At 42.6% G+C, this 131,377-nt stretch overlaps 4 protein-coding genes and 1 long non-coding RNA gene across 20 annotated transcripts; 3 read left to right on the top strand and 2 right to left on the bottom strand.

The window, feature by feature from the left end:
- Positions 1-2,999: 2,999 nt before the first annotated feature.
- Positions 3,000-7,175, top strand: dact2 (dishevelled-binding antagonist of beta-catenin 2). Its single transcript, XM_068327895.1, has 4 exons — positions 3,000-3,272; positions 4,415-4,547; positions 4,685-4,975; positions 5,142-7,175. Exons 1-4 carry the CDS (start codon positions 3,000-3,002, stop codon positions 6,989-6,991), a joined length of 2,547 nt encoding a protein of 848 aa, XP_068183996.1. The 3' UTR covers positions 6,992-7,175.
- Positions 7,176-44,796: 37,621 nt separating this feature from the next.
- Positions 44,797-68,921, top strand: lrrfip2 (leucine rich repeat (in FLII) interacting protein 2). Of its 13 annotated transcripts, none has more exons than XM_068328203.1 (27): positions 44,797-45,164; positions 46,341-46,501; positions 55,987-56,073; positions 56,427-56,486; positions 58,116-58,175; positions 58,317-58,355; positions 58,557-58,619; positions 59,087-59,134; positions 59,244-59,306; positions 59,528-59,617; positions 60,059-60,115; positions 60,395-60,448; positions 60,554-60,610; positions 61,102-61,173; positions 61,422-61,535; positions 61,944-61,985; positions 62,471-62,602; positions 63,433-63,504; positions 65,238-65,408; positions 65,518-65,610; positions 65,959-66,051; positions 66,637-66,738; positions 67,275-67,407; positions 67,510-67,680; positions 67,774-67,853; positions 67,966-68,070; positions 68,155-68,921. In XM_068328203.1, exons 2-27 carry the CDS (start codon positions 46,412-46,414, stop codon positions 68,263-68,265), a joined length of 2,259 nt encoding a protein of 752 aa, XP_068184304.1. In that variant the 5' UTR covers positions 44,797-45,164; positions 46,341-46,411; the 3' UTR covers positions 68,266-68,921. The 13 variants fall into 13 exon arrangements, with proteins under 13 accessions (XP_068184304.1, XP_068184302.1, XP_068184303.1 ...); XM_068328201.1 differs by having other exon boundaries at positions 59,528-59,629; XM_068328202.1 differs by having other exon boundaries at positions 58,314-58,355.
- A 143-nt stretch (positions 68,922-69,064) lies between these two features.
- Positions 69,065-84,699, bottom strand: mlh1 (mutL homolog 1, colon cancer, nonpolyposis type 2 (E. coli)). 3 transcript variants are annotated; one of them, XM_068328215.1, is made up of 20 exons: positions 84,592-84,699; positions 84,344-84,471; positions 81,038-81,128; positions 79,389-79,487; positions 79,208-79,281; positions 75,411-75,483; positions 75,245-75,336; positions 75,117-75,159; positions 74,832-74,920; positions 74,619-74,731; positions 74,437-74,530; positions 74,208-74,361; positions 73,823-74,133; positions 72,821-72,960; positions 70,528-70,636; positions 70,391-70,454; positions 69,954-70,118; positions 69,787-69,879; positions 69,594-69,704; positions 69,065-69,516 (listed from the first exon to the last, which is right to left on the bottom strand). In XM_068328215.1, exons 2-20 carry the CDS (start codon positions 84,448-84,450, stop codon positions 69,364-69,366), a joined length of 2,175 nt encoding a protein of 724 aa, XP_068184316.1. In that variant the 5' UTR covers positions 84,451-84,471; positions 84,592-84,699; the 3' UTR covers positions 69,065-69,363. The 3 variants fall into 3 exon arrangements, with proteins under 3 accessions (XP_068184316.1, XP_068184315.1, XP_068184317.1); XM_068328214.1 differs by lacking the exon at positions 84,592-84,699 and having other exon boundaries at positions 84,344-84,537; XM_068328216.1 differs by lacking the exons at positions 84,344-84,471; positions 84,592-84,699 and adding an exon at positions 84,177-84,285.
- A 2,799-nt stretch (positions 84,700-87,498) lies between these two features.
- Positions 87,499-98,438, bottom strand: LOC137603582 (uncharacterized). The gene is made up of 5 exons (XR_011037301.1): positions 98,304-98,438; positions 94,897-95,036; positions 88,891-88,967; positions 88,417-88,481; positions 87,499-88,235 (listed from the first exon to the last, which is right to left on the bottom strand). It is a non-coding gene; the product is annotated as an uncharacterized lncRNA (long non-coding RNA).
- On the top strand, positions 98,429-110,697 carry fam83ha (family with sequence similarity 83 member Ha). 2 transcript variants are annotated; one of them, XM_068327174.1, is made up of 6 exons: positions 98,429-98,698; positions 100,163-100,604; positions 100,693-100,857; positions 104,415-104,539; positions 104,658-109,188; positions 109,273-110,697. In XM_068327174.1, the coding sequence occupies exons 2-6, from the start codon at positions 100,164-100,166 to the stop codon at positions 109,282-109,284; spliced, it is 5,274 nt and encodes a 1,757-aa protein (XP_068183275.1). In that variant the 5' UTR covers positions 98,429-98,698; position 100,163; the 3' UTR covers positions 109,285-110,697. The 2 variants fall into 2 exon arrangements, with proteins under 2 accessions (XP_068183275.1, XP_068183274.1); XM_068327173.1 differs by having other exon boundaries at positions 100,146-100,604.
- The last annotated feature ends 20,680 nt before the right edge of the window (positions 110,698-131,377 follow it).

The raw sequence follows: 131,377 nt of genomic DNA, 5'->3' as shown, positions 1-131,377 counted from the left end.
ATTGAAGTTCACATGCTAGATGTCTTATGTATTATGTTTTCTGCAATTCACTATTAAAAAATAATTAATGTCAAAGTTAATGGAATTAAGCTCCTTATCTGTTTTGTCTTAAACCTTGTGACAAGGCGCAGATTTAAAAATGTACTTAGTTGTCAGCGATCCAAATTTACTGTTAACCTCATACAGACATTATCAGTACAGACAAACCCAGAAGTAAAATCCATACTAAACGTCTTTACAACATCTCTCAACAACTTGTCTTCATTAACACGGGGTGTTAAAGAATGATCACACTCATGCATAGGGTGGTATTGAAATATATTGCCAGCAAGGATTCAGTCAAAAACAATTTTAAAAAGAAAGAAGTAAATTACCTTCACCAGTAGGTTATGCTTTTATTTGTGTCCCTCTCTTTGTTGGTTAGTTACCTACAAAGCTCTGGGCAAATCTTCACCAACTATTTTCTCCCAGAATAGACCTCATGAAATTGTGGTTCAGATCCAATTTGTGGGATGGATCGAGCATCTTTGTTTCCTTTTCTTTAGTATTGTCTGATATTGTTTTTCAGGCTATTCTTTAATCTCTCAGGGACTAATATAAACAACTTTATATTTTATCATACATGTAGATGGCGATGGTATCTATGATTGAGCTCTTTGTTCAGTTTGGTGTGGCTCCTAATAAAAATGGTTCATCTTCTTCCAAATCTTTCCTCATGGTAAAATGCCTGTGTAGGTTATCATTCATCCAGGTTATGGTTGTCCAAAGTTGTTTAATCAATCCACTGAACTTTAAGATCTTGAAAACGTTCCACCTCTCATCGAGCTCTGATGGTGGTTGGTGTTGCCACAGCTTCTAACCTCTGTGAGGTTTGGTCAGTGATATTCGTGCTCCTTCAACTGTTGCTAAGAACCCTCTGGCTCCTCAACGAAGGTCGTTAGCGCAGCCAGGGAGTGTCAATGGGGGTCGTTGCAAATTTCAATGATGTCCATAAGCCCACGTATGCTAATGGTGGGCTGAGTAGTTCTTTTTTAAAGACCTGATTGCAAATAGGCAATAGATGATGTCATACTGTTGTTATCTAGCATCAGTTCTGATCTAATGTTGTTTCATCTGTTGTATTGTTTGATCAAATTGTATTGATTAAATTTCTTAATTTTGTCAGTTTTATGAAGCAGAAGAAATTCATTTTAATCCTCCCTTTGAGGATGCTCATCCCCACTCCAACTATACATGCTTACATATGTGTGTACAGGCCTCGGTGCGCGGCTTGTGCTCGGTAAGCCTTGATGGTGCTCAGGGGGTGAGCTGACACCTCCCACTGCCAGCTCACACTACAAACGTTTTGACCCACCTGGGTCACAAACAGGGGACTTCTGGTCCCCAGTCCAAGACCTATTGGACTGAGCTGTTTATGTGTGTTATGTTCTAGCTTGGCTGCACACCAATTATCCCCTCAGGGATTGATAAAATCATCCTGTATTATTCTTGATCCTTCAAACTGTTTACTATACAAAATAATAACAATCTTGAACATTGACGGTTCAACCATTTATTAAGTTTATCTACTCCAAAATGGAATACGTTCTTCTTAACCACAGCTCAACGCCCCCCACAAAGTTTCATGAAAATTCATCATGTTTTTGTGTAACTGCTAACAATTAAAAAACAGAAGAATTCAAAGTCACTTAGCTTCAGTGCAGAGTTTATAATATTATATAGAACAACCATGACTCTGGAACCACAATGCTTCCCTCAGAGTGAGGATAATTCACACTCATGACACCTGGAACATGTTCAGTGAGTTTATTGCACTTATCAATGTGTTACAGAGCTTATGTTCTCCACTTAGAACTGACTGGTTTTTTTAATTATAGTATACAGGTACAGTATTACATTCACTATACAGTACTTTACCCCTTATAGGCCTATGATCTTTGTATGAAAAACCGGCCAAAAAAGGTCAGGGTTGGTGTTGGTGTGTCATCAAGTTATTCTTAGAATTTTTCTTGAATATTCTCAACTGACTGCTTTCAACCAGTCAAAGTATAAATGAAAAACTACAAAAGTGTTTTTATGCTCTATGTTAAGGTAAAAAAGAGCAGAATTCAAAATTGATAGAACATTGGATTTTCCGACGGTACATGTTTAATACTAAATAAATCCAGAAGGTTCTGTGTCGTTCCTAGTTTGATTTTCAAGAAAATCAATATTTCACTAAATTTGGAAGAGGTTTGTAAAGTTGACTCAGCGTGTTCTTGGTATTTATTTATGTTCCAGCAGATGGCGCCCTTTGCCTTCACAGTGGTGTCTCTGGTTGACTACCGCGTACTCAGGAGACTGTTGACACACTGAGGAGACATGTTCAGGATTTGATGCTGCAGGGGAGAAGCTGACTAGTGACATATTTCTCTCTCATGTGTCAGCTTGTTAAATGTATGATTTATGTATAATAGATCATCATGCTTAGTAGCTGTGTTATTTTAATGGGGAAGGTGTAGTGAAAAACTGGGGAGGCAGAATAATCATTTTGTCCGTGAGAAGTAGATTGTGTTTTGACTGTAATTTTCGTGTCTTCATTGCGAAACATGCAAAACTATAAGCACCTATTTTGAGGGGGGAGGGTCCTTTACCAGTTTTACATGTGTTTTTTGTATGTGGTGGGGTGGGTCTCATGATGGGCGCCCCTAGTAATAATTTAAATGAATTTAAACACATGCCTGAGCAGCAAACAGTGAGGTCTTGAATGAGGGAAATCGGTACCAGATGTTCTTTGGGACCCAGCGGCTCACAATAAGGAGGAGGTCCGTTTGGTCTGTAGGAGGAGCGGCGCGTCTCCACTGCGCTCTAGGTTAATTCTAACAGGTACTGTAGTTTAAAAACCAATCAGGTCAACAGAAGAAGCAGTAAGGCCCTCAGAAACGCAGTAGTTGCCTAACAAGGAGGACGTTTCTCTGACGCAGTTTCTGTCTGGACATGCCGGAACGCTGGTCTTAGGCATGCTGAGTAGAAAGGTGTCTTACGAGGGAATGATGAGAGCTGCCGTCGGAGTAGACCGCATCAGGGTCGGGGAGCGGCTGCAGGCTGCCCTGGCCGGGCTGCAGGAGCTGCATCTGCTTAGAGATAGGCAGAAGAACATGGTGAGCTGGGCTCTCAGGATGGGCAGAGAGGAGCCGGTAACTTCTGTGCACGCAGGACCTCAAGCTCCCAAGATGATCGGGGCCGAGGAGCAGCGGCTGGAGGCGACCCTGACGGCCCTGAAGCAACAGTTGGTAGGAAGTTATTTCAATCCGCAGCCGGTGTTTAGCCAGTTGTTTGGTGTGGCCATTTGTTCATGTACTTCTTATTTATCAAAGTAACTTATAAACAAAGTTCACTTTGTTTTTTACCTAGTTTATTTGAACCTCTTATCCACTTGATGCTCATCTGCATTCAGCTTTTATTGCGCTTTCTGTCGGCAATTATTACCAGATACTCTTTGGTGCTCTCAGTTGGGGGTAGGAAGTAGGATCGGTGTCATAAATCAACCTTCACTACAGAAACAAGAAGACTTTTGAGTTGTGCACGTGTGTACCCCTGGTGCATGTGAAGACTGCAGGGGGCACATCTCAATTACTAACTACTAATGGCAGGAAATTTTTAAATGTACCGGTAGGTATATTCTAAAGGTAGAGGTTGTACTGCAAAGTGACAGTCTCTGGAGGCTGCTGAGTGTTGGAGACATCTGGCTGAGTTTTCCATGATTATCTTTTTGTGGTACTCTGACAACCAAAGAGCAGGGATTGTAATGCTACACTTGTTTTGTATTAGAGCTGGAAACTCCCTCAACCATACACTGAAAAGAGGAGTGTTTTAAGTGCATGCAAAAATTAGCGCCGTCTATTTTTAATCCGGCCCTCAGATTTAAATTAAACACCCCAAAAAACAACACTGTTTTTAAGACAAACTTAACTGACCTTAATTGACGTGTATATAAAACGTAAATATTGCATATTGCAGGAAGTGGCAAAGTACCAATCGTATCTGTAACTGTCCATCCTTATCCCAAAACAAACAGTATTTCACCCCAACCCCCATTCTGTCCTCCTCTAGTAATTTACACCATTGCCAGACCATTGATGCAGGGGGAAAATGAGTTAACCATCATGACTACTTCCATACTATCCCACGTCCTGTTAATCATCGACTAAAGCTGAGCTGCTTTTGTTGTCCTGACGGCTGTGCATTACAGCATATGTTATCTGAACCACACACCACAGAAATAGGTATAGCTCTAGCATTACTAACCTTCATACACTAACCTTCTGTGTGGTTGCGGAGCTCAGTTGTATTAGTCATTCCTAAAATTCATTCGTTTTGATAATCACATATTTTTAGGTGTAGAGTTAATTCTGGTGTGTTGTCTGTTTTACAGTCCCGTCTTCGTAAGCAGGACATGGGCCTGAAGACTCACTTGCAGCAGTTGGATGAACAGATCAGCGAGCTTAAGCTTGACGTGAACAAGACATCCACCGAGCAGCTGGAAAGCGACAGCCGCCCAAGTTCAGGTATTTATGCATACACTCTACAAAAAGGTATACAGTTATTTACTTGACAAGAATTAATTACACATCTACCCAAGCTGCTGTCACATGTAAAAGTCTGAGAAAAATAGTCACATGTAAATTTTTCCTTCTCCCTTCAGGTTTCTATGAGCTCAGCGATGGTGGTTCTTGCTCACTGTCAAACTCTTGCACCTCTGTATACAGCGAGTGTCTGTCATCTTCTCAGACAAGCCTTCTTCTCCCTCACATGAGCCTTGCTAATTCTCACATTAGCCCTCCATCACAAGCAGATTTATACCGCCGGCGTTCTGCGGATGAAAGTACCACCCAACCCAACCCTCCACGGGCACCAGGCCTCCATCTTGGCAGCAGCAGGATCCGTGCAAGCACTGCTAGCTTCGACCAGGCTCGACCAAGACCAGTGTCAACAGGTAACAACATCCCTTTGTTTCTTATTTAAGATCTCCACATGATAATGGGAACAATGCTGTAGTTACACATTCATTAAAGATGTATGTTTCTGTATAATCACATGTAGATAATCAGTATACAAGTGCTTTGAAATGTTAATAATGGTAATTTTGTCTCTTCTATCAGGAGATCTTGATAAGACGATGGCTCAAGGCCTGGGCTATTACAAAACTGCAGAAGCAAGGAAACCCTCAATGACAACAAACCTGAAAACATCAACAGTGGACCCCAAGTTCCAGAGCAAACTAGTGTCCCGCAGTGGGAATGAAGTGTACCACTACCCCAGCCCTCTGCATGCTGTGGCTCTCCAAAGCCCAATCTTTTCCCATGTGGGAGAGGCAGCTGCTCTCAGACTCTTAGAGGGCCAGGGAGCCCCAGTGAACAGTTGTGATACCCTCCAGATTGTACCAATGGGTTATGAGACCCTAACCCAGTCTTACATTGACAAGCTTATCTTACACAACTTCAGTAAAACCCAGAGCAACGCTGATTCTCAGAATATGCACACGCATAGTGACTTTTATAGCAAAGCCACTGAAGTTGAAACTGTCTCTCATGAAGTGTCCCAGAAAGACCTATCTGTAGTGCAACCTCTTCCATACCATACCATGAACGCCAACTCACTAGATAGTGACCAGAAGAGACACTCCATGACGTACTGCAGCCAAGATCAGGCTGATAGCGCAAACTACAAAGTGAGAGCCCCTGAGGTTTCACAGCGATACTCCCATCCTGTGCCCATCAGGGGGTACAGCTCTGATGAGGTCACTACCTCATCCCTGACGAAGTCCGATATAGCTCAAGGAGAATATGCCAGTATAGGAAAAAGCAATTCCAGGAATAGATTCAAGGAAAATCCTGAGCCAAGACGACCAGAGAGGAACAGCCAAAGGCAAAAGTCAGTGATGGCCCACATTTCCAGCACAGGGGAGAGTCAAGGCTTTGTGGTTCACACTAGTCCAGAGTTTGTTCGTGCCAAATTTGTCCCTGCTGGATCTGAGAGGGTCAAGGTGAGACAAGCCAACCGCAAAACCAAAGCTGTGAAATTCAAAAAGAAAGCCAGTGAGCCACGCGGGATGAGGCAGCAACATGGATATTCCTGTGGTGAAACGTTGAGTAGTGGAGCTAAGGGAGAGCAGAGAAGGTTGGGCAAAGGAAAGGTAAGACAGATATGTACTAACAGTCAGCCAGAGGACCAGAGACAGGGCTCAGGTTCAGACTCCAGTCGCTCCAGTCCAGGACTCATTTACTCTCATGCGGTTCATCCCAAGCTGCACCCCATCCCTTCCATTATGAAGCCCAGCAAAAGCCGGAGACATCATAGCCTTGAGTATGAGCACAATATAGAGCCAATCAAGAGAGGGCAGGGGGCTACTAAATGGATGTCCAGTGTGGCGATGTACCAGGCTGCATGTGCTCAGCATCAAAGGTCCAGAAATCCCCACATTCAGACCCCAAGGAGCATGCACATTGTCCGGAGTGTGAGTTCCAAGTCAGGCCAGTGGGTAGGACCTTCTCGCTCCTTCCAGTCCTCCATGTCTTCAAAGGCTTTTCTCCATAGCCTCAATGCCCGATACCCTGCAGCACCCTTTCATGTGTCAAGCAATTACCCACCAAGATGTGACTCTGAGTATTCAGCTGAATGTGCTTCACTGTTTCACTCCACCATTGCTGAAAGCAGCGAGGGGGAAATGAGTGATAACACCACCAATTGCTTTGGGGACAGTGAGTCCAGTCAGAGCTTCCAGTCCATCTCAGACTCTGACAGCAGCCTGTCCCTAGATGAGGACAGCCAGGGAGAGGAGAGAGACCTGGTGTGGGCCGAGGCTGCTCTGGGACCCACTGCCACTGGGCAGCCTCTCCATCAGATCCCACGCCCCGAGCCATTAGCCTGCCGCATCAAAGCTTCACGAGCCTTGAAGAAAAAGATTCGTCGGTTTCAGCCTGCCTCCCTGAAGGTCATGACCCTGGTGTAGCAAAGTACCCTCTGGCCAAATGAGAAGTTCCGGGACAATACGGAGCATTGTGGGAAATGCTTTCAGAGCTGTTTGGAATGATGTCACCTGGTCCTTCACAAAAAAGAAACAGCAATTACTGCATTGACTGTATTTGTGTACTGATTGTTAAAAAGATTTAAACTTGCAGCGATTGAACTTGAAATTATACTGAATGGTACATTGTATAAAATATATTATACACAATTATTATTTTTACATTTACTTTGTAGGTAATTATGTTGCCATTAAAGTTTCTTAAAGCATGTGGCTAAATCACAATTTTGTGGTCATTTCCTGAAGAAATGACCACAGAAATGAAACCTTTAAAAACCCTTAAAATCTTTTTTCATGTCATTTTGAAAATGATTATAAATTTTCTGTTATTTTCTTAATATTTACTCATTAAAACTATGTGGTTTTGTCATCATAAACTAGTTTAATATATTTTGTGATAGCTTGAACTACATTTTTGTGTATCTTTTACGTTTCTTACACACTAACCTAACGCCATCTGGTTCTATTCAATCCTCTTGAATAAACAATTGTGACAACATCTATTATGCAGAGTTTTCTCTTCTTGTAGTGAGCATTGACATCAAATAATGTTAAACTATCTTAATTGTATGAAAATACAGACAGTGCTGCTGTGCAGACAGCTCCTTATCTAACTTCTTCATGATGCCCAGCTGTTGGTTTATTAATACAGACCACCGTGTCACAGTTAATTAGAGGGTGAAACTTATAAGCAAATGTCATATAAATGTAATCAACAGTCTTGCAGTGGAGAAAACCTACAGTTGCACTCCTGGAATTTCACCAACAGACATTAAGATGATAGCTGTACAAGCTCAGGTTTCTGAGGAGAGACATTTTAGAGATTTAAATCAGTTGGTGTTTGTATGGCAAGGGGCACACTGGAATTAGAAGGAATGACGGATGATGAGGGCCTCATTTCTGTAGCACGAGGTGATTAGACAGGCCAGCTGCAGAGAGAAACCCTACAATCCCACTTCCAAAATCTTTGATATCTTTCCATTAAATTCTCTATTAAAAGGAAAAACAACTGGAGGATGTCAATAGTCCCGTGGTTGGCCTTACTTTTGTAAAACCATCCACACATAAGAATATTTTCGACATCATTCAGTGACTGTGACCTCAAACTTCCCAGCTAAGGAGCATACAGGGCTGACAAACACATTTTTAAAATTTTCTTTTGAAGCTGTTTCCTGCACATTTAGCCTCTGTGCAGTCTCTTTCTATGAAAGTAATGTTTTTCATTATTTTTCTTAATTTAACTAAAATATTTTGAAGATTAATACTTACTAAAGCATGTCTTTCTCCAGTGTAAATCTGTAAATCCAGTGTGAATTTTTAAATTTCTAAATGTATTATTTATCCTACTTGTTGAGTGTTTATTCTATATCTCTGTCACTTACACCTTTTGCTGCCGTAATAATGGAAATTTCCCCACTGTGGGACTAATAAACGAATATCTTATCTTAATTCAGCAACTGTTTTCTTTTATTTTTATCAAACAAAGAGCAGGTATAAATGTGTGAAAACAGAAATGCACATCAAAGAGTAATTTACATTTACTAACTTGCTACAATTAAATCAAATTATGGGGACTTATATATCCAGCTGCCCTCTGACCTTCACAGGAGTGAGAGCAAGGGGTTGGTTGGATTAGTGCTTCTGTTTTCCACAAAGCTCAATGAAGCATGGCAGGTGCTGGACTTGTGTTTGATCTTGAGTATGGAAAAGCTATGGCGGCTTGACCTTGTATGCTTGCTGACCGTTCCAGCTGTAGAGTTGGATCATCATCACCTCACAATAGAGAGGTCATGGGCCTTTGTGTACCCTTTCTGTCTCTGTGCTTGTCTTTTTTAGTGTTCAACATGTCTGTCATTTATTGGCTTTTGACTCTTTGTTTGAGGCTCTTGTAAGGAGGTAAGTCCACCTGACTGCTTCAAGCCCTCTTCCTGTTTAAGTATGGTCTTTCATAGGAGAGGTCTCTGACTCAACTTCACCTACTTCTGAAGTGCATGAGATGGTATAAAGTGGTAAAACATAAAAACAGGAAGAAAACCAACAAAAAAACAACAACAAAAAAGTAATGGGAGTCTCAGACCAACACATTTTATCTTGTGGTCTTCATCAATAGCAAACTCATCATTAACAATACTTAAATAGAAAGAAAGTGTCTGCAAGTGTTTCTTTCTTTTTTAAACTTGTGTCAAATATTTCTGAACGAATGAACTTGAATGCTTTAAATGTTCCTGAATTACTGCTTTAACCTCTATATAACGTAATTGGATGCTGAAAAGAAGTAATTTGTCAATGGATTATAAACTAAAGTGGTCAAACTGGAAGCTGGTTTTTGGATTATTCATTACATAGAAGTATTTTGATATTATATATACTGGCAAATGGTCATATGTAAATAAAATCTTACAGTCAGCTGATTGCTGATTCTAGAGCTGCAAATTTATATATCCCCACCTATATATTTGAATAAGCTCACTTGAAAAGTCTCACACTGTCATCAACGCCACCCACTACCTGTCAATCAAGCGCCCAACCAATCACGGCGCATCTGCCAGAAGTAACCACGTGAACAATATGGTGTAAGGCATCTGCTATGTTAGGAGAAGAAATACATGGACTTCCCAGTTAACATAATTTCATAGTGTCATAACTGTTCCAACAATTTTCATGTTTTTGAGTCCAAACAGCAGGAACGACACAAAAAACAGCAACGAATTCTGAGTGAAACTAGCTGGCTAGCACGAACAGTCTGTCCAGTTATAGTTTCCGTTTGGAAAGGGAGTAGTTGTAGTTTCCAAAATGCTCCTTGGGCATCTGACCAAAACAGTCTTTAATTAACTACATACAGTTCTGTTCATGTAGTCAGCTAACAGAACTATCACTTCTCCAACATTTCTTTTCCACTTGCTCTTTTGACAGGTGCCTTTTCCTTTAATGTTAGCTTTTTTCCCAATCTCACAATTAGTTAGCTTTCTTTCTCCAGTTAGCCATGATTTGCCAACACAAAGTCGTTACGTCACCTCGTTGATTTTTGACTACGTTGGGTGCGCTTGGTTTATAATACCAATACATTTGTGTGTGTGTATGTGTGTGTGTGTGTGTGTGTGTGTGTGTGTGTGTGTGTGTGTGTGTGTGTGTGTGTGTGTGTGTGTGTGTGTGTGTGTGTGTGTGTGTGTACACGCACACACTTTTCATTGACATACAGTATACACACATATGGGTATGACAGCATGTCTTAACCAGCAAAATACTGATTACTGACTTCACACTTGCCGAGCTTTCTTCACACGCATTTTCTAACTCAGACTACAGCAGTACATGTCAACGTCCAGTGAGATATAAATAGGTGAAGGTGTCATGCCAGACTTTGACTGGCCAGGTAAATGCTGAGGTAATGCAGGGAACGCATAGCTCTGAGCAGCTTGGGACGGTGATCCTATCACAGATCAGGTCAGCATGCATCTCTTTTGTCCTGTTAACATGCATTGATTTCATTTTCCATATATAACATAATTCAAAACAGGATCATCTAACCGGTAAAATTCAGCAGTTTTAATAACTCTGAATCACAGGGGTTGTCTGTAAAATAAGAAAATCATGGGAAACATTCAAAAGAGATCAAGGGTGTGCCACTGACAGGCATTCATTAAACCTGGTTAGACGTAGTTCACATTAGGTCACCATTGGAGGAGGGGTCCTTCACTTACGTGTGCATGAGGTAATCTCAAAACCCAACACATCAGCCCTTCCCTGTCTGCCGCCACAAACAAACCTATCAAGCTGTCTGTGTTGTCTCTCTTCACTGGTGTTGCAGCAGGTTGTGCTTAATGTAGGTCTTTTGTGGGGGTTTTTTATTTGAGTAACATTATTTGACATGTCTTACAGTTTCGTTGTGTGCATCTTTATGTTGTCATACTTATATTTCATTGGATGTTCATGATTGTTATAGCCTGCGTGAACTAGGATGTGGGATTTAATATGTTGACAAGCTGAAGTTCAGAAACTCATTACCTCTTCAAGGAGAGGAGTTTTCTGCTTGTACCCACAATACACTTCTAGAAACTGGAGGAGGCTATACTCTTTGAGGGTACTATGGATTATCTTATATGTTTGATATGTTAAATATTTGCTCTAAACTGTATCTGCCCATGAAAACAAGTTTAAAACATTGGCACATTTACAGTAGTTGTTTAGCTGTAGTGGGCAGAATAAAGAACGCTTAATGTAAACTGTAAAATAATTCAGATTAAGCATCTGCACGTTATTTATCTAAGGAAACAAGATATGTTATTTTCCCCTTAATTGTAGAAAATTATTAGAAGTTGGGGGTTTTTTTTAGTTTCTAAGTAGGATTGTGCTGATAAGAGATGTTTTCAGCCAAAACTGAGAAGAGCAATACTAAATTGTTAAAGTCAGTATTGCTTAATCAAGCATTTTATCCTTTTCATTTTTTTCATTTTAGCAGGAAAGCTGTATCAGTTTACCCAGGATCACATTTTCATACTTGAAGAATTTTTTTATTTTTTTGATGCAGTGTATTAATTGTTACTCTTTTTAAAGCATAGGAACAATTGTAATTTTATCATATGTCCAATATCATTAGTATTACCTGACACCAATTTCTTTTGTTTAGCCAGTCTTTGTTATGTCAAATAGTATTTCAAATGTCTTCATCTTGTCCGGGATTACCTCAAGTAGTCAAATACAATGTGACATTTGCAGTAGTGCAATGAGTCTATGCTAAGGTTTACATTTACTTTAAAATGAAGATCCAGTAATGTATTCTACAGACTGCAGTTACTCTGACATTAGGTAATGACTATGCTCACAGGTTATCATTTGAACCCACTAGCTAATCTGGGCCACTGTGTGTAGAATTTGCATGACAACTGAAGGGTGTATCCTGTCTCCCATCTAATTTAGGATGGGCTGTTTGTAAATCTAATTGGCTCATTGATTTCATCATCTTATGGCAGAAAAGACAATGAAAAATCTAGCAAACAGCGAGATTTTTACTTTATCTGACTTTATCTGACTAGTGTGAAGACTGAGAACAGTCTACACTGCAGAGTGTATTGGGTTTACACAGAGAAGGAATGCAAGAGATTAGTGTGGTCAAGTATTTCAGATTCACCAGTTTCCTTTGCCAGCCACAGCATGGGGGGCTGGGCTCTGCGGTGTGAGGTGGCTTTTGTCTCTTTGCTTACTGTACAAATGAATGGAGCTGGACCGGAATGACCAATCTCATGAATGTCAATTGTCTGAGGCCTGAGTTAAGGAACAGGATCCTCTAGTTCACATGTGTCAAACTCAAGGCCCGGGGGTCAAATGTGGCCCGCCATATCATTTTACGTGGCCTACAAGAGCATAAAAGGTCACAGTGTCTAAAAATAAATACTAGTAGGTCAAAAGTGTGCCTTCACCAAAGCTTCATTACCCACAAAGCAGTAATTAAGCCCATTTTAACATTGACAAAAACGTTTTGAAAAAAGTTAATGTCCTAACTTCTGTTTGCTATTTTTCTTTATTCTCTTGGACAGTTTGATCCTTGCTTGATTGAGTTATGTGGGGTTTTTTCATTGCCTGACAAATTAAAAGGATTTGTGTTATAACAGAGCAACAAGCAAACATATTTTTCTGTGTTACTGTAATGTTTGTAACTTGAATAAGTATAAAATTCAGATATTTATCATTAAGGAGTAGTTACATTTATTATACATTACTTGCATTTAGTTACATTTATATGTTACATCTGGCCCTTTGAGGACAGCCATTATGCTGGTGTGGCCCTCGGTGAAAATTAGTTTGACACCCCTGCTCTAGTTGTTCCAAGGAGGACAATAAAGATCATAGAGTTGAGAAGATGGAGCGTGAGGGATATCGACAGGAAGAGCTGCGCTCTCGGAAACAAGAGTTAAAGACTGAGAGTGACACCATGAGCAAGGAGATATAGAAAGTTTTTTTTTTTTAATTAGTAAAATGAAAAAGGAGATGCTACACATTATACCCCTGTAAGGCTCAACTGCCACCTGCTCCTCTTTAAGCACATCCTGTCATTTAATACCTAATCCCTTCATTCACTGCGCTGTGTTTACTAACCATTGTCTTTGCTCCCTTCAAGCTGTGGTCAAGAGGTGGTTCAAAAGTTCGTGGTGTTTGGAGAGCACGCTCTCGCACTGACAGAGGGCATTGTGAGTGTGTTGCCCTGCCAAGCAATTGTCTGTGATAGAGAGAAATCCCTGTGCAAGCAACTGAAGGAGTCTCAGCTCCAGATATTGATGTCAACATCAGAAAAAATCTGTATAAAGGAAGTGTGATGGAGTGTTTCGGTTTTGATATCTGGCTTAAATTACAACGGCTTATTTTAAGTCATATCTGTAACACTATAATATGAATCTTTTTATAATTTGACAATTTATACTTCTACATCATTTGACAGCAGCACTGTGAGAGGAAACTAAATGCTAACATGCTGCCAATGACAAGACTAATCCTAGGAGGTGAATCTGAGTGTGCATACCAGCCCCACTGAAGTTTAACTGAAGACCACGGGGATAAAGCTAAATTCCTCTGGAGGACAAACTGTAGCTAAAATCTGTTGTTTGTCCATCAATTTACACATGTGTATTTTAGCAATACTGTAGTATGATACAAGGAAAGGCAACAACAGAAACATCTAATGTGAAGACACAAACAAGAGACAACCAATATACAGTACATAAAATATACAAGTATTTAACAGTTGGTACTAAAAACATTTTACTGTCCTAACTAGCAATTACTTTCCTACCTAGCAATTACCATGGAGCACAAATGTCGCTAATGGGAGTGTGACTGGTTCAGCAGGTCATTCTCCAAAATTTTTTTTTTCTTTTTTATTTGATACTGAATGAAAAGTTACAATTTTACCAAAGTTATTGCAGGTAATCCTGAAAATAATGAATTGTTTCACAATTTATCAATGTGATAGTTGAGATATTTCACTCAAAACCAACTTGACCTATGACTCATCCTCTAGAGTCTGTTTAAAACTTAATCACAAGATTAGGTTTCAAGATTTACTTTTAGACCAACTGACCAACAGACAAATATTTCTTTCCTCAATAAATGGTAATATAGTTAAAAATTACTGTTGTGCTTCTGGGGGCAGCAGTGCCTCAGTGGTAGAGCGGACGCCTTATGACCAGACATCGGTGGTTCAATTTTCACTCCTGCCAGCCATCTTAGGAGTGGGAGCTGACTATGGGAGGTATCAGCTCACCTACCGGTCACTGCCAAGGTGCCCTTGAGCAAGGCGCCATCCAACCTATAAGCTGCTCATTTGGGGCACACCTCGAAATCGTGACCCGTCACTCTGCCTCCCATGTACTGCTGTTACCAATTGCATGCCTACAGGCCCCTAGTGTGTTGTATTTGTTTCAGGGGCTTGTACACAACATTGTGTGATGTGATTACACACACACACACACACACACACACACACACACACACACACACACACACACACACACACACACACACACACACACACACACACACACACACACACACACACACACACACAGACATGCAAGCACACACAGCATTTGCAATTGTTTTCTGTCTGTAATGACCTGAACAGGTACAAAGTCTCTTATCACTGGTAGTCTGGAGGTATCATATACAGTCAAAGGAATCTCTCTCCGTGTACTTTTTTTCTGTTCCCAGAATGGGAATTGTTAGCCAGCACTCGACATAGCTATCTATGATTTTAAAATCGTCTGGTAACACACCTGCCCTGTACAATTCTAATAATCAAATCAGAACAAAGAATAATGAATGGGATAGGAAAAATAAGAACAATGCTGTGTATCCAATTTGTGCTTATGTAAAAAAAAATCACTTCACCTTTTAGCTACCAGCACCAATAAGAGCTAATCATCAGTAGCAGTGGGAAGGGCATTTGTGAGTGAGTCTGAGATGAATACGTCCTGTTTCCCCTTTATCAGTCCTGATTTCTCAGTGAGGATGTCCTGGCAGTTTTATGAGCAGGATGTCCTGTGTCAGCTCGGGGGCTGCCTCCATTGTCGAGCCTCAGACTCTAAACACAACACGGATCCGCCCTGCCCTGCTTACCCTTAGAGAGCTGTAAAGATCTTGCTTCATCTTGTTTTCTACCGCTGGGATTGTGAACTGGCTCAGCAACAAAACCACCAATCCTCCTAATGAACAGAAACAAGCCTCAACTCTTCTGAAGTGGTGTGTGTGTGTGTGTGTGCGCGTGTGTGTGTGTGTGTGTGTGTGTGTGTGTGTGTGTGTGTGTGTGTGTGTGTGTGTGGGTGTGTGTGTGTGTGGGTGTGTGCATGCGTGCGTGTGTGTGTGTGTGTGTGTGTGTGTGTGTGTGTGTGTGTGTGTGTGTGTGTGTGTGTGTGTGTGTGTGTGTGTGTGTGTAAGACAGAGAGCGAGAGAGAGAGAGATCTGAGGGACGACATCAGAAGGACAGTGAGAGTGACAGCTGGTCCTCCTCTTGGTCGGGCCCCCTGATAAGATCAGAGTGATAGGTGGTCATGGGAGCCCACAGGAACCTCCCTCCTGTCCCAACCCCCTCCTTGCAGCTCCCGAATGGCCAAGTCCCTCGCCAACTATCATGTCAATTCCCTTTTGACTCATCAGTTATCTTTGCCTTCTAAAAGGTGACCATTAGTGTGGACAGCATGTATTTGTCTTTACAACAGGTATTCTCTTCTGCAGAGCTGCCTGCATGAGCCGTTTATCATTTTTACAAGTGTCTGCTCTGCTTCCACAAAACATTGTAAAACTATTGACCGCTTGAAAGTTGTGTCTTACTCCAGTTCTGTGTCTGGTGGACTAACTAACCCTGCTCCGACACCAGTAAAAATGTCCTATATTTTAAGGAGCATTTTCACTCTTTTGTGTCTTTTCATTGCACGTGTGGCAGTTAGTTGGAGTCATCTGGAATGATTTAAAAAGTCAAGAGCAAAAAAGATGAAGCAATATCACACTTTTACTGTCCTTTATTCCATGATTTTTCCATTTGAAATGCTTTTGAAATGACTTCATTTGGGAAAAACAATCAGTGTTGAAATAATGATTAGAAATTTAACTGCAGATATGCAGTATTTATTTATGTCTGTCTGTCTGTCTGTCTGTCTGTCTGTCTGTCTGTCTGTCTGTCTGTCTGTCCGTCCGTCCGTCCGTCCGTCCGTCCGTCCGTCCGTCCGTCCGTCCGTCCATCCATCCATCCATCCATCCATCCATCCATCCATCCATCCATCCATCCATCCATCCATCCATGCATTCATCCATCCATCCATCCACTCATCCATCCATCCATCTATCCATCCATCCGCCCATCTACCTACCTACCTACCTATTTATTTATTAGAATGCAGTGACTCCTGTCCAATTAAATTTTCTTTGGGTGTGGGGGGACTGCTTGTTATGAGACAACTCAGCTTTTCCTTGGGGTCAGTGGTTTCCTGTTTGGCTTGTTTGTCTGTCTCCCAGGTATAGTTAGTGGTTTGCTTTCTTTCTGCCATCTGAGACAGGTCCCAGCTCGTAGCTTCAGTGGAAAGAATCCAACAAACTGTCACGGACAATAAGGTTTTTTCCACGTACCCTGACTCAGAATTATATTCAAGTATTATTCCCCTCTAGAATCGTCTTTTTGCAATGGTCTTCTATTTTATTGTAGCTTTTATTTGGTATAAAATAATGCTAAGAGAAAATAGAAATACATTACAGCAGATAAAGAGTCAGCTCCACTCAGACACTAAAGGACACCATGGAAGAGTCTTGTTCCTGGACTGACTTGAACAGACCCTATCTCAGTGAAGGGGTCGGGGGTCATACAAGGAAAAGACATGCTGTATTAAGTCTCCTATGAAATGCATGACAGCTGCGAACAGCTGCTCTGTGGCACAAACGAGTTTGCATGGCGTGTGACGTATTTACAGGTAAATACATTAAAATAAATATTGACATATAAATGTGATTTCCAGGGATAGACACCAAAACAAACTAGCTTGTGAATCCTGTTAATTTCATGCAGAATGAGGGAAACATTGGAAACAATCATGTATAGTAATCGGGTGGCACGGTGGCACAGTGGTTAGCGCTGTCACCGCACAACACGGTAGGTCCGGGTTCGAGTCCTGCTCTGTGTGGAGTTTGCATGCTCTCCCCGTGTTTGTGTGGATTCTCTCTGGGTTCTCCGTCTTCCTCCCACCTCCAAAAGCATGTGCTTCAGGTTGATTGGCTGGTCCCAAATTGCCCGTAGGAGTGAGTGTATGTGTGCGTGTTTGTATGTCTTTGTATGTGGCTCCGCGGTGCACTGGCGTCGTGCCCAGAGTACCCCGCCTCACGCCCTATGCCAGCTGGGATAGGCTCCAGCTCCCCGTGACCCACTATGGCGGATACAGCGGCGGTACATGAAAATGAATGTATAGTAGTTGTCTTTGGTGCCCTAACACTGACCACTGAGTCTTTGTCACATAGTACAAATGCATCAGATGGACGAGGGCTACAATTAACCTCTGTTACTACAAGATTTTGAAAAACTGAAATGGAAAGCTGACAGGTAACGAAGAGACATCACTGTGAGCAGTGGTGAGATGTGTTTTACAAATTATAAAGCCATCAGTGGAAGCAGTAAAGTATTTTCTTCATTTGTTGTCTTCATTAATTGACAGACGAGGTTAGACAGGAATCTCCATGGACTATGATGTTTGCAGATGACATTGTGATCTGTAGTGAGAGCAGGGAACAGGTGGAGGAGAAGCTAGAGAAGTGGAGGTTTGTCCTGGAAAGGAGAGGAATGAAGGTTAGCCGCAGTAAGACAGAGTACATGTGTGTGAATGAGAGGGACCCAAGTGGAATAGTGAGGTTACAGGGAGAAGAGATCAAGAAGGTGGAGGATTTTAAGTACTTAGGCTCAACAGTCCAGAGCAATGGAGAGTGTGGAAAAGAGGTGAAGAAGCGTGTCCAGGCAGGATGGAACGGGTGGAGGAAAGTGTCAGGTGTGATGTGTGATAGAAGAGTTTCAGCTAAAATGAAGGGAAAGGTGTACAAAACTGTGGTGAGACCAGCGATGTTGTTTGGTCTAGAGACAGTGTCACTGAAGAAAAGACAGGAGACAGAGCTGGAGGTAGCAGAGATGAAGATGCTGAGGTTCTCTCTGGGAGTGACCAGGAAGGATAGGATCAGGAATGAGTACATCAGAGGGACAGCACATGTTAGAGGTTTTGGAGATAAAGTCAGAGAGGCCAGACTGAGATGGTTTGGACATGTCCAGAGGAGAGATAGTGGATATATTGGTAGAAGGATGCTGAGTTTTGAACTGCCAGGCAGGAGGCCTAGAGGAAGACCAAAGAGGAGGTTTATGGATGTAATGAGGGAAGACATGAAGGTAGTTGGTGTGAGAGAAGAGGATTCAAAGGACAGGGCTAGATGGAGGAAATTGATTCGCTGTGGCGACCCCTGAAGGGAAAAGCCAAAAGGAAAAGAAGAAGTTGTCTTCATTAATTATTTAGCTTTTAAAAGAATGGATGCTGATTGGTCTGTGATCCCCAAATGCAACATATGGTAAGGCTTCCTCTATCTGCTGCTGGCTGTTAGCACCCTGGCTTCCTGGTGTAAATATGTTAAAAGGGTGGCAACTGAACTTCCCTTTATAGCTCTTAAGATAAACACTAACACCTGACAGTGAATGTGCTTCAAGATAAACTTAGATTTGTTTTTTGATCTATGTTCTTGTGGCAAAGATGACGTGGCTTAGTGAAAAAAAAACAACAACACTTACTCGGTGGCTGTGGCTAATATTTCATCGGGTTAACAGAAGTGGATAAATCTTCCAAATTTGGACAACAACACTTTGAAAAGTCTTTGGATTTTGACACGTGCATGATATGTTTATACGAGCCGCATAGCAGGGCAGTAAATCACCACAGGCCTGCAGCATAAGGAAGGATGACAATATATCTGGAACCCTTATTTTTTTAGAGAGACAGGGGCAAGTTTGGGGGTAAACTATGTCCCTCTGAAAGGGGCTTGACCTGGCAGGTTTGACCCCAGAGTTCCTTTGAACAGGACAACCCAGGGTGACACGACACCAGTGTTTTTGAGGGATTTGCACATGAAGGACAGAGGATTTAGAGAAGCTCAGTCAAGAATTGCAACTGAGAACATCATTCTCTTTTTTTACACTGTGTCTTAAACTCAAAATAAAAACAGATGAGGTTCACATGTTACAAAGCATCATATCCTTGGAGATCCTTGGAGGGGAGATGCCAGGAGTGTATTATTACCCTTATCCTGATACAATCAAGTTTTAACATCAAAGCCTCCTTGAAACTTTATCTAACTTTAGTTGACCATGCGCCTCATGATGATAGGATTTGACTGACTCAGTTCACAGAAAAAATGTTAATGAATGGAAACTGCAACTACATGATAGGGTTATTAGAAGGACATGTATATTATATAATATGGATAAAATAAGTACATTTTAAAGTTCAATGTTGTAATTAGTGCAAAAAAATGTGTAAGGGTGTGTGTGTCAGAGCATTTAAAACATTTTAAGTTCACTGATTGAAGACCTGTTTGTCCAGCTAAAAAGCTAATTTCAAACAATATCAGTTTATAATCTTTAAATTCTATGGTAGGTGCTTCAGTTCAAAACAACAATTATCGTATTTTCCATGGGAAATCTTCATAATATGACCTCATTAAGGATGATGTAGTCACACTACCTTGTGGCGCCACTTGACAAATACTATAATCATTAAATAAATAAGACAAAATATGACAGATAGCATACTAAATGCACTAGAGGCTCCTGTTAGGTGGTCTGTGGCAGCACCCCACCCTCATTTAGGGCAGCTTGAGTCAGGTACTGTCAGGGTTCTTTAGCAGATGTCAAGTATTGATCAGTGGAGGGTGTGTTTAGCAGGATCAATCCCATCCCTTTTAATTGGTCTTCAGAGTCTCAGCCAAAAGTGTCTCCTCCCTCAGTGAAATCAATCTTCAGTAAAAGATGTCCCGTTCCATTTTTGAATGTGGTAGTCTCATTTACAGTTATGGGCACCAAAATTAAGACAAAAACTTATGATAGAGGAAAGGAAGGGGTGATATAGAGGCAATATGTTGCAGAGAGAGACCAGACGTGATGCCAGCTCAGTGTGAATCTGGCATCCAGATGACCTGTAGATTAGCCTCGACAGTTGTTTCTTTAGCAGCAGGGTCCTCGTCTAAAATCATCTGGAGCTCCTCAGCCATACTACATGAAGGCCAGATGTATGCTACGTCAAAAACTGTTCTCCTAGCCTTATTTCAAGATGTTTGGCATGTTGTGAAAGTGAGTGTTTTCCTTTGTTAAATTCAATGCCCCTTCCCTGAGAAGCTTCACATTTTGTTAGTATGAGAGACAGTAAATAAGAAATAACTGCACATTTTTGCACAGAGGCATATCTCAGTGTGTGTCCACCTAACAAACACTCCAACCCTCCAGGAGATCCACTATGTGTTGTCATGGCAGTCCTCCAGACACAGCTTTGTATTTCCTGTGTTTACCAAGTATCTTGGACCTGCAGTGAGGCCGGGATGATGGTTTCCATAATAGTAGCAGTGAAGTCTTTGGGTCCCATATGGAGAAAGAGCATACACAGGCAGAGAAAAGGGAGCTAATCTGAGATGACAATAGTGTGCAAGGACTGACCCATTATGCATTGTTCTGTAATACTGATTTGAATGCTAATAAGGGACATTCTAGTCTTACGCTAGTCAGGGATGAGCAGACCAGAACTTTCCAGTCCTCAGACACCTGGAATGTTTTCATTGATTCCAGAAATGGCACAAAATAAAGATGTCAGATTTAAGCAAATCACAAAAGTTTATTGAACAGACAGAATGAAATGAATGAAAACTCCACAAAGGGTTTATTCAGTGGCATCAGATCTGACCAAGAAGATGTCCCATCAAAAAACCAAGAGTCTAAACAATGCTAAGAACTTATAGTGTTTCTGGGAGGCTCTTGTCGCCTAAATCTTTTCTCCTACAGACAATGCGGAATGACCCTGGCATGTTTTGACTGTCTGTTGGATGGTTTCGTCTATCTGGTCTGAATACCCTGACATTCTGGACTTCTATTTTGTCACTGTGACCTTGCGTGCATGAAAAATTCATTGTTAAACACATATGTAACCATACTGTTCCACCCCTCATCTACCCATCCACTGGGGACCATCCACTGTGGACCTGCTCCTCCAAGCCCACCAGTATCACCCCTCATCTATCCATTGGCTGGGGTCCTGCCTTTCTTCCTCCATGCCACCATACAGTCATCTATGCAGCTGTAATTGGGCCTTGAATTTACCAAATACATGATGGGGAACATGCATTACATGAATCACTGTGTACGTTGGACACGTCGTGTCAATTTGTGAAGACACGCACCCCCTTAGCCTTCACTGGCTGCAGGTGATCACGCTACATCGATTAGGCTACCTGTGCTACAGGGGATTCTGCGCGCTCAGTAGTCGATTTATACCTGTCATGATGGTACGTCATCTGATTGCTTTCTTAATATTTTAATTCATAGCAATTATGTTGAGCAAAAAAAGTAAGTGGTCGGACGAATATATGCAACGTGAATTTACATGTACTGTATAACGGAACGTGATCGGAGTCAGCGTTCTGCATGATTTGCAGTGTCAGGTTGAACAACTCTAGTCTGGCACTGGCAAAAATAAAGGAACACTTCCTTAAGCTGCATGGAAAACAAAAGAAACAGACTTTGCTGTGAAAATGACAAAAGAGTAGCACTTGCCAAGGTGAAACCACGCATATCTGAACTGGTCTCTCACTAACAACATCAGAAGTCACACTAATTTGCAGGTACGTAATTTCATGTGAGTTTATACACTGTCTTGGTTTTGTTCTTTGAAAAAGGTGACATTAATGCCCAATTCATTAAATACACCAGTAAAACATATACTTATGTCTTGAATTTGAAAAAAAGAAAAAAAAAATTAACTAAAGAAGGGTTCAGTGAGTGAGCATATGAAACCGACAGGGTTCAGTACCTCCAACAAGGTTAAGAACCACTGTTCTAAACTCATGGACATGTAGTAGTCCATAAATGAGTAAATGTACATTATGGCAATTACAGATAATGAGCCTGTAGGGCATTAGGATAAAAAAGGCATCATAATTTCCAATTTAAATGTCAAATTTTTTAAGAGAGCAACGTGAAAAAAGTTTTTTAAAAATTACTGTGGAACAACGTCCGCACCCTGGATATTGTTGCACTGTTCATAATGTATTTATAGGAAAAAATGTAACTTGAAATTGTTAGTTAGAGTTTAAAAAGCATTTATCGAAAAAGACATAATGAAGTATTTTCACCGAAGAGAAAATAAATACAATCAGGTTCAAAGAGCAGCCAGCTGGCTTGTACTTCACGACACAATCCAAATGTGCTGCTGTTTCCTCAGAGCTAATCTGACATCCCGTCCCCCTGCAGAGTCCCATCCTCCTTTGGAGTTTGCTGTATAATGAGGGGCTTAAACTTGGGTTCAATAAATATTCCACTGTCCAGAGTCTGTCTTTCTCATGATATTGTTCAGAATTCTAATTGTTTATACTTGTCTCAGAACAATAATGATAAATTAAATCAGGAAGAAAATGTATTAAAGCCTTTTAATTATTTTATAGACACTAATCATAGATTCTGGATACTACCAATGCATTATCAAAGCCGAAACAATATAACAGAACAACACCCTGGATGTTGTTCTACTAAAGTATATTTGGAAGCAAAATTATTCTCTTTTAAAACATATCATTTACCAGTTTATGACAAAAAAAAAAATCATACATCAATTTAAATGCCTCCAAATAACAGATATTACATATCTTTTTCAAAACAAATTGTCAATTTTATTGACAGGCCATTATAAAGGTCATTTAGCTGTTATACACTATTATGTAATATAAAGACAAATGCCAGCTTCTTGCTGTATTTTTAAGGAATCTTAGCCTATTCCTCACAGGTAAAAACCCCAAGTTCTGGAATATTGTTCAGACCTACAGTATTTGGTGTAACCACATTCTTCAAATTCTACCAGGTATGCTGGCTGAATGGATCATGAGTTTTGCTTGAAATCTGTCCTTTTGGAATGTTCAGTGAAGACCAAGCTCTAGTTTCCTCACAGGTAGCATGATGTTTTTTCCAGTATTTCCTAATACACTGCGCCCTTGTTCCTCATGGGTAATGAGTTCCAGGAACCACACATGATCAAGGAATTCCACGATAGAGCGACAAACTAATTATCTTATTATATAAGGTACTTTAAACGTTTTTGACCCTCTCCATACTGATATTAGACCACATTCTATCTGTATCACCTTTTCCCACACGCTTATCAACTGTTTAAAGCACTTTTGTGTCTCACGTAAGTCCGAGACTCATGGAACATGGCGCATTTCCGCGTGCCGTCAGCCAATAGAATGCGCCTACGGTATCACGTGACTGCCTACCAAAAATTCGCAAAGAGGTGAAGTCGCGAGCGTTGATAGGCGAATGGGTGAGGGCGCACTGTACTTTAAGTAATCAATCTTATCATCTACACCACATGTGTCAAACTCAAGGCGGGCCACATGTGGCCCGCCACAACATTTTATGTGACTCGCAAGAGCATAAAAGGTCAGAGTGTCTAAAAATAAATAGATCAAAAGTGTGTTTTGACCACAACTACATTTCCCACAATGCAGTAAATGCAATTCTCTTTCTTCACTTGGATAGTTTGATCCTTGACTGATAAAGTTATGTGGGGGGTTTTCATTACCTGCCAAATTACAAGGATTTACGTTATAACAGAAAAAAAACACATTTTTACTGTGCAACTTCAATGTGTGTAACTTAAGTAAGTAATAAATTCAGAGTTCCTTAGCATAAACGGATAGTTATATTTATTTTACAATACGCTGAGTTACATTTAGTTACATTTTTAAGTTATATCTGGCTTTTTGAGGACAGCCATTATGCTGATGTGGCCTTTGGTGAAAATGAGTTTGACACCCCTGATCTACACACTGCAGGTTTCCTGTGCCTGTGGAAGCATCGCAGCTACAGAGCATCATTGAGGTGTTCCTAGAGACTCTGCAGCACAAAGAAATATTGTTTGTTTGTTTGCCAATATTGTTTTTAATTGTTCTGTCTGTGTGATTCTGTCTATTTAATTATGAAGAAAACATTTCCAGCACAAACAAATCTGGCTATGACATAATAACCTTCAGAGAAGTTAAAATTTGCACTCAAAAATGCTACAGTGGCATTTTCAAAAGATTACATTCTGGTGCATAATTTCAAAAGTTTTTGTTTTCACACCCCAAACATGCTATTCTCGTGTGAACAAACAGCCAAAACACACAAGAAACTGCGTGAAAGGGTCTTAACAGCCCCACAGTCAGCAGGTTGACACAGTGTTTTAACAACATCTGAATTGCATATGTCTGCTTTTATGGTGGATACAATTCAGGGGGTTGAATAATTATGACACTGTAGCATTCAGTGAAAATAGTATTTGTTGCAGTTGAGAAAAACAATTTTTGTTTAAACCAACTCGTGATTTAGTTATTGTAAGTGTACCATGTTTTGCAGATAAACTGATAATACAAAAAGGGTTCAATGATTCTAGTTAAAGGATAAGGAGGGTAATCCATCTGTGCTTATAAGTAACGTATAAGTAAATCAACCAAACCTGCAAGAAAAAGGTTTGAGTTCACAGCTCAACACACTTCACACTTTTCAAAGAGATGGCACTCTGCTCTGAGTGGAGGGTGGTAAACCGAGTCCCTCTTACCACTCAAACACAAGATCCTCTTTACACACAAACACAAAATGTCAGAAATGAGCTTTGGTGTGAGGCATCTACCTCATGGTGTGAGGTACTTTTTTCATCCAACACCCTTTCACCAAATGTCAACTGCTAAATAAGCCCAGCCCACCCCTAAAGACGACCTGATTAGACGAACCATTCTCTTTACAATGGACACAAGGCAAGAGGATGCTAAATGTAGACAAACAAAGAATCATTGACATTTAAATGATTGCCATGCAAAACAATAACAATCATTTAAAATCCAAACACACAGATGCAGGCAAATACTTGAAGCAATACACAAAACTACTAAAACTACAACAGTTGTCTTAATTTGGGTTTGCTTTATGCAAAACAACAACAGCTCTGCTGAGACAAAAAGTCATCCAGTAATTATAACAGGAATGGAGACAAATGAGTGTAGGAAACACACTAACATATCATCTGCAGTACAACAGGCCTTCATCTCTGACAAGATAAAAACACAATGTGACCAATGATCCTCTTTACAAGCCTTAGTTAAGTGCACCGCATTCTTTCATTGGCTTTTGAACTTTCTCTGCTGCAGGCTTTTACTGCTGCACCAACACTACTATTGTTCTGAGGCCCCGTCCACACAGTGCCTTTCAGAAAACGCAAGTTTTTTGTTGCGGTTACGCTTTCCGTCCACACAACAACGCAGATATCCGGGACGAAAACACAGCTTTTCGAAAACGCCGGCCAAAGTGAAGTTTTTGAAAACGCCGGGTGTGCATTGTTGTTTGGGTACTGTATCTAAAACTTTTTCTATCTGGGGGGCGTGTCCCTGCGATGAAAACCGCTGTGACATCAGTGTGTGACCCCGTCTCTTCATATACAATAGAATGGAATCAGCTATTTTCTGACGTATAACAGTTCCACGTCGAAGTACCGTTGGTAAAAATGCCTGACAGTTGAATATTTTTTAGTCTGTGTCTACCTTTATGAGTCATAAAGTTTGTATATTTATTTATTCATTCATTCATTCATTCATTCACGTTCCTCGCCCAAAAGACGCCGACGCCAGTTCTGGGTCGGACAGGGTTGCACTGTCTGCTGGTGGGAGAACTCTGGGATGGAGGTCGTCCTCCAGGAGGAACGGTGTGAATTTACACACGTCCCAGTCCTCTCTTTGGAGTTGTTCTGCTTATAAACTTGTTGATAAACGCACTTATGCGGTTACGTGTGGACTGAGATTTTTTTTTAAATGCTGTCATGTGGACGCAACTTTTTTTGTATGCGGGGTGAAAAAAGTTGCGTTTTCGAAAAAATCCGGCTACATGTAGACATGGCCTGAGTGATCATCAAGAAAGACTGGGGTCTATGTGTTACATGTTTATAGCTACATACTGCTCTGATTCTTGTTTTGTTATCTGAACAGGCCTGGACATCACACCGTGTGACATTAGGAGGGCAAAGAGACCTGTGTGAGAAAAACTAAAATGCACCCACAATGTTTGAAAGTCAAACAAGAGTGCAATACAAATACAAAACCACATATTATCCTTGACAGTTACAGTAACCTATAAAATTTACATTTTTCCATTGGTAAGGTCACTTTCACAGATGTGAAATTTTCATGGGCAAAATTGTATTGTTTCCATTTGAACAAACACTCGTATGTGTGAGAAATATTTAAAATGATACATTTAAATTTTCCTGTAGAGCAGAGTTAATGTTCACTACTTTAAGCATTCCCTGGACTTAAATTCATCTTCTTGAGAAGAAATGACCCAATTACCTCTTCACAATAAGCTCACATCAGACCACTGTGTTCAACTCCACAGATATCTGGAGTTCCCAGAAACATCTATATTATCTATATTATTTACTTTTTTTATGGGTTACTTTTTTCTTCTTTTTTTGCTGATTCATATTACCAGAGATGTCGTTCTCAATGCTAAATGAAGCATTGTACCCAATGCATGACTATCTATGGCGATAACAACTCTCTGCAGGCCTTTGGTTCCATGGTATGGTATTGGGGGGGTTACTCTACACATTTAACCATTTAAATGTCCTAGACCAGTTTACAAGAACAACAGGGTAAATAACAAAAGAACAATGTACGTACAATATATGATCTATTAAAAGTTTCATGCAAAGCAGCTGAATGTTTTGTATTAAATTTAGACTCTATCGGTGGCTACAATCATCCATCCATCCATCCATCCATCTATCCATCCATCCATCCATCCATCCATCCATCCATTCTCTTCCGCTTATCTGGGGTCGGGTCGCGGGGGCAGCAGCTTAAGCAGGGAAGCCCAGACTTCCCTCTCCCTAGCCACTTCGTCCAGCTCCTCCGGGAGAATCCCAAGGCGTTCCCAGGCCAGCTGGCAGACATAGTCTCTCCAGCGTGTCCTGGGTCATCCCCGGGGCCTCCTCCCGGTAGGACGTGCCCGGAACACCTCACCAGGGAGGCGTCCAGGAGGCATCCTAACCAGATGCCGGAGCCACCTCATCTGGCTCCTCTCGATGCGGAGGAGCAGCGGCTAAACTCTGAGTCCTTCCCGGATGACCAAACTTCTCACCCTATCTCTAAGGGAGAGCCCGGACACCCTGCGGAGGAAACTCATTTCGGCCGCTTGTATCCGGGATCTCGTTCTTTCGGTCACGACCCATAGCTCGTGACCATAGGTGAGGGCAGGAACGTAGATCGACCGGTTCACTCGTGAACGAGACCCCAAGATACTCCTCCACTTGGGGCAGGATCTCATCCCCAACCCGGAGAGGGCACTCCACCCTTTTCCGACTGAGGACCATGGTCTCAGATTTGGAGGTGCTGATTCTCATCCCAACCACTTCACACTCGGCTGCGAACTGTTCCAGTGAAAGTTGGAGATCACGGCTTGATGAAGCCAACAGCACCACGTCGTCTGCAAAAAGCAGAGACGCGATACTGAGGCCACCAAACCGGACACCCTCAACGCCTTGGCTGCGCCTAGAAATTCTGTCCATAAAAGTTATGAACAGAATCGGTGACAAAGGGCAGCCTTGGCGGAGTCCAACCCTCACTGGAAACGAATCCGACTTACTGCCGGCAATGCGGACCAAACTCTGACAATGGTCGTACAGGGACCGAACAGCCCTTATCAAGGGGTCCGGTACCCCATACTCCCGAAGCACCCCCCACAGAACCCCCCGAGGAACACGGTCGAACACCTTCTCCAAGTCCACAAAACACATGTAGACTGGTTGGGCGAACTCCCATGCCCCCTCAAGGACCCTGCGGAGGGTGTAGAGCTGGTCCACTGTTCCACGGCCAGGACGGAAACCACACTGCTGCTCCTGAATCCGAGATTCGACTTCCCGACGGACCCTCCTCTCCAGAACCCCTGAATAGACCTTACCAGGGAGGCTGAGGAGTGTGATGCCCCTGTAGTTGGAGCACACCCTCCTGTCCCCCTTCTTAAAAAGGGGGACCACCACCCCAGTCTGCCAATCCAGAGGCACTGTCCCCGAAGTCCACGCGATGTTGCAGAGGCGTGTCAACCAGGACAGCCCCACAACATCCAGAGCCTTTAGGAACTCCGGGCGGATCTCATCCACCCCCGGGGCCCTGCCACCGAGGAGCTTTTTAACTACCTCGGTGACCTCAACCCCAGAGATAGGAGAGCCCGCCTCAGAGAACCCAGACTCTGCTTCCTCATGGGAAGGCGTGTCTGCGGGATTGAGGAGGTCTTCAAAGTATTCTCCCCACCGAGTCACAACGTGCTGAGTTGAGGTCAGCAGTTCCCCATCCCCACTATATACAGTGTGGATGCTGCACTGCTTCCCCCTCCCGAGACGCCTGATGGTGGACCAGAATTTCTTCGAAGCCGTCTTGAAGTCGTCCTCCAAGTCATCACGGAACTCCTCCCACGCCCGGGTTTTTGCCTCAGCAACCACCAAAGCCGCATTCCGCTTGGCCAGCCGGTACCTATCAGCTGCTTCAGGAGTCCCACAGGCCAAAAAGGTCTGATAGGACTCCTTCTTCAGCTTGACGGCATCCCTTACCGCTGATGTCCACCAACGGGTTCTGGGGTTGCCGACACGACAGGCACCGACCACCTTATGGCCGCAGCTGCGGTCGGCCGCCTCGACAATGGAGGTACGGAACATGGTCCACTCAGACTCAATGTCCTCCGCCTCCCCCGGAACGTGAGTGAAGTTCTGCCGGAGGTGGGAGTTGAAACTCCTTCTGACAGGGGATTCCGCCAGGCGTTCCCAGCAGACCCTCACAATATGTTTGGGTCTGCCAGGTCGGACCGGCATCTTCCCCCACCATCGGAGCCAACACACCACCAGGTGGTGATCGGTTGACCAGGTGGTGATCGGTTAATCGGTGATCGGCTCCGCCCCTCTCTTCACCCGAGTGTCCAAGACAAGCGGCCGCAAGTCCGATGACACGACCACAAAGTCGATCATCGAACTGCGGCCTAGGGTGTCCTGGTGCCAAGTGTACATATGGACACCCTTATGTCTGAACATGGTGTTCGTTATGGACAGTCCATGACAAGCACAGAAGTCCAATAACTGAACACCACTCGGGTTCTGATCGGGGGGGCCGTTCCTCCCAATCACACCCTTCCAGGTCTCACTGTCATTGCCCTCGTGAGCATTGAAGTCCCCCAGCAGAACAATCGAGTCCCCAGTGGGAGCGCTCTCCAGCACCCCCTCCAAGGACTCCAAAAAGGGTGGGTACTCTGAACTGCTGTTTGGTGCATACGCACAAACAACAGTCAGGACTCGGCCCCCCACCCGAAGGCGGAGGGAGGCTACCCTCTCGTCCACCGGGGTGAACCCCAATGTATAGGCGCCAAGCCGGGGGGCTATAAGTATACCCACACCTGCTCGGCGTCTCTCACCATGGGCAACTCCAGAGTGGAAGAGAGTCCAACCCCTCTGGAGAGGACTGGTACCAGAGCCCAAGCCGTGTGTGGAGGTGAGCCCGACTATATCTAATCGGAACTTCTCAACATCACACACCAGCTCAGGCTCCTTCCCTGCCAGAGAGGTGACATTCCACGTCCCAAGAGCCAGCTTCTGTAGCCGGGGATCAGATTGCCAAGGTCCCTGCCTTCGGCCACCGCCCAGCTCACAATGCACCCGACCCCTATGGCCCCTCCCACAGGTGGTGAGCCCATGGGAAGAGGGACCCACGTTGTCCTTTCGGGCTGCGCCCGACCGGGCCCCATGGGTGCAGGCCCGGCCAGCAGGCGCTCGCCTTCGAGCCCCACCTCCAGGAATGGCTCCAGAGGGGGGCCCCGGTGACCCGCATCCGGGCAAGGGAAAACGTGTTTCAATGTTTTTCATCATCATATGGGGTCTTTGAGCAGTACTTTGTCTGGTCCCTCACCTAGGACCTGTTTGCCATGGGTGACCCTACCAGGGGCAGAAAGCCCCAGACAACTTAGCTCCTAGGATCATTGGGACACACAAACCCCTCCACCACGATAAGATGACCACTCAAGGAAGGGTGGCTACAATCATGTGAGACAAAATTCTAAACCAGTGTTGTTCAATTACAAGATTTATTCATTCATCTTCCAACCACTTCATCGCGGTCGCGGGTCATGGGGACCTGGAGCCTATCCCAGCTGACTCAGGGCTTGAGGCAGGGGAAACTCCAGGCATGGCGCCAGTGCACTGCGGAGCCACACAGAGACACAGAAAAACATGCACACACACTCACACCTACGATCAATTTGGAACCGGCCAATTAACCTGAAGCACAAGTTTTTTAGAGGTGTGAGAAGCCAGAGAACCTGTACAAAACGCATGCAGACACAAGTAGAACATGCAAACTCCGCACAGGTCGGGACGCGAACCCGGAACCGCCTTGCTGTGCAGCGACAGCGCTACCCACTGCACCAACGTGCCGCCCCAATTACAAGATGTAAACCTAAATATACAGTGTGCCCTCATTCCTCGAAGGTAATGTGTTCCAGGAACCACACGCGATTAACGAATTCCACGATAGAACGACAATCTATTTATCTTATTATTTACGGTAATTTTAAACATTTATGAACCCTCCCCATACTGATATTAAACCACCTTCTATCTGTAATACCTTTTCCCATACTCTTATCGACTGTTTAAAGCACTTTTGTGTCTCATATAAGTCAGAGACTCACGGAACATACAGCACACTTCTGGATGACCTCAGCCAACAGAATGCGAGTACGGTATCACGTGACTGCCTACCAAAAATCTGCAATGAGGTGGAGTCGCAAGCATTGATGCATGAATGCGTGAGGGCGCGCTGTACTTTAAATTAAATTATCCTAATCATGTAGGTTTTGTTCATATTGATAACATATAACATGTCACTGAAAAAATGCATTATTTTCTTCCTTTTCTCCAAATCTGACATTGTATTAGTCAACAAACAAATTAGTTTGACTGGCATTCCTTGCCGTATGGCTACTCATCCTCACTCCATACAGTAATGAACAGTCACTGCGATAATTATCAGAAATACGAAGCACTTCCATTTGTTTACATTGTTTAACTTGTGTCCAAGCCCTGGACCATGCTGTTCATTCAGCATCAACATCTCTGAATATCTGTACAGTCTGAGGGGATGACCTGCCCCCCGTGCATCCAGAGAAGTAATCAGTGACTCATGTGTCTTGATCACAACCGACTCCCTAAGGGGTAGCTTCAAAGGGATTTAAAGGAGATGGAGAGAGGGAGCAGCATTTCCCTCCATGGGGTAATTACAAGTTGGAGCTCCAGGGGTTCTACTCTTTCTGTGTAGAGTCAGGCTAAAGACAGATCATTTAACTATTCATCCAGTCCTCTTAGCGCCACGGGAAGGTCTCCCAACTGGTGATCACCAAGTGGTAATGCATGCCACAAAAAATGTACAAATCCATCCGTGAGCACACACAAAAATGCTAATTCTGTTGCTGAGTGAAGTGATCACTGACAAAAACGAAATGGCGCTAAGGGGAAATATATTATGAGGTATGGTGTGGCTTAGTACAAGCCTTGCCACCTCAGGAAAACAAGCTGTGGCTTTCAGTGTTTATGGCTTAAAAGGGATCATAAACCTAAGTGTGTTTGTCTAGCACTGTCTGGACTCCTTTAGGCCCTCTGTTTTTCTCCACTTCTACCCATGGCTTGTCCAACAATGTTGTCTTTAGGCAAACTCAGTTTTTCCTTTCAGTGCCATATCAAATGCCTTTATTTTGTCTTACTGCAGTAAATCAGTCGTACCAGTTTTACATACAAAAGAATTCATAATGCTGTTTATGTAAATTTTTTGAAATATTGAAACTCTTTGTTCTGTCTGCACTGGAACAAAAATACATCATAATTACTATCATTATAATTTGATAATCGGCTTCACGAATGTAATGCTGTACAGCTGTGGTCTGTTTAATGTGATCCCTTGTTATTACGAATTTGAAAGGTGGTTAATTAGTGCTAAAACTACAATAACAATGAAAATTCACCAGGAGGGGTATCATGGAGACTGGATGGCTGATGGTGTCTCTGGGTTAAGATTCTGGTAAACTTTGTCTGCACGGCAACAAAGGGGTAATCAGAGACAAAACAGTCATTAGCTCCCCAGAATGACTGAGAATAATAATACAGCAACTAACTGTGTGTGTGTGTGTGTGTGTGTGTGTGTGTGTGTGTGTGTGTGTGTGTGTGTGTGTGTGTGTGTGTGTGTGCATAAATTCTGATGCTGATTCTATTGCTAATATTGCAGATGCTGTTTGCTGCATTTGTATGTCAGACAATGATTTATTACTTTACCATAATAGAGAAATCGATTGAACAGATTCATTTCCATTTGTTAACTCCATGAGAATACATGCAAAGAATATCATCTTAAAACCGCCTGTTCAGGTACCATTAGGTGATTTATTTGAATGGCAGAAACACAAATGTGTTTCCACAAATTGAATCAATAATTCCATGAGAATTTCTCATCCTCTAATGCCCCCTTGTGTCCATAAATCCTCGATGCAGTATGACCAATCAAGCTTTTCAGCGTCTGAGGAACGGTAAGAGTGCTCCCTGGTGTCCTAACGCCAGATTTATGTATTACAGTATACATAATGTAATGTGGCGGCAAGGTGGCGCAGTGGGTAGCGCAACACGGCAGGTCCAGGTTCGAGACCCGCTCTGTGCGGAGTTTGCATGTTCTGCCCATGTCTGCGTGGGTCCTCTCCAGGTTCTCCGAATTCCTCCCTCCTCCAACAACATGCAATTCAGGTTAATTGACCGGTCCAAAATTAGCCGTACGAGTGAGCGTGTGTGTGCGTGGTTGTCTGTCTTTGTGTGTGGCTCTGTGGTGCACTGGCGTCGTGCCCTGAATGTCCCTTGCCACACGCCCTATGCCAGCTGGGATAGGCTCCAGCTCCCCGTGACCCGCTACGGTGGATAAGCGGAAGAAAATGGATGGATGGTTGGATGGATGGATAATGTAATGTAGCCGCAAGAGGGCACAAACCAGTGTCTTATTGTACTGGTCCCAAGCTCGGATAAATACAGAGGGTTGTGTCAGGAAGGCCATCTGACGTCAAACTTCTTGCAAATCAAATCTATGACTTCCATACCGGATCAGTCGAGGCCCGGGTTAACAACGACTGCCATCGATGCCGTTCACCTACAGGGTTCCGGTGGAAATTGGACTACTTGGGTCAAAGAAGGAGAGGAGGAAAGTGTGTTCCTAGGAAGAGAAAGAACAGGAACGCCAAGAGTATAGGACTGAGAGTAGGGATCTATGTTGGATCTATGACAGGAAAAGGTAGAGAGTTGGTTGACATGATACAGAGGAGGAAGGTAGACATACTGTGTGTCCAGGAGACCAGGTGGAAAGGTAGCAAGGTAAGAAGTTTAGGAGCAGAGTTCAAGCTGTTCTATCATGGTGTAGATAAGAAGAGAAATGGAGGAGTTATCTTGAAAGAGGAGTTTGTTAGGAATGTTCTGGGGGTAAAATGAGTGTCAGATAGTGATGAGTCTGAAGCTAGAAATCAAAGGTGTGATTTTTAATATTGTTAGGTATGCTCCACAGGTAGGATGTGAGCTGAAGGAGAAGGAGAAATTCTTGTTGGACTTTGATGAAGTGATGCAGACCATATCTCGGAGTGAAGTCTGCACCAACATGTCCATTAAAGCAGACTTCAGTGGACATGTTGGTGCAGGAAACAGAGGTGCAGGAAACAGAGGTGATGAGGAGGTGATGGGCAGGTTTGGTATCCAGGAGATTAATGCAGAAGGACAGATGTGTGGTTGACTTTGCAAAAAGGATGGAAACGGCTATAGTGAATACTTTCTTCCAGAAGAGGCAGGAACATAGGGTGACATATAAGAGTGGAGGTAGGAGCACACAGGTAGACTACATCGTGTGTAGACGGTGTAATCTGAAGGAGATCAGTGACTGCAAAGTAGTGGAAGGCAAGAATGTAGCCAAATAGCATAGGATGGTGGCGTGTAGGATGACTCTGGTGGTGGGGAAGACGAAGAGGACAAAGGCATAGCAGACGACAAAATGGTGGAGTGTTGTATGACTTTTAGGAAGGCTCTGGGTGGTCAGGAGGGGCTTCCAGATGACTGTTAGCCCTTCTGGGGGAGGGAGAACCAAATTTCCTCTTCATTGAACTTTTGCTGAGGCACATGCCGCCACACGTGCAGACGGCGCTCGCCAATGTGACCATTACGGAACCCTGTGCTCTAGCAGAGGAGGCTGATCGTTTCTTCTTAGCTACACAGCGTTTCACCCCTGATGTGTTGGCCCCGGCGCGCAGTCACACACCTCCGTATGCCGGTGCACAAACTGACAGAAACACTCCCGCCGCCACCAGCCGTTCTGACTCGAATTATGCTACTTCCACGCACGCTTCGGCGCAAAGGCGAAGCAGTGCCGCGCCCCTTGCAGCTATGGCCTGCGCTCTGTGAAGGCCGTGAGCGCGGGCGCCACGACCCGGTTACTGTTCATCAAAGACTCTATCTCTGGGCGTAAGTTCCTCTGTGACACCGGTGCTCAGAGGAGTGTCCTGCCAGCCACAGTGAGTGACACTGCCGGCGGGGCCCACAGACCGCGATTGACGTCCGCCAACGACACCCCGATTCACACCTATGGCACGAAAACTGTTAGACTGTGTTTCTGGGGCCAGCGCTTCACATGGGAGTTTGTAATGGCCGACATCTCCTTTCCCCTCCTCAGCGCCGATTTTCTGTGTGCTCGCGGGCTGCTCGTGGACGTCAAACATGGCTGCCTGGTGGACGCGCTGACCTTCTCCTCGTTGACGTGCATCCACGACAGGGCGGAATACAGCGGCCTCTCCAGTTCTCTTTTGGAGGGTTACAAGTACCAACACCTCCTCAGTGAGTTCCCCAACTTGAACCAACCCACATTCTTCGCCGCCATGGCCAAAAATGGTGTTGAACACCACATTGACACTAAGCCCTCCCATCTAGCGCTAGATCCCGGCAGCTCAATCCGTAGAGGCTGGCGATCGCCAAGGCAGACATCGCTAATATGGAGCGGCTTGGGATAATCCGACGCTCGGACAGCCCCTGGGCCTTGCCCCTCCACATCGTGCCGAAGCCAGATGGCAGTTGGCGACCCTGCGGCGATTACCGTTGCCTCAACGATGTTACTACAACGGACCGCTACCCGGTCCCCCACATCCAAGATTTTTCGGCGCACCTGGCGGGTAAGGTCGTCTTCTCTAAAGTTGACTTGGTGCGTGGTTACCACCAAGTCCCCATACACCCCTCGGACATTCCCAAGATGGCAGTGGTCACGCCCTTTGGACTGTTTGAGTTCACGCATATGCCATTCGGGCTTAAGAATGCAGCCCAATCCTTCCAAAGGGTGATGGACTCTGCGCTAAGGGACTTGCCTTTTGTTTTGTCTACTTAGATGACATTCTTGTCGCTAGCTCCTCAGAGGAAGAACACCTTCCTGGACCTCTTCACGAGACTTAACCAGCACGGCCTGATCATCAACCTGGCCAAGTGTCTTTTCGGGCAGACCTCCATTCACTTTCTCGGATACCTCATTGACAAGAATGGCGCCGTCCCCCTCCCTTCGAAAGTGGAAGCCGTCTCTGCCTTCCCCAGGCCACACACAGCCCGAGCGCTCCGGGAGTTTCTCGGCATGGTGACATTTTACCACCGGTTCACTCGCCGAGCGGCGCACACCATGCGCCCGTTCTACGAGGCCCTGAAGAACAAGTCCCCCAACCAGGCCATCGACTGGACGGACGAGCGGCAGACCGCTTTTGACGCGACCAAGGCGGCGCTGAGCCAAGCTGCTATGTTGGCTCACCCGGTGCCTGGGGCCCCAGTCGCAGTCACGACCGAAGGCTCGGACTACGCTGTCGGTGCTGTGCACGAACAGTGGGTCGGTGGTGCCTGGCAGCCCCTAGCCTTTTTCAGCCACCAGTTAACCCCCAGGGAATGCAAGTACAGTGTGTTTGACAGAGAACTCCTGGGCCTTTTCTTGGTTTCACGGCGTTTGTAGACCACAAACCCCTCATGTTCTCGATGTCCAAGATGGCCGAGCCATGGTCTGCTCGACAGCAGCGCCAGCTGTCATACATCTCCGAGTACACGACAGACATCCAGCACGTCACAGGTAAAGACAACGTGGTTGCGAACTTCCTCTCCAGGGTGGTCGTTGGGACTGTCCAGCTGGGCCTTGATTACGCCCACATGGCTGTCGACCAGGCCTCGGACGGTGAGGTACAGACTCTCAGGACCTCTGACACTGGACTCCGCCTAGAAGAGATTGCAGTCGGTGACTCCGGCGTCAAGCTGCTGTGTGACGTCTCCACTGGCCAGCCCCGCCCACTGGTCCCCGCGGACTGGCGATGGAATGTTTTCAAAGCGGTGCACAACCTGTCGCACCCGGGCAGGAAACCTTCTGTGAAGTTGGTCTCCCAGAAATTCGTGTGGCGGGGGCTCAAGAGGGACGTGAAGTCATGGGTCGATTCTTGCATGGCCTGCCAACGTGCTAAAGTACACCGCCACACAAAGGCCCCCTTTGAGCCTTTCACGGTCCCTGAGAAGAGATTCGACCACGTCAACGTCGACCTAGTGGGCCCGCTTCCCTCCTCCCACGACTTCACCTACCTGTTCCCTATGGTGGACAGGACGACCCGCTGGCCCGAGGTCGTCCCCCTCTCCTCAACAGCGGCGTCCGATGTGGCCCGCGCTTTCATCTCCACGTGGATCGCTCCACGCTTCTGAACTCCGTCCGACCTCTCCTCCAACCGCGGCTCGCAGTTCACCTCGAAGCTGTGGAACGTGGTGGCCGCAAGCTTCGGGGTCAGGCTGCATCGGACCACTTCCTACCACCCACAAGCCAACGGATTATGTGAGTGCTTCCACTGGTCCATGAAGGCGGCACTACGCGCCAGTTTGACCGACGGCGACTGGGTGGATAAGCTCCCCTGGGTCATGCTCGGCCTACGGTGCGCCCCCAAGGAGGACCTACAGTCCTCGTCTGCAGAGCTCATCTACGGCCAGACGCTGAGAGTTCCCGGGGACTTCATCCCTGACGCCACCATCCCGTGGTCTGCAGCCAAGCAGCACTCCCCCCTGCTGGAGGTCGCCGAGACGTTTAAACCGATCCCCACTTCGCAACACGGCGCCCCCACCTTCCGGGTGCCCCCCGGCCTGCGGGGGGCCGAGTTCATGTTCTTTCGCCATGACGCCCACCGAGGAACCCTGCGGCCCCCCTACGATGGGCCGTTCAGGGTCTTGCGACACAGTGCTAAGGGCTTGACAGTGGACATCGGCGGTAGGCCCGAGACTGTGTCTGTCGATAGGGTTAAACCGTCTCACATGGATGTTTCCCGGCTGTGGGAGTTGGCCCAGGCCTCGCGCCAGGGACGGCCCCTGTTGCCCTGCCCGCCAACAACCGCGCCCCTGTCAGCCCTGCCGAGCCTGGCAGTTCTCCCTCCTCGACCCCCGTTTTTCGCACCCGCAGGGGTCGGCCTGTGGTTCCCCCCCGGGTGGGAGATTTTGTCTATGGGTGAATTCTGGGGGGGCTTGTGTAGTGGGGTTACATAATTCACCGAGGTGCTTTGGGTGTAGATTGTTGGTTCCTACACGGACGGGTTAATGTGTTGCAAACTTTTTCTTACCTTGCCAAATGTTCAGCAGTAAAGTTTTTGCTCGTTTCAATACTCTGCCTCCGACTCCAATTCTTTGGCACCACACGTGTCGACTTCTTTCTAAGATGGCAAAGTCATCAAGTGATCAGGTTTCCTTGATGAGGCTCAGAATGGCTTATTGACATAACAATAGGGGCCATTCAAAGGTAGTCAGGAAGTCATGAATGCAATCATTACCTACTGAGCAGCGCGGCTCTATCTAGTGGACGGATTGCGCAACTACAGCCGCTGCAGTTTATCAAATAAATTGTATTCATTTTTTATTGTGTGTGCCTTATAATCCGGTGTGCCTTATATGTGAAATAAATTATAAAACAAACAAATTGTAGTCCAGTGCGCCTTATTTTGCGGAAAATACTGTAAATAAGGAGACTTGGTGGTGTAATGAGGAGGTAAAGGAGTGTAAACAAAGAAAGAGAAAAAGTAAGACATTAAGAATACTGAGGAGAGTAGACAGGGGTACTGTGAGATGCAGCGTAAGGTGAAAGTAGGGGTAGCAAAGGCCAAAGAAAGGGCTTATGTTGACTTGTATGCTAGGTTGGACATTAAGGAGGGAGAGGCTGATCGATACAGAAGTGTCTAAGAGAGGTGGCAGTAGAGTTTCTGACTGGGTTGTTCAACAGGATCTTAGTTAATGAGAAGATGCCTGAGGAATGGAGAAGTGTGCTGGTGCTCATTTTTAAGAACAAGCAAGATGTGCAGAGTTGTGGCCATAAAGTTATGGGAAAGTGTAGTTGAAGCTAGACTAAGGGCAGAAGTGAGCATTTGTGAGCAGTAGTATGGTTTCATGCCAAAAAAGAGTACTACAGATGCAGTATTTTCTTTGAAAATGTTAATAGAGAAGTACAGAGAAGGCCAGAAGGAGCCGCATTGTGTTTTTGTAGATCTGGGAAAAGGAAGTCAGGAACTGAAGTATTGTATGAGGGAGTCTGGAAGTATGTTAGAGCGGTGCATGACATGTATGAGGACTGTAAGACAGTGGTGAGGTGTGCTGTAGGTGTGACAGAGGAGTTCAAGGTGGAGGTGGGACTGCATCCGGGATCAGCTCTGAGCCCCTTCTTGTCCGCTATGGTGAAGGACAGGCTGACAGACGAGGTTAGACAGGAATCTCCATGGACTATGATGTTTGCAAATGACATTGTGATCTGTAGTGAGAGCAAAGAACAGGTGGAGGAGAAGCTAGATAGAGGTGGGGATTTGTCCTTGAAAGAAGAGGAATGAAGGTTAGCCGCAGTAAGACAGTACATGTGTGTGAATGACCTCTCATTCAGCTAATGTCAGCTAATGCTAATTCTTTGAATAGCACCGTAGAAACGAGCAGTGGGGCTGGTACGATGCGGCGACACAAGTCGTTGTTGACATTTTTGCAAAGCAGCTGACACCAGTGACGTGCGGCGAGGTTCATGGCTGGTGAGGCACTGATTTCATCATAACTAGATTTACAAACATATGAGCCTATAGTGTAGCTTATTCACAATATAATTATCAACGGTGAGTGGGTTATTTTTAGTTAGCCGCAGTAAGACAGTACATGTGTGTATGAGAGAGAGCCAAGTGGAAGAGTGAGGTTACAGGGAGAAGAGATCAAGAAGGTGGAGGATTTTTAAGTACTTACGGTCAACCGTCAAGAGCAATGGATAGTGTGGAAAAGAGGTGAAGAAGCGTGTACAGGCAGGATGGAACGGGTGGAGAAAAGTATCAGGTGTGATGTGTGATAGAAGAGTTTCAGCTAAAATGAAAGGTGTACAAAACTGTGGTGAGACCAGCGATGTTGTTTGGCCTAGAGAGAGTGTCACTGAGGAAAAGACAGGAGACAGAGCTAGAGGTAGTAGAGATGAAGATGCTGAGGTTCTCTTTGGGAGTGACCAGGATGGATAGGATCAGGAATGAGTACATCAGAGGAACAGCACATGTTAGAGGTTTTGGAGAAGTCAGAGAGGCCAGACAGAGATGGTTTGGACATGTCCAGAGGAGAGATAGTGAATATATTGGTAGAAGGACGCTTAGTTTTGAACTGCCAGGCAGGAGGCCTAGAGGAAGACCAAAGAGGAGGTTTATGGATGTAATGAAAGAGGACGTGAAGATAGTTGGTGTGAGAGAAGAGGATGCAGAAGACAGGGTTAGATGGAGGCAACTGATCCGCTGTGGCGACCCCTGACCCCCACATACACACACAAACAGACACATATATTTTTTGTTGTTGTTGTTCACGCAGCACGTGGACAAAATTAGACAAAATTGTTGGTACCCCACTGTTAATGAAAGAAAAAACCCACAATCGTCACCAAACCACGTAACACAACCTTTTGAGGCAGTCATTGCAATTAAACGATTTCTGTAGCTGTCAATGAGACCTCTGCACCACTTAACAGGTATTTTGGCCCATTCCTCATGAGCATACTTCTCCAGTTATCTCAGGTTTGAAGGGTGTCTTCTCCAGATGGTATGTTTCAGCTCTTTTCCACATACCGTATAATGAGTTCATGGGCGGCATTAATGCTCTCAACTGATTGCGTGTTATTGCATCCACATAAGATCAAAGAAGCACTACCATAGGTTCTTCTTTCACTTTGTGGATGTGGTCATTGTCAGCAACTGCGGATTGCAATTTCAGGAGTGTTCCATGTGCATGCAAAGAAAAAGGTCTCTCAACAAACCAGTGGGGACGACCTTCATTGAATGTGGAATGAGAGTCTGAGTAGAAGAAACATCAGTGACCAGCTGAAGTTATTCCTACACAGGAAGTCCGTTCTGATGCTGTGGGTCACTGGCCAGCATTGACAGTGGAAAGCAACACCGCAAATCCCCAAACTGTAATAGCAAGACAGAAAAAAAAACATGCAAAGTGTGAAGTTGAAAAATTACTAATTTGTGGCATGAATACGACCACCCCATTTCTGAGACAGGAAAATGCATGAAAGTGTGTGTTAATACTTTTTCCTTTGGTACTATTGTTATTCCTGTTAAAATGTGCATCAAACTCACATTTCTGTCTCTTTGATGTGCTAAAGTCAAAATTAACAATTTGCTCTTATTTTCTCATTTGCTTGAAAGCAAAAACACAAATAATTTTTTATATAACATATTAATTAAAATAAATTGATCGAGGCTTGATATACTTAAATTTTTTATCATATTGTGTATAATTAATAGAAAATCACCAAATACAGTCAAGTATAATACATGATATCCCGACCTATCTCCCCACCTATATATTTGATTTAGGTCATTTGAAAACCTCACACTGTCATGCTTTAACCCCACCCACTACCTGTCAATCAAGCGCCAAACCAATCAAGTGTCCAACCAATCACGGCACCCAACCAGTCACGGCGCATCTGCCAGAAGGTATCACGTGAACAATATGGCATAAGGCATCGGCCAGTGAGGCTTTTTGATATGGTTACACCTTTCGTCCACACGACAACGCAAATATCCGTGAGAAAAAGTGAAGTTTTTTGAAAACGCTGGGTCTGCGTTGTCGTGTGGATGCTGTAACTGAAACTTTTTCTATCTGAGTGTGTCTCCCTGCGACGAAAACCGCTGTGACGTTGGTGTGTGTGACCTGTGTCTACATGTACACACAGGATGAACCGAGTTAAAACCGGCTATTTTCTGACGTATAACTGCTCCACATCGAAGATGCATTGATAAACATGCTTGACAGTTGAATATTTGTTCGTCGGTTTCTTTCTTTATGAGTCATTAAGTTTATACAGTGGACAAAAATGTTGTTTTTAAATAAAAACCAATGATATGACCCAAGCATAATCACTGGCTATACCTCAACGTTACAAAAGCACAATAATTGTCCACTCTCCCCTCACTGTACATGTTTACTGTATTTCATTTTCGTCATGTCCAAATGATCATTTTCCATACTTCCAGTGTGTGAGAGAGAGAGTGTGTGTGTATACTGTATATGTGTGCAAGCATTTGGAGTTAAAAGTAGTTTCCTTACGGGAATTATTAATAGATTTATTTATTTGAATTTTTACTTTTTATACACACACACACACACACACACACACGCGCACGCACACACACACACACACACACACACGGTGTACTGCCATCACTAAAATATACATGTTTTGCATATTTCCTTATTTTGCTGACATTTTAATTTACAGGCTTTCTGCAAAATGCCACACTTCAAACTCATACCAACTGGTATTTTAGCATCAAGTAGATGTCGTAATAGAGCAAGTGAATCGATTGGGATGAAAAGCTTCAATGCTTCATTGGGCTTCATCTGCCCATCACTAACTATACATGGACTTCCCAGTTAACATAATTTTAGAGTGTCATAATTGTTTCAACAATTTTCATGTTTTTGAGCAGAAAGTCCAAACAGCAGAACGACACAGAAAACATCAATGACTTCTGAGTGTAAGTTGCTGGCTAGTACGAACAGTCTGTCCAGCTATGGTTTCCGTTTGGAATGGGACAATCCATGTAGTAATCAAAATGCTCCTCAGGCATCTGACAAAAACGGTCTTTAAGTAACTACATACAGTTTAGTTCATGCAGTCATTACTGTCAACAGAACTATCACTTTTCTAAAATTTCTTTTCCATTTGAACCTTTGACGGGTGCCTTTTCCTTTAATGTTAGCTCCTTTCCCAATCTCACCAGTGTTAGCTTTCTTTCACCAGTTAGCCTGCTAACATTCATCTATGGCTTTGCAATGCCCGCCCAGCGCAATCCATGATTTACCAACACAAAGTTGTTACGTCACGTTTATTTTTGACTACTTTGGATGCGCTTGGTCTATAATATCAATACATTTGTTTTCATATGTTTGGTATGACGTCTGATATTATTGTTTTATCGTGGAATTTCCACAGGTTCCCGCTAGTATATTTGAATAAGCTCACATGAAAAGTCTCATGGTGGCGCAGTGAGTAGCGGTCCCCTCACAACACGGCGGTTACGGGTTCGAGTCCCGCTCTGTGCGGAGTTTGCATGCACTCCCCGTGTCTGCGTGGGTTCTCTCGAGGTTCTCCGGCTTCCTCCCACCTCCAAAAGCATGTGCTTCAGGTTGATTGGCCAGTCCCAAATTGCTTGTAGGAGAATTGTCTTTGTGTCTCTGCGGTGCACTGGCGTCGTGTCGGCGTCTCCCCCGCCTCACGCCCTATGCCAGCTGGGATAGGCTCCAGCTCCCCGTGACCCGTTACAGCGGATACAGCGGCAGAAAATGGACGGATGGATGGAAAAGTCTCACACTATCACATTGTTACTAACGCCATCCACTACCTGTCAATCAAGCGCCCAACCAACCACTGCACAGAACCAATCAAGGCGCATCTGCCAGAAGGAATCAAGTGAACAATATGGCGTAAAGCAGTGGTCCCCAGGCGGTGGAACAGTACCAGTCCGTGGGTCATTTGGTACCGGGCTGCGCAGAAAAAAAAAATATTTACATTACTTTCGTTTTATTTATTTCGGAGTCCGAAAGATGTTTTATTTTGTACAGTGCCGTCTGTGCGGAATGACACACGAACAATGCATGAATCGGTCCAGCTCGACAGGTCTCGGTCACGTGACAGGTTATCAACCCCCACAATTAAGCGCCCACAACCGCGCCAGTGTTCTGGATTAAAGTCAAGGCAGATTATCCTGAGATCGCCCAAAAAGTATCAAAAACCCTGCTTCCATTCCCAACCTCCTGTCTTTGTGATTCGTGATTTTGCGCAGTGACCGTAAAGAAAATCAAACCGCGGAGCAGACCGGACGTCCGGAACACATTTCAGGTGTCATTGACTCCCTTCACGTCTAGATCAGCGGTCCCCAACCACTAATTCTCATTATTGTAATTAATATTATTTGATTGACTTGTTCACCCTTCTATTGGAAATGGTCAGTATTTCTCCTACGTTGATTGCACTGATTGTAAGTCGCTATATTTCAAAATAAACCTCATCAGTGCTGTCACTTCAATCGAGTTTTTAATATCACTATTTCCTACAATTATTTCGTAAACAGAGATGTTGATTATCAATTTATGAAAAAAAAGTTTGTCTGTTGATGTCTGCATTTTACATAAAACCACCGCGGATTATTTATTATTACACTACAGCTGTCCTGGCATCATTAACGATTATCGAGCACATGAAGACCGGGCGTGAAAATGTTGTCTTAGATGAAACCGGTCCGTGGCGCAAAAAAGGTTGGGACCGCTGGCGTAAGGCATCTGCTATGTTAGGAGAAGAAATAACTATATATTGACTTCCCAGTTAACATAATTTTTGAGTGTCATAACTGTTCCAACACTTTTCATGTTTTTGAGCAGAGTCCAAACAGCAGGAACGAGTAAGAAAACGGCAACGAAGTCTAAGTGAAACGAGCTGGCTAACACGAACTGTCCGTCTAGCTACGGTTTTCCGTTTGGAATGAGACAATCGATCCAAAGTGCTCCTCGGGCATCTGACAAAACCGGTCTTTAAGTAACTACATACAGTTCTGTTCATGTAGTCAGCTAACAGAACTGTCACTTGTCTAAAATGTCATTTCCACTTCACTTGCTCTTTTGATATTTGCCTTTTCCTTTAATGTTAGCTCCTTTCCCAATCTCGCTATTGAATAAGCAGTTAGCCTGCTAACATTCATCTACGGCTTCGCAATGCCCGCCCAGCGCAATCCATGATTTGCCAACACAAAGTTGTTACGTCACCACGTTGATTTTGGACTACGTTTAGTGCGTTTGGTTTATAATATCATGAACTCTGTTATCATTGTTTTATCTCGGAATTTCCACGGGTTCCCGCTTGACGTATATACTGTACTAGAGTATAATAGATGATATACCGGTACATAGATAGTCTTTGTGTGTCCGACACCACATGAAGGCACATTACATCGTACTTTTTCTCTACATCCGGGACCTTCGAGGCTAACCAGTGCGTGTGGAAACGGAAAGAGGAGGGCAGAGAAGAGCGGTGTAAAGGGGGACTGATGACAGCTGTCAGTGAGGACAAAAACGCTTCAAATCTCTGAAGAGAGGCCCAATGGATCTACCCTGAAGTTGGAGAAGAGGGAAATCACATTTTCTGTGCCGCCGAGTACTCAAAGGTAACGTAATGACTTGGATGTGGAAAATATGACGGGGGTATCACTGGCAGTTTGCCCCGTCTTCTCGTGAGAGTCGGCCATCCAAGCTAGCAACCTAGCTAAACTAATGAGCTAGCCTTGGTCCACAGATGTTATCGTCCCTGCAGGGGGCCACTCTTTGGATAGTCTTCGTTTTCCAAAACCACGTAACAACGTAAAGGCTAACTTTAAATGGCAATTTGCATCGGAAGAAATGTGATTTGGCATTCCTAGCTAGCTTGGTGAGCTGGGTAACATCAGTCAATGCTAACGTTAGTATATACCAGTAACTGAAGCTAATAGGGTAGTCAATGTCTGTCTTATTTTAACTTTAATTACACTGAGTATTTTCCTTGAAAGGGATGCTATAGATATGATAATGTTTTATTTATTAGTGGATGGAAATGTTTCCGAGTAAACATGTACGGTTTAGTAAGTTAACTGGACTTTGCTGGTTTAGGTTTGTTTATAGTAACTTGACTGCTCCATTGATCAAGGATTACCCGAAAAAAGTTTCTGATTCAACAGTTTCTGAGGTTGTCAGACAATTATTTTGAGTTTTGCGGCCATTGCATGAGTTAAACCAATAAAGTTGTTAAACGAGTGCTCATGGAACGCATGTGTACTCTGACTCAACCTGATCCTAAACTAGGCGTTTTCCCTAGCCGCCGAGATTGCTCTTTTTGTCTGTGTGATCAGATTGTTAATTTAGATGCTGTCTAAAGTCAGGCGAACACATATCTCATCATGTTGATTTTGTGTAATACGAATTTACCAGCTGATAATGGAAACCCTGTCAGATCAGTTCCAAGTGTTTATTGTATCTGTTAACCTCATCCAGTATTGTTAGTGAGATTCTCTTCACGTTTTGGCTCCTTAGGTTGCACTGGTTCTGTGTGTCCTTTAAAATTCCGCTAGGACAGCCTCTACTGTACTGTTATTCAAAAACGACTTCAAGTGCCATTTGTGAATGCATGCTTAGGAAGAAATGGAAGTAAGAGATTAGCTGTTTATAGCCTCTAAATAGAAGAAATACAAAATGTGTGGTGAACTTATTGAAATGTGGTTTAAACTGGACACAGACATGAAGAAAATTACAAATAAGTTTCACATGTGTCTTTATTTACAGACCCCCTTCTTTTTTTCTGTTTCCTCTAGGCATTTACTAAACAAATTGAATATTCCCTGACGCTACACATCATTGGTGCAGCTACAGTTCCAGAGGCATTATGGGATCACAAGGTACTGGTAGAAAACGTGCCCCTGTGAAAGACCGTTTTTCAGCTGAAGATGAGGCTTTAAGTAGCATTGCACGAGAGGTAAGGTTGTACCCCATAACAAACCTTTTTCATTTTGATGCATGTTGTTGTATTCTTTCTACGTTGTTCCCTCAGGCATTACTCATTCATTGCTAAAATAATTTTATCCATCTCAGATTTTCTTATTCAGCTCATCCAGGTGATGAGATCTAACGTAAATAGAAGACTGAGTCGAGTCAATCGTGGATGTTCTTAATTTTGGCGAGAGCGCCATCACATCACACAAATATAGGGAACATAAATAGACCTGAGCGTATGTCTATATCTATTTATATCTCCCCACCTATATATTTGACTAAGCTCACTTGAAAACCTCACGCTGTCACGCTTCCGGCGTCTACCCAGAAGTTTGGGCTGGTAGCTGAGTTAGCTCTGGTCTTCAAATTTGTCCATGTCTCTCACTTACGGAGCCGTTTTGGCTTCGTCAAACATAGTGGTTTATATTTTTTGATTGTGACGGACCTCACGTTGTCGTATGGGGAACCCTGATGTTTTATTCACCAGGACCAAACTCACAAAGCCGGCGTCTACCCGGATGGCCAGACTGTAACGTCGAAGCAGCCTTCGTCTTTGCGTTTGCCCATCCCACACACACAAAGCCGTTACAGCTTTGTCGAACACAAACAAAGAAAACAAACAAAGTCTGATATTGTGTTATTGTGGAATTTCCACGGGTTCCCGCTAGTCTATGTATATGTGTATACATTCATACATACACATAAAATATGGCGTGAAATGCTTGATGTGTGTCCTGTTCCTTCTGTAGCTGTAGTCCATACTGTGTCATTATTATGTTTTGAACTGTTTTTCTGTTTGCTCGTCACAAATATTCACACAACAAATTTTTGAAAAGCATGGCATTGTAATTACCTCACTTTAATTGTTATTCCCAATTATCTTTGAAATTGGCTCAAACATAATTAAAATGTATATTTTTAAAAAATCTAAATATATTCAATTTAGACCCAGCAATGTATGCTGACATTACTGTATTAATGCATTTTTCCAGTAGTTTCAGATATGATTTTTTTAGTGCATATCCAGGTTATTTTTTCTAAATTTTGTGGCACTTGCTCAGTTACAGTAGTATCAATATATCCCTGTACCTCCCAGGGATGTTGTCATACCACTAACATAGGCACATCTATAATGAAGTAATTTTACAGATAAATGCAAGTAGTTTTTGTGTTATTCAAATAAGCCTTGAATAGCTCTTTTGTTTAATAAGACTTTGCTTTGGAGTTATGAGTCAAACTTCGGGCTTGCTTGCAGCGTTCCTCATTCCTGAGCGTTCAGTCAAACTCAGTCAGAATCGTGTATCTGTGACACAGTGAATTCTATTATGAAACATGCTGGTCAGAGTTGTGTCAGTAAATCAGCTTTGAAGAACCAATTTACAAATTAACCGGCAGAACTCGAATAGCTACATGTGTTTCAGTCTAGGCCAGTGGAGACAACTGTTTTGGACCGCAGAGAGATAAACTTGGCGTGTAATGTTTTCGTTTAGGAAAAAAAAAACACGGGCTCTGGAGAGAAGCTGCCTAACCTGTATTGACATGCCCTAAGATTTTTTTGGTCTGTTCAACAGCAGAACTGTCATTCCTTTGCTGCCTTCCACACTGGGGTGTCCAAGAGTCTGAAATACAAAGATCCTTGTTTTAAGTGTGTGTGTGTGTGTGTGTGTGTGTGTGTGTGTGTGTGTGTGTGTGTGTGTGTGTGTGTGTGTGTGTGTGTGTGTGTGTGTGTGTGTGTGTGTGTGTGTGTGTGTGTGTGTGTGTGTGTGTGTGTTGTGCTTTTACAGCACAAGATTTGTACTGGATTTTTATTTTTTATTTTTTTGTGATCCTGTATTTGTGTGCCATGGTCAGTTTTAAGAGTCAACTGTAGTGGTTAGTGCCTCATTCTTGGGCAGTAAGCACACATCTTCATAAACTCTCTTTATAGCCAGACAGGCTGATCATAGAAACATGACTCATCTGACCCTCCCAGTCAAACTCTGAGCCTGAGTCTCTCTGCAGCAAACTGGAGACCAGATCAACTGTGCAGGTGGTTTGAGGTGTCTAACTTGGTGAACATCATCGCCCGCCTGTCAGATTTTCTAAACACTGCAGCTCCTGCCCCTATTGTCTGTGCATGATTAAGAAAAGTTACTGCCTGCCTACCAGTGCTTGGCATGTGTTACTGCTGGGAATGACTGTGAATTTGATCCTGCACCATCATCAGCCAAGTTCTAAGGCCTCTTACATTACTGGAGAGTCAGTCCTTTTGAATACCAGCAGCTTGCTTGCATATCTAACAGTGACCAAGTGTTAGGATTATGATTATCAAATAGCCATTGTCCCTCTGATTAGAGGCTGAAAGATATTATGGCATTTAAATAAAGGAAATCATTGACTTCCACAGTATGAAGAGTGTTTTCATAGCTATAGTTCATAGTCCATCAGATTCAATTTGTGATATCAGTCATAAAGTCATAATTTCATCGAAAGTGTTGCACTTAATTTTAAACTGTTAGATCTCCAAAGAACAATGGTTTGTAATAGAGTGACTGTCATCAATCACTTGATAATGACGGCCAGTTTCATATAGCTTTGTCTCCCAATATTTTAAGAACAAGCTTTTCAAAACTTCTGTCTGATGCTACAGGATTAGAAATTATCAAGAAAGAAGTTATAAAGCAAGTTATCATGAACTGATCTGATATAATTCTGATATAATTTTGCTTGAGACCCAAAGATTAGCCATTGAGTGATTGTAGACAAGTGTAGTGCACCTGGAGTGACTACAGGCCTGTTTATAGTAGACTTGTGCATCAAAGCAAATGTACAAATGTTTTGTGTTCAATTCATATTTTGTTATAAGTTCGCTAACTTATATGTGGTCCTGGCTTTGTAGCCATAAGAGGACAAAAGCCAGTGTCTTATTGTGCCGGTCCCAAGCCCGGATAAATACAGAGGGTTGCGTCAGGAAGGGCATCCGGCGTAAAACTTTTGTCAAAAGAAACATGCGAATCAAACCTATGACCTCCATACCGGATCGGTCGAGGCCTGGGTTAACAACGACCGCCACAGGGTGCCGGTGGAAATTGGACTATGCAGAAGACAGGGTTAGATGGAGGCAACTGATTCGCTGTGGCGACCCCTGAAGGGAAAAGCCGAAAGGAAAAGAAGGAGATATGTGGTCCTGGCTTTAGAAATGTGTTACTAGGGATTTGTGCTAAGAATAAAATCAGCATTGAAGTATTTTTGTGATTGAAATTATGTAGACATACTATTGTTAAAAAAATCTTCATTTGCACAATATTGTGATGGGAATGGTGGCATGTCATACTCTTAATCTAAAGAAAACATGATGCTATGGTGCTCCATAGGAATTTGGGGTGGATTCTGGATTCTTATTGCCAAGACTGCTGGAGGTGTGTTTGATGCTGAACTTTTGCTACTCAGGTTAACCCCCTGCCTCATGATATGGCTGTCAGAGAGCTGTGGCCAGGAGGCTATAGATAGGACAGAGACAGTGAGCTCAGCTGTGCTGCTGTGCAGAGTGGTCATACTGTCAGCTCAACAGGTGTAGGGCTCAGCTCTCTCTGCTCTCTCATGCCCACAACTTCCTTTTTCACTTGAACAAAGCTTTGTAAGCGACCTCAGGGCATGGACACAAAAAAAATTTAACATGTGACCTTTGACCTGAAGGAATAACAAATCGTTGATTGAGTGATAATTGAGCTTTGAATTTATGTATTGCCTACTAAAAAAAATCATTATTTTGATGATGGTCATAATGATTCATCACTTATCACCTAAGTTTTCAGACGGCATCATTCAAGGTCAGGGTTTTGAATCATGTCAAGTTATTTTGCTTGAATAAAAGGATACTATTGTTAACAAGGGTCAAATACAGAACAAACCCAGTCCTCAGAAAAAGGTGTCTTTTTTGTATTTAACCAGTAATAAAGATCAAAATTAAGCCAGAACTGAGTGTTTCTTGATTCATAGATTAACCTGTGTTTATTCACTATGGGCTACTGTAGACAGGAATTGCTGAAACACAGGCTGACTATTCTGGCAGGACAGATAAGAAATAGCTGGAATGCTGACAGTGTCTGTATTTTGGTATTGTACACACCATGTGCTGTATTTATGGACTGTCTTTGAGTTAGTGATAAGTTGTTGAGATCCATTAGCCCATGTTGGTGGGATGTTCAGTTTCAGACCAAGTATGACCTTGGTATTATGAACATACGTGTTGGGTCTGCAGAGCCACCTTCATTAATTGCTGATCATGTTTCTACTTAGTTGAGGGATAAGTGCATTAAAACTGTTATCTCTTTCCCCTGTAGGAGCGTTTATTGGGTTCAGTGTAACTTGGACATAGATGTGTTCTTGCCTCATTATGTTCAGTTATTTAGATAATTTGAAATTACCACCATGTTTCCATACTGAACAGTGGCACTTGTCACTCACTTGGTTATCTGTCGATGTTGTACTCAGTCTCAGTTTGTTTGTACTGTTGCCATGTCTCTCCCACAAGACCTTAAAAATGCCCCCCCACAAACTGATGGTCAGCACATGTTGATAATGAGGCATCCCAAACACTTTCTCTGGACAGAACTTCAGAGAAGGGATGGGTACATCAAGCAAAAATGTTAATCGATAATCGCTTGACACGAATCCACTCCTAATTGATTATTGCTATCCATGGTTATCCCTGATGCTCACACACAAACAGATGGGAGCTAATTTTATGAGTTTGCAGCCCATAAGCGTTAAGCGTTGCACTTTGGGATCATTTGCACTCCACTTGTATGGTAGGGCACACACTGTGAAGCCAGTCTTTACTTGCATCTTTCAAATGATGGCCTTGTTTATTCGGCACATCTGACATCAAGTTTCATGTCCTAAGAAACCCAGCAGTTGATTATTGAATTGTGGACCAACCCTGTGCTGGCGCTTTCCTCGCATCCTTCTGGTATACTTGTGATCAGGTTGCCTGACTTGGCAACATCAGTGCTGCACCTCATTTTCCTGTATTTGTTAGCGGAGTTCCACACGGGAGTTTTTAACAATTAGCATGCTTCTCCTATGTGCTACTGTATGTCTCTTGACTGCATTTTTTTGTTTTTTATTTTTTCTTAGTAATTTCAGTCACGCTGTATGTCTAACATCATTGCTACCTTGCTAGAAGACACGGATGAAAATGGAAAAAAAAATTTTTACAAGCAAACCTTGGTTTTCGAACTCTTTAGACATTGAACAAATTGGAATTCAACCAAAAAAATTAGATTTTTTTTGTCTTAGAAGTCAAACAAAATGTGGAAGTCGAACGCGAAATGCCTTTTTCTCGCCGCCAAGTGCGATAAAAGGTGAGAAAAGTTGAGAGAAAACGTGACGGTAATGTGCTTTTTATTTTAGTTTACTGTATTCAATCATTTTTCCACTTAATTTGTGTTCCATTGCCTATGGTACGAGTTACGGTACTGTAAACCTCTGTCCAAAAGACGACCCTAGTTAGTTAACCCTAACTCGTACCTTAGGCTAACCTGATTTCGTTGATTTTTTTTTCTTTCTCGTATTTGCTTCTTTCTTTTACATTTATTTGATATGTTTCATTACTATACAGTTTGATATATAAATGACATTATGAAATAACACATTATGTTGAAAAAAGGTAGTTTCCTAGTGTCTTGCAACGGATTAAGACTATTTACATTATTTGTAATGGGAAAAATGTATTTGGAATTTGAACGAATCACTATTTGAACAGCCTTCCGGAACGAATTGTGGTCGGAAACCGAGGTTTGCCTGTGCAACAAAATGGCTACTCAAATATTCAGAAATAAATTCCCATCTCTACTTTAGAACTGACATGAGTTTATTTTATTGTATGATCAATTTGTTTGCCCAACAGAATTTTGAAATAAAGTTTGTAATAACTGTTCCTTGTAATAATGTTTTCAGGTCTTGGACAGCAGATGCAGATAGATATTTCTAAAAACTTGAAACCATATATCAAATGAAGAAATATTTTAAATTTAAAAAAAAAAATTCATTTTAGACCTTAGACCATTTTAGACCTTAGACCTTTTAGACCTGTAGACCTTATCTTTATTCAGTAAGGTCTACAGTATACTGTATATGCAGTGAGTGGAAGATTTAACAGCTGAAACTTTGTGTTTTCTGGTAACTAGGGGTTAATGTAAATTATGTAAATGTGATTGATCCATTGTCTGTCAAGTATCTCAAATGAAAGATCTAATCTTTGTTATTTATGTGCCATAGTTCCTTGTTCATCAGGATATGAGTGATACCTGTAAGGTTGTGCTTATTAAGCTTTTTCTAATTCATTCATCAATTAATCAATTTCCTATTGCACAAATTGATGTTTTTCTCAACAAAACCAGTGCTATCCTGCACTCTATTCCATTTTCCAATCCCAGACAGTTTTCCTCAATTCATTCATTGTGTGGGGATCCCAGTAAGTAGTTTGGAAAACCTACAAGTGGAATGTTGAATGTTGATTTAACTGGAAGGTTACTAGTTACTAAGTTTCATCACTCTCACTTCGCTCCTGCAGGTAAGAGATATGATATGTAGCACTGTTGAGGCGTAGCACTGCACCTCGGCAGTGCTACCTCAAGAGCACTGTCGATGTGAGCATTAAGTGATTGGCTCCCAGCACTTCAATCTCCTTTGGTGGACTTTACTTGACACTCCAGACATTTATGATGTTTCCTTTCTGTTCTTGACCGATCACAAGATTCTTTGCTCAGAGTGACACCATGTTCGTTCGCCGGTGCATGCTGAATACGCAAACTGTGTTGCACCAAAAACTGCATCATCTTCTCCGTCTCCCTCTGATTCGCTATCCTCTGTTCCACAACTGGATTAGTTGTCATTACGCTAAATTCCATGATTAGAAGCCTGGTTTTCACTAACATGCTCCGCCAGACCATCAACCATTTTTACCTGTTGACATCTATAGATGTCAATGACAGCCAGTGAGTTGATGACTGATTAAATTTGAATATTGTGTGTAATTTACAGCACAGTTTGTGGTGTCGGCACCTAGTTCAGTATTAGTCAGTAAATTAGGAGCATTATTGAGGAAAGTTTTTTCGAGGTTTTTCTTGAGTTTCAGTTGGACTCTGTGGACGCTCAAAGCACTCCTGTGCTACTCAGTGGTGTTACAATATCCTTTTCCTTCTTTATAAATGAAACGGTGTTTGCATTTTCTTAAGGAAATTAGTTTTTGTTCTTGTTGTGTTCCAAGTCAGTCATTGTGTGGTGTGGACCTCATCCAGACACGTTTTCTTTTCAAGACCAAACCCAATGGGAATCATTGAACAGATGATTCAGCTTGTTTTCGACACTCCGCTCTCGTGTCTTCTCACAGCAACTCAGCAAGCAAGTGCTCTTTGATCACATATTGCCCGATTTATTGAGAGAAATCCAGATCCTTCTGGTGATTCTCTTCACCACCACAGAGTGGTGTGTTTATATACAGTGTACATTATGTTATACAGTGTGTTGAAGTATTTTAATCAGATTGGCCTTGACACAGAGACACAGAGAGAGATACATTATTGAACCGCATTATTCAGATAGAGCATTTTAAAATTTTTGATACGTTGTTTTTTGAAAAGACATAACTAATACAGACCCTTTCCAAAAAATTAGAATGTCGTGGAAAAGTTGTTTAATTTCCACAATTCCATTCAGAAAGTTAAGTTTCATATATTATTGATGCGACGTGGCATTTAACCAATTTGCCTGTGGCATTGCATAGGAGTTATGGAGGCCCAGATTTCTTTGATGCTTGCTTTCAGCTCTTTGTTGTTGGGTCTGGTGCCCCTCATTTTCCTCTTCAGAATACCCCACAGATTCTGAATGGGGTTAAGGTCCGGCGAGTTGGCTGGCCAGTCAAGCACTGTGATGGCATGAGCATCAAACCAGGTTTTGGTGCTCCAGGCAGTATGGGCACGGGCCAGGTCCTGCTGGAAGATGAAATCTGCATCTCCATACAGATCGTCAGCAGAAGGAATCATGAAGTCTTCCAAAACGTTCTGGTAGATTGTTGCGGTGACCTTGGATTTAAGAAAGCAGAGTTTACCAACACCTGCACTAGACATTGCACCCCAAATCCTGACTGACTGTGGATATTTCACACTGGACCTCAAGCAGCTTGGGTTCTGTTTCTCACCCGTCTTCCTCCAAACCCTTGGACCTTGATTCCCAAATGAAAGGCACGCTTTACTTTCATCAGAAAAGAGGACCTTGGACCATTGGCCAACAGTCCAGTCCTTCTTCTCCTTGGCCCAGTTGAGCCGCTTCCTACGTTGGCTCAGGGTCAGAAGTGGCTTGACCCGAGGAACCCAACAGTTGTAGCCCATCTCCCGGATGCGTCTGAACGTGTTGGTTTTTGTAGCTGTGACTCCTGCCTCAGTCCACTCTTTCTGGATCTCTACCAGATTCTTGGATCTTCTCTGTTTGAGAATCCGCTGAGGCCCATGGTCATCTCTTTTGCTAGTGCATCTTCTCCTGCCACATTTTTCCCTTCCACTAGACTTTCCATTGATATGCTTGGACACAGCACTCTGTGAACAGCCAGCCTCCTCAGCTATGAACTTTTGAGGTTTACCCATCCTATGGAGGGTATCAATGATGGTATTCTGGGCAGCTGTCATGTCTGCAGTCTTCCCCATATTGACCCGAACTGAGACAATTGAACCAAACCAAAGCAATTAAATAACACCTGTGGAAACATGTGCATGTGCTTTGAGTTTAGTAGATGATTACTGTGTGGCACTCAGTTTAAAACATTCATGTCCTGATGATTTCTTCACAGTATTCTAATTTTTTGAAATCCTGTTTTCATGGGTTTTATGAGCTGGAAGCCAAAATTATGTAAAATAACACATAAATACCTGAAATTGTTTCAATTATGGGCCATGAATCTATAATATATGAAAGTTTAACTTTCTGAATGGAATTATGGAAATTAAACAACTTTTCCACGACATTCAAATTTTTTGGAAAGGGTCTGTATGAGTATGTGTATTTTTGGCTTTAACTATATGGACTTGATTCATTGTCCTGCTGCGAAGCATAATTCTAAAGTTTCATTTGTTTAGATTTATTTAAAGTATTAAATAGAAATGACTGTACTAATGGATTTTTCAGACTCTGCGTTAAAATAAAGTTAAACTATAACGTGGTTAGATGTAGGAAGTAGGGCTCTCTTAGGCCCTGACAATCACTGAAGCATCATCTGTAAAGAAATGAAATCAGGCCACATGTACATGTTCTGTTGACTCTGTTCTCTTACAGGAAATACCTGAATTTAGTAACTAAATACTATGCGATTGCGTTTGATTGAATTGTGTTTGATTGTCCCCTTTCTTGTGTTTAATCCAGTTAGATGTTGGGCAAGTCCTCAGAGGATGGTGCGTTCATGACTGACAAGTGTGTTCATGTTGTGTCTCACAGGCAGAGGCCAGGCTTGCAGCAAAGAGGGCGGCTCGTGCGGAGGCCAGGGATATTCGAATGAGAGAACTTGAACGGCAGCAGAAAGAGGTATATAACACAAGAGGAGCCTGACACTTATTCAACACCATAAGTGTGCTCTTTGTCCTTGGACTCTTCTATTTTTGTTGTTTACATGGAACGTATACTCTGGTCTCTCACGTCTGCAGTCCGTGGTGCAGAAGAAGGGTTTGGCTTTATACCTTAAATAATTTTTTTTAAGATTTGCCCCACAGCTCATATGCAGAAATATACTCACAGAAGGAAAATAAAAAGTGCTGCATGTCCACGGATGAAACGAAAATGTTCTATTCCTGAAGCGAATGTCACTCCATTTTCCTGTTTCAGCAGTTTTTGTGACAGATGATAATATGTTTTTCCTGGCACTTCATCCCTCTATCCAGCTTTCTTACCATTCATCCAGCGGGAGCAACAGGAAATGGGGTCAGATCCACCAGTGGATGGTAGGGGGGCATGAGAGCAAGTGGTGCAGCATTCCACCCCACTAACAGCCTGTTGTGTGGGATTGAGGCCCAGTCACTCCTAACCATTTAGCTACACTTGACCCACAGGCTGCACTTGAAATATGCCCCTGCAGTGTATTTGCTTTAGAGACAACGTCATCTGTGACTGTATTTGTAGAGCAAGCTGTGGCCTTTGACTTAAGGAGGGTGAGTGAGTCTGCATGCATTGAAGTGGTAATCAGCACACACTCCCCTCCTCCAGCTACTTGAGATTCGATTGATGCTTTTGTACTTCATAATCAAATTTTACTTTGGCATTAATCAGTGAGTGTCGGTGTATTACCACGGCGAAAATAAGCTATGGTGGCCTGAAGTGCAAATCATAATTTAAAAAAAGAAAATGCAAAGCAAAGAACACAAGTGCAAATTATAAGAAACCAGAGAAACAACTAAACACACCAACATACAAATCAATTTAACCAAAGAGAGAACAACAAATCATGATGGCAAAACAGAAACGCAGAAACCACATCAGCTTCTACCAAATACGTAGTTACCTGCTGTCAAAAAACTTTTTCTGTGTTTTGTTTGTTTCTTTACAGTTATTGTCCTCAATGTGTTAAAGAGAAACAGCCACTGAAAACTGAACAAAGAAATCAGAACTTAGTTTTGTCTGGTGAATTCAGCAAACGCTTTCCTGACAGTGTATCAGTGTATAAAATAGTTAAATTGATGATCATCTCTGACTGGACAGATGTCCGTTAGATAACAGGTTCCTATCTTTCCCTGTAGCAGTTACTGTTGGTATGTTTTCTGCCTTTTACCTTTGTTTTCTGATTTGGAAAATCATGCCATGACTGAGGCCGCTTCCACACGGTGCCGGATCTTTATGAAAACGCGACTTTTTTCATCCCACATAGAAAAAGATTTGCGTCCACATGACTGCATTTTCGAAAAAGTCTTCATCCACACGTATCCGCGTAAGTGCATTGATCAACACGTTTATAAGCAAAACAACTCCGAGAACGGCAGGAGAGAGGACCAGGACATGTGGAAATTCATGCCGTTCCTCCTGGAGGAAGACCTCCATCAGAGTTCTCTCACGGCATGTCCCGGTCTGACCCAGAACTGGAGTCGGCATCTTTGGCAAGGAACGTGAATGAATGAATGAATAAATAAACAAATAAACTTTATGGCTCATAAAGAAAGAAACAGACGAACAAATATTCAGGTGTCAAGCATGTTCGTCAACGCCTCTTCGATGTGGATCTGTTGGAGCTGTTATACATCACAAAATAGCCGGTTTTAGCGACGTCCATTCTGTGTGTACATCTAGACACGGGTCACATGCATGATGTCAGAGCAATTTTCTTCACACGGAGACGCACCCCCCGGATAGAAAAAGTTGCGGATACAGCGTCCACACGACAGCGCAGACCCGGCATTTTCAAAAAACTTCACCTTGTCGAGCGTTTTCAAAAAGTTGCATTTTCCTCAAGGATATCTGCATTGTCGTGTGACAAAGTGTAACCGCAACAAAAAAATTGCGTTTTCAACACCTTGCGGACAGGGCCAGAGTTTCTTTCCTTTCACTCTGTAAACTTCACCAGCTTTCCTTCCTTCCTCCAGGCTGACTCAGAGAAAGCCAGGGCATCTAGTGGTAGTAGATCCAGCAGCCGTCATCGGCGGGTCTGTATCTCCCCATAAACATCCTCTTTGTCTGCCAGCATTTTTTTCTCCTTTATCCTTAAATCCTTCTGTTAATCTCTCATCATTCATGTACCTCTCTGTCTGCTTTTCTGCTCTGACTCCACATTTCCATATCAGCAGGGACTGGATGATGATGTCATGTCAGTCCGCAGCTACAGGGTGCGTGCATAATACATGCCTGCTAATTTTATTAAGACCATGCTGATGTGTGAAAGGCTTTACTATTATTAAAGGGCTTATTCAATACATTTGACTGAAATCATTTTATTTGATAATGCTCATTTGTGTCGAGTATAGAATGTGTTTTTCCATTACAAGACTTCTTCTGATGTGTGCTTTTCTCTATTTCTTCATGTAAAGTCAACCTCTTCAGGGATTCGTGACGTTGGAAGTCGATCCAGTTCTCGTAAAAAAGATGCCTTGGTGTGTTTTAGGTTCTCAGCATGCAGACAAGAGTTCAGAAATGCTAATTGTGCTTAGCAGGACCAATTTGCCACCAGTTTCATCTACTTTTGCTGTAGTTAATATCTTTCTCTATCAACTTGAATGTGTTGTTGTGTGATTTCTTTTTGCTTGTTTTTTTGTTACTTTCTTTGTTCTGTGCTTACATAAGACCATTAAACAACAGTGTTGTCAAAAAACCCAAAAGGTCCTCGATAATGGCTTTTTCAGCAGATGTTATGTGCGAATTTCTTAATACCGAACAATACAAGTTTAGACTGCTTTACTTATACTTGCTGAAAAACTAACATCACCACTGTTAGGTTCACCAAGCTAGTGTGCAGAGAGATGACTTGTGTGCTGTTGGTGCGTATTTGTCAGCAGACTAGCAGCTTGTCAGATGAAGCATAGCCTGGTAATATTTCTTGTGACTCATCTTCTGTCTTCAGTCTCATGGCCTCTCCACCAGCTCCACCCTCAAGAGTTCCCGCTCTACTGTATGTAGCTCTATGATAAGCATTTGTTTATCACTATTACTGTATTTTTTAAATCTCATTTTATCTTTTTATGTATTTTTTATTTTATATTTACTTCCGGGCTTGATAGAGCTCTGTGTACAATGACCTGCACAGTCAGAAAAGGTCTTCCTCCTCAAAGAAGGACCTGCTGGTCAGTGTTTGTGACTTTGCTGCAGCCTCAAGCATGGAGGCGCTGTAGACTAATCAGTGTGGTTTGGGGTGCTGATTTACTCTTAATTGACTGATCTATTTTGTATTTTTTGGAATAGTTTGTGGCCAAGCTGTGTTGAAAATGTCTTAAACGCATCCCAGTTTTATACCATGGATGTGTTGTTGTTTATTTGAGGTCATATTTGGTTGCTTTCCTTCCAGACTGGCCTTTACCATGATCAGAGGAACTACACCAGCCTAACAAAGACCAAGCCGCTGCCTCCTCCTTCCTCTTCCACCTATCAGCCTCGGGTCTGTCCTCCTGTCAGTGCTGCCCTACTTTTAACCCTACAGACTGATGTAGTTGAAAGAATTTAGAGCCAGTTACTCTACGAAATTCCGATCTGCACGGTCTAGTATAAGGAATTTATATTCCTCATGATCATCCTTAAATATAACTACGTTTAGGGAATTTTTTTTGTGAAAGCATCAAAGTAAAGAGTTGTTCTCTGTGCTGCTGATGCTTCTTAGTTGGTCACAACAAACCAAAGGTAGCTTGAGGTCTCTTTATCCTTCGCTTTCTCTTGCTATAACTCGGTTGCAGTTTTCAACCTATAGAAAGGAGTGGTGTCACCTGATCTCATTCCACTTCACATGTCTTTTTGCTCTGAATGTTACCATTTTAGCAGAACCTTCACCCTGTTTCCACCCCCTTAGCTCACTAGAGCTTTATTTCCCTGCTCCTCCTGACAGGCCGCCACTTCTTCCTCCTCCACTACTGGCACAGGATTGTCGCGCAGCTACAGCATGGTCGGTTTCTGTCCACTGAGTGGTGAACATTTTTCTCGTTGCTTGTAGTTCTCCTCAGAAGTTGACCCTCTCTGTCTTGTAGTCTGATACACCTGATAGATACCTTTTGGATTTAGCTCCTGGACACTTGACTTTGCTCACACATTTGAGCTTTAGTTCAGTTAACACAAGAATTTGTGTTCTTGAATCTTTGCTCTGTTCTAAAAATGGTCTGCTTGAGTTGGAAATGTAAAAGCGATGTTGTTTTCATTGAGTCCAATCTCCCACGTTTGATCCCAGGCCTCTATTTACGACGATGCCGGTCTGTACGGTTCGGGGTACAGTTCCAGAGCTGTAAGTTAGGAAAACAAGCATTTAAGCAATGCTACCACCACAGCCGCAGTATCCCTGTGGCCTGACATCTGTCTTCATTTTGATCCCCTCTCCCTGCTTTTGCAGCCCTCTGAATACAGCTGGTATTCTTCTGGAGCCAGCTCCACTCGCAGCAGCCCTGCGGTGAGCACTTTTAACCACTGCTACCCTGCATGCCAGCTACCACTCCCCACAGATGTGTGCCACTAACTGCCCTTCACTCGTGCTCTCCCAGCTGCAGGCTTACCTCCTCTGAGTGTTAATGACCCATGTCAAACTTTTCACAGCCTGCTTTCGGGAATAGCATCATTGGTTGACAGGAAGCTGTGTGTTTTAGAATGTTGTGTCGATTAGGGTGTTGGAGCAATGGTTTGCTGTGGGAGTGAGTCCCAGCTGGTGCATACGGCAAATTTTTTTAATTGCATGAATGGACATGTGCTATCTGGTTACAGTCGGATAACCTGATAAATCTAGAGACCGTTGCAAGATATTTAGGACCTGCCCTTTGGATGAGGTGTGTGTGTGTGTGTGTGTGTCTGTGTCTGTCTGTCTGTCTGTCTGTCTGCATACCATCCTATATTATTTTGGCTCTGCATTTGTGTGCGTATGTGTTCATGTGAATGTGTTCCTCTCAGTCTTCCTCAGATGATGACACCGTCAGCAGTGTGTCCCAGGAGCGTGGCAGCAGAGGTCGCAGGGACAGTGTGGTGAGCTGTAGGGCCCGAAACGGTTGTGTCTTAGTACTGTACTTAGATGTTTTCAGCAATTTTTTGTATTCTTGTGTTTTTAATTATCAACTCATCAGTAAACGTATCTTCTTTGATCTTGAATGACATCAGCCTGTAAATATCTTTGTTTCCCTTCTGCCCTTTTCCTCTCTGATGGTTTCTCTTCTCTTGCCCCCTGTTATTATTCTTCTCCCACTGCCCATGTTCATACTCCTGTGTGTAAACAGTCATCAGACTTCTCGGACATTAGTGAGTCGGCTGCTGATTATTTCAGCCGCTCCAACCGGAGAGGCAGTATTGTGTCTGACCTCGATGACTTGAGTATTCCAGATCTGGATGCTGTAAGTGGCTGATATGTGCACAACAGTGTGTTGGGAAATACAGTGCAACACCTCTGATGAATGCATTATTCTATAACTGTTGCATGATTATAAATAACTGTTTTTGTGCGTGTGACTGTAATTGACAGTCTAATAAATGAATAGAGTGGAATAAGTTAAGAAGATGTGGCTACATTGCTGAAGCAGCATGGAATCAAACATCATTGTCTTTAGTGGAGATGTATGATTCACATTTATATCGCAACTCTTACTGATCTGTGAACATGCAGCACTTTCCCCAGGCTACTAACTCTGGACTAATTCTCTAATTTGCAGATGAGGAAAGTACTCCAGCCATGACCTCACAGGATGCTGTATTCTCATCATAGTCCACATTTAATGTTTTAACATTTCCTCTTTCTTTTTCAGCTGGATGAAAAATGTGACAAGCAATATTCAGATTACAGTCGGGTGAGTGCTTTCAAAATCCTCTCCAACCACTGAAGACCGGAAGAACGTTTTCATAAACAAGTCGTATCACACTCCAGAAACCTACTCTTAGACTAAATTAGATTTCCTGAACAAAATAATTACACCGCACAAACACATTCTTCTTTTAACTCCAACCACACGTTAAATAAGATTTTGAAGCGTGAATAAGTGAGGGATTACTGTATTATGTGAGTTAAATCTCACACTGGCTACTATATTAGGCAGCGTTGCATCAACAGAGAAGAATTTTCTTGCTTTCAAGCACAGTCTGGAGACAGTGATGTGGTTTTTCAAGTTTAGAAAGTAGATTTCAGTGCATGAATATGTGAGAACATCCCTCAACAGGATTTGAACTGTGCTGTAGTAGACACTGCTGAGTCACATGATTCTGTTGAGTAACCTACTGGAGTGTCGTTGAGTTGATGCTGATTCTCTAACTGTACTGTGTAACTGTGTGTTCTCAGCCATCTTCCCGCTGTGCCACCCCAGGCCTCTCTGCAGCCACGTTGGCATCACTTGGGGGCACCTCATCACGACGGGGCAGCACAGACACGGGTAGTATCTATGACCCGGACACTACTCTGAGCGAACTTAAGGTAAGATGTACCATGCCGATGGTGTCACCCTTCGATAGCTGAAAAAGTACAAAGTGAAGGAAAATGCCAGCATATGAGATCACTTGTACTTGTTTTAGGTCTGGATGTTAATTGTTATTTTTCATAGAGTTTTGGCTGTTATGCCCTTAGGTTATTTGCCTTTAAACCTGATTTGCAAATTAAAATAAATAAAATAATAGCCTAGTATCTGTTTAAAAACAAGTGAGATAGCGTGGCGGTGACCTAACTAATGTAGACTTTGCTCCATTGGTGATTCTGGATTCATGTACAGTAGGTCAGGTTTTACATACTTACTGTGATGTTGTTAAAGATCAGAACACAGGTGCTCTAGTGATCCTCTTTTCATAAACATAGATTTAACATCTTAACAGCTGTCACATGTTGTTTTACAGGAAATTTAAACATTACATTATCTCATTGTCTTTATTGGTCATAAATGAATTAATTAAATGTGTAGTTTAGTGCCCAGTGCTGTATGAGGTCCATGGAGTTTTAGAGTTTTATCTGTGCAATGTGTCTTACATTTGTTCCCTTTGCACTTGAACCCCCGACAGTATTTCCTCTCCCCTAAGCCCCTGTCCCCCTTTGCTGTCCTATGACTGTGCTTTAACCAATTCTTTAAATATTCACGGAGGACTGGACATCCTGTGACGCTACTCTTTATGTGTGAGTGGGCTGGTAATGTGTCTACCGGCTGGACTGCCTTTGACCTGGCAGTGTGGGCTCTTTACCTCTCTTTGATACCCCCCCCCCCCTTTCCCCTCTGATGCCCCAGTTTACCCCAACCATTCCTTCACTGTGCTTTACAGGATATCTATGAACTAAAGGACCAGATTCAGGATGTAGAAGGGCGGTACATGCAAGGGCTTAAAGAGTTAAAGGTAGAGGGGCTTGAGCTCACAGCATGCCTTCTCTGGGAGCAGCATGGCCTCACTCCCCCCACCTCCCCTTCCTCCCCACTCATACCCCTTTGTCCTCCCTCCTGTAGCTCCTAACAACCACAGCCATGTCTTTGCGTGCTCCCAGTCTGAAATGAGTACTTCTCCTGTTTGCATGATCTTCTGTTCACTTCCTGTTTTGATCCAAACTTACTGGTTGTGCTAGAAATGAAGACACTCCCACAATTCAGTTTGGTTACAAGTGGTACAAGAAGCATTAGAATGCTCCACCTGCTGACAGACCAACGTCACTTCCAGTCTGGAGTCTTCCATCCGGTGTTTGATGGTCTTCTGGCGGCCTGACCTTGGCGGTGTCCTGCAGCAGTTTTGTGTTCTCTTTAAGAGGACACTGTGTTTCATCGATGAGTGTAGTTGACTAACTAACCTGACAACCGAGGGCTGTACTATGACTGGATTTCAACTCAGAGTTGATCCATGCTGTTAGAAGGTACTCTGACTGTAGACTGTAGAGTTAATTTACTGTCAAAATGGATGAATGAGTGTCTGAGTCAAATGTCCATGTTTTGTAATGGCCCCCGTCAAAGAATGCTGGGCCATAATGGGCCATAACTATAAATATATTTTAGTAGCCCACTGAAACACTGGCCAACAAAGCCCATCACTGACTCATTGTTCTTACCACATACTTTTAATTTTATGAAATCTTTAGTGAATATTGAGAATTCTGTTGAAACCACAATTTTGGGCAATTATAATAAAAACAAAGCAAAAAAATCCTCTTTGACTTAGCAGTTGGAAATTTCTAAGAAAAACAGACTGAAAACTTTTGTGTTTTAAGGAACCATATCACTTCGCTGTAAAAGCTGGGTCAAAATGTAAACTCCCTACAAATACCATGACTGGTTGAGTTGCGTCTACTCTGGATGATATGGAATTACACTTACCAGTCTGAAAGCATCAGGAAAAAGTATTCTAATCGGCATGACTTTTAAGTTGTACTCATCAGCAAATTTAGCTGGTTCAGAAGAAACCATAACAATTTTCATTTTTAAATCTAGATTCTTGTATTTGTGATTTTAGTTTTCTTGCTGTTTTCTCTGATTATTAACCCCACCACATCCCCTTTTTACTTACAATGGCCCTAACACATTGTCACAGTAGGGTACAGGTAAAATAGTCTAAATCTGTGGAATCAGTACTAGAGCTACAGCTCAATGGTTTTTGTGCTCTGATTGACTTCCTAAAGCAGCTCGGTGATAGTGACCTGTATGGGTGAAGTTAGAATAGCTTTAACCTGCATTAGAGAGTGTAGATTGAGCCCATCATAGTGCAGCCCTCCCTCCTCCGCAGTAGCAATAATGCAGCTGATGCACTTCTTTTAGATCCCTCAGCATCATCCTTTTTCATTGGCCACTTGTAGTTCTGTCAGATTCCTTTTCACACCATTGCCTTGTTTCACTCCTGAAAGTGATTCAGTACATTCTTCTTATTGTGTTATCACCTATGACTCATCACATAACCTGTTAAAAGTAGAAAATATATCACAAATGCGGCACAAGATTATGTCTTTACCTGATCTTTCATGTAGAAGAAAAGGTTTGTGTAGTAAGTCTGTTGTGTGGTAAATGTGTTGCATAAAACTACCTGATGCATGTATGTGAGCTGTGCTTTAAATCACCTCGGTCTGCTTATTAACATGTCCCTGACTCCACCAGGAGTCACTCACAGAGGTGGAGGACAAGTATAAGAAAGCCATGGTGTCCAACGCACAGCTGGACAATGACAAAGCCAACCTCATCTATCAGGTGGACACACTAAAGGACGTCATAGAGGAAATGGAGGAGCAGATGTCTGAGATGAAGAGGGAGCTGGAAGAAAAGTCCAAGGTGAAATATCTGCCTCTCACATCCAGTTAATGTTAACTCACTGGCCTGAAATTAGTCATGGAGGTCAGGTTAGAAATATGAAATTTGATCAGATGTTCTGTGTTTTCAGGAACTAGAAAGACAAAAGCACACATGTACTGTCCTGCAGCATAAACAAGAAGAGCTTAAAGAGGGAATCCGTCAGAGAGATGAGCTAATAGAGGTAAGGGAAGATGACCGGCTTCCTCCATTGTGATGACATCAGCGTTCTGTTCCTTCAGCACCTTTAGGTGTTAGTGCCATCTGCAGCACATCCCTGATGCAGACGGCAGCAGGGATGTGATGAGGATAGATTACCGCCACCATCTGGCTCCTGGGTCCCCTGTCTCTATATCTGTCTCATGTTCTATCTGCTGTTCTATCATTCAGTTCTTTCATTATCTCCCCCGCCTTGTTCCACCTCATTCTCTCATTTGGCTATCTGTTTGTAAATGTATTTTTTCTTGTGTCTTTGTTTCATTCTTTGTTATTCTGTGCTGCGTCATCTCGCTGCCGCTCTACACTGTTCCAGGAGAGCCAGCGAATGCAGACTAAATTAGACGCTCTCACCAGGGAGGTGTTTGACCTACAGGAAACGATTAACTGGAAGGACAAAAAGATTGGGGTAGGAGGTCCTACGTGGGTTGTCTGACCGAACGCGGGAGGCAGTAGATGGTTAAACATAGCGTCCCTTTTTGCCTTTCATGCTGTCTCTGCATGATGGAGCCCCTTAGACGTTAGCACAAACCAGGACCAGCCCACATTTACCGTTTGGATTTTTGCATGTCAAAGCAAAGAGTGTTTCTCTACTGACAATGCAGGCAACTCGTACTGTAGTAAAGCTCTCAGTGTGCCGCCTGTGAAAGTCAACCATAGCATGACATGCATGGCTCCATCTCTGATCGGCTGATTTATTAGGTCCCACTGTCAGACTCCTCTTAGTGAACATGTCATGCTAGTGATTGTGAAGGTAAAGAAACTGAGTGGCTCAGTATGATGTCTTCCTCACCTCCCAACCTTTCCTAGCAGCGTCTTCCCTGAGCATGCCGCCTCGTCCTCATCTGCGTGTGTCTGTTTTCTCCCCTGTAGACTTCATGCCTGCTCAGTGCATGTTCATGTATGTTAGAAGTCTTGCATGTGGTGTTGTCTGTCCAGTCTATCCAGCTCGTCATCTGCCTCTTCTCTCTCTTGTCTTCTCCTGTGTGGCCAGGCTCTAGAGAGGCAGAAAGAGTACTTTGATTGCATTAGGAATGAGAGAGATGAGCTCAGAGATGAGCTCGCTGACATCAAGGGGAAGGCCAAAACTGGAGAGGTAGGTCAACGCAACGTCCAGAAGAACACAAGCAGATCAAAGGAAAGGTCACAGACATGAAGCTGCACATTTATACTCATTGGTCAAAACCACGCCTGTTGTCACTGTACCTCCTCTCTGTGGAACTGAAACCTTCCATCTCTTTTTGTTCCACGTCTTTCAACGTCCTGTCGTTCTGAATAACTGCAGTTTATTATATTCTACAGCTCATGGGTTTGGGTTCATAGAGGAAACATATTCTTGCTATCCTTAGTTGGAGGCACACAGTGCCTGTGTTGTGTTGCGTTGTAGTGTGTAGGCCACTGTACAATTGAACATCGATGTCGGCTAGTTCATCATGTTCTAACAATGGGACTAGTAAATATGAAATATGGAAACTCATCTGGAGTTTTTTTTTCTTAGAATACCATTTTTTGGTCTTTACTTGGTACTGGAAGTGATTTTTGACATATTTAGGCATGTTTGGTATCATGAGAATGTGGCATCCTCTGTTCTGCTGGAGTGCATCCTGACTAATGCATGTTTACTTCCCACAGAAACATGGATTAGTGATTATCCCAGATGGAACGCCAAACGGAGACGTCAACCACGAGCTCCAGTCCTCAGCGATTACTGTGGTTTCCCAGGAGGCCGCACAGTTGCTGGAGTCTGCGGGAGAAGGCCCACTGGGTGAGCTGCTGATGCAACTGGTGTCACGCAAACGGTCTGGGAAATGCACCAATGCTGAGGATCCTGAGCGTTTCACACTTGTGTTCTTCCTGTGTTTTCTAGACGTCAGGCTACGGAAGCTGGCAGAAGAGAAGGATGAGCTGCTGGCTCAGATAAGGAAGCTGAAGAATCAGCTGGAGGAGGAGAGACAGAAGCACGTAAAGATGGATAGTTCGTTCACAGATGGAGAGAGGTTGGAGAACGGTACAGACGTACAGTTTATTGAGATGCAGAGTAAGTTCACCTCGTAAATATCTGACAGGTCACTCATGAAGCGACCCTTCATACATTTCACCTGTGTTCTCACTGGTTCCTGTTTGTCCACAGGAGATGCCAACAGACAGATTAGTGAATACAAATTCAAACTTTCCAAGGCAGAGCAAGAAATGGGTACAATGGAACAAAACGTAAGTTAAAATAACCGATTTGTCAAACTAAACAGTGGCTTGCATGAAATGCATACAAATTTTCCCTACGTTGTAAACTTTAGGCCATTAATTCACTGGATTGTGTTTTCAGATTAACAGACTTGAAGGGCAAGTGTCCAGGTACAAGGCGTCCGCAGACAACTCCGAGAAGGTAGAAGACGAACTCAAAGCAGAAAAACGGAAACTGCAAAGAGAGGTAAAGAGAAAACTTAAGTGTAATAGTGGAGGCAACGTGAAAAATGAGCTCCTGAATGTAACATCTGCTCTCTGTTCCCCACAGCTGCGCACAGCTCTGGATAAAATAGAGGAGATGGAGATGACCAACAACCACCTAGTGAAGCGCCTCGAGAAGATGAAGGCTAACAGGAACGCCCTTCTGTCACAGCAGTGAGGCTGAACGGCATCACCATGGAAACCCTTAAAAACACACACCTCTGACTGCTTTTCTGCATCTGGAGCACATTTCCATTTTAGCTATAACACGTAAAAGATGTGTGGCTAACCAAAAACACTTTAGAAATTGTAGCACAGGCAAAATGCTGAACTGTGTGGGTTTTGTTTTTTTGTAATGGGATTGTTGGTTTTGTCTGGCAAGCTGTTTTTGGATAAAATACAGACTTAAAACAATTGAGTTTCTGGACATTACATCAAGGAAAATTCTCTAATCACGTGAATTCTGACAGCTTCGTACTACATGTTATCCGTGAGACTGTATTTCTCTCTGGCTTGGTGCTTGGCTGTACTTTTTTTTTTTCATAAGTTGCATGAATGAGTATGTTTCTTTTAAACCATTAAACCATCACGGCTGCTGCAGGCCCGCACCTTCCCAGCTTCCCCTCCTCACAGTGAAGTGCCTTTTCACACTGGGAGACTGGAGGGGTTTGCACTGCTCAGTGAGACAGGAATTATTTTAACAGGTACAGAATGATGTATTTAAAAAGTTGGTCATTATTTGAAAATACGTAGATCCAAATGCGTCTGCTGCGGTTTCAGTGAAATTTTTCAAATATTTAAAAGATTTCTTGAAAATAAATGTAATTTACAGAAGTTTTATTTTCATGTCCTTGTTTTGAAATGTTCTTATGAAAATTGAATGTGAGATGGGTATTTCTCCTATGTACATACATATGCACATACACATACACACACACACGTACACACTAATGTGTGACTGGGACAGTAGAGGCTCACTCAAAGTCAAACAACTCATCTGGTGGAAGTCTACTTTCAGGTTTCAGTCACTCTCCTGCTTTAAACAGGTTTTTTACAGATTTCTGGGACATCTGGTAGATCATTAGCTCCGTGGTCATGTGTTGAAAACCACATGTTCATGATTCAAGATGGACATATTTTTATACAGAAGGTATGATTTCAACTAAAAAGACAAATAGCTGAAGCTTTCTTTGGACAAAGTCATTACAGCAAAATAAGGTCACATCCTGTATGAAGGAGTGGTATGTGGTCAACCATCAGTCCAGTGAGACCAGATTCAGCACCTCTCAAACACTTTATAGAGATCGGGCAGGTTGGCGATCTGCAGCACTGTGCCGTCCTCGCTGAAGTTCTTCGGAGGACTGAAGAGGGTTCGGAAAGCTTTGAAGATGACATGCTCCAGTTTCCAACGCCACGAGTTCACCTCCTCCTGAAGGGAGCATCACACAGCATTCAGTTACGAGGTAATATTGGCATAAACCAAAGGACGTTCCTGTTCTGCCATACCTGCTCCTCTCCTGCACCCTCCTCCAGGATGTACTGCTTCCTGATGGAGTAGAACATACTGCACTCCCTGGTGAAGTCTCTGAAACACTCCCGTTCATCGTCCCAGTTCACCTGCATGTCACCAGCAGGAAGGGGTATGGAGAAGTAAATCATGGTTCTAGGATCAGTTTCTCACCACAGAGAAGACCTTCACCTCAGTGGCCAAGCGCAGGATGAACAAGGGGAGACCCTCCATGACAGGGGTGTACTTGTCAAGCAGCAATGGCAGTCCTGTTAGATTTCCATCCTACAAAGTTTTTATTGCATGAGATATAAATACTGCAACTGATTATAGACCTGCACCACCCTGACTTGTCTGACCTGGTCAATCTCCATGGAGAAATAGTCATCCAGCATCTCAGCTTTCTTCTTCAAGAAGTCAACGATGTACTGAGCCAGACCTTCTTTAGGACCATCCTCCTCCGTCCAGCCGCTTGCCTCAGAGTCCAGAGCCAACATGGCCAGGTCATAAAGAGGAGCCGGTGTCTGAAACCACAATATATTCTTCCATTAGAGGCAGATCATTCAAATAGTGCAGAACTAATTCAGTTCAACTCATTGAGCTGTCTGAAGTTAACTTCAGTCAGGGAAAACAACAGTAAATCCATTAGTATGTCAGTTATAGAGTTAGCTGGATTATCACTTCCTCTACAATTCACAGAAAGATGCTGCACAGGGCAAATTAAAAAAATATAATTTTCATGCACACATATTCTAAAAAAATTTTCTCCACAATCTATCAGCATAATTTCACTCACAGAGAGCCGGAGTACGCCAAAGTTTCCAAAGTCGTAGATCAGTATTTGGTAGAAAAGCTCCCGGCTGTGACAGAAAGACAATTGAGAGCGAGCAGCAGCAGAAATGCCTGGATGAAGAGTGTTTCCTCTCCTCGGACCTGAGGTTGGTGGTGTTGAGCAAGTACAGTTTGGTGTGGTGCTGGATCAGAGTCCACTGGGGGTTGACGCAGCCCACAAACGAATGGTTCTGCAGCATTTCTTGAAGACCTACGGGGGAAAAACAAAAGTGTGAATTTACAGAGTTGTGTTACTTAATTGATGGTTGTACACAAACTACAAATTACTGATTTATCATTATCATAACTGTCACGTTCAATCACGGTAGCAGTATGTTGGTGAAGTGACTGTCAGATATGAGGGTCAGGAGCTCAAAACCGTCCTCCACACACACACAGACGTGTCAGTCTTCTGTTTTATCCAGCCGTGATGTCCTGCTGAGAAAGCAGTCGTTTTCATACCCAGCAGCCATCTGTGGATGTGGTCACCTCAAAATGAGGTGCCGTCAGATGGATGGGTAGTGCGATTGTCCAGAAGAAGCAGGAAGTGACCAAGCCATTAACCAACAAACGCATGGTGCTTAATGGTTTAGTGTTTAAAGGACTCATCAGAGATAAACTAACTACATTTCATTGCATCTTCAGCAAAGCGCTTGGATCTACCGTGTCCAGAGAGTTTGTCAGCATGCTTGGAGTTTTTGATCATACAGTTCAGCTGCTGTGTCGTCTGCATGAAAATGAACTAACTTATCTTTTCTGCTGTACACTACATCAGTAATATTTACCTCACATTGTTTGAATTCCAACTAGTTCTCAACTTACAAACATTTAACTGACGAACATTCAGAGATACGAACATATCCAACTATTGTCTTAAAGTTCCACTTAACATCACAACCCCAACACAACGTAGCATGCTATGTTAACGCAGCTCCAACACTCATCTCCCCTTCTTGATTTTGTTTGCTGTTGTCTGTGTGAGCATCTCAGAGCATCAGGCTTCGTACCTTGGATACTTTACTGTTTATCATGGATGATGAAGCAAAGGCTAGTGGAGATAGTGGCAGTGGTGACCATCTCTGATGACAACTCTGGCCAACAATAACTGCTCCCTCCTCTTCCTTCACTCTAGAGGTAAGCTACATGCTACAGTACCATGCAGTAGATCAACATCAAGAGCTAACTGTTGTTGTTGTTGGATCTGCTTAAAAAAATCTGGTGGACAGTTTCCTGAAGTGTTTTCTTTCTTCTCCTCAAACATTAAATTATATGGAGCAAAAGTTTAATGTGAACTAATGTGAATTCAAAAAAATCAAGAGTGACGCTTAACAGTAGATATTGGAACTATGTTTGTAACATGGTATCATGCGGTTTTAACGGTTTTCTGATTTTAAGAGTCCAGTATTTGTGTTGTACGGACGTTGAGTCAAAAGAAATGACGTAAACTTGATTATTATTATACTGATGTGTAAGTTAACACAAAACAACCTGTACCTGTATTTTTATTTCATTATGTGTTGTTTAAAAAAAGTCCTGTTTTTGTTTCTGGTCAGTCTTAGGGATAGTACTTTTGTATTTAGAGTAGTAATGACATTTAAATGACCTCAAACGGCCAAATTAGATAGAAATTTAATAAATAACGACTTACGAACAATTAAACTTACGAACAATCTCTCAGAACCAATTGTGTTTGTATGTTGACAACTACCTGATGTACTTCCTGAGGAGGCTGGCCTCCTTCAACATCTGTCCTAAGCTCCTTCTCATGTTTTATCAGTCCGTATTCTCCAGTGTGCTGTCATACGCCATTGTGTGTTGGGGTAGTGGGGCCAGGAAAAGAGATATGGACCGTCTTAACAGACTCATCCGCAGAGCGGGCTCAGTGGTCGGGCTGAGCCTGGACTCTGTGGAGACAGTTCTAGGGAGCAGGACCATGTCTAAATTCAGGGCCATCATGAACAACACCAGCCACCCCCTGCACACCACCTTCTCCCAGCAGAGGAGCAGACTTCAGCGGCAGACTGCTGTCACACAGCGCCTCCACAGAGAGGCTGAGGTCCTCCTTCGTGCCCTGTGCCATCAGGGGGTACAATGACTCTCTCAGGAGGGGTGGGGGGAAGGTGGCGAGGTCAGCACGCGGTTAAATGGATTTAATTTTATACTGTTTATATTTTAATTTTATACTGTTTATACTTTAGTTATAGTTTAGTATATGTCCTGTTAATGCTACATGTGTCTGTTAGTGTAGTGTATGTCTTGTGATATGTCCTGTTTTGTTTTTTCCTGGTGTTTGGCTGAGCAGTGGATAGCATCTATCTATCTATCTATCTATCTACCTACCTACCTGTACTATTAATCTGGTAATGGATGTCATCAGCCATCCTGGTTTGTTAACCTGTGTGTGTGTTCCCGATGATTTCGGCTCTGAGCTCTTTGATGCTGTTCAGTTTAATGATCCGTCTCTTCGGCGTGGCTGCGGCCGTCAGGTCCTCCTCTCCCTCTTCCTCATGCTGCCGTTCTTTTCTGGATCGTTTCCTGGGTCACAAATGAACACAATAAACTCGTGACACCGTCACACCTCAAACTTCACTACACACTCTCCACAAAATAAGTCACACTGGCCTGCAAGCGGAAGCACTGGGACAATAACAGACTGTGAAAAAGTTTCAGCACATTATCAAACACTTAATATCCAGGAGATATTTTATGTCTTGTTTTAATAAGGGAGCAAGTAGTTGACAGACTAGTTCCAACTTCAGCCACATGGAGGCAGTAGAGACACCCTTGCTGACCATAACCTTCTATACAACTAGTTAGTAAATATTCCTCTGAAGGCGTGTTTTTAGGCGTGAATGTGACTCCAACGTTCATCCCTGTCTTTAGCAGTTTTTGGCTTCCATCCTTTAATGAGAGACGTATCTGGATGTCTGATTTTTCTTCTGCTGGCTTCTGCTTTGACATTTAAATAAAACACAAAACTGGACTAATGAGAGCAGTGAGATGAATCCAGAGGAAATTTGTTCACTTTTTTTGAATGTCTGTCAAAACAAAGAAAATACTGACTTACGAACAGTTCCCTTTTTAAGTGATTAATCTATTTAAACCTGTTAATACAAGTTTTTCTCCTTTACTATTGTAACATACACATCAAAGAAAGGCTGGAATAAATTACTTTCCATTTGGCATATAGGAGGTTAATAGTTGCCTTCTTCCTGCTATCTTACGTAGCACATATGCTGCTGGAAGACTCACTTCAGAATCACTATGTAGCTCTGATCTGTCATGCAGGAACTGTATCCAGATTTATCCTAACGCTAACGAACCCACCCAGTGCAGCGCTCTCAACTTATTACTTATTATCATTATGAACTTATTATTGTTTATTAATGGAGTTCACCTTTGAAGCCCATCAGCATCATCTTTTGGTACTGCTGCTTCCTGCTCAACCAGAGCCTCCAACATTTCTGCGTCATCCATCTCTAAGCTGTCGGGCTGGGAGGGTCCGGCTGCCACCTCCCCACCGCTGGGACCAGCTGGTTCAGGATCAGGAGGTGGTTTCTTTTTCGGCTGAAGGAAGGCATCCAGCTTCTGTGCACGACAGTCGGTCCTCACCATCTGATGTGCATAGACCCGTTCACTGGATTCTGCTGCAGCACTGGAGGACTTCACCCCGGGTACAACCGAGACTGAAAGCCCTGGCAGGAGAGTCTGCACAAGCACAGCAGCTGAATTAGCCATGACAGCAACATATTTACAGAGCGAGTGATGAGGTGATATCCTACCTGAGTGAAGTATGTGCGCGACGAGTTGGAGCCGAGGAGTTTGCTTTCAATGTGCTTCTGAATGCTCTCAATTACGCTGTCCTCGTGTAAGAAATGCACTTCATGCTTGGTGGGGTGGACGTTCACATCAACGTTCTGGGGTGCAATCTCCAAGCTGTGGCGTTTAGAATGCATTATCAACATCAAAGGAGTATATACGTAGAGAAAAAACAAACACAAGGCTCCTTACCTGAGGTACAGGAAAGGGTGTGTGTTCTTGGGAAGGTATGCAGCATAAACCATCTCGATTGCTTTCTTTAAAGCACTAGACTCCACCAGACGGTCTGACACAAAACACATTAAAGTCTCCTCTTGGAGACGTGTTCTCTTCATTACCAAGATGCATCAGCAGGAGCTTTCATGGATACATACGGTTGATGAAGAGGATCAGGATGCATTTCTTGACTGAATAGTTTGCATTTGAGATGTAGCCTTTTATTTTGTAAGCGAGCTTCTGATCCTCGCAGCCGACTTCAATCAGCTCTCTGAGAACGTTCCACAGAGCTGCTCATGAGTTCAGGTGATTACACAACACACGACTCCAGACACTAGAAAAGCATTGTTACATTTTGGACTAATTCATACCTGCTAACCGCATTGCCAAAGACTGCCCGGATATTATCCACTGTGGAAGCATTAGATAAAGTCCTCACATCTGCTACAGTCTCTCCTTGCTAGACAGAAACAGACCACAGGTAAAATTCTTTATTTGCTTAATTTCTTGCTGGTCCACTCACAGACAAACACACACAAGAGAAGAAAACACAGACACGTTCTCAGAGAGTGATTCCTTTGTATTCATCATGAGCTTCTTCTTTTTTTCCAAGAACAAGCTTTGTTTTGGAGTGAAAGAAGAAAATCCCATCTCACCTGTTTGACAGCGAAGCTCTTTCCTGAATTGTGTATGGCGTACCTTCAAAATAAACATCATGTGAGCATGGAAGTTATCTAAACACAATGATGATGGTCGCAAAATCAACAATCACAAGACAACAGACCTGCTGGCCACTTCTACAATTCTGGAGTATTCATCGCTGGGGCTCTTTAGAGCTTTCCTCCTGGTGGACACGTTGTAGAAGAGATCCTCCACCTGAGGAAAGGGAAACCAAACTACTTCAGGCTTCTGTAAATTTTCATTCTGTGAAAGATTATCCGTGAACTCACCAGGATCTGCGTCCCCTGGTTGCCAGCACATGGTTTAGGGGGGCCTTTCAGTTTGCCATCGCTGTAGCTGGCTCTGCATGAAGACAGAAGGGATAAGAAACGTGAGGTCTGTGGAGGTCTGCTGACTCACAATGTTCACAGTGGTCATCGTCTGGATAGAGCAGATGTGTTTAAAGGGGACTGGGTGTTAAGGCCCAGAGGTGTCCCAATGAGACGAGAAGGACACCAGATGGATAGACGGTATAGTTACCTGAAGGTTTTCACTGATATTTGTCCTTTTCATTTTTCTGTTTGTTAGTGAAATATCTCAGAACTATCCGAGTAGATTTCCATGTACTGCTTGAGTCTTCTGAATGTTGACTGAGTGGTGTTTTAATGCTGAGGTGGATCAGGTCAAAAAGAAGATCTAGTTTTTCTTCATAATCTCTCTTACAGGATTTTTCTACATGTCAGTTTTTCAGAAGCATAAGAATTTGAACAGAACTAAGACCTACACATTTACAGTCCATGTATATAGTTGGTCAACCTGATGTCATGTTTTCTCTTCAGTCCCCCATCTTTATCTTGTCTTCCTACTTGATGATTTAACTTAGTCCCTTACTTCAATACTACTTTTAATGATAAATGTATAAATTGACACATTTGAAATAAATACATAAATAAAATAGATCAAAATCTTAGTTATTTTATAACCCATGTTCTTGAAGACAAAATGATTGTAATCATCTCATCTTCAACTGCTTATCTGCCTCGTGGGTCACAGGTCTGCAGAAGCCTATCTCAGCTGACTAGAAGCGAAAGGCAGGGTACAACCCAGATAACATTCCAGGTCACCGTGTGTTAATATGAAATACACACACAAACACACACACACAGATAATTTGCAGTAGTCAGTTCACCTCAGCTTCATGTGTTGGAGATGGGAGGAAACCGGAGAACTCGGACAGAACGCACACAGACGGGGGAAGATTGTACAAACTCTACACAGAAAGAACACACTGCACCATGTCGGCAGTTATCTGTTGTATAATTGTAAAGTCTGATTAGATATGCTTTGACTTGGGATATAAAGTACACCTACTGGACATATACTTATATATGTATAGTAAGGGCCAAAAGTTTGGACACACCTTCTTATTCAATGTGTTTTCTCAATTTCATGTGTGAAGGCATATGTGGAGTTATGTACTTAACAAAAAAAGGTGAAGGAACTGAAAAACATGTTTTATATTATACTTTCTTCCAAATAGCCACCCTTTGCCCTGGTTAACGCTTTGCTCTCTCTTCACATTCTCTCGATGAGCGACAGAATGTCAAGAGTGTGCAAAGCGGTAATGTTTTATAGATTACATTTACAAATTGTTGGTACCCCTCTATTAATGACAGAAAAATCCACAATGGTTATTGAAAACACTTGAAACTTACCAAAGTAACAATAAATAAAAATTTATTGAAAAATTAAACATTTAAAATCAGTCATCACTTTTTAATTGTCGTTCAACATAATTTTAAAAAAAAAACCAACTACTGAAACATGTCTGGACAAAAATGATGGTACCTCTGTGAAAGACTAAAAAACATTGACCAGAGGGACATGAATAACTAAGGTGTGTCCTGTAATTGGCATCACAGATGTGTTGAATCTCATAAGTAGTCAGTCTGCCTATTTAAAGGATGACAAATAGTCACCATGCTATTTGGTGACATGCTGTGTCACCGAACATGGACATGGACTGAACATGGACAGCAAAAAGCAAAGGAGAGAGTTGTCTCAGGAGCTTAGAAAGAAAATTATAGGCCAGCATCTTAAAGGTAAAGGTTATAAGACAATCTCTAAGCACCTTTAGGTCCCTGTGACAACAGTGGCATTGAATAAGGTGTGTACAAACTTTTGGCCCGTATTCAAAAGTTTAAGATCAACGGGACTGTAGCCAACCTTCTTGGATGTGGCCGCAAGAGGAAAATTGACAATAAATTGAACAGATGGATAGTTCGAAAGGTATCCAAAGAGCCAAGTGATTTTGGTCACCATTTTGGGTTTTTTCTTTCATTAACAAAGGGGTACCAACAATTTTGTCCATGTGTGTATAAAATATGTTTTCAGTTATTTCACTTTATTTTGTTAAGTACATAACTCCACATGTGTTCATTCATAGTTTTGATGCCTTGTGTCAGAAATTATAATGTGAAAAGTCTTGAAAAGAAGAAAACACATTGAGAAGATGTGTCCAAACTTTTTGGCCAGTACTGTACATTAAGTGTATATACATCCCGACAGCATCCAGGGAAGGGTACTGAGGGGCTCTGCGGACCAGCTAGCAGAGGATATTACTATACTTCCATTTTTAACCTCACTGGCTATCTGTACAATCCCCAGCTGCCTGAAATCTGTCACCATTGTACCTGTCCCCAAGGAATCGATCAGCAGCTTGAACAACTACAGACCCGATGCTCTAACACACACACACATACACACACACACACACACACGTTAAGTAAGTAGGTTTTGCGCTTACTAGGTTTTAAACTAATTTTTGCACTAAGTAACTAACCCACTAGGATTTGAACAAATTAGGTTCTAAACTCACTAGGTTTTGAACGAACTAAGTTTTGAATTATTAACAGTGTATTTGTCATTACATCCCACTTCAAAGCGGTGGTGTATTGTAGCACTGTTTATGTTTACACTATATGTTTGCACTTTCTGCTTTACACCAATCCTGCTTTATGTGCTTTAAGTTGCCCCTTGGGGACAAATAAAGTTTTTTGAGTTAGAATAACTTCTACAGTGATGAAGTGCTTAGAGAGGCTAGTTCTGAGGTACATAAAATCTCTATGTGTCTCAGAACCAGAGTCTATGCAAGGATGTTGTATGTGGACTTCAGCTCTGCTTTTAATGCACTCATTCTGAGCAGACTGTTGTCCAAACTGCGCAGTCTGGGTATTAACGAGCACAACCGTTCATGGATCGAAGTTTTCTCACAAACCACCGACAGTCAAGAGTGGCACTGGGACCCCCCAGGGCTGTGTGCTCAGTCTAATGCTGTACACCCATGACTGGGCCCCAAATAACAGCGGCAACACCTTCGTAAATTTGCAGATGCCATTACTGTGGTGGGGCTGATTTAAAAACAGCGAGTCAGCCTACAGGGGAGGAGGTCCTGAACCTCACCACCTGGTGCTCCCTCAACAACCTTGCACTCAACCCCTCGAAAACCAAGGAGAAGACGCTGGACTTCAGAAGGAAGAGGGAGGATCCCCGCCTCTTCTAATATGAGGGGATGTGGTGGAATGGGTCACTGACTTTTAAGTTCCTGGGAACATACATCCCACAGGACCTCACAAGGGGCACATGGGTTCACAATGCCCTTGTGAAAAAGGCGCAGCAGCGCCTATACTGTCTAAGGTTGTTAAGAAAAATAAAGGTGTCGCAGGAGTTGCTGCTGTCCTTTTATAAGTGTTCTGTGGATAGCATCCTCACCTACAACACAGTACAGAAAGTAAACGTTGATACACTGTTGGAATGTTTTTCCTTATCGTGTACTGCTGCTATCGAGCCCTCTGTTGCAGTTACTACACTGTCAGCACATTCTGAATATACTTTTATAAATACCTTGTTTCTTGTACCTATGTTGTTTTTTATACTTGTTCTTTTTTATACCTGAGTTGTTGCACAAAGAGTTGTCTTTAAAATTTCGCTGTACACTTGATAACAATAAAGGCATTCAGTTCTATCCTATTCTATTAGAGAAAAGAAAACACACATGAAAGAGCAGTGATTTAAAATGATGAAATACCTGAAGGCACACTTTGCATCTGCTGTTTTAGTTGTTATGGTCACATGTGCAACATGGCTTATGCTAGCAAGGGCCTGCAAACAAGAACACAGAAAACCGTGATGAAGAAGAATTTGTGTGTCAACTATTAATAAGCAGGAAGCTGAAACGGTTCCAGGGATCAGTTCACAGTTCCGTTCACCTCTCCTCTGAACCCATAGGTTGCGATAGCGGAAAGGTCCTCAAAGGTCTGGAGTTTGCTGGTGGTGAACCTTTCACAGACGATCTCCATGTCCTCTTTCTGTCCATGAAGAAAACAGTTTGGACAGAGAAAATGAAAAAGTGTCAGTTCAGACGTGTTCTTCAGATTCCAGCCTTTAGAGGTGTCTCAAAAAAACAAGGAGAGCCTCAGCATCCATCAGTGCATGAAGGTTCACTCTAATCTGCACACACACACACGTACTGGTTTGTGACAAATGTATGAATCAAAAGCACATTGAAATGTCATTAAAAAGTCCAACACAGTTCAAGCTGCGTAAAAAATAATTTGCCTACATTTGCATCAGTTTTCGTGAAGGTATTTGAATGACATACACACACACAGACTCCTACAATGTATAATATTCCTATCATTAGATATCCTTTGCAGTGAATGATATAAAGACTATAACAGGAAAATTTTCATGTACAGTACATAAAATGTTTGCCTCAGAGGGCTCACTTCCTCTTGCCAGCAGGTGGCGCTGTTATGGCAAATGCATATTAACAGGTCTTCAATCTGGGACTCTTATGCAAAGAGCAACTTTTGGCCAGAACAAACCATGAACAACTTCTAACTGGTATAATCAATGAGACAACTTAATGCTTATCTGACTTTCTGCCATGGAACAAACAGGTTCTTCGGTAGAGCTTTTCATAAAACATTGTGTGTGAAATGTTGTACTGTACTCCTCAGTGAAATGCATGGTGTGTGCTGCTTCTACTACAGACTAATTTCGATCTGTGTAACACTTTTCATTCTCCTGTCTGTGGGGAAAAACACACACACTTAATGAAACAGATGGAACCATTCCTAGAGTTGGAAGGAAAGTATTAAACCTCCATTGAACAAAATATGAATAAAGCTGGCATGGCTGTTTGAAAATACCCAAATCACATATAAGCATTATAAATAGGTCAATATAACAAGAGTTTACCAAATACATAAAACAAAGTATACTTTACTGACTACCGCAGTCTCTACTTGATTCGACTCCTTCAAGAACAGAAATCGCTAGTAATGTATGGTGATCCTTTAGCAGCTCTGATCTCCTGCAAACATGATACATATCCAGCATCAGGAATCGTAGCCTATTCCTCATGGGCAAAGGCCTCATGTTCTGTAATATTCTTGCGATTATGTGACACCAGCACATTCCATTGGATTCTTGTCAGGTCGCTCTACAATTATCCAGGACTTTTTCTGAAACCACGTCTTGGTGGATTCTGAGATCAATCTGGAATCACTGTCCTTTAGGAATATCTAATGATGTCCAACTTTCAGTTTCCTCAAAGATGATGTATTTCCTGATACTTTATGCATCAATCCTCAGTATTACCTTCATTCTTCCTTATGTGAACACATTGGGACTACTGATGCAGTCTGTGAATGTTTTCACGGGTTCAACATCAGGTTCATGTGGAGACTATAGGAGCCAGTAAAATAAAAATACAAAATATGTTTCAGAATTATTAAATTATTAGTTTGATTTGCTTAATAGAAAATAAAACAGTTAAAAATAAATCTATCTACAGAATTCATTCAAAATGTGAAAAGGACACTTTGACAGAACATTGACTCCCAGCACCCACCCTGATGCCGGTCCCGTTGTCCTGAATCTGGAGCAGCTTAAGTCCGCCATCTTTCACGGTCACCTGGATGTTTGTGGACTTGGCATCTAAACTGTGACATTAAAATACAAGTTAGAACTACTGTATAATACAGCATCACATCACGTCTGTGACGGAACTAGTCATCATGGGGCTGTTAGGGTGTCAGCTAGTGACGTGCGATCAGGGGATGGCAGGTGAGGCTCGGCCTCACCTGCCATCATGAAAGAAAAAAAATGAAAAATGGAATAAAATAAATTAAATGGTTATATTTATCCAGTGATGCATATTATAAAGTTATTTTCTATTTAACATCACCAATTGTAGATTATTTTTACTCAAAATTGCTGAATTTTCACATTTACTGCTGAAATACTGAGCAGAGACCTGCGATGAGGCACCAGCCAGCCGAGCCTCACCATGGATTGCGCAATGGCTCAACTAGCAACTAGGTAATGCTATCTCGCTATATGTCGCTACTAAAATGTTCAAACACATTTGCTCTATGAAGTAAATATCCATAATTTAGATAATGTACAGAGTTCATTTTACCTCAAGAAAGTAGTGCATCCCTGGAATGCGCTGCAACAAAAATTTGTGCATCCCAGCATGACATTTACGCATCCCAAAAGTAATACCAGAATATACGGTAAAAACTGTACGCAAGGATTGAGTTTAGCCAATAGTACAATATAAAAACTAAAGAAACTGTTAATTTTAATGATATTATTAATAATGTCATCACCGTTTATTAAGTAAAAAGACAAAAGAATGACGTTTTTTTTTTCAAAATGTTAAGCCTGGTAGTTATACTTTAAAAAAAAAAAACACTTTCAGAAATATTGTATCAGAGTAAATTATTTGAGGCTAGAGAACTAACCTTTTCCAGTTGATGCGTGTGCAAGGATGCTTAATAAGGGATATGCCTAATTTTTTTCTATTAACTCTTTCTCTGCGAATTCAGCCAAACTATCCAAAAGTTGGCTTACTGTATCATACGAGTCATAATGCATGTTTTGTTGTTTAAGGAGATCCACATCAGGTACACGTCAGGTTATGTCATGCATAAATTCAATGATGGTTTTAAGCTTGTTGAAGGGTATATCTTCAGCAGCCCTCCATTTCGCAACTTTTAAAAGAACTAAGATTGCTTTATCCTTCTTGGGTTTTCAATGCATCTCTTTCGGTCTTCTTTCAGTGAGAGAATATCCATGGCCAACATGTATGAGTTCAGTTCAGCATGGCAAGTAAAGGTGGATCTCATGAAATTTTAATTTTTTTGCAGATTTGTGCATACCGTTGACTGAATTGTGTTGTGTGCATACATTGCAATACATGTATTTTACTCCATAGCTATCAATGTGCCTCACTCATTGCATCCGTTGGTGTACAAGTGCTCGGATTTTGCTGGTTTTTGCTTATCTTCTTCTGCCTTTTCATTCTTACTATCCACAGAAATATCTGTCTCTATGTCTTTATAAGTTTTTGATTGATTTTTATCCGAAAAAGCACTGATTGTCATCTGGTATTTTTCTGCAGCATGGTGATATTATAAGAATAATTCTTCATTCTATCACTTCTGCGTGCAGAATGAGCAGACATCTTGTTGCCGTTACTCTCAATGCAAGTCGATTTTAACAGGGCTGAATCCCGCAGGTGAGTCTTTCACAAGTCATAACGGCGATTTCCGGGTTCAAAATTTAAGTGGACAAACGGATAAATTGTGAATATTTTTTGTTGAATGGAAGTGCATTTTTTCCCAATATTATATCGCGAAAAATCAATTTTTGTAATTGTAAGCATTTAAAGCTTGCGTCCTTGGGACACACACTGTCTGATGATCCCCGTCAAAAGTTGTGCGTCAAAGACACAAGGACGCACGCAAACGAGAACACTGAATGTATATAATGTACAGTGTTTTTTTGTGAACAACTGCATGTTTGTAACGTCTTTCTTGGGTTGAGCAGTCCTGAAACCGCTGGGAAGAGGCACTACGTGAGGCATGCAGTTCTCCTGCCTCAAGCAAGGGTGAGCTGCTGATCCCAGGGATTCGGCCGAGGAAGAGGAATCCCCGGCCGCAGAAGAAGTGAAAACAAACTACAGCCAATTCATTTGTTTTCCGTTCGCCTTGCCTTACTACAAAGACAGAGGATTACACATCTCAACTCAAATTTTTTTTGCTGCTTTTGTTCAGAAGGAGCTGCGCATGGAATTCATTTATAAGTAAACGTAACATATAAACAAACATGTAACAACATAACTTTTTTAAATCAAATGTGCGTATTTGTGTGTTACAGTTTGTACGTGTAAATAATTCTGCTCTGAGACTTTAAAAATAGCCTACTCTTCTTTTCCAAACGGCTTTTCCTTTCAGGGGTCGCCACAGAGATTCAGTTGCCTCTATCTTACCCCGTCTTCTGCATCCTCTTCTCTCACACCAATTACCTTCATGTCCTCTTTCACTACATCCATAAACCTCCTCTTTGGTCTTCCTCTAGACCTCCTGCCTGGCAGTTCAAAACTCAGTATCCTTCTACCAATATATTCACTATCTCTCCTCTGGACATGTCCAAACCATCTCAGTCTGGCCTCTCTGACTTTATCTCCAAAACTTCTAACATGTGCTTGTCCCTCTGATGTACTCATTCCTGATCTTATCCATCCTGGTCAATCCCAAAGAGAACTTCAGCACCTTAATCTCTGCTACCTCTCTGTTTCCTGTCTTTTTCTCAGTGACACTGTCTCTAGACCAAACAACATTGCTGGTCTCACCACAGTTTTGAACACTTTTCCTTTCATTTTAGCTGAAACTCTTCTATCACACATCACACCTGATACTTTTCTCCACCCGTTACATTCTATCTGTACACGCTTCTTCACCTCTTTTCCACAACTCTCCATTGCTCTTGACGGTTGACCGTAAGTACTTAAAAATCCTCCACCTTCTTGATCTCTTCTCCCTGTAACCTCACTCTTCCTCTTGGCTCCCTCTCATTCACACACATGTACTGTCTTACTGCGGCTAACTAAAAATAACCCACTCACCGTTGATAATTATATTGTGAATAAGCTACACTATAGGCTCATTTGTTTGTAAATCTAGTTATGATGAAATCAGTACCTCACCAGCCATGAACCTCGCCGCACGTCACTGGTGTCAGCTGCTTTGCAAAAATGTCAACAATGACTAGTGTCGCCGCATCGTACCAGCCCCACTGCTCGTTTCTACGGTGCTATTCAAAGAATTAGCATTAGCTGACGTTAGCTCTGGTGCTGCCGCTCACTAACCAGTTTTCTATCAGCTCTTTGACGGCGTTGGCAGGTCGCTGGATAACCTCTCCGGCAGCAATGCGGTTGACAACGGTCTCGTCCAGCCTCCGGATGACTCCTGCCATTTTTACGGCGTTCCTAACTCACTGTTAAAGTATTGAAACAACACTACTATTAGTATATCATTTATTTGAGATGAAACTGCGTCCCATATGAGCTAGAACGCATGGATAAAGACTTGCGATAATTTAAGAGGTCCCACTCACCCTCAAAGTGAAAGCAGTCACAACAATTGGCAGTTGTTTTCCGATAATAGCTGTTGGAGCATTACTGTGATTAATTTAGTTGATTTAAAAACAATAAAGAGAAACTTTCACTAACTTTATCGGTTTACTTCTTGTTGAAATGTTCTTAAAATGTTGTCTGGTACAAAATATTCTGTTCTTTAAGTGAGTCATTTTATTTGTATACAATCTTTGGAAGACTGCGCGGGAGAGAATGGTGGGGGCGGAGCTTGCAGCCTTGGATATCATTGGCTGAGAGTCTTCTTCGCTCTCGAATACAGTACTTTGCAACATCGTCTCTTTTTTTTTGTTTTGAAAATATCTTTATTGAGACCATAAAGTCATACAAACATTCCACACCTGAAATATACCTGAGTGACTATGTAATTTCCCTGCGGGGATTAATAAAGTGTACTTCTTCTTCTTCGTGAAACAGTCTTTCATGCTTTCAGTGAGTGTGGTAGACTTGCATTCTAACGAATGTTTTTAATTTGTTCAGTGAAAATTTTAGTATCAGGAAATTCATCTACGGTGCTGGGTACAATAGATCGAATCAAAGAAAGTGGCAGCTTTTAAATTTTATTTCTGGGGAGGCAAAACTTGCAATTTATGTGACCAGGAAGAGGAGGATTGAAAACAATACTGTTCAAGAAGCAGCTACTGTTTTTTGCTGTAATATCAGATGTCGCTTAAAACTAGAATTTGGTTTCTATAAATTGACAAAAGACCTGAATAACTTTAGGAACATCTGGTGTTACAAAAATGTCCTATGCACTTTAGTTGATGACCACCCCACTTTTGCAAACTTCCTGTGATAATGTACTAATTTTTATATTGTATTTCCCTTTGTTTCTTGGTGTTTAATGTTTTTGAGTGTTTAGTGTTTTTGAAGTTTCATCTAATGAAAAATTGTAAAATGTTCTAAATGTTCTGAATGTTCTAAATGTTAAATGTGATTGAAGTTTTTTTTTGCAAAAAATCTTCTGAAGCACTTTAGTGCTTCATCTAATGTAAAATTGCAAAATGTTTGAATGTGATTAAAGTGTTTTCGCAAAAATCAAATATCTTCAAAAGCACGATCAAACGGACCATGAAAACAAAATAAATAATATGATGAAAAGCCAAGAAGACAATGGAAAAGTTAGCATTTTTGTTATTTTTTTTAGTGTTAATTAGTGCTAGGATGTTGATGTAGACACTGAAACCCCATAAAGATTATTTCATTAATTTAAATTTGAGGATCGTATTTACTATACAGGATTAATTTGATTACAATAAATTCAACATCTTTTATGCGTACAATCTACATAATGACATTTTTGCATTAAACTGTGATGTCATCATCAATTTTACAAATGCATACTTCTTGAGATGACCTCATAAATTAATTCAATATGTATACATTACACATTAAATATTCTGGTTTACTGGTACAAAAGCTATATTTTGTGATATCTATAAATTTTGAGAAAAAATAAATTGTTATATGTAATGTGTAAAATTTTGATGTTAACTTTTATTTTATTTGAAGCACAGCCACTGTATGGGATAGCTGAATTAACCAGGTTAAAGTCTTTACATGTAACAGAGAAGGATACAATCACCACTAGCATAAAAGAGCTCCGTTAAATCATTTCTCTAGCAGTGAAATTGCCCTTAAATTATTTTTTCCCCAAACTGATGTATTTATCATCCCATAAAACAGGTTTGTGCAGAGAGAAATTATGGGAATAGCATAATGTCTGAGCTAGGTGAACTTCAAAGGTAATTTGGTAATGTAATTGCAAATGCTCATGAAATGAAGACCACACAATGTTATAAATATTGTCTGGAGTAAAGAAAAAAAGATACTCCTTTATCCAGAAGTGTGTTTTTTAGTCAATGAAATTCAGCTGTTCAGAAGAAAAAAAACCATAAAGACTGCAAGCATTTAGTTAATTACTTTTCATATTTTATCTTGAAAAAAATAACAATGCAGCAGGATAAACTTGTCTTAAGATACAGCAACTTCTTGGTTACCTTCTTGGGAGGGTGTGGAATATATATAACTTATTTAGCTTTTTTATGTAGGAACATTAAAACATTAAAAACAATCAACATTTTCTTTCCTTCCTAAGTACAGTAATGCATAAATTAGGCAAATTTGCAGGGTTTCCTGTTCTAAATTTGTTCCTGAAAATTCACCGAATTAAAATCCATTTTATAGGGTTTGTCTGCCGAGTAAAGTATTTCTCCAAGGCTATATTGTAATTCAGATTATATGTTTGATACTGATTAAGGCCTGATTGGATTAAAAGAAACTGTTGGGCTCTATACTGATGATTGTCATAAACAATGCTTCATTAGTTTTTACCACACAATTTTAGCACTAAAGTTTGTTCCTCTGCAAATGTTTGTTTCTCTGACATGTTCCACCCTGAAATGCTAATACTAAGTAGGAAGATAAGGTCAATTGTCTTCCTGAAGGAGATGAGATGAAGGAGTCATTTGCTTTGTGTGAAAATGTCTCCAGGCACTATCAATTACAGATCAATACTTGTCCTGTCAACTATGCTTTGTAAGTCCTTTGTGGTTATTCCAACTGTTTCAATATTTCATTCTTTTGTGAATTTGAAGAATTTACTGCAACAAAACACAATGGAACCTTTGACATTCCAGCACTATTAATATGTAACCAAAATGAAAAGACAGGTGAACTCAGACACACCACAAAATTCAAATCAGCAAGAAAAATCTATTTTGTTTTCTTCCTTACGTTTGTATGGACACATACACATATGAAATTTTATATTGTAAAATCAATCAATTACTCAAGTTTTATTTGATAAATATTTATTTATTTATTTATACAAAATGACATACTCTAAATATTTTGTCAGCATTGCCTTCCTCCGTATGTCCAAATATTGAAAAGTCAGGATTTTTTCTAGCTTTATACAAAGTTAGCCAGAACATAGAGCCACAGGGTTTTTTTGTAAGCAAACCTCCAGTGTATATTGAAGAGAACTTCTGATTGTGTTTTTGTAAATCAAAGCTAATCCTCAGTTCACATTTCCTTAGTGATTGTTACAGGAGGTGTTACAGTTATGTTGCTAAGCTGCTTTTCCTTGGCAATGATGACTTCAGCAGACTAAAATGCCAAGAGTAGGCCGTCCGGGAGTGGCGCTGTTTGGAAGAAATGAAAAGGCTTCTCAATGTTGTCCAACCTGAACTTGGTTCTGGTTCATAGAGTTATCAGTGGAACAGGCTACTCTCAAATGCGTAAATAAAAACTGCAGGAAGTCTTGAGTTTTACACAAATTTGAAAATGAATCCTATATTTTTAATTTTATATTTGTGTTAGAATTCTAAATCAATCACTATATGAATATCTGTCTTTATGCAGAGAAAGACTGGTATATTTCTATGAACACATACTGAAGGTAGAGTAGAGTTGCAGTAAAAATACTCACAACCTTTTGACCTGTTTTTCAGGCTCAGTATCTGCAGAAGACTGGTGTTGGAGTCTGGTGTTAGAGGGCAGCAGTAGCTCACTAGGTAGAGATGGGGCTCCATACGACCTGGCCTCCCTGTATTTACTGCATGCCTACAGGCCCCTTGTGTGTGTGCTTGGTTGTTTCAGGGGCCTGTAGAAAAAAAAAACTATGCATGATTACTAACCACGAGTGAAAACTTAATATTAATTTCCCTACGGGAATCATTTAAGTATACTTCTCTTCTTCTTCTGGTTGGATGACTTCACCGATTAATCTTATCTACAGCCAAATATGTGAACATTATACAGTTTACAATTATAGCAAATCTTACTTGATTTTTGTGTGGTAACATTTCTTCTCCTTGTGGACCTTGCAAATCCCACCACATTCCAACACCTGAACAAGACAAACTGAAGCTGAAACTCTGTGTACGGTAACTATGCCAGATTTTTATCAGAAAGTACGAGCTATACCAGGTAGTGCAGAGAGCTGTCTCTGCACAGTAAACTTGTTCAGCATGTTGTGCTGCTCTTGAAGCCTGTGCCAACATAACTTAATTGCAACAGTATGAATAACCGGAGCCGGCGAAAGCAAACAACCCAACCTGAAAGGTCACTGGAAGTATGAAAGAAAGGCACCTTGGATTTAATAAACAAATGAGGTGAATTCAGATCCACTTTGTAGTTTTTACATTCAGCAATTGGTCATATAGTTCTTTCTGCAGCTGAAAAACCGGGTTCACTCACAAAATCAGGAGTGTCATAACTGTGATGTCAGCACATCTTCCTATAATAACTGCACTAACCATAAATCCAGAAGTGTCCTCTTGGCGTCATCACTAGGACTGATAATTTTATTGTCTGAGCTGCTTCATCTCTTCCTCTAGGAAAATGAAACAAACTGGTTATTACATAGTTTTTGCATTTAAGACTTGTTGGAAGATATGACGTCTATCCCGAGACACATGTCCTTTAGACATTGCTGGACTTCCCAGTATACACAGGAGCTGCAGGGTGCACCACAGGATGCAATACAATTGAACTGGAAATTCTAAAAGTAAACAATTCTAAACAATGAAAAAAAATTCTAAACCACTTGAAAAAACCACAATGTTCATTTGCTCTTATTCAAGAAACCCATCTAACTGAAAGTGAATATAAAAAATTGGAAAGGGAGTGGGTCAGCCACATGTTTCATGCTTCACAGAGTAAGAAAACAGGTGTAGCCACATTAATCAATAACTATGTACCATTCTCTGAAGAAAAGGTAATTAGAGATAACAGAAGCAGATGAATAATGGTGGTTGGCTCCATTGGAAGTGAAAATGAGACATTCTATAAAATCATAGCTACTTTGATAACCAATAATGGGAAAGGAATGATAGTGGCGGTTTGGGATTTTAACACGGTCCAAAATGGTAAACTGGATAGACTGCCTCCAGAACAGGGCAGTATTACAAAAAATCTAGAGTACTGTACTAAACTAAACTAAACTCTGTGGGAGGCGGGGAAAGTAGTTATGAGAGGGAAAATAATTTAAATAACATCTAGATTGAAGAAAGCTCACTTAGAAAAGCAACAAATATTGGAAACTAAGAACTCAAGAAAAACTCAGGAGTTTAAAGAATTGGTATTACAGCACAAGCAAACATAAAAAAAATTCTGTAGTACTTGAACTCAAAAAAAATAGACATCAATTGGATGAAATATTGACATACTGTATAAAGTAAAGGGTGCACTGCACTTTACAAATCAAAAATGCTTTGAAAGTGGCAACAGAGCAAGTTACCTATTAGCGTTTCAGCTAAGAAAGGCCCAATCAAACCGGATTATCTCCAAAATAAGACATCCAGTGTCTAAACAACTACCTGTAAAACAAGCAGAGATAGTATCCAAAAGCTGTTGAGTGGGTCCACTGGATGTTAAGAAAGTTCTTGAAGACGTTTCATCTCTCATCCAAGAGACTTTTTCAGTTGAAGTCTCTTGGATGAAGAAGTCTCTTGGATGAGAGACGAAACGTCTTCAAGAACTTTCTTAACATCCAGTGGATCCACTCAACAGCTTTTGGATAACCATGACCTGGATGACTGAGAACCTACACAGACATCAGCAGAGATAGTGGAAGCATCCGAAGATTATTATGAAAGATTATATGAAGACACAGACACTGACCATTTAGAAAGCAAGAGGCAAGACTTTTCAAGTAAATTGCAATTACCATCCTTATCAACAAAAGAGGTACCTGAACTGATACAACCAATTTCATCCTAAGAAATACCTGATGAGTTGCCAGGGGAGTACTTGAGATGTTTGGCAAAAGAAATGACCTGAGTTCTGACTAAAGTATTGAATTATGCATTGGCATCGGCAGATCCACCTAAAACCTGGTCGGAAGCTGTTATTTCGGTATTATGTAAGGAGGACAAAGAGCCCACTTCCTGTGAAGCATATAGACCTGTTAGCTTATTGTGTAATGATGTTAAAATATTGACCAGCATATTGGCACAGAGAATGAAAGTACTAATGACATCATTAATTAAACTGAATTAGACAGGTTTTATTTCAGGAAGACAAGGGAGTAATAATATTAATAATATTAGGAGGACCTTGAACATAATAACATGCACTAAAAACAGTTCCAACTGCAACATGTTACTTAGCCTAGACGCACAAAAAACTTTTGATCAAGTAAAATGGAATTTCCTGTATCGTACATTAACAGTTTTAATTTCACTCAACTTTTTATGGACTGGATAAAAATGCTGTACAAAAAAAACAAATCCCGAATTAGAGTTAACGGCTGCTGTTCTGAATTCTTCTACCTTTAAAGAGGAGTCAGACAAGGCGACTGTTTGAGTTATTGTTATTCGCTCTGAGTGTCGAACCTTTGGCCGAGTCAATCAGACAAAATAAAAAAATAAAGGGAATATTAGATAATGGGGGTGTGGAACACACATTATCACTATTCGTAGATGATATATTAACGTAAGTGAACCATCTTCATCCATACCAGCACTGTTAAACAACCTGGGGGAATACGGAAAATTATCAGGATATAAAACAAATGAACCTAAATCAGTAGTCACTATGTTATCAGGTAAATACCCAACAGAATTAGAAGAGAAGACTAGGTTTAAAAGGACAAGCAAAGGATTTAAATATTTGGGCATTATAATAACCCCTGTCACATCTCAACTATTTGAAGCAAACTACGGGAAATTGATAGGTGATATAAAAAAGGACTAAAGTAAGTGGGAGGTTTTACCTTTAAACCTACTGGGAAGAATAGAAACTGTGAGAATGAACATATTACCAAGATTGATTTTTTTTTTTCAGTCACTGCCCATTGTAATTTCTAATTCCACCCTAACAACGTTAGATAGAATAATATCAAACTTTCTATGGCAACATAAAAGGGCCAGAATTAAATATAAAACACTTTTGCGGCCTAAAGACTAATGAGGGATGAACCTACCCAATTTACAGCATAATTTCTGGGCTGCACAAATTCGACCTTTAATTATCTGGATAAATAATGACACGGACACGGTTTGGGTGAAGATGGAACAAAGTTCCTGTAAAAACATATCTTTAAAATCACTCCCTTTTGTGACTCAGGCGAAGTGGACGAAACTTAGAATAGGAAATGAATGGATTGAAGGAACAATGAAGATATGGTCAGTTGTAAGAAAAAAATTGGGCATATCCAAATCAACCACTGGAGCCGCTAAGATAACAAAGAATCCAGACTTTTTTTGCCGTCTATACTTGTTGCAGGGTATAAAAAAATGGTCAAATAAGGGACTCATTTATATGGCACAACTGTTCATTGGGGAAACTCTGAAGTCATTCGATCAACTTAAAAGAGAATTTAATTTACCTGTACAGGACTTTTATAAATGTTTACGATTACATCATTATCTTTTAAAACATAGGAAATGGGCAGAGTTGGAGGGATTGTTGATGTCAATGACTGAAGAAAATACAACAAAAAAAGGGGATTTTATATATATATATATATATATATGTATGTGTGTGTGTGTGTGTGTGTGTGTGTGTGTGTGTGTGTGTGTGCGTGTGTGTGTGTGTGGGTATAAGGCTCTGCAACAGGACTCTAAGGACAGTAATTCAGGGGTTAAAGAGAAATGGGAATTTGAAGCTAATATTATAATAACAGATAAACAATGGGAAGACACTTTTGAAGCGGGCCACAAATTAACTAGCAGTCCAACACTCAGGGAATATGATTGGAAGGTTAAAATGAGATATTTCAATGCTCCAATTGTGATTTCATAATATAGTAATGCGTCTAATTTGTACTGGACAGGATGTGGAAAGGTGGGAGACTTCACACTTATATTTTGGGCCACCAAAATATATTTTGGGGCACCAGTGATGAAGGCTATACACACACACACACACACACACACACACACACACACACACACACACACACACACACACACACACTGTATATATGTATGTATATATACATATATATACTGTATATATGTATGTATATATACTGTATATATATGTGTGTATGTGTGAGTATATATATATATATATTCATTCATTCATTCATCTTCTAACCTGCTTAATCTGCAAACGCAGGTCGCGGGGGAGCCGGCGCCTATCCCGGCAGTCTCAGGGCGTGAGGCGGGGGACAGTCTGGGGACAACGCCAGTGCACCGCGGAGCCACATAGAAACAAACAATCATTCACACTCACACTCACTCCTACGGTCAATTTGGGACCGGCCAATCAACCTGAAGTGCATGCTTTTGGAGGTGGGAGGAAGCCGGAGAACCCGGAGAAAACCCACGCAGACACTGGGAGAGCATGCAAACTCCGCACAGAGCCGGACTCGAACCCGGGTCCGCCGTGTTGTGAGGCGGCAGCGCTAACCACTGCGCCACCGTGCTGGTAACACTTTATTTTAAGGTACACCTATTCACCATTAATTAGTTGCTTATTAACATGCAAATTAGTAACATATTGGCTCTTAATTAGTCATTATTAAGTACTTATTAATGCCTTGTTCTGCATGGCCTTATTAAACAACCAGTAAGCCATTAACTAAGAATCTTCCCTCAATAACCTCAGAATTCTTGCTTATTAGTATTAAGTAAGGAAGTTGTTGTATATAAATTACGATCTCAATATGCTTTGCTTAGTATGGACTTAATAAGGTTGTAGTACCCCAGGAATAGTTATTCTCCCTTAATACCACTTAATGAACATAACAAAACACAAAATTACAAATATTAAGTGTCCAAATAACTCTAAATTAAGTCTTTGTTACTTAGAATATGTTCCCCATACTAAAGTTACATCTTGATCATTACTAATTCACTAATAGTTGAACACTTATTAACCAACACATGTTCCCTAATCTAAAGTTGCCTCCTTTTCACAATTAGTTAATATGTTATAGCACATAACTACTGCAATAAAGAAGTGATGGGTTACATCTTTGAAAAATGGATCTATCTATACAGTAGGTTCCCTCTCATTCAGTGGTAGAATAACAAAGACAGCACAAGTACAAATACCTCATTTATTAAACCGCTTACTGGTTGTTTAATAAGGCCATGCAGAACAAGGCATTAATAAGTACTTAATAATGACTAATTAAGAGCCAATATGTTACTAATTTGCATGTTAATAAGCAACTAATTAATGGTGAATAGGTGTACCTTAAAATAAACTGCTACCATATATATATATATATATATATATATATATATACACACACATATATACACACACACACATACATACATATATTAGTGCTGTCAGGCGATTAAAAAATTAATCTAATTAATTACAGGATTTGTAATTAATTAATCTAATTAATCGCAGTTTAATCTTACACCTGCTAAAGGCCCCCAAATAAAGAATTTTAATCCTAGCACATTACAAAATTGTAGTGCATGACTAATCAATAAAATACACTAAGAAGAAAAGATTTTTCATGCTCTGATGAATGCCCTGGCGGGACCGGGACTTGAACCACCGATGGCTAGGTGATCTGTCTTCAAGACGACTGCTGTACCACTGAGCAACTGCCTCGCTCTTCTGTGTTGTGATCATCTCTCTTCTCACTTACCCTGAAGTGACGTATCACTGCAACCTACTGGTCCCTCAATGGGCCAAATTTAAAATGCTTGCACTTTGACTTGCCACTCAAGATTAATTGTGTTCGTTTTTATAGTCCGTTAATTTGCAGAGTAATTAATCTATCTAATTAATGCGTTAAAGTGACAGCCCTACTTTATACAGTCCATGGTTAGAGCCTGTTGTTGTTACTGCTGTGTTTTTGTGTCACCTGTGTGTTTCTATCTTCTCATTTCTTTCAGTGAGGTGATCATCTCTGGTTGGATACGACAAACCTTATCTGACAAATCTATAGAGAGAGATCACTGCCATCAAACCCAGTTGCAGGATGACAAAAGAATGCTAAGGATCTCTAGAGACACTACATGCTGTGGGAATAGTCAGCTGCGGAATTTGCCGAGGCCTCTTCAAGTAACAAATATAGAGGAGCCTGTTCCACCTCTAATAAAATGGGTGTCTCATATTCTTTACCAATCAGACATCAGGCCCCATGAGTTCTCCCCTACTTTCTAAATCATTTCCAGAAATGTCCTTGTCTTCTAAATTAGTACATTATGTGCTATTAGATTTAGTATCAGGGATGTCGATATTACAAGGAATTTTCCAACCTAGATGTTGAACTTTGCACTAATTCATTGATGATGGTTCATTCTGAATTGAACCATCACCATTGTAGACAGGCATGAGCTCACCTCAGTGAGACTTCCTGTTCACATGATGCGCCTCAAAATGCATTCTGCAGCTGTTGTGCTTCCCTTTTCCTTGGTTTTTCCATTCTCCTCCATCTTCCCTGACATTCTTCCCCCTCTGTCCTTATCAGCACGTCAAAGACCTTGAGACATATAAAAAGAGTCGGGTCGGGTTTATTTGTACAGCACTGAATCACAAGTTATGTAATGGGACATTCCACTGGAGTAGCTCTAGACAACACTCTTTAATTTTAATTTAATACACTGTTATAATCCCCGAAGGGAAATTAAGAACGCACATGCATTCATATTAGTGTGTACAGGCCCCTGTAATACACACACCACACACAAGGGGGCCTGTAGGCATGCAAGGGAGGTAGAGTGACAGGCAGCTCCTTCTTGGTGCGCCTCAAATGAGCAATTTTTGTAAAGTGGACGGCAACTTCAACAAGTATGTTTCATTTTAGGGTTGTCATTTATGTGTAATGTGATTTACTATCACATTCCAGGAGATGCTGTGTGGAGAGGAGAGGTTCAACTGTAATTCAATGTTTGAATAAGATAATGTTTTATAATCAAACCTTGTTTTTGTGAGAACTATCTGCCTTGAAAGAATGCAGAGGTGAATGCTGTGACATGTCATATAGCAAGCTACAAGTAACACACATTCAGTTAATGCGTCTATTGCAGCTCCTCTGTGTGCACTGGGTGGTGCTTCGAAGTCACAAAGAGGGATTGTCTTCAAGTCTTTACTGGAGGAGATAGGTTACATCACTGCTAAAAGGTAAAACATATTTCAACTTGACATGGCTATTTTAAGCACTCCTGTGTTTCTACCCAGCAAGAAAACTTTTGCTAGAGGTCAGTTCTAAGAAACACTGTTGAACTTCCTCTAAATTCAAAGCCAAGTTTCCACATGCTCCCTGTTTCTAAACTAAAATAAAAATACAGTGTACCAAACCTGTCTGTTGCCTCAGTTCACTCTGTGGTTGGAGTGATTGCTATGAAGCCTTTAGAGAAAAGAAAGAATGCGTGTTGTCACCACGTTGGCAGAGGAAGGCTTTTTTCAGGCTTATTGGGTTTTCTCCTGTCGCTATTAGACTGAACCTTCAACAAAGGGTGCCGGCTACATCTAACAACAATCGTCTTCACCTGAGTTATCAGCATTAATAAAAGAGGTCATACGGGTTCCTTTGTTACCTCACAAGCATTTAGGTAACACAAATGTAGCAGTATAGCAACTAGAGTGCACTACAAAAAATCAGAACATACAGTGTTAAAACTAAACCAGATTTTGGTTGGATGGTATTAATCACAGTTAGGAGCAAAAGTATTCAGCCTTGTTGATACATTGGATAAATTTATCAGGTAATTAAACAAGAGGAATTCAAAGCTCACACAACAGATGAGAGCGAATGATTATTTTCACATTAAACACAAAATGATTCTTTGACTGCCTACTGCAAATTTTTCCACCCCATCCTGACAGACATTTACTGGTCAGGTTTTGTTTAAACACGGTATCAAATTTCATAGACTTACATTTTCTGAAAAGTCAGCCCAGTCTGCTCAAAACTATGTAGATAAGTCACAGAAATTATGTGATGCTGCTCTGTTCTGAATCCCCTAGGAATTCTTTGGTGAGATTTGACTTACGTGGCTGCATTACATAAACACTGGAATACGACAGAACTGGAGGCTTTTGGCCACATGGAATGAGCAAAGGTTCCTCAAGAACACTGCCAAAGCTGGTGTCTGCATATACTATATTACATTTGCAACAGTTTCTAGCACCTAAAGGGTCTCTGCAAAGAATTAGAGGTGCAAATGGATGACTCTTTTAGAGACAGCAGTAGTCAGTAAAAGTATGAGTTGTGTATTATATTTGGGGAAAAATTATTATCTGCTGTACTGAGGCATTTAAATTGTTCCTCTTTGATTTTGTTATTGAAAATAACTGTTTGTTATATTTTGCCAATATGCCTCATACAAAATGATCTACTAATGATGCTTTTTCCTCCTGAAGCCCCGTCTTTGTCTTGACTTCAAAATGATTTGCAGGTCTGATCATTTTTGGCTAGACGTGCCCTCTTGCAGTGATAGATGTGCTAGCGTTAGATGAGCCCAAGTGTCATCAGGAAATGGCTGCATAATAAATCTTAAAGCTTAAGTGAGACAGTTTCTGGTGTAATGTGTAGCTACTTTATTGCTTTCGCCATATCACCTCATCTCCAATGTTAAAATGACCAAGGGAGATAAATATGTAACCATTATGTAAAGTAGTCAATGCTGCTCATTTTCATCAAATGTAATCATTTTTAATTCCTTTGTTAACCTTTATAATTACCATCGCTGAAGAAATCAATGTAATAACAGCTGCTAACATAATGAATTTGACTGTTTTACAAATGTACGGTAATAGGCCCATATTTCTGGCTAATAAAATAAAAAGGTCCTGAACCGATAATGTAATACTGTTTGGCTAAAAACTTAACAGCTAGGGTTATGGTTCAGGTTGAATTAAGATTAGCGATAGGCTACTAATGCAATACTGTACTTAGGTTTAGAGGTCAGGGTTAAGATTAAGGTTAGGGTTAACATTAGGGACTTTTTAATTTAAAAATTAGGGCTAGGATTAGGGACCTTTAGCTACCAATGTAATAGTGTTAGAATTAGGGTTAGGGACTTTTGGCTACCAAGGTAATAGTTAGGGTCAGGATTAGGAGCAGGTTTAGGGTTAGAGACTTGTGACTGACATAATAATGAGGGATTAGAGTTGTTAATAAAATTATGTTATTTGCCAAAAGACATTGGCTCAGGACTTTTATTATGTTATTGGCCTGTTAATTTCAGTAATTGACAAATTTATTACATTATCTGATGTTGTTATGTTACTGGCTTTAATCATCCTTTTTTAAAATTATATCAGTGTTTCAAATTCAAGCACAGAATTGTTTTAGAGAATTAGTGTTTTTTCCAGTTTTTCCAATTTTGCAGTTGGCACATACATGTGATGTCGTTGGAGTGATGGCTGGTTGAAAAACTCATGAATAGTGCCTCATCACTCGTACAAAAATTATCCAATGATGGTGTTAAGTTAAAAACTGGTTTTCGTGAGTAACTATCAAATTATGTACAAACGTGCTCAGAAATGTAAAGACCAGGTCAAGGTCTTGTTCCATGGGCAAAGCTGCCACAGGTTGTTTCTAGTGCAGTGACATGTAACTGGGGTAGAGGCCTGCCCTGGGAGGTAGGTGTCAGGTAATGAACACAGATAGTTTCAGGGTAGAAAGGCTTTGTTAGAGGGGGATCTATCCACGCTGAGGTTTGACTTGAAGTGACACAAAACATTCAGATGTTCCACATTGAAGTTAAACTTGTAGAGATCAAGTGAGGGCCTGATGACTCACGCTGTAAACACGAGTGGATCCGAGGCTGGCCGTATGGCGCGGTGACAGATAGATGACGAGTCCCACTCGGTCACGGCTGCAGTCGTCACGCACACGACGAGCAGACACGAACACCGACCCCGGGCAGAAGTGAACCCACTGCCGAGCTCAAGCCGAGGCGGGGCGAGTTCAGTCCACAGCAACTCCTGTGTTTGCGCTGCTGCCTCGAACATTCTCGCCAATGTGCCTGAGGCGCGACAATAAACTGGTTTAGCTGGGTGACGACGAAAAGGCAATGCAACAGAAAAGTTTTGTAAGTCCCACTTGGAAGGAAGCGCGACGTAGTGGAGAAGAAAAATAACACGGTGGGGACAAAATGAGTGGCGTAAAGTTGAACCGACCGACAAGTCACTAGGGTAAGTTCTCTTTACTGGTCTGGCCGTAAGACTTTGGTTCCGTTCGGATTCTGACATTTAATCTGATTCATGACGACTGTGGTGTACATTGATAAGAGAATCTTCTGAGCTGGTTCGTGGTTTCTGACACGATCTCTGTGGAACAGCTGAAAAAACAAGTTAGTCTAGATTGGACTTTACGCGCTGATCTGAGGATCAAACGTGTAATAGACGGAGACGCTTCTTGTCGTGTCTTTTCAGTGGTTTAGGGCTATTAGGCGTGTAGTTTGGACTGGGAGTTTCATGCGTCTCTCATTGAAGCGGTTTTCAAGAAAATTGCAAATGGAGATTGTGGTTTTTGGCCAGGCGCTGAAGCCACACCCAAAGCAGCCGATCCCGTGGAGATCTTCATCTCCTCGTCGTTTGGACTCGGTCCTGCTGATCGGAACTAAGAGGATCCCTCAGATAAGGGTTGCTCCTCCAAAGGAAGACACATTCAAGCACAATGAGGTCAAACGTTTTACTGCAGGTAAAGCTGTGTGGTGACACGGCTGTAGTAAATACGAAACTTGTAGAATGTTGTTGATGTTAGTATGTCTCATAAAATTGAATATGAGAGGTCAGTTATGTGGAATAGTATGAATTAATGTGCACTGACCCTAACTTGTGCAGAAGAAACTGGTGTTTCTGATTGAATCATCTTTCTGTCATTTCTTGCTCATCTGCAGACAGTAGGGTGTGTGATCACATCACAGCGTCATTCTATCACACGACACAGTTTATAAAGAGTTCTGCTTGTTCCATCTGGGGTTTGATTCAAAATAGTTTTTCACACAGATTTCCCACACAATACTAAACCCTGGATTGTTTGTATTGAATGACTTTTATTGGTTCTACTTCTTTAATTTCCATGGTTACAATTTTGTCTTCAGTGCATTCTTTGAGCAAGTTTTGTCTCAGATGAGGGCTTTTAGGGCATAACTAAAAAACAATGCTCAGTACTTTTCCACAAAAGCTTAGGTTCACATTTTTCATCTAGAAGAGAATGCTCAGCATTTTAGAAATTTATAGTTTTGAGTTGTACTTTTTCCTCAAGTACTCAATTAACAAGAATTTTAATTACTGTAAAAGGAAGGACTCAACTAACTTCTGTCTGACTGACATCAGTGGGATGCATCTGTGATTGGAGATTATGCTCATGTTCTGTCTATTGGATTAAATGCTTCTGCTCAGACTGGATTAGCCCTCACAATTATCGTGCTTCTTGTGTTACTTCAAGACAAGTTGTGTTTAAACCAAATCAGGTGTTGCAATCAATACACAAATTTGGCATTTATGGACCAATTGGGTCCTTCTACACCTCCACACAATCCTGTCCTAAAGCCTGCTATGCCTGATTTGGTCTCAATGCAACACAAAACAGCGGCATTGTGTGAAACCAAAATCAAAGCTCTGATTTTGACCCCAGGTTCTCATTGACAACAGTATGGCTCGTCGCTCTCAGTGTTCCTCTGCTGGGGATAATCCCTTGGACACCAACTACCTCCCCCCTCATTATCGGGAAGAGTACCGCTTGGCTATTGATGCACTGGTTGAAGAGGACTTGGAGGGGTACTATCAGTTCCTCCAAAGAGCGGATGTGGTGGACTTCCTGTCGTCACCTGAGATTCAGTATATTCAAGAGTTTGTTCAGGCTCCCCAGCAGATCAACAATCCTGAACATTTAATTGAAACTAGTGGAGATGGCTCCTCAGACACATACTGGCCAATCCATTCAGACTTGGACGCCCCAGGTTTGGACCTTGGGTGGCCTCAGGTGTATCACTTTATCGGACCAACAGAGGTGACCACTCTGGTCAATCCCCCTGAGCCTGAAATGCCGAGTATCAAGGAACAGGCTCGACGACTCATCAAGAATGCTCAGCAGGTAAACTGTTCTTTTTTTTTTTTGCAGAGGGAGTCTTCTTGCCAAGCATGTTATTGAAGTGTCACTTCCCCATCTGTCTTCTTTTCAGGTGATTGCTATAGTGATGGACATGTTTACGGATGTTGACATTTTTCATGATGTCATAAGTGCTGCCTTGAGGAATGTTGCAGTGTACATCCTTCTCGATGAGCTCAATGCGCCTCACTTCATCAACATGGTGGCTAATTGCAGAGTCAATCTGCAGAGCATTCAGGTAAGGACGTGTGTGTACTGCTGCTCAACATCTGTTCATCTGAACAACTTCACGCTCAACACTGCACTTCCCATAGTTTTACAAATACGAAGGTTTTTAAAAAAATCTTACAAACTAGTTTATTCTGGAAAGGAAAACCATATTTATCAACAACAATGTGCCACTGAGTTTCAGTTTATTATAATGAACATAGGTGCTGTAGGTTATTTTGAAACACTGTTCTCCTGCTTTGAACATATGCTTCCATCAATAATGTGTGTTAATACTTTGGGGCCTGAGGGCATGCTAAGTTTTCAATTTATTTTCATTAATTCACCTTTTTTAAATGTTCATATGACGTAAGAGTATACTGGCAAAATTCATGGTGCAGTCTCTGCTTTTTGTAAGATGTCGTCCCATTTGTTCTCCAGCAATGTGCAAGATCATTTTACCCCGAGCTTCACATTGTGAATTGCAATCCCTCACTTTGTAAAACAGCATCAAAAATATAAGTAAAGATATGTGTAGGATGTTTTTGTTCCTTTAAATCGGTTTTTCAGAGAAGTAATGGAGTAGGTTAATAAAAAAGTAAATGAATGCAAAATGAAGAAGTACTTCTGAAAAATTGAAATACTGTCATGTACAAACTAACATTGTTCCAAACAGTTTACTTTCTATGAAAACTGATTATGACAGGACTGCAAAGCCAGTCCGAACACTAAGTACACTAAAAAAAATGTCTGATCTGATGCCAGTCCATAAAGTGAAACAAGCGGCCCCTTTAATTTCAAACACACTAGCATTCTGGTTGCCCTTATAACATCACCATAGCAACACAACAGCAGTTAAAAGGAAATTATTTTTTACAAAAAAGAAATGGTAATTCCAACCCGTGGAGTAATTTCATGTATTATTTATAACATATTGTTATGAATACTGTGTTAATAAATGGTCATTTATTATTATTATTATTATTATTATTATTATTATTATTATTGTTGTTGTTGTTGATAATAATAATAATATTACAACCTCATTCTTGAAGTGCTGATTAACCATGTTATAAAAAAGACATCTTGATATTTGATGTTTGTCAAACTTATTGTACGTTAACCACGGATAAACAAATCTTTCACAAAAACATGTCATGGTGGCAGGGTTAGCAGGGTTTGCTGGGTTAAAGCATCTTCTGGTTGCAGGTTAGATGGTTGGCAGGGTTTTTCTTAGTGAAACATCCAACCAAGCAACCAAGGAGCCAAGTTCCAGAAGAAGAAGAAGTATACTTTATTGATCCCCACAAGGGGAAATTACATGGTCACTCAGGTTAGTTGACAGTATACAGTATCCAGCAGAGATATCTCATCTCAATGAATGTTGGCCATCCATCCATCTTATACCGCTTATCCGTAGTCAGGTTGGGGGGCAGCAGCTTTAACAGGGAGCCCCAAACTTCCCTTTCCTCTGCCACATCCACCAGCTCTGAATGGGGGATCCCAGGGCGCTCCCAGGCCAGTATTGAGATATACAGTAGTCCCTTCATGTGGTCCTGGGTCTGCCCAGAGGTATTCTTCCCAGTTCGATGTGCCAGGAACACCTCCCTAGGGAGGCGCCTCGTAGGCATCCACACCAAACCACCTCAGCTGACTCCTTTCAACGCAAAGGAGCAGCAACTCTTCTCTGAACCCCTTGCGAATAGCAGTGTTCCTCACCCTATCTCTAAGGGAGACACCAGCTACCCGCCTGAGAAATCCCATTTTCGCCGCTTGTATCTGCGAATGTTGGCCAACTGGACGAAATTCTGATGGTTTTTTTGCTTAGTCAGATATTCCAAACGAAATTCCCACAAAAAGAGTAAGCTGGAATCCATCATGCCACATACGAACAAAGATGACGAGCATGTTGAGCTGTCTCTGCAAACAATAAGTTTACACAGAAATGCACCTGTACATCCATAAACCTCATAGATTGAATACAGATACAAGAGTCCCCAAGAAGTGCTGTATTTACTCCTGATTGAGTAGCATTAGCTAGCTGTTACTATATTTGTAATCAGTTTCAGAATGTGTGGAGTTCTGCACTTGGAAGTACGCTTGAAAGGCAGTGCTTGTTCTCCCTCAGTAGCACCACTGGGGCATCCAAATTAAGGCCCAAGCTTTACCATGAATCTTTGCAACCACACACTCTTTAGAAAAGAATGAACGGGTGATGCCAAAGAATGTGAATGACCAGCTTAACCAGATTGCTGATACACTTTTGTTTGTGTTGCAAGTCTGTTTGCAGAAGCGTGGCAGCTGTATGTGTTGTTAGATTTGTCATACCAGGTCTGGGTCACAAGACGTAGTTCCATACTGCTGGAATTGATACCAGGCTGTTGGAAATAGAATATCCTGAACATAGCTTTCCTGCTTAAAGTTGTGCAGTGACGTTGTGTCTCTGTGCTTCTTTTGGGCGTGACACAACTTGTGTTTGGAATGGCTGGTATCAGACCACATTCAGTCAAACATGAGCCCCTCAGTTTTACGAAACTATTCCCCATGTTCCACACATCACAATTATGTGGTATATTAAAAAGTGCCTGTTTCTGCTTTAATTAAGCTTGGATGAAGCATCTCGATATCACGTTTTTTACCTAACGTAAAAAACGTGATACCGTAATTTAGTTTTTGGAACTGTCATATCTCATACTGATGTTTCTAACAGATTTCTTCCTGGCATTTTTGTTTGTACAAAAATAGTCTATGCTTTGCCTTTTTTGCTGAGTAAGATGGGTAAATATACTGTATACAGTATAATATTAATAGTTCATTCATTCATCATTCATTCATCTTCCAACCCGCTTAATCCGCTAACGCAGGTCACGGGGTAGCCAGTGCCTATCCTGGCAGTCTCAGGGCGTGAGGCGGGGGACACTCCGGGCACGACGCCAGTGTACCGCGGAGCCACATACAAACAAACAATCATTCACACAATCACTCCTATGGTCAATTTGGGACCGGCCAATCAACCTGAAGCGCATGCTTTTGGAGGTGGGAGGAAGCCGGAGAACCCGGAGAGAACCCACACAGACACGGGGAGAGCATGCGAACTCCGCACAGAGCGGGACTCGAACCCAGGTCCGCCGTGTTGTGAGGCAGCAGCGCTAACCACTGCGCCACCGTGCCGCCCTCTAATAATAATATTAATAGTGCTTCAGAGAATCTATAAAGTATCACAAAACATAATGTTGTGTTATTCAGGTTTATCAATACTTTAATTTACCCTTATACTTACCACTGTGCTTTGTGTATAGCTTTTTTTCGAGCATGTTTTAATGTGTCAAATTTGGCACATTTAATTCACACTGATAGTAAATAACATGCATTGTCCCTTATGTATATTATGTGAAAATTCATATTTCTTCCATTAATTGATATCATAATGATTGCATATTACCATAAAAGGGAATATGAAATTAAGCCATGTTTTCTGAAAGTAGTTTGCTTTATACAATGCTGCCCCCTGGTTTGCACAGCTATTAAAACTTGTGTGCTCGTTTAGCTTAATTAACTTTTTTTGGCAATGTGATGTATGTCTTGCAGTTTTTACGTGTGAGAACAGTGTCTGGCATCACATATCACTGTCGGTCAGGGAAGTCCTTCAAAGGTCAGATGATGGATCACTTCTTGTTGACAGACTGCAGGGCTGTTCTGACCGGAAACTACAGGTGAGCTCATTTAGACTGTCATAGAAAGCCTTACAAAACACAAGGTTTTTTTTGACAATGGGTGTTCAATGAATGAAGTTCTTCTATTGACTGTACTTTTCATGCTGTTTTTGTCCAGCTTCATGTGGTCTTTTGAAAAGCTCCATCGCTGCATGGCACACCTTTTCCTTGGACAACTTGTATCAACTTTTGATGAAGAGTTTCGTATTCTGTATGCTCAATCTCAACCACTGATAGTTGAAGATGTGCTTCCTCCAGTGGAAGATTTAAGTATTTTTCAAAAGAGGCAATACCCAAGTGAAAGAACCTCACTATTCAGAGAGCCACGGAAATTTCTCCCACTAGACACTTCCCATCCAGAGGAATGGCCGAGACATTCACATGAGGATCGTTTGGATGTGGATTGGCGAATGATGCCCCTTAAAAGGAAGGAACCCATTTATGGTCCTGCTGATATGTATGGCAGGTTTCCACCCCAGCAATCCCGCATTGATTCGTCTTTGGATCAGGGCCTCTCAAGGATTCCAATGCTGGACAGTCCTTATTTCAAACGTCACAGTTATGCTGAAGGTGCTCACAGCAGAGTTCCTTACCAATTCCTGTCCCAACATGCAATTCCAGAGCCTGAGAACCAGGGAGGACAGTTTTACAGACAGCAGCAGCCAGGGAAGGAAGGCGATTATAGTTCCTATGACAAATTCTGGAACCAAGACTATCTTCTAGGAGATCAATATCCTGAACCTGGTGTCCCCCCTGAGATTGAACTACCTGATAACTTTGACCCTGTTGCTAACTATTTATCATCTACTGGAAATATGGACTTTGATCAGGACTCAGATAATTTCCCACGTGCAGCCGATTTACCTTTCAGTTCATCTTACCCCAGAAGATTAAGTTTGGGCCAGCCATATACCTGTCAAACATCTCCTACCCCCTCCAACCCTACTGAACAGAAAAAGTATTTCAAGGAACCTAATATTGACCGCAAGGATCCCTTGGTGAAACGTGGCCTGAGAGACTGGAGGATTAGCTCATACCTCAGTACATATGATAGTAAAGGAGATGAAGGCCTACCACTGGGGCCACAAAATGTGTCAGATCCCTTTGAAGAGCCTTCCAGCCTCATACATCCAACACCAGGCATAGATTTATCAGCTCCTAAAATTCCTAATGTCAGAGAATTTAAGGTCCCTGCGGTAGCCAGGGCTAGCCAGATACCAAGTTACATCAAAATCATTCAGCAGGAACAGCCAAAGAATTTGCCCGATGAACCTGTAGCAGTGACAGCAGGAACCAAAACAATCCCAACACCTTCAGACTTGCCAGCCACAACTGAATTGGAAAAGGTTGAAGAAGCAGAACAGATGGAATTAAAACCTTCTGTTTTTCACCGAGAGGACTCGTTCCGTAGGAAATACAATGTGGGAGTACAGAGAAGCTCTCGTCTAAGATCCTCTCTAATATTTAACTCTCTTGAACAACAGCGTACTCCTCAAGACACCAAAACTACTCCTGGCCAGCACGATGACGAAAGTGAGAAAAATGATAATGAACAGAAAAAACAGCCATTTATTTCTCAGGCTTTGATGCAAAGGAGATCAGCTGCTAGAGAACCGTTTGAATGGAGCCGTTACGTTAAGTCATCCACTTTTGATAACTCTGCCACAGATTTATCCAAATCAGATGATGGAAACAGCAACGCTGAAGATAAAGATTCATCAAAAGATGAAGATTCAAAGGATCTGTCAGGAAAATGTGAGGTACAAGAGTTAAAAAAGCAACCTGTTGAAGAACAACCAAATTTATCACCATCAGTGTCCCAATCCAAGCCTTCTAAAGCAGAGGTGACCAAAACTGTTCAACCAACAGAAAAACCCAAGCCTCAGTTGTTCACTCCAATGCATATAGATATGAATGATGCTGATATGAGGCTCATGTTTTTCAAAGAGCTGGCAGCAAAACGTAAAGCAGAAAAGGCTGCACAAGCTGAAAAGAGCAAAGAAAAGGGTCAGACAAAGCCATCAACTGAAATAATGGAGAAATCTAGACCAGAAGAACCTGCGAAAAGTATGGGTGATACATCACGAGAGGGTTTGACAGAAAAAAACAGTACTGCAGAAAAAGGAGAAAAAACCTCATCAGTGCAAGCATGCAAGTCAGTCAGTCTAACTTCAGAAGCCACTGACGTCAGTCAGAACAGTCAAGTTGAGATTGATCCAAACACCAGCAAAAGATGTAAAGAAGCGCAAATCAGAGTTTTACCGGATTCAGAGACGATCAAACTGAAGAAAAGCCAGTCAGCAGCAAATCTGTCTGTTTCTGTAGAACCTGAAGCACCTCAGGGGAATTCGCAAAAAGAAACTAAACAGTCGAGTCCTGCTGTACAAAACAGTATCACCAGTCATCCAGCTTCAGCAATGAATATTACTACTGCAAATGCTTCTTATCTTGCACAAAGTACTAATGAAGATGGCAACCCATCAATTGATTCTACCTCAAAACAGTTCAGTGAACCCCTTCCCAGTTCAGTGGAGGTACAACCATCTTCAAATGCTGCATCTGACCCTAATACACAAAGTCCTCAATCAGATAATTTAGTATGTAGCATTTCCTGTTCTCAGCACCCAGAATCACAGTCCAGTTTATCTAACCCATCAAGACAAAGCGCTGTGCCAGATTCAGGTTCAAAAATAAATCCCAAACCAACCTCTCCCTCTACTCTTCATCCTAAAGCAGAGACAGAGTCTTCAGAGGGTATTCCAGAAGACTCAAACTTAAGTTTAACAGCCATATTGAGCCCCAAAAGTCAGGAAACTATCAGTCCTTCATCCCAGTTTGTTCAGGAAACCCCAGAAATATCTGCAACTTCTATTAGCCAGACAGAATGTGAGACCCCTCAAGCAGTTGGTCCTGTACATGACAAATCTGTTGTTTCAGAGCCAATCATAGCTTCATCACAAGTCACTATAAAAATAGACTCAGAAGAACCTTGTGCTCTGACACAGTCAAAAAATGTTTCTGAATCAGAAATTAACCCTGTTCCACAGGTTACTCAAGTCAGATCTAAGGTTCTTGATTCATCAGAGTGTGTCAAAGCTAACCGTGAACCCCTTAGCCCTAACCAATCATCTCCTGAGTCATGTTTATCTGATGAAGTTGACCTAGGAAGTAAATCAAGATCTGATCAAAATGAGAATTCAACTCCCACTTCTGTTGCAGCAGACCATCCACCTGAGCCTTCTCTAGCAGAAACAAATTGTCTTGTCCATCCACATTTAATCACCCATGCATCCCAAACAGAAACAATTACATCTCCTCAAGAATTGCATAGACCAATTACGGTTCCCTCTGAACCTAAGCTGACAGGACCAGTAAGCTCATCTTCTGTTGAAACAGTGTCGTGTTCTTCCTTGACTGAGTCAGTTGGATCAGTTTTGCCATCGTCAGAGACTCTATCAGCTGTTGGCCCTTTGTGTGAGGAAGCTAATATTTCTCAGGACATGTTTGCTGCTGTTAAATCAGAAAACGTTTCTGTTCCACAGGCGACTGGCGAGGAACCAAAAGTTCTTGATTCATCACAAGACCAAGCTGACAGTTCGGCTCCTGATCTTAACGATGCATCATCTGAGTCATGTGTACCTGATGAAACTGACTTAGAAAGTAAATCTGATCAAAATGAGAATATAACTCCTACTTCCTCTGCAGCAGACCATCCATCTGAGCCTTCTCTGGTGGAAACAAACTCTCTTGCCCATCCAGACATACCCACCCATGCATCGCAATCAGGAACAATTACATCTCTAGAATCTCAAGGACAAATGCCTCCTTCTGAACACAAGATGGCTGGACCTGTAACCCTGTGTTCTGTTGAAATAGTATCAAGTTCTCCCAATACTGAGTCAGTTCTGTCAGTTTCGTCCCATGAACAACCTTTGCACAGCCCCCCCGACACTGACACTCTTCCAGTGCAGGTTACAACTGACTCATTCAAAACTCCACTGATCCTACCAGTAGAAACTTGTAGTCCAACTGAGCCTCCCTCAGAAGTCCATATAGAACCTGACTCTGTGCCTTCTGAAACCCAACCTTCAGAGCCACCTGTGCCTGCTCCAAATGAAAATATGAACACAAAGAATGAAGAAAGCCAAGAGGCTGAAATGCATGATGCAAGGGAAAAAACTGATGACAATGAACCCACAGATAAGGTCAATACAACCACTGGTCTACAATCAACCTTCAGTGAGAAAGCAGCTGATCAAGTAAGGCAAAATAACTGCTCTGACCTGCATGAGTTGACTTCAGATGAAGTCATTCCTACATCACCGCAGACCAAGCAGCCAAAATCCAGCCAGTCTCGCTATCACTCATCAACAGCTAATGTGCTGTCAAGCAGCAATCTCAGAGACGACACAAAGCTGCTTCTAGAGCAAATATCTGCTAACAGCCAAAGCAGAAATGATGCCGTAAAAGAGTTTCCTGTGACGGATGACGAGAAAGAAGACAAGGCAGACAAAAATGCTAAAAGGGAGAAAGAAATGGGAATGATGTACCTCAGCAGGGGGCAGTCTAAGACAAACCAGGAGCGTGACAAGATACTGGAGCGGATTCAAAGCATGAGGAAGGAGAGGAAAGTTTACAGCCGATTTGAGGTATGCATTCATTCATTAATAATACTGCCTTACTTTAAATGTACATTTTGTTCTAATAATTTTGTGTCTCCATTACTTTGACAGATGGCTCCTTAATTAGGATCCAAAGAAAGATGAGAGGATGACTAGAGTGTACAGTGTGTCTGAAAGGAACGAAATCTGAAAGGTGAAGTGATGACCAGGATATTTTATCAACAAAGACGAAATGGGCTTTCTTTGAAGGAAGCTATATGGGCGGGTATCCTGTATTAGTGGCACTGAATTTTAAAATGGGCAAAATACAAGAATTAATTCTCTGTCGTGACCATCAAACTATCTTTGCTGTGAGTGTCTCATGTTGCTACGAGTGTGAAAATACATGGACTGAGAATACGTGTGAATGTGTGTGATCAAATATATTTTTACTGACTGCATGGGTTAAGTGCAATGTTTCACAGGTTGTTTGTCAGATCAGGTCTGTCCTTAGGTTTGTTTTTACAACACTGTCTACACGTTTTTGATTGCTGGTTTTAGGACACATCTTAATTCTAAAAGATTGAGATAGTCAGTTTGTAAAATTGTAATATACTGTGAATAATACTGTAGTAATCCTCTAGTAATCCCATTACAACAAAGGAAGTTACACAAAGATGTTGATCCTCGCATGTGTTCGTGAAACAAGTGGATGTGTACATTCATATCCATGCTGGGCTGTTGTTAATCACGTGTGACTAAATTCTTACCAATTCGTTTTATGAAATGGAAATGATGAACAAACCGAAATGTTTTGACAATATTGGCTGAATCACTTTCCATTATGTATGTTGTAATACATTTTACTTTTCATATTTCCAGTTGTAATAAATTTTGAAGCTGCAAAGGGTTTACAAAAATTAACTCACCCAAATGATTTTATTTTATTCTGATGACTCCTCTTAGAGCAAACATCAAAGATGTGTTGCTTTATTATTTTAGCCATGTAAACGATTTCATGCTTGGAATCCACAAGGTGTCAATGACAAAATATGGATTTGTTTTTGGTAATTTACTTGAAATAACACTCTAATTATTCTGTGCGTGTGCCTTCTTAATTAAAGCATTCCACACATGTACACTGAATCACTCAATTATGAAACCCTAAAAATGATTTAATGTAAAAGGACTTATGCAATTATACAGCAAGTTTAGAGTCTGACTGACCACTAAAAGTGCTGTACAGCACAAGTCAGCACTCACCTGTTCACTTAGTCATACATTGGATGCACATTACACCATACAAGTCACCACCTGCACATCAGGAAAGTAGAGCATTCACACAAACTCTCACACACCAATGGGAACAAATTGTAGTTCAAGGACACTTTAGTATGTAGACTCAATGGGCTGAGGATGGAGCCACTGACCTGCTGAGTGGGGAGTGCTCCTCCTTTTGAGCCACTCGTATCTATGGGCAAGGTGTTTTATCTAAGTATTGGATTTGTGATGCATTCAGCACTTGTTATGAACCTGCCAATAAATCTTTTAACAGTTGTGGGTTTCTGACTCCTGTGTGCCTAATGCTTTTTTAATTCTAACAACATGTGTGACTTGTGTGAGAAAGGTCAAATTAAAAGTTCTATATTATATGTTATAACTTGACAGCAGGTATTTTATTGACAATGGCAGCTTCTATATACGCCTCCTTGAGTCATCACCTTATCGTGGTGGAGGGGTTTGTGTGTCCCAATGATCCTAGGAGCTAAGTTGTCTGGGGCTTTCTGCCCCTGGTAGGGTCACCCATGGCAAACAGGTCCTAGGTCAGGGACCGGACAAAGGACGGCTCATAGACCCCCTAATGATGAACAAAAACAATGGACCACGTTTTCCCTTGCCCGGACGCGGGTCACCGGGGTCCCCCTCTGGAGCCAGGCCTGGAGGTGGGGCTCGAAGGCGAGCGCCTGGTGGCCTGGCCTGCACCCATGGGGCCTGGTCGGGCGCAGCCCGAAAGGACAACGTAGGTCCCCCTTCCCATTTGCTCACCCCCTGTGGGAGGGACCATAGGGGTCGGGTGCACTGTGACCTGGGCGGTGGCCGAAGGCGGGGACCTTGGCGATCCGATCCCCGGCTACAGAAGCTGGCACTTGGGACGTGGAATGTCACCCCTCTGAAAGGGAAGGAGCCCGAGCTTGTGTGGGAGGTTGAGAAGTTCCGACTAGATATATTCGGGCTCACCTCCACACACAGCTTGGGTTCTGGTACCAGTCCTCTCGAGAGGGGTTGGACTCTTCCACTCTGGAGTTGCCCATGGTGAGAGACGCCGAGCAGGTGTGGGTATACTCATAGTCCCCCGGCTTGGTGCCTGTACGTTGGGGTTCACCCCAGTGGATGAGAGGGTAGCCTCCCTCCGCCTTCGGGTGGGGGGACGGGTCCTGACTGTTGTTTGTGCTTATGCACCAAACAGCAGTTCAGAGTACCCACCCTTTTTGGAGTCCTTGGAGGGGGTGCTGGAGAGCGCTCCCACTGGGGACTCCATAGTTCTGCTGGGGGACTTCAATGCTCACGTGGGCAATGACAGTGAGACCTGGAAGGGCGTGATTGGGAGGAACGGCCCCCCTGATCAGAACCCGAGTGGTGTTCAGTTATTGGACTTCTATGCTCGTCACGGACTGTCCATAATGAACACCATGTTCGGACATAAGGGTGTCCATATGTGCACTTGGCACCAGGACACCCTAGGCCGCAGTTCGATGATCGACGTTGTGGTCGTGTCATTGGACTTGCGGCCGCATGTCTTGGACACTCGGGTGAAGAGAGGGGCGGAGCTGTCAACTGATCACCACCTGGTGGTGTGTTGGCTCCGATGGTGGGGGAAAATGCTGGTCCGACCTGGCAGACCCAAACGTATTGTGAGGGACTGCTGGGAACGCCTGGCGGAAACACCTTTCAGAAGGAGTTTTCAATTCCCACCTCTGGCAGAACTTCACTCACGTTCCGGGTGAGGCGGGGGACATTGAGTCTGAGTGTACCATGTTCCGCGTCTCCATTGTCGAAGCTTCCGAACGCAGCTGTGGCCGTAAGGTGGTCGGTGCCTGTTATGGCGGCAACCCCAGAACCTGCTGGTGGACATTGGCGGTAAGGGATGCCATCAAGCTGAAGAAGGAGTCCTATCAGGCCTTTTTGGCCTGTGGGACTCCTGAGGCAGCTGATGGGTACCGGCTGGCCAAGCGGTATGCAGCTTTGGTGGTTGCTGAGGCAAAAACTCAGGCGTGGGAGGAGTTCGGTGAGGCCTTGGAGGACGACTTCCAGACGGCTTCGAGGAGATTCTGGTCCACCATCAGATGTCTCAGGAGGGGGAAGCAGTGCAGCATCAACACTGTATAGTGGGGATGGGGTGCTGCTGACCTCAACTCGGGACGTTGTGACTCGGTGGGGAGAGTACTTCGTAGACCACCTCAATTCCAGCGACATGCCTTCCCGTGAGGAAGCAGAGTCTGGGTTCTCTGAGATGGGCTCTCCTATCTCTGGGGTTGAGGTCACCGAGGTGGTTAAAAAGCTCCTCGGTGGCAGGTTCCTGGGGGTGGATGAGATAGATAGATAGATAGATAGATAGATAGATAGATAGATAGATAGATAGATAGATAGATAGATAGATAGATAGATAGATAGATAGATACACAGATAGGTAGATAGATAGATAGATACTTTAATAATCCCAAGGGAAATCCGGGGTGACATCTGCTCACAGAGATACAAGTAAACAATAAATACACATAACAGTGACGAAATTGGCACAGACAAAGATGTCACATAAGTTTTACATGATTAACATAATGACATAATTATACAACAGAAAAACAGAAGAACCTAACGTAAAAAGGAAGTGTAGGAACATGAAAGAAGCGTGACAAGAAAGGATGGATGAACCGGGCTGTAAGACGAGCAGTAAATCAACACTAGGGACCCCCACAGAGTATCCCACAGTGCACCCCCAGTGCGTGCCAGGCCCCCTAGTCTACCCCTTCTCTGCCGCCCTTGATGACCCTGCGGCTTCGGGCCCCCTCCTTCTGAGGGAGTGGTTGTGCCCCCTGATGGCATGAGGCACAAAGGAGGACCTTAGTCTCTCAGTGGAGGAGCTTGGTGACAGCAGTCTGCCACTGCTAGGTGAAGGTAGATCCGCCCAGAGTTCTTAAAAGCTCTGGATGTTGTGGGGCTGTCCTGGTTGACATGCCTCTACAACATCACGTGGACACCGGGGACAGTGCCTATGGATTGGCAGACTGGGGTGGTGGTCCCCCTTTTAAAGAAGAGGGACCACCTTCCGGTCCCCCTTCTTAAAAAGGGGGACCGGAGGGTATTTTCCAACTACAGGGGGATCACACTCCTCAGCCTCCCTGGCAAGGTCTATTCAGGGGTTATGGAGAGGAAGGTCCATTGGATTTGTCGGATTTGTTTCCAGTGAGGGTTGGACTCCGCCAAGGCTGCCCTTTGTCACAGATTCTATTCATAACATTTATGGACAGAATTTCTAGGCGCAGCCAAGGGTTTGTTGGCCTCAGTATTGCGTCTCTGCTTTTTGCAGATGATGTTGTGCTGCTGGCTTCATCAAGCCATGATCTCCAACTCTCACTGGAGCGGTTCGCAGTCGAGTGTGAAGCGGTTGGGATCAGAATCAGCACCTCCAAATCTGAGACCATGGTCCTCAGTCAGAAAAGGGTGGAGTGCCCTCTCCGGGTTGGGGATGAGATCCTGCCCCAAGTGGAGGAGTTCAAGTATCTCGGGGTCTCGTTCACGAGTGAGGGTATGATGAAACGGGAGATCGACAGGTGGATCGGTGCAGCATCTGCAGTGATGCAGACTCTGTATCAGTCCGTCGTGGTGAATAAGGAGCTGAGCCGAAAGGCAAAGCTCTGGATTTACCGGTTGATCTACGTTCCTGCCCTCACCTATGGTCACGAGCTGTGGGTTGTGACCGAAAGAACGAGATCCCGGATACAAGCGGCCAAATGAGTTTCCTCTGCAGGGTGTCCGGGCTCTCCCTTAGAGATAGGGTGAGAAGTTCGGTCATCCCAGAGAGACTCAGAGTTGAGCTGCTGCTCCTCCGCATCGAGAGGAGCCAGATGAGGTGGCTCGGGCATCTGGTTAGGATGCCTCCTGGATGCCTCCCTGGTGAGGTGTTCTGGGCATGTCCTACCGGGAGGAGGCCCTGGGGACGACCCAGGACACACTGGAGAGATGATGTCTCCAGGCTGGCCTGGGAGCGCCTTGGGATTCTCCCGGAGGAGCTGGACGAAGTGGCTAGGGAGAGGGAAGTCTGGGCTTCCCTGCATAAGCTGCTGCCCCCGCGACCCGAGCCCGGATAAGCGGAGAAAGATGGATGGATGGATGGATGGCAGCTTCCATATTGTTCATTTTATTCAAATTATTCAGATTAGTCACTGCTCTAAATATCACCCCTCTTAAAAAGATTATATTTGCATATCGGTCTGTAGAAGAGATCCAATGTTTTTACACTGATAAGGTTCTGTCCTATGAAGCCACTTTATAACTAAAGCTAGCAGGCTAGTTTCAAGGCTGAAATGTATGTGACAAAGAAATAAAACCCCAACACCCTACATTATAATAAACTTTACACCCAGCTTCTCTTAGTCAAGTCAAAAACAGGATTGGAGATTGATGGTGGAATAAATATTAATGGAATAAAGACTGAGCTAAAACCGACTGAACCTTAAGTATATGTAAGTGTGTGTGTGTGTGTGTGTGTGTGTGTGTGTGTATATATATATATATATATATATATATATATATATATATATATATATATATATACATTCCAACAACTCCGTATTCTCCTCCCTGTCCATGTGTGTCTTGTTCCAGTAGCCCATTTCTCATCAGATTGCCCTGGTTCCCTAGCATCTGACGCGGACCTTGTTAACCCGGGCAACGTCCGATCCGGTATGACTCTGTCATTATTGTGTTCACTCATATTTTTGAGGTAGGCTCGTATAGCATTAAGGGTCTTGCCTAAGGACCCTCACTGGATAGTGCCCGCCATGTCTGGGGTTCGAAACCACGCCCACGCCCTCCTGCATTCCAGACCACGCCCTCCTGCATTCCACACCACGCCCCTTTCTGCATTTGTGTACTTTGACTGGATAGTGTTTGTCCCGACCAGGATTCGAACCGACAACCTCTTGCATATATATATATATATATATATATATATATATATATATATATATATATATATATATATATATATATTTAAATATATATATATATATATAGCAGCTGGATAGTACAGTGGTTAAAAAAAAAAATATATATATATATATATATATATATATTATATATAAATGTCCCTCTCACCCTTTCAGGGTGGTATCTGTGTGTCATCCTTGGGTCCTCTACCAGAGGCCTGGGAGTCTGAGGGTTCTGGCAGTATCTTAGCTGTTCCTAGGACTGCGCTCTTCTGGACTGAGGCTTCAGATGTTGTTCCAGGAATCTGCTGGAGCCACTCTTCCAGTTTGGGGGTCACTGCCCCAAGTGCTCCTACTACCGCGGGGACCACTTTAACCTTAACCTTCCACATCTGTTCCAGCTGTTCTTTCAACCCTTGATATTTCTCAATCTTTTCGTGTTCCTTCTTCCTGATGTTGGTGTCAGCTGGAATCGCCACATCTATCACCACTGCTCTCTTCTGCTCTTTGTCCATCACCACTATGTCAGGTTTGTTAGCCAGTAGCTGTTTGTCGGTCTGGAAGCTGAAGTCCCACAGGATCTTAGCCTTGCCATTCTCAACCACCTTCGGTGGTATGTCCCATTGGGATTTGGGTACTTCTAGTCCATACGGGCTTCTGCTGTCTAAGGCATTCACTGAGCAGTTCATCTGTTGGGGCCATCTTCCTGATGTACTCTTGGATTTTTGATGTCTCATCCTGGACAGTGGCCCTGATGCTCACTAGTCCTCGGCCTCCCTCTTTCCGCTTAGTGTACAGCCTCAGGATGCTGGACTTGGGGTGAAACCCTCCATGCATGGTGAGGAGCTTTCTAGTCTTGATATCTGTGGCTTCTATCTCCTCCTTTGGCCAGCTTATGATCCCAGCGGGGTATCTGATGACCGGCAGTGCATACATGTTGATGGCTCGGACCTTGTTCTTGCCATTCAGCTGACTTCTCAGGACTTGCCTTACTCTCTGGAGGTATTTGGCTGTGGATGACTTCCTTGCGGCCCCTGTGGGATTCCAAGGTATTTGTAGCTGTCCTTGATGTCTTCTATCCTGCCCCCTGGTAGGTTGACCCCTTCAGTTCTGATCATCTTGCCTCTTCTTGATACCATCCGGCCACATTTGTCTAATCCGAATGACATCCCTATGTCGTCGCTGTAGATCCTGGTGGTGTGGATCAGTGAGTCAATTTCTCGCTCATTCCTGGCATACAGCTTGATGTCATCCATGTAGAGGAGATGGCTGATTGTTGTCCCGCTTCGGAATCGGTATCCGTAGCCACTCTTTGTGATGATGTGACTGAGGGGGTTCAGGCCTATGCAGAACAACAGTGGTGATAGTGCATCCCCTTGGTATATGCCGCACTTGATGTTAACTTGGGCAATTGGCTTGGAGTTAGTCTCCAGGGTTGTCTTCCACTTCCCCATTGAGTTCTTGATGAAGGCTCTTAGTGTCCTGTTGATCTTATACAGTTCCAGACATTCCAGTATCCACGTGTGTGGCATTGAGTCGTAGGCTTTCTGGTAGTCAATCCAGGCGGTGCACAAGTTGGTCTGTCTATTCTTACAGTCTCTGTGTACTGCTCTGTCCACCAGTAGCTGGTGCTTGACTCCCCTGGTGTTACTACCAACTCCTTTCTGTGTCCCACTCATGTATTGATCCATGTGCCTACTCATCTTAGCTGCCATCATGCCTGACAGGAGCTTCCATGTTGTACTGAGACAGGTTATTGGCCGGTAGTTGGATGGGGTAGATTCCTTCTGTGGGTCCTTCATGATCAGGACTGTCCTGCCTTCAGTCAACCATTCTGGGTGCGTCCCATCCCTTAGCAGCTGGTTCATCTGTGCTGCTAGACGCTTGTGGAGTGCTGTCAGCTTCTTTAGCCAGTATGTATGGATCATATCCGGGCCCGGTGCTGACCAACTCTTCATCTTTGACACTCTTTCTTGGATGTCTGCCATTGAGATGGTTACTGGTTCTTGTTCTGGGAGGCAGCTGTGGTCAGTCCTCAGGTCCACTAGCCACTGGGCATCGGTGTTGTGTGATGCTTTTCTTTCCCATATGCCCTTCCAGTATTTCTCCACCTCAGCTCTTGGTGGGTCTGGCCGGATGCTATTTCCCTGCCACTGAGAGTACACCTTTGCTGGTTGAGTGGAGAAGGTCTTGTTTATTCTCCTGGCCTCAATCTCCTTGGTGTATCGCTTCAGTTGGGTAGCCAGAGCCGTTAGTCTCTGTTTGGCAGTTTCGAGTGCTTCAGGTATGGAGAGCTTGCTGTATTTCCTGGTTGCCCCTTTATTCACCATGTTCCCCTTCTGTAGCTCGGCTAGCTGGCTGACTTCTCTCCGTGTCGCCTTTATCTCCAGGTTTCCATTTGGGTCACGATCTTCCTTCGCAGGTCAGCAGCTCTTGTATTGAGGTTGTGTATGTCTCTTGGGGCTTGGTACCCAATCACGGATTGTGGGGGGGGGGTGATATCCCCCCGCTGACCTGGCGTCCTGGCTCCCCCTTGCCGTAGCATTGTTGTAGTATTTCATCGATCTCTAGTTGTGACAGCAGTTTTCAGTTACGGATGTTGGAACACTGGGCTAACAGCTGTTTCTTTGTTAGCCTTGATTGTGGGTTTCGAAGCATCCATCGGTCCCACATCCGCCCCATATATCCCCTCTCTCTGGGATTACTTGTGTAGTAGCATTCCAACAACTCCGTATTCTCCTCCCTTGTCCATGTGTGTCTTGTTCCAGTAGCCCATTTCTCATCAGATTGCCCCGGTTCCCTAGCATCTGACGCGGACCTTGTTAACCCGGGTGACGTCCGAGCCGGTATGACTCTGTCATTATTGTGTTCACTCATATTTTTGAGGCAGGCTCCTATATATCATTAAGGGTCTTGCCTAAGGACCCTCACTGGATAGTGCCCACCATGTCTGGGGTTCGAAACCACGCCCACGCCCTCCTGCATTCCAGACCACGCCCCTTTCTGCATTTGTGTACGTTGACTGGATAGTGTTTTGTCCCGACCAGGATTCGAACCCACAACCTCCTGCATTCATGTCAGTTGACTTATATATATATATATATATTGACCTATATACTGTATATATATATATATATGTATATATATATATATATATGTGTGTGTGTGTGTGTGTGTGTGTGTGTGTGTGTGTGTGTGTGTGTGTGTGTGTGTGTAATGTTTTTTGTTGGGGTATATACTGTATATACACCTACTGTATATAAATACACACAATATATGTACAGCATATTCACACACATAACATCTATGTACAGCATGTACAGTACATATAGAACATTTGATTTTACATCAATGTAAACATTTATATAGTTATATAAAATCAAAAATATGAAATTAAACATAGTAATTACAAGATAGAAGAGTGTGATAAGTGCAGTGCAAACTGAAGCTGGTCTGTTTTTTGACCACACTGTTTTTTGACCAGTCCAATCAGAGTTTCATAGTGAAATAACTCACTACACACTCAGCTTTTTGTCAACCAACTGCCCCAAAAGAATAAACCACTGAGTGTGAGTCAAAAGGCTCTTCTCAACACTGCAGCCTTTGTGAAATCATGTATATCACAAAATTCCAGCGAAACACGTCATTATCTTGACTAGCAATTGTCAAGTAATCTTCCAATTAATTGACAATTGGAAGATTGTCAATTAATTGGCCTTGACTATTAATTGACAGTCTTCCAATTAATTGTCAAGGCTAATTAATTGGAAGATGATGCTATGAAGCTGTAACTCTGGAAGGATGGGTGGTTGTTTATGTCACAGTTTGGTAGGCAGCTCTTGTGATGGACTTGAAGATGCTGCAAAATGGAAAAGAAGATAAAGACTCATTTGCTAAAGTGAGCACACATGCAGGATCCCTAAGATTATAATTTGACTGTAAAAGCCAGCTACTAGAAATTGAAATCACTTTGGTGTCATTATTAAATATTATATATATATATATATATATATATATATATATATATATATATATATATATATATATATATATATATATGAGAAACGTGTTAAACGTTCTTTCATTAAGACCACCTTTTTTATTTTAATTCATACATTTATCATTCAATCCAAACAACCTTTCTTATTTTAATCTTCTTTTTCATTTATAATTTAATTTTATCTCAGAGGTCTTTTGCTTCAGTAGGTGGCCCTGTGAGAATGTAGCCGCAAGAGGACACAAGCCAGTGTCTTATTGTGCCGGTCCCAAGCCCGGATAAATACAGAGGGTTGCGTCAGGAAGGGCATCCGGCGTAAAACTTTTGCCAAATCAAAGATGCGAATCAAACCTATGACTTCCATACCGGATCGGTCGAGGCCTGGGTTAAAAACGACCGCCATCGGCGCTGTTGACCTACAGGGCGCCGGTGGAAATTGGATTACTGTTGGTCGAAGAAGGAGAGGAGGAAGTGCGTTCGCTCGAAGAAAGAGAAGAGGAACACCAAGAGTATAGGACTAAGAGTAGGGACGTTGAATGTTGGAACTATGACAGGAAAAGGTAGAGAGTTGGTTGACATGATGCAGAGGAGGAAGGTAGACATACTGTGTGTACAGGAGACCAGGTGGAAAGGTAGCAAGGATAGAAGTTTAGGAGCAGGGTTCAAGTTGTTCTATCATGGTATAGATGGGAAGAGAAATGGAGTAGGAGTTATCTTGAAGGAGGAGTTTGTTAGGAATGTCCTGGAGGTAAAAAGAGTGTCAGATAGAGTGATGAGTCTGAAGCTAGAAATAGAAGGTGTGATGTTCAATGTTGTTAGCGGGTATGCTCCACAGGTAGGATGTGAGCTAGAGGAGAAGGAGAAATTCTGGTCAGACTTTGCTTAAGTGATGCAAAGCATGCCTAGAAGTGAGAGAGTTGTCATTGGAGCAGACTTCAATGGACATGTCGGTGCAGGAAACAGAGGTGATGAGGAGGTGATGGGCAGGTTTGGTATCCAGGAGAGGAACGCAGAAGGACAGATGGTAGTTGACTTTGCAAAAAGGATGGAAATGGCCGAAGTGAATACTTTCTTCCAGAAGAGACAGGAACATAGAGTGACCTATAAGAGTGGCGGTAGGAGCACACAGGTAGACTACATCTTGTGTAGACAGTGTAACCTGAAAGAGATCAGTGACTGCAAAGTAGTGGCAGGTGAGAGTGTAGCCAAACAGCATAGGATGTTGGTGTGTAGGATGACTCTGGTGGTGAGGAAGATCAAGAGGGCAAAGGCAGGGCAGAAGACGAAATGGTGGAAGCTGAAAAAGGAAGAGTGTTGCATGACTTTTAGGAAGGAGTTAAGACAGGCTCTGGGTGGTCATGAGGTGCTTCCAGATGACTGGACACCTACAGCTAATGTGATCAGGGAGACAGATAGGAGAGTACTTGGTGTGTCATCTGGAAGGAAAGTAGATAAGGAGACTTGGTGGTGGAATGAGGAGGTACAGGAGTGTATACAGAGAAAGAGGTTAGCTAAGAGGAAGTGGGACACTGAGAGGACTGAGGAGAGTAGACAGGAGTACAGGGAGATGCAGCGTAAGGTGAAGGTAGAGGCATCAAAGGCCAAAAAAGAAGCTTATGATGACTTGTATGCTAGGTTGGACAGTAAGGAGGGAGAGACTGATCTATACCAGTTGGCAAGACAGAGAGATAGAGATGGGAAGGACGTGCAGCAAGTTAGGGTGATTAAGGATAGGGATGGAAGTCTATTGACAGGTGCCAGTAGTGTGATGGGAAGATGGAAAGAGTACTTTGAAGAGTTGATGAACGTGGAAAATGAGAGTGAACAAAGACTAGAAGAGGTGACTGTTGTGGACCAGGATGTAGCAAATATTAGTCAGGATGAAGTGAGGAGGGCATTGAAGAGGATGAAGAGTGGAAAGGCAGTCGGTCCTGGTGATATACCTGTAGAGGTATGGAAGTGTCTAGGAGAGGTGGCAGTAGAGTTTCTGACTAGGTTGTTCAACAGGATCTTAGATAGTGAGAAGATGCCTGAGGAATGGAGGAGAAGTGTGCTGGTGCCCATTTTCAAGAACAAGGGAGATGTGCAGAGTTGTGGCAACTACAGAGGAATAAAGCTGATGAGCCATACAATGAAGTTATGGGAGAGAGTAGTGGAAGCTAGACTAAGGGCAGAAGTGAACATTTGTGAGCAGCAGTATGGTTTCATGCCAAAAAAGAGTACTACAGATGCAGTATTTGCTTTGAGGATGTTGATAGAGAAGTACAGAGAAGGCCAAAGGGAGCTGCATTGTGTTTTTGTAGATCTGGAGAAAGCTTATGACAGGGTGCCCAGAGAGGAACTGTGGTATTGTATGAGGAAGTCTGGAGTGGCAGAGAAGTATGTTAGAGCGGTCCAGGACATGTATGAGGAATGTAAGACAGTGGTGAGGTGTGCTGTAGGTGTGACAGAGGAGTTCAAGGTGGAGGTGGGACTGCATCAGGGATCAGCTCTGAGCCCCTTCTTGTTCGCTATGGTGATGGACAGGCTGACAGACGAGGTTAGACAGTAATCTCCATGGACTATGATGTTTGCAGATGACATTGTGATCTGTAGTGAGAGCAGGCAACAGGTGGAGGAGAAGCTAGAGAGGTGGAGGTTTGTCCTGGAAAGGAGAGGAATGAAGGTTAGCCGCAGTAAGACAGATTACATGTGTGTGAATGAGAGGGACCCAAGTGGAAGAGTGAGGTTAGAGGGAGAAGAGATCAAGAAGGTGGAGGATTTTAAGTACTTAGGCTCAACAGTCCAGAGCAATGGAGAGTGTGGAAAAGAGGTGAAGAAGCGTGTACAGGCAGGATGGAACGGGTGGAGGAAAGTGTCAGGTGTGATGTGTGATAAAAGAGTTTCAGCTAAAATGAAAGGAAAGGTGTACAAAACTGTGGTGAGACCAGCAATGTTGTTTGGCCTAGAGACAGTGTCACTGAAGAAAAGACAGGAGACAGAGCTGGAGGTAGCAGAGATGAAGATACTGAGGTTCTCTTCCGGGGTGACCAGGAAGGATAGGATCAGGAATGAGTACATCAGAGGGACAGCACATGTTAGAGGTTTTGGAGATAAAGTCAGAGAGGCCAGACTGAGATGGTTTGGACATGTCCAGAGGAGAGATAGTGAATATATTGGTAGAAGGATGCTGAGTTTTGAACTGCCAGGCAGGAGGCCTAGAGGAAGACCAAAGAGGAGGTTTATGGATGTAATGAGGGAAGACATGAAGATAGTTGGTGTGAGAGAAGAGGATTCAAAGGACAGGGTTAGATGGAGGAAATTGATTCGCTGTGGCGACCCCTGAAGGGAGAAGCCGAAGGAAAAGAAGAAGAAGAGGTGGCCCTGTGAGGAAAAACTTTAAAAAAGTGATCACATTGGTTCGTTTCAGTGTTAAGCTGAGGTCCATGTGTTATGAAGCTACAATTTATAGGCAAGAACAGTAATGTGATGAGATTTATTAATTTTATGTTAAATTATACAGCATATAGTGTTTCCAGATTAAGTCTGAATGGTTTAGATCATTAGTATGTGCGTTTTTGATTGATAATCTGTAATTTCATGATTTTGTTTTCACTATGTAATAGTGAAATGGACATTTCATGTGTAGTAATTTAATGCAGCAATTATCTTTTAATAAGCTAACTGTCAAAAGTTGCACTTTACCTTGATCCTGGAAAAAAAAATAAAACGGTACAGTTAATAGAGTTTGAACAGATTTATATCAGCCCTGTTATGTTATGCATGCTGGGTGTTTTTGATACCCTGAGATTCTGGACCCTGGATTTGGAATGATTCTCTCCCTGACGAGGAGATGGCGAGCTACCCGAGTGAGCATCTGGACTAAGGAGGGACCTTCCCATTCTTCATGCACTGTGTGAGCATCTGGACTAAGGATAATATTGTAATAATGCTCCTTCTTCTCCTCCTGGCTATGATGGGGATGATGATACAGCACAGTTTCCAGTTATTCAATTCCCCAAACAGAAGTGAGACCAATAATGATGTTAATAATCTACAGAGCAGAACTAGAATGGAGATACGGAGTGGTCCTGGACGTCACTGAACTCTTCCACAGGCTGGATTCACACTAACAGACCTTTTCCAGCTCCTACAGCTCCATTGACAGCCAAAGGTGCTGAAGGCCCACCAGGCCTGAGACAACTAACTATCACTTTCTCCCATCTCACAGAAAAACAGGCGGATGTCTCCAGAGAAATGGATGTGTGTGAAAGTGTTGTGGCTGAAAGTAACAAAACAAAAATGCTCTGAACCTAGGTGGACAGGTCCCTTCCAAGTGACTGAGCGAATGGGAACTGCAGTCCGTTTGCTGGGAAAGGGGGACACATGTTGCCACACTTCATCTACCAGACCAGCCAGAGCCGACCAAGGATCTGCTCTCCCTCCACCGGCTGGTGAAGGTGCCACTCCAGACCCTGATCTGAAAACAGAGGTTGCAGCCCTTGCAACCCCAGAGAGTTCCTCGGCTGAGGAACCAACAAAGGCAACGGCCTCAACTGAGAACATCGTGTGTTGAGTCGTTGAGGACATCGGTTGTTTTGGTCTGAGAGGAAAAGATCCAGACAACTCATCCCAGAGGAAAAGATCCAGACAACTCATCCCAGAGGAAAAGATCCAAACAACTCATCCCAGAGGAAAAGATGAGTGAGGCGTCCATCTACAACGCCCACAGCGGCGGTGGGGACTCCTGCCAGAACTCACCCACCGGTGTGAAGGGAAGTCTGACTACAAAGGGGGGTGGATGTATAGATTCCACTCGTCTTGATGTCAGTGAAGCAGGGAGATCCTCACACCATTAGGGGTTGGGCTCTGGGGGAATGTCTTTATTGCCATGCAGCCAAGTACGGGACGAGGACACTGTGAAGGACTGATAACTTTGTGTCACCAATAAGTTTTCAGTGATAATTCATAAACTCACTGCTACATATTGTTCAGTTTTTCCAGTAATCTTTGTTTTTTAGTAATCAGAATGTCATAATGCATCTATAGATGAAAGGGTCATGTTCAAATGTTTTCGAGGCTACTAAGGTTGGATTGTCTTCTCTGCAGGCTAAGAAAGCGATCGCTCAGTGAGGGTCACGGAGGAATTTTTCCCCAAGAATGTAATCATCGGGGTTTTCGCCTCCGTCTGTAGTGAAGAATAGTAAGATAGTAGCCATAGATCTGAGCCATCTTTGTTAAAAATTGGGTTGTTGCATTTTATTAAATTTCCCAGTTTTGGTCCATGGCTTAAAAGCCATGGAAGGGGGGTATGTGGTGGAAAGTTTTTAATACAATAAAATAATATTGTAAAACAATATCATCTAAGTGAACCAAAAATCTGGATTGTTGTGTGTGTCATATTATTCAGCTCTTGTGAAGGTGGCCCCAGGATGTCTCGAGGTCATGAAGACGCTGCATGAAAATAATTCCTGTTAGACCATATTTGGAAATGCTTGCATGACTGTGGGTATCCTTGAAGAAGTTAGACACTGACAGAAGCAGCTAGCCAGATCATTTCAGACACTGTACCTGAAATTAGAATGTATGTTTCTGCACAGGGTCATCCAGAGAATGTCTGCAGCAGATCCTCACAGGGTTCGCGTGACTAATTATATTATGTCATCAAATAGTTTTGTGAAACTGTCGACTTGATATTGTCGGTAACGTCTGGAGGTCATGACGTACCAACTGAAAGCCCATAAAGAACTGGTTGAAAGCAGATGGCCGAGGTTAATACCTCCCCCTAGTCACACCTTTAGGGTATAAAAAGATATGTGATTCATTATTTTAGTTTGTATTTGAAGTTTTCATCTACCCAGAGTACTCTGCAACAACACACCGGAGGACTTTTTCATCGTCCCCAGAGCTCTCATCATGCTTAGATAAGTATTTGTTGAACTTGTCTGTTTGTTGAACCTGTCTGTCTGTCAATATCATCGATGATGTTATTGGACTCATACTCAACCTATTGATGATATTATTGTACTGCTACTCAACCTAAACATGATTTGAATTGACAAATAAATATCTTGTATTTTACACTGTCTCCTGTCCTTAAGAAAAACGAAATCCCCACCACACACCTTCCCATTCTTCATGCGCTGTCCTGTCAGAGTGGTAGGGCTGGGGAAAGGGACTTCCTGGGACAGTTGAACTGAACTATTTTTGGGAAAAATATTTTATTTCATTAAGAGTGCACCCAGTAAAAAAACAAAATACAATTTCAAACAACAACTAAAGTGAATGCTGGCAGTGGTTATAAATTGTTTATCTCTTGTGTTAATACAGTGTTGCTGAAACTGACCCGTGTGTTCTCTTTTTTACTCATTGCGTGTCCAACCTTTTTCCAACTTAGCCCTACGAACCTAGTGTGTACTTTACCTGTAAAGGGGGTTACATATATATATATTACATCATACTTAGAAAAGTCATTCAAATTAATTCTGAAGCTTCATGAGTAATAATGATCAGTTAATCAAAAAACAAATGACCACATCTTGTCACAGCTCCAGGCAGACCTACTGTAATTATCTCCTTTGTGTTTCCTTCTTACTTGACTCTCTTTCCTTCTGCCTTCATTCTATTTTATACTTTATTCTTCTACAAGAGGAAATGAGCATCTGTCAGCATGTCATAGGTGGGTGTAACACCCTGAGTCAACTCATAAGTTTCATGACAATAACTTTTCATAAACTTGTTCATCCACTGGGTGGTGCTTTAGTGGAGTTTACCTTCTAGTCTTGCAGCAGGTCTATTTCCTCTCAATCCTGTGTTTACATCACCATGGTGATGTTGACACAATGGTGATGTAGGCACACTGCAGTGGAAGTTTGCCATCCCACACTACCACATTCATCTGCCTCAAGCCTCTGCTGTACCCTGGAACTGAACATACCACACTACCTGCCTGTTCACTGCTTATATTATGACTCATCCTTGTTTTTGTGCCCTCTTATAAGTTCTTCTGGAAACCAAACTTGACATATCTTACAAAAGAAGTTACTAAAAGACGCCATCGGGATATCAAATCTCACCATGGGTTGATTTGAGTTTTCTCACAACTCATATGTCATTCACTTACCACAAACTACTCCTGACAATTCAGTTACTTCATGTGTAAAAGTTAAAAGCAGCTAGAAGCAGTTAGCAGCTTGCTCCAACATGGCAATAGTAGTCGATCAACCATCATGCAATAGGAATAAATAAATAAATATATGTTATAAATATGTTATATTGTTGTTTACAACAACAGTCCCCAACCTTTTTTGCACCATAGACCGGTTTCATCTAAGACAATATTTTCACAGACTGGCCTTCATTTGCTCGATAATCGTTAATGATGCGAGGACAGCTGTAGTCTCATAATAAATCACCGCAGTGGTCTTATGTCAAATGCAGACATCAACAGACAAAGTACCTTTTGTTCATAGATTAATAAACATTTCTGTAAATGACATTACTGTGTTTATTTTAGATTTAAAACCATTTCTAATAAGAAATAGATATAATAAAATGTCGATACAAGGTTGGAAATGGATGCTGGGTTTTCCAAGCTTTTTAGGCAAGCTCAGGATTCTGCCTGGTTCTAATCTGGAACACTGGCACAGTTGTTAATTGCCTGAATCATACGTTTTAAGCCTCTGTCATTTGTATGGCTGATAACCTCTCACGTGACCAAGACCTGTCAAAAAGCACAGACGCACGTTTTTGTGTCTTTGTCAGTCTGCAAATAAGTCACTTTTCAAAATAAAAAATATTTAGACTGATGATCAATAAAAAAGAAAGATTCAAATGTTCTGTGCGGCCCGGTACCTAATAGACTGCGGCCTGTTACTGTGTCGTGACTCGGTGGTTGGGGACAGCTGGTTTAAAACACATACCTCAGTACACATGATCATTCTGGGAACTACTGTACATCCTCTCTCTCTTGTGGAACACCAGCTTACTATTAAAAGTCGCTCACTGGTGTGACGTCAGGGGAGGCACGGCCTCACCTGCCATCATAAAAGAAAAAAATGGAAAATGGAAGAAATTAATTAAATGGTTATATCAATCCAGTGATGTGAAGATGTGTAGTATGTAGTTATTTTCTGTTTAGTGTCACCAACTTTAGATTATTTTTACTAAAAATCGCTGAATTTTCACATTTACCGCTGAGAAGAGACCTGCGGTGAGGTATAGGCCAGCCGAGCCTCACCATGGATTGCGCAAATGCTAGGCTAGCCATGCTGGCATGCTATACAGTGAGACCATAATTCTATCTCTCTATATGTCGCTATTAAAATGTTTGCTGTAGAACTAAATTTCCATAATTTAGATAATGTATATAATGTACAGTGTTTTTTTGTCAACAACTGCATGGTCCTGAAAACCGCTGGGAATGAGTATATTTAAAAAAAGGCACAAAGTAAGGCACGCAGTTCTCGTGCCTCATCGTAGGGGGCGCTGGCGAACCCAGGGATTCGGTCGAGGGTTCCTCTTCCTCAGCCGCAGAAGAAGTGACAGAAAACTACAATCTATAGTCAGCGAGTCAAGTGCAGCCATTCATTTGTTTTCCGCTCGCCTTGCCTTCATATAAAAATGAAGGGTGACATACCGTATGTCAACTAAAAAAATTTTTTTATGCTTTTGTTCAGAAGAAGCTGTGTGTGGATTTCATTTATAAATAAACAACACATTTTTTTAATCCATCCATCCATCCATTCTCTTCCGCTTATCCGGGGTCGGGTCGCGGGGGCAGCAGCTTAAGCAGGGAAGCCCAGACTTCTCCCTTCTTCTCCCTAGCCACTTCGTCCAGCTCCTCCGGGAGAATCCCAAGGTGTTCCCAGGCCAGCCGGGAGACGTAGTCTCTCCAGCGTGTCCTGGGTCGTCCCCGGGGCCTCCTCCTGGTAGGACGTGCCCGGAACACCTCACCAGGGAGGCGTCCAGGAGGCATCCTGACCAGATGCCCGAGCCACCTCATCTGGCTCCTCTCTATGCGGAGGAGCAGTGGCTCGACTCTGAGTCCATCCCGGATGACTGAACTTCTCAACCTATCTCTAAGGGAGAGCCCGGACACCCAGCGGAGAAAACTCATTTCGGCCGCTTGTATCCGGGATCTCGTTCTTTCGGTCACAACCCACAGCTCGTGACCATAGGTGGGGGCAGGAACGTAGATCGACCGGTAAATCGAGAGCTTTGCCTTTCGGCTCAGCTCAGCTCCTTCTTCACCACGACGGACCGATAGAGTCCGCATCACTGCAGACGCTGCACTGATCCACCTGTCGATCTCCCGTTCCATTGTACCCTCACTTGTGAACGAGACCCCGAGATACTTGAACTCCTCCACTTGGGGCAGGAACTCATCCCCTACCTGGAGAGGGCACTCCACCCTTTTCCGACTGAGGACCATGGTCTCAGATTTGGAGGTGCTGATTCTGATCCCAACCGCTTCACACTCGGCTGCGAACCGCTCCAGTGAGAGTTGGAGATCACGGCTTGATGAAGCCAACAGCACCACGTCATCTGCAAAAAGCAGAGATGCAATACTGAGGCCACCAAGCCGGACACCCTCAACACCTTGGCTGCGCCTAGAAATTCTGTCCATACAAGTTATGAACAGAATTGGTGACAAAGGGCAGCCTTGGCGGAGTCCAGCCCTCACTGGAAACAAATCCGACTTACTGCCGGCATTGCTGACCAAACTCTGACATTGGTTGTACAGGGACCGAACATCCCTTATCAAGGGGTCTGGTACCCCATACTCCCGAAGCACCCCCCACAGAACCCCCTGAGAAACACGGTCGAAAGCCTTCTCCAAGTCCACAAAACACATGTAGACTGGTTGGGCGAACTCCCATGCCCCCTCAAGGACCCTGCGGAGGGTGTAGAGCTGCTTCACTGTTCCACGGCCAGGACGAAAACCACACTGCTCCTCCTGAATCTGAGATTCGACTTCCTGATGGACCCTCCTCTCCAGAACCCCTGAATAGACCTTGCTGAGGAGTGTGATCCCCCTGTAGTTGGAGCACACCCTCCTGTCCCCCTTCTTAAAAAGGGGGACCACCACCCCAGTCTGCCAATCCAGAGGCACTGTCCCCGATGTCCACGTGATGTTGCAGAGGCGTGTCAACCAGGACAGCCCCACAACATCCAGAGCCTTTAGGAACTCCGGGCGGATCTCATCCACCCCTGGAGCCCTGCCACCGAGGAGCTTTTTAACTACCTCGGTGACCTCAACCCCAGAGATAGGACAGCCCGCCTCAGAGAACCCAGACTCTGCTTCCTCATGGGAAGGCGTGTCTGCGGGATTGAGGAGGTCTTCGAAGCATTCTCCCCACCGAGTCACAACGTCCTGAGTTGAGGTCAGCAGCGCCCCATCCCCACTATATACAGTGTTGATGCTGCACTGCTTCCCCCTCCTGAGACGCCTGATGGTGGACCAGAATTTCTTCGAAGCCGTCTTGAAGTCGTCCTCCAAGGCCTCACCGAACTCCTCCCACGCCCGAGTTTTTGCCTCAGCAACCACCAAAGCTGCATTCCGCTTGGCCAGCCGGTACCTATCAGCTGCTTCAGGAGTCCCACAGGCCAAAAAGGCCTGATAGGACTCCTTCTTCAGCTTGACGGCATCCCTTACTGCTGATGTCCACCAATGGGTTCTGGGGTTGCCACCACGACAGGCACCGACCACCTTACGGCCAGAGCTGCGGTCGGCCACCTTGACAATGGAGGTGCGGAACATGGTCCACTCAGACTCAATGTCCCCCGCCTCCCCCGGAACGTGAGTGAAGTTCTGCCGGAGGTGGGAGTTGAAACTCCTTCTGACAGGGGATTCCGCTAGGCGTTCCCAGCAGACCCTCACAATACGTTTGGGTCTGCCTGGTCGGACCGGCATCTTCCCCCACCATCGGAGCCAACACACCACCAGGTGGTGATCAGTTGACAGCTCCGCCCCTCTCTTCACCCGAGTGTCCAAGATATGCGGCTGCAAGTCCGATGACACGACCACAAAGTCGATCATTGAACTGCGGCCTAGGGTGTTGGTGCCAAGTGCACATATGGACACCCTTATGTCTGAACACGGTGTTCGTTATGGACAGTCCATGACAAGCACAGAAGTCCAATAACTGAACATTGCCCACGTGAGCATTGAAGTCCCCCAGCAGAACGATGGAGTCCACAGTGGGAGCGCTCTCCAGCACCCCCTCCAAGGACTCCAAAAAGGGTGGGTACTCTGAACTGCTGTTTGGTGCATACGCACAAACAACAGTCAGGACCCGTCCCACCACCCGAAGGCAGAGGGAGGCTACCCTCTCGTCCACCGGGGTGAACCCCAATGTACAGGCGCCAAGCCGGGGGGCTATAAGTATACCCACACCTGCTCTGCGTCTCTCACCATGGGCAACTCCAGAGTGGAAGAGAGTCCAACCCCTCTTAATCAATTGTGCTTATTTGTATGTTACAGTTTGTATGTGTAAATAATTCTGCAGTGAGACTTTAAAAATAACCAATTCATTGTTGCTTATTAAATGGTGAATAACCTACACTGTAGGGTCATATCTTTGTAAACATTTTCATCTGATTATGATGATGTCAATGCCTCACCGCACGTCACTATGTGACGTTCTACCAACATTAGCTTGTAGGGTATAAATAAACAAAGGCCCATAGAGAAGGGTCTTGTCATAGAGAAAGTGCAGAGTTGTGTAAAAATATCCCTGGCTTCCTTGATTAGCCGTCTTGGCATAAGATACAGAGACTGCATTGTCCTTTGCTTTGCAAGGTAGAGCTGCTACTCCTTATACAAGAAAAATGTGAAATTAGCTCTCATTTCTCTTTAACACAACTGCTGTTCAAAAACTATTGTGATTGAACCCAGAAAGTCTGTCAATCTAATGTTTGTGGATTGCAGCAGAGAAGCACACAGATTTATCTATTCCTCCCACTTCAGCTCATACGATTTAGGTTTATGAAAAGCAAATTGTTACCTCTATTTGGGATAAAGAGACCAACTAGCATCAGATATAGGTTAGTT

The sequence above is a fragment of the Antennarius striatus genome, chromosome 11 (genome assembly GCF_040054535.1).
Source record: "Antennarius striatus isolate MH-2024 chromosome 11, ASM4005453v1, whole genome shotgun sequence".
Classification (NCBI taxonomy): Eukaryota; Metazoa; Chordata; class Actinopteri; order Lophiiformes; family Antennariidae; genus Antennarius; species Antennarius striatus.
This window is presented reverse-complemented; position numbering and strand designations above follow the sequence as displayed.

Bases quoted from the DNA above. Each gene is read 5' to 3' on its own strand.
- lrrfip2 (XM_068328200.1), top strand. From the start codon at position 46,412: ATGGGATCACAAGGTACTGGTAGAAAACGTGCCCCTGTGAAAGACCGT. The intron at 59,630-60,058 runs GTCAGTGCTGCC...TCCTCCTGACAG, and splicing joins AGCCTCGGGTCTGTCCTCCT to GCCGCCACTTCTTCCTCCTC. The intron at 60,449-60,553 runs GTAAGTTAGGAA...CTGCTTTTGCAG, and splicing joins CGGGGTACAGTTCCAGAGCT to CCCTCTGAATACAGCTGGTA.
- dact2 (XM_068327895.1), top strand. From the start codon at position 3,000: ATGCTGAGTAGAAAGGTGTCTTACGAGGGAATGATGAGAGCTGCCGTC. The intron at 3,273-4,414 runs GTAGGAAGTTAT...TCTGTTTTACAG, and splicing joins CGGCCCTGAAGCAACAGTTG to TCCCGTCTTCGTAAGCAGGA. The intron at 4,976-5,141 runs GTAACAACATCC...CTCTTCTATCAG, and splicing joins ACCAAGACCAGTGTCAACAG to GAGATCTTGATAAGACGATG.
- fam83ha (XM_068327174.1), top strand. From the start codon at position 100,164: ATGGCTCGTCGCTCTCAGTGTTCCTCTGCTGGGGATAATCCCTTGGAC. The intron at 100,605-100,692 runs GTAAACTGTTCT...TCTTCTTTTCAG, and splicing joins TCATCAAGAATGCTCAGCAG to GTGATTGCTATAGTGATGGA. The intron at 104,540-104,657 runs GTGAGCTCATTT...GTTTTTGTCCAG, and splicing joins GTTCTGACCGGAAACTACAG to CTTCATGTGGTCTTTTGAAA.
- mlh1 (XM_068328215.1), bottom strand. From the start codon at position 84,450: ATGGCAGGAGTCATCCGGAGGCTGGACGAGACCGTTGTCAACCGCATT. The intron at 75,337-75,410 runs GTGAGTTCACGG...CCCTTTCCTCAG, and splicing joins ACCAGGGGACGCAGATCCTG to GTGGAGGATCTCTTCTACAA. The intron at 74,921-75,116 runs GTGAGATGGGAT...GTTTCTGTCTAG, and splicing joins AGAGCTTCGCTGTCAAACAG to CAAGGAGAGACTGTAGCAGA.